The sequence below is a fragment of the Galleria mellonella genome, unplaced genomic scaffold (genome assembly GCF_026898425.1).
Source record: "Galleria mellonella isolate WM207_F2 unplaced genomic scaffold, CSIRO_AGI_GalMel_v1 utg38, whole genome shotgun sequence".
Taxonomy (NCBI): Eukaryota; Metazoa; Arthropoda; class Insecta; order Lepidoptera; family Pyralidae; genus Galleria; species Galleria mellonella.
This window is the reverse complement of record NW_026442090.1, coordinates 8,695,092-8,833,956: the sequence shown is the minus strand read 5'-3', so window position 1 is coordinate 8,833,956 and position 138,865 is coordinate 8,695,092. Positions and strand designations below refer to the sequence as shown.

The 138,865-nt window shown below is 31.1% G+C and overlaps 4 protein-coding genes across 4 annotated transcripts; 3 read left to right on the top strand and 1 right to left on the bottom strand.

Moving 5' to 3' along the window:
• Positions 1–12,146: 12,146 nt before the first annotated feature.
• Positions 12,147–13,339, top strand: LOC128201270 (uncharacterized). Its single transcript, XM_052897738.1, has one exon. The coding sequence runs from the start codon at positions 12,147–12,149 to the stop codon at positions 13,209–13,211; it is 1,065 nt and encodes a 354-aa protein (XP_052753698.1). The 3' UTR covers positions 13,212–13,339.
• Positions 13,340–44,824: 31,485 nt separating this feature from the next.
• LOC113522781 (putative lipoyltransferase 2, mitochondrial) lies at positions 44,825–47,242 on the top strand. The gene is made up of 3 exons (XM_026908593.3): positions 44,825–45,142; positions 45,865–46,077; positions 46,775–47,242. Exons 1-3 carry the CDS (start codon positions 44,983–44,985, stop codon positions 47,122–47,124), a joined length of 723 nt encoding a protein of 240 aa, XP_026764394.2. The 5' UTR covers positions 44,825–44,982; the 3' UTR covers positions 47,125–47,242.
• LOC113522753 (uncharacterized) lies at positions 47,230–119,056 on the bottom strand. Its single transcript, XM_052897861.1, has 17 exons — positions 118,840–119,056; positions 95,680–95,722; positions 80,400–80,483; positions 79,665–79,797; positions 67,460–67,550; positions 66,030–66,197; positions 64,521–64,649; positions 63,745–63,873; positions 63,108–63,333; positions 53,064–53,192; positions 52,029–52,204; positions 51,608–51,741; positions 50,631–50,770; positions 50,473–50,554; positions 49,992–50,136; positions 49,218–49,431; positions 47,230–48,433 (listed from the first exon to the last, which is right to left on the bottom strand). The coding sequence occupies exons 3-17, from the start codon at positions 80,464–80,466 to the stop codon at positions 48,282–48,284; spliced, it is 2,115 nt and encodes a 704-aa protein (XP_052753821.1). The 5' UTR covers positions 80,467–80,483; positions 95,680–95,722; positions 118,840–119,056; the 3' UTR covers positions 47,230–48,281.
• An 11,320-nt stretch (positions 119,057–130,376) lies between these two features.
• On the top strand, positions 130,377–138,569 carry LOC113522962 (odorant receptor 4). The gene is made up of 9 exons (XM_052897695.1): positions 130,377–130,945; positions 131,690–131,842; positions 132,399–132,581; positions 134,327–134,510; positions 135,180–135,276; positions 135,732–135,833; positions 136,318–136,406; positions 137,240–137,306; positions 137,998–138,569. The coding sequence occupies exons 1-9, from the start codon at positions 130,675–130,677 to the stop codon at positions 138,061–138,063; spliced, it is 1,212 nt and encodes a 403-aa protein (XP_052753655.1). The 5' UTR covers positions 130,377–130,674; the 3' UTR covers positions 138,064–138,569.
• Positions 138,570–138,865: the final 296 nt, after the last annotated feature.

Here is a 138,865-nt window from a genome sequence, read left to right as displayed (position 1 = left end):
TGATATGATAATGTAATAAGGAGAGCGTGTTTGTATTTCGCTTTCTTGGAGATCATATATAATGTTGCTGCTTTTTTATACTGGAAAAAGTTGTGTTTTTTTTTTGAGTAATTTAAATTTGCAAACATAAAATGTTAATATCAGTGCATAATATGTCAGTATCAGCAGTGTTTTTTTTTCAGTAGTTTTCCTAGGATGTTTGCTAACATACATGTTCATTTCGAATCTTATTTTCTCTACCATGCACAACCAGATCATCTACTACAACTATTAGTACCTATACAATTCTATTTTATCTAAATTATGATAATACAAATTTCAAAGCATGAGTTAAGGCCAGAGGATAAGTCAGTAGTAAATCAAAATGCAATAATGCAGTTCATATTGCTAAATCTAAAGTCTGAAGGCGGCTGAAATCTGATTTGTACTAAACCGCCCTATAATTATTTTTTCTCTCCCTGTTCCGCCGTACATACGACCCATTACAGAGGGATCAACATTGTAAGGTTCACACCAAAAGTCAGTTGAATTTACTTTAGTCCTACTTATTGTGTTATTAAAATGTGTTCAACTATACATGTATCTTCACGTCCATGTTTCTTATAACTACGGGCAGATAAAGAGATCTGAGTACCATTGATTTCACCATCTATACTCAGATTTGTATACTTGGAATAGAATATAATCAATTATTATTTAAATAAACTTAGTACTATAATATTTTTTATGATTTTATCATAAAATTCAGAAAACAGTTTTAGGTGAAAAGACTGAAAATGAAACTCTGACTATTAATAATATTGACATTATCCAAGCTAAAGCAAAAGACAAGAGTACCTTTTTATAATTATTATTAATATCACTTTATATAATAGGACTGGTTTTACTACCTTGGATAGTATAAGTAAAATGTATAAATAAAATGTAAAATATATAAAATATCCTCAAATTTAGGTCGCTGACCGTACAGCCATAAAAAGCATTTCCTTATGTGTATATATTCTCCTAAATATGTTTCCTCCTGTTTCAGTGGAGAGTCATATATCTTACTTAGGTACGAAAATATTCTGTTAGCACAATGTTTATATGCTTTTGAAACATGCAAAATAATATACAGTAAACCAGACTTGGCTATATCTGATTAGCACAATAATAACAATTAAATAACTGAACTAAATGTTCTTATTATGAATTATATGTATATAAAATATAAATAATAATGTAACTTATTATAAAACATATAGTAGTAATAAATCAAAGATCAATGTCATTTTTATTAAAAAAAAAACAAAGTTTGTTATTAAATATTATGTAAAAAAATCTTATTTATTTTTGTTGCAAATATACCATAACAAATTATGACTACAAAGAGCAAAAAAGATAGAAAAGAATGCGGAATTTTCTTTTACATTTTGTACATGAATTTAAAGCATACGGTTCCTTCCGTCGGCCATGATATCGCTGATACCTCTTTTCTATTTATATGCAGATTCCATGACCGACCATAAGTTATCGCTCCGGATCATGCTCTTAATGACGCTTGGATAAATGGAAAGGGTACTTTGTTGGGGTGAGTTTTTACTGTATTGGAACTCTGTCATAGTCAACGGTAGATCAGCGATGCGGAATTAATTAATGTTGGGCGACATCTTGTTTTATTATTGAAATATGGTAAGGATTAGTAGAATTAATATCGCTGATGGCTGCATTACTTACATATATTACATTTGCATCTAAAAATAAGTTAACAAATTTATATTTCTATTTTGTTTGTACAAATTGGAACATTTTGTAATGATTATTTTCTGAATCAAACTGAAGTTGGCTAAAGATTACCTTCTTATAAGGATCTCTTCTTCAAACAACAAAATTTTTCCTTGACTTTAGTTGAGATTTAACTTTGCCAGTAATTACTTTGTATAATATCCTATTAATATAATAAATGCGAAACTTTGTGACGATGGATGGATATATAGATGAATGGATGATTGTAATTCTTTCACGCAAATACTACTATACGAATTTGAATGAAAATTGACACACGGTAGGTTATATTCTAACTTAGTATGTAGAATACTTTATGCATTGATTCACGTCGACTGGGCCGCGGGATACAATTTATAGTACAAAATCATTCATTTTCTCTATGGAAAAGGATCGGCTACAAATGCTTTCTTATCTTTAAAGTCATATTATTTTAATATACGCTTTTCAGTTTCAGATAGTTGACATTTGGCCATATATGACAAAGGAATTATATCATCTTCTATATATTTACTTTTTTCATTCACACACAGAATTAAAAAAGACGAATATTTACAATTATGGTATTTTTTCTCATTTCCTATTTCTTTTTATCACAAAACAATTTATGAAGATTTATTTATGAAGTCGATTTTTTATATACAAAAATATTTCAAATTATCTTCACCATGCTCATTGCAGTTATATTTACCTTATATGTACTTATGTATTTTAAAAACTAATTCAGCAAGTTTATCCTGTATAATTATTACAAGTACAAATTTAAAACTAATGAAACTGATTATAAGTTAATCTATACATAAAAACTATAATAATCATTGATTTAATTAAACCATTATGCTACACGGTTTCTTACACTTTACTCGACTGAGAGAGTAATTATAAATTCTTGTATGGAAAATTGCGGTTCGTAACAACTCACAGTAAGCAAATTTTGATTAAATTAAGCGATATTAGGTAGGGGAGACGTGTTTGAAGGAAAATAATGAAAATATTGTCGGGGGAGATTGCTGTTCCGATTACAAGATTAGCAGAATCACAAGTTGTGAATTAAGACAAAGCAGCAAATGAGGAAGATACACTGCACGCTGCGTGGTTGAAATATAAATATTTTACAAGACAATACATGTAATAGATATCTTTTAGTTTTTAAAATATATGTGTATTTTCTATTTATATGCACATTCTATATTGTTACTATAGTTATTCATTTAATAAGTTATTATAATGTACTTTATAAATCCTCTAAGCAGTAGCAAGTTTTAATGGGTCTATTAACTTGTAAATATATAAATAATCATAATAATATATCATAATATAACTTTACTATCTTAGTTGTAAGTTTAATTGTTGTTTGTCTCTTTACTCTATATTTGGTATAATTGGCATTATTATTCATGTATACATATTCGTTAAATGAATATACGTATTTTAATAACACTTAATCTCTTAAGAACACACAATTGAAACCCTCTCTATTCGTGGTATATAACATTTTAAAATGGCTATAAATTTTAACGTTCCCACTGTATATTCGAATATACTAATTACGGTCATTAAAATATGTGATATTGCTTCTACCTAACCTAAGAAACAATCAAACAAAATCGTCACCATATTTTTTTTTCAATCGGATCTAAAAGCTAATGATCAAATTTAAGATTTTAGTACGACGTAGTTTAATTTGTATTATCTTAAAACCAATATTCTCTCGTATAGGTATGTTATTTTTTTTATACAACTTAGAATGGCAAACAAGCTGACGGCCCACCTGATGGAAAGTGATAACCGTCGCCAATAGACATGAGCAGTACCATGGACATAACAGAGTATACTGTTTCGCCCATGATACCCCCCATGCGTTGCCATCCCTGAGGACTCAGGTGTTATTTCTCTGTACCCTGTAAAATCACGCCATATCCCACCCTTCAAACCGAAACACAGCCATGCAAACACAACTGCTTCACGGTAGAAACACGAATTGGACAGAGGTGCCCAAGCAATCGACTTTTGTACAAAGTCTCTCTCTGGTTATGTTATACACCTAATATTTTTATTTGAATTTGAATGATAACTTTCTCAAATAACAAATCAAATTATAATTCGTTATTTCTCTTATTAGAGCAATTTACAATAACACAAAATATATACACATCATTCACTGTCTGACCTGAATTGATCAATGAACTATGATGATCGGTTTAACGTTGTGTTCTAATTTTAGATATGTACATAATCGCTCCCCTTCAATTTTCTGGAATAGTGCATTTCCATCGAGCTGCATCTCGTATTTCTACTACATACTATAACCATTTGTTAACTCTTGGCGCCGTTACAGCCCTATATTCATGAAATGTACAACGTGGTATTTGGGATAGAGAAAGACATATTATGCTACTCGTACTTCTAAGCGCAGTTCTAATAGAGTGAATTTACAAACCGGTTACACGAACAAAAACTAATTACTTTTCTACAACAAGACATAAATATTAACTATTAGGCTTTCGCATTGCATGGTTCATTGTTTATAAAAAACAGAAATTAAAGCAATCCTTTAGATAAACTATAATACATATACAAATAATTGCCTAAGTTATTTTGACGTTTCGACCAAATTGGACCATCATACAAAATGCATCGAATAAAGACTCAGTCAATGTTGTGTGCAGAATATGTACAGTATAACACGTCGAGATAACCCAAGTAAACTGTCATAGTTAACCTAGTTAGGTATACGATCATTTCATCGCATTAATTCCCGTCTCTTATAAACCATAAACAAGCCACAAAATCTAAAAAAATTGATGTTGTTATTTCTCAAACAAAACAAATTACTTTCTAAAATAAGTACTACAATGTCCTAATTTTTCATAGAAGTGCGTGCTGAAGTAATATGCAAATACTCTGGCTAGAACCATCCATCGTACGGACGTCCGCCACAAGATAAATAGTACCTCTGACAAGTGAACTGTAGCGGAAAAGTAGAAATGCCAAAGTAACAAGCAAAAATCATTAAACAGCTAATCTAACTGAAATACTATATTGTCTTAGATTGAGAGTATTTCAAAAGTGAAATAAGTTTTAAATTTAAGAACAAATAACATGACTTAGAACAAGGGAACAAAAGAAGAATGAAACAAATAACAAAAAATAAAACAAATAAGAATATAACAAATAACCAAATAAAAGCAGACTAACAAAATCGTTCGCAAATGTAATCAAGCAATTAAATCATATTATTGGAATACAGTTATAATGGTCTTTCGTGTAATACTAAACAAAAATTGAATAAAAGAGCATTCACTCTCTTGGTCTAACTAAATAGACTTTAATACATGTGCATCGAAAATCCAAAGGAATAAGAGCAATATTACAAATGAATGTATATATATATATATATATATATATATATATATATATATATACTCCATATTGGAAGTAAATGTGTGAGTACATAATAAACTTAGGTTGCGTTACATATTTCATGTAATCGCTATGATTTTCATGATTATGCAGTCACTTGAGTAACATGTAATAGGTACAATGATGAGGATAAGAAGTTATATTACGTTGTTGCCGTCATGCTATAATTGATTGACCACGACACAATATTACAACATAAAATGTCCCGTAACTACAGATAGGTAACAGCAACGTAAGTAAAAGTACAGCTACTTAGGTTCAAAAACACGAGTGGGGCATAGGTAACCATGCAGACGACTTTTAATAAAAAGTGTACTGGTGAAAAATAGTTTTCAATTAAATATAAGACCGATCGATCAGTAGAATTCTAATGCTTCACTTCCCATAAATGGTGTTAATATTACAAGGTTTATGTATTATTATTTGTTATGACATAACCTTGTGTATATTTTAATCTGCAAATTTCGATCCTCTTAGCACAAGAACTGACTTCCCGTTTAACTGTTAAGGACAACGCATGGGGGTATCATGAATGTAAAAATATACACTGTTATGTCCATGGTACTGTTTATGTCTACTAGCGACAGTTACCACTTTCCATCAGGTGGACCGTCAGCTTGTTTGCCATTCTGAGTTGCATAGAAAACTGTATTGCGTAGTACTAATATTCTGTGAGGTAAATGCTATGATAAATTGTAAAAGCGCCCTCTAGTATGCATGATAATCCTTACATGACGTACTACTACAGTCTACTATTGCAAAGGTCACGGGTTTTGATAATCCTGCCTGTAACTCAACAGGTATTAAGCTCTGGATCAAACTGACCGGTGCCGCTCGTAAATTAACATAACATTCGACCCTTGCTCCATCCGATTTATGGCCACGTTAATGACCCCGAGTGCCAGATAATAACTTATTTATGAACTGCAGATAAAGCTGATAGCTTTATCTGTATTAGATCGTAAACAATACTAATGCAATTTAATTAAGACTACCGTTGGATGTGACTGGTGTGTACGACAAAATGGAGCAATGTGGCAAACAATCCACAATGAATTTGAAATTATTAGTTTTCTTTTTATAATTTGCCTAATAGCTTCGTAAAAAACTCCCTTTCACATTTATAATATTGATAAAGATAAGCTATTCAGCATTACTTAGTTTATTTATTATTTTATTATATATATATTTATTATATATATATATTTTTTTTTTTTATTATATCCGCAGTGACTAAACAATAACAATTATAAGAAAGGTAAATATATTTAGTTAACATTTAAAAAAATATAAAACATTGGAAACTAGACTTATAACAGTACAGAACATATAACAGTACGAAACTCACGACTATATACAAACCACAATTAGAGCAATATACGAATTGATAATTTAAAAAAATAAATATACAACACAACACCTACATTCAAACATTTTAAAAGTTCAACAATTTACAAAAGGTTAGATTTAATCACCTTCAGTCTATGGAAGGTTAACAATTTTAATGGAGCCATTAAATATAATTTCTAAGTATAAACACACAATATTACAAGTAAACGCAATAAGGTGAACAATTATGCAATTGAAAGCATTTCACTTCAACCAGGATTCGTACCTATAGCAACAGTTATACAAGAAAAGGAAGGAAATCGCTTTACCCCTAGCTTAATTACGAGTTTACTCTTGAAACGGGTTAGGTACGAAGTCCTGCGTGAGTACGACCAATTATAGAAGCTGGATAATTATAACAGGATAATATTTACGATCGTTGAGACAACATGGTGCGGGGTGTGCGATAATTTATTAGCGTCCTTGATTTTAACCCCGTTTCGCCAACTTTAGTCGCAGGTCGACTTTTACCCGAGTTTCGGTAAGTTATAGCCGCCCAAAACGTCTAATGAAGGGAACTATAACGCATTAAACACAAGATATTGTCCTCTTAATGGCATACCGCTGGTTTCATAATGTAAGGCAACATGACAATATTGTTAGTGGCGTAACTAAACGCGTTGTTTTGCTAACTTTCAACATCTAATTCTACTTGTTTTGTTTTCGTTGACGGAATAAGATTTGACATTTCTAGACGAGTACATTTAACAAAACACATGGATGATCAAAGAAACATATCTTTGTAGTAGTTTATAGTTTTACCTAGAACGATTGCTTCAGTCATCGAAGTTTCGTACTCGAATAAAATTATAAAAATGAATTAATGTAATATGTACATTACCTACTTAAGGATAACAAAAATATACAAGTACCTATTTGTTGTAAAATTAATGGTTCCCTTAAAAAAATCGGCCTTTTTGCATATTTTTAACTGAATTAAATTTTATTAATTACACACGTCTAATATTAATATTTATTTCGTATATCCAGAATGCAGCAAAAATTTCATCTCTATCTAATTTTATCAAATTATAAAATATTTAATTCTAATATTTAAAATATGTACCTAATATTCAACAGTAGAAAGAGATTTACTAATAAATGTAACTATAAAAAATCAATGTAATTTTAGGATAAAAAATCACACTAGATATTTTACAAAAGAGTGTTGTTTATCTAAACCATTTTTTAATTTTTCATCGCATACTGTTTTGCCAAAGATTAATTGGCGGAGAATGCTATATAGCAAGAATGGCCGACTTGACTAGACCCAAGGTCTACTGTTTACTTACGAAACCCCGTGCGATCTACCAATTACAAACTTCTTTAAATCTCAGATATAACAACATAGTTCAGTACACAAGTGTGTAGGATTGTAGTATTTTTTATTTTATTAAGAGGGAAAACATAAAAGTGAAAATTATTCCTAGTAACTTATATTAGTGTGAGCATTGCGTCTGAACATCTTTCGCTAGATTAGCAAAATATAATATTTTTTGCCTTGCCACGATCAACTGGACTAAATAGACGCGATCGACCGGTCAATCCCTATTGACCGGTTGGCCACCCTTGCTTTAAGCATTAAGTCCGCCTTTGTACCAAAAAATTTTTGTAATATGGTCAATAAAGAATAAATAAATAAGAAGCAAATAAACTACATAGTATAATACTACTTATACTGCTAGTCTTGATGTGAAACGACTTTCCGTATAAACCATAAAAGACTTTAGTACTTTCAGAGACAGACGGGTAAACAAGACCACACCGAAACGTATTTATTGATTTACCATCAAGGAACATCGGTTAATTTTTAATGTCTGTGTCCCAACTCCCTAATTCTCCTACGATTATATCCACATTATTCCATCTATTCAGTTTATTTGTCATCGAAATGCACCTCAGGCACGCTCATCGTCCAGAGTTTAAATTATTCATCAGGTCGTACAAAGTTCTTCATTTCTCATTACGTTGCTGACTTTAGACTTTTGGTTGGTTAATGAATTAACGAAGAGACATATTATTATTCTGTTGCGGTCTTCGTTGTTATTACATTTAATGAATATTGGCTAAAATTATTATAATAATTATATTAATTATCTATTGTCTTATTGGCTATAATAATCGCGTAACTACATACAAAGAGTTTTAGGTAGGTTTATTATAAAATAAATAAAAAATAAAACAATCCTTTATAATTTTTTAATTAGTAAAGTTTACTAATATTATAATCGTGAAAGTGAGTTCATATGTTTCTTGCCTTAATGGCTTAACCGATCACTATGAACTTTGGTATACACTTCGTATATTGGATGGAGACGAATAGAGGCTAATTTTAATCCCGAATAATAAACATATCCCGCTCATGCGGATAAAGTGCGGATAAAAGATAGTAAAATACAAAATATACTGAACATAAGCAATAAATTTATATAATTTTACATAGACACATGTAGAGTTATTCAACAGTGAAATGTAGAGCAAAGAAGACTAAGCAACATAATACGTTTGTAGAAGCGATTTGTAGATACGTACGCACACAATTCTCTTAATCTACATTTCGTAATACATTAATAATTAAAAATACATAAATAATACAGAAAGTAAGAAAGATTTTAAAAAATTTGCACTTGAAACTAAGGTACCATCATTATACTGAAACATTTAATTTTTTAATTTAATATTATTAAAAAAAAAACTTGTTCGCCATTCTAAGTGTCGAAAAGAAATTAAGTGATTTTTATATTCTATTTAGTTTTAGAATTCAATCAACGGATTATATTTTATTCTATTCTATTCATATCTTATGCTTTAGATACACAATAAGGCATTGTTTACACAGACGCTCAGAAATCACAAGACAGTCCCGTCGTTCACACGCGCCCCTCTCCAACTTTTATATTATTTTGTCACAATATCTTAGCTGCCATAAGTTATATGGGAATGGAAACAAACCCGTATACGCTGCGACCGGCTGTGCTCCTCAATAAATAACACCAAAGGGTTCTCTGGTCTAATGCTGTTAGCTCACGCGACGGCTACTTGACACAACTTTCTGCAACTGTAAACGTACACTGCCGCAATTATATAATATGTTCATTGTCAATTTTTAATTGAATATAAAAAGTAAAAGTCCTGAATTCGGTTGTTGCTTTCCGCTTATGCTGTTTTCTTCACCAGTTCTACGTAACTGGTATTTTGTTGAGTCTTATTAATTTGCCACGGTTACATAAATATAGTTTTGCATAAAATAAAATAATAATACGTTACTATGATTTTACTACCGAGTTTGTTTCATAAAAACCGAAATAAACTAAACTGACAAACCTAATTAAAGCTGAGATATTTTATTATATAATAAAATTATAAATTATTAAAATAGAACACTTATTATGTTCGACACCTTCACATATTTTTATCTTGATAATAACAAAATATATTCATGTTAAAAAAAAATTATATTTGGTGGATAACTTTACAATTCGTTCAGTACCTACCTGAGTTTTCAACACTCAAATCTTAATTAAATATTAATATCTATTTTATTTATTTGTATATTACTTTTTAATCTAATTAAATAATATTTTCTTAACAGTGTACGCATACCCTAATGTCTGCATTCGCCAACCCTTGACGTAATATAGCACAAGAAACGTTATAAATTGAAGTTAGCTGTCGAGTTAACTTTTTTCATTCACGAAATAGTAATAAACATAACTGCAAGCTACATATATTTTGGATTTTTAATGATTAAAAAACATGCTGCGAAATCGTTACTTTTGCTTGTGTGTTAAAAAATCTTACATTCACTGCAGTGGAAGAATATTATTCATAAAATTTCAATTTTTAACATCATAAGTTTTTTAACAACTTTTTACAAGTAGAATAAATGAAACTTAAATATATAGTTTTCTGTTACAAAAAAAAATACACAATACCTTAACTAAAAATAACAAATGCGTGAAAATAAACAAATAAGTGTTAATTTTAATAAAAACTAAATAAGAAGATTAATATATATTCATTTATATATAATCGCCTATAAACATGAACAGTTCCATGAACATAACAGAGTGCACTATGTTGCCCCAGGTACCCTTCATACGACTAAAATGTTATGCTTCTGTACCTTGTAATTTTACTGCCATATCCCACCCTTCAAACCGAAACACAGTTAAGCAAGCACAACTGCTTCACGGCAATCACTATCTCTTTTTCTGTTTTGCATAGAAAAATATTTTTTACATCAAGGCACCGAAAAATTAAATTATAACAGATTAATTTATGTTTTGGTCCATCGTTATTGATATAAATTTAGAATAGCTATATATATATATATATATATATATATATATATATATATATATATATATATATATATATATTGTATTATTCTTTAAGTGGCGCAATAAAAAATTAAATAAATAAGGGTATTTTCTGTGAAACATGTAAACTTTTGCCCATGTTAGTTTGGACTTTTTGGGGATTAACCATCGTTATATAGTACTACCAATAGATGTTTGAAAATTTTAAGTCGTTACAGCAAACCAACGTCTTTCACAATACGAAATTGAATTTTTCTTCTATAAATCGGTATGCAACTTTCCTTTGGTATGCTTGTCAGGTGCAATAGCAATTTTATCCGGGTGAAAGCTTTGGCCGAAGGCGGTGGGTTGGGGGTTGGGTCCAGACAGTCGACTTGTTTGAGAAACGGTTAGCTTGAAACCTTTATTTTTATTGCCCTTCCAACTGAAACAACCCTGAATCTATGGAAAGAATAGGTAAACGGTCACGTTCCACATTTATTGCAATTTTTCTTGATTATTAACAATTATTTTTTATAAAAATATGTTAGCATCTTTACATTTAGTATACCAATATTTTATTATATTTGTATCATAACTGTTGTCAAGTGCCACTGTTGCTGATTTGATTTAACTACAAAATGGTGATTTGTCATTTCCGGAATAATTATTTACCCGCCAAAACAGTCGACATAAAAACTAGAAGTAACAACGAACAGTGAACAGTTGTGGATTGAACATTGATCAGTAAAGACGTATAATTTGGTAAGTCGCTTTAATACAAATGTATTTTAATTGCAAAGTTGTGGAACTGTTAATACATGAGTTGGATTCCCCTATAATGACACGAGTTTTATTTCATAACCACCGACCTCTTAAAGGTCAGAAGTGGGATCACATCCAGGCAATATAGCCTTGATGATAAACTTAGCGCCCAATAATATATTGAAGCTATTGACAATTATAATAAATACTTACCAATAGCTTCAATATATGTATTCTTTATTGAGTATAGTGTAAATTAAGCAACTTATTATTAAAAAAAATTGAATTTAAAATTACTTTTTTTATATATGACTATTCAAATAAATGTACCCCACATTTTTTTTTTTTTTGTAAGTTAATCATTTATCTTTTATTGCAAAACTTTAATCTTTGTAAATTGTTATAAATTTGTCACTTGCATGTGACATTATTAAATATCTAATTACTAATATTTTCCTAACGAACAGTTACTTTTGTAGTATTTTTACAATTTTCCAGTATAAAATGGGCAGAGAAAAGAGATGTAAGCGAACTAAACGTCATGATGTTTCTACGAGTTCTGAATCGAGTGGAAACAATTTTCGTTCGCGACTTCGTAGTTTTGGTTCAACAAGGGAGCAGCGAACACGGCGCAGCGAAAGACGTAGCCGGAGTCCTCGGCGTCGCAGTCCTCAGTGTCAGTCGCATGAGACGAAGGGCAACAGCGAGCAAGTTTCATCGACACCAGTGCCACCAGTGAGTACGTCAACGAGTGGCTCTTTAGAGTTAATAACAATATTTAAAGAAGTGTTACAAAATATGAACTATAGTAATAATGATCGTTTTCCGGTTATTAATGTTATTCCTGAATTTGATCCAGCCAAACGAAATCAGACTATAGATACTTGGATTTTAAAAGTAAACGAATGTGCTGCTATTTATAATTGGACAGAGCGCCAAATTATTCACTATGCTTTACCTAAGTTAGTAGGGTTAGCCCAAAAATGGTATCAAGGTTTACCAACATTACTTTTTACTTGGGAGGAATGGCAGAATAAGTTACATTTAGCATTTCCTAGTGCTGAAAATTATGGGCAATTGTTAACGGAAATGCTTGCTTGTAAGGCGCGATTTGACGAGTCCTTAGAGGAATATTACTATGAGAAAATGGGATTATTAAATAGGTGCAATATTACTGGGAAAAATGCAATTGACTGTATTCTATTAGGTATAGAGGATATGTCTATAAGAACTAGCGCTGAAGCAGCACAGTTTTCTGAACCCGATAAATTATTAGTTTTTCTTAGAAATGTTAAAGTTATTAGGAAAATTGAAAGAAATGGAGTACCCATACAATCAAGCAATTTCGAAATTAAACGCCCTAAAATAAAATATAATTTGTCCAGTGTTGAGTCTAGAGTAAACTATAAATGTTATAATTGCGGAGAGGACGGGCATTCATATTTTAAATGTAAGCAACCAATCAAACGATGCGACGTATGTCGTAAAGTTGGGCATTTGGCTAGTGATGGCTGTGATAAGAAGGAAATTACCCCTAGTACTAATAAAACCGTCTTACGCATATCTTAAGAACAAGATAATGATTCCAAATATTTTAGGTTAGTCACAGTTAAGTTTCATAGTCAAATTACGATGTTAAAAGAATCAGTTGCAAATAAATTAGTAAGTTCATGGGAAACGACGGAATTACCGATATTGAGGGGTTTCCGTAATTCCATAGTAAATTGTGTAGCTAAATGTAAAGTTAACATTGAGGTAGATTCTGTAACTGCTATAGTAGAATCACTTATTGTAACAGACCATTTCATACAAGTACCCCTCCTATTAGGCCAGACCGAACAAGAACCAGAGGGAGAAGTTGTACAAAAGTCGATTGCTTGGGTACCTCTGTCCCATTCGTGTTTCTACCGTGAAGTAGTTGTGTTTGCATGGCTGTGTTTCGGTTTGAAGGGTGGGATATAGCAGTTCGGTTTGAAGGGTACAGAGGAATAACATCTGACTCCTCAGGAGAGGCAACGCATGGGGGGGGGGGTATCATGGGCGACACAGTATACTCTGTTATGTCCATGGTACTGCTCATGTCTATAGACGACGGTTACCACTTTCCATCAGGTAGGCCGTCAGCTTGTTTGCCATTCTAAGTTGTATAAAAACAAAATGAGTAAAAATGAGTAATCTTAATGACACTTCTCCAGTAGTTTATCGTCCATATCGCTTATCTTATTCCGAACGAGAAATAGTCCGCAATATAGTACATGAATTAGAGAGCGCTGGAATTGTTAGATCGTCTACGTCCTCATACGCGTCCCCAGTTCTGTTGGTTCAAAAGAAAATTGGTGACTGTCGTCTATGTATTGATTTCTGTGCTTTGACCAAAACGACTATAAAAGAACACTATCCATTGCCAAGGATAGATGATCAATTAGATAATTTATCAGATTTTAAATATTATACGGTTTTAGATATGGATAATGTCATCAGCCCATTAAAAATGGGTTTAGCCGGTATCTTACTCCAAAGGGCCAACAAGGATTTACCTTTAATGCCGTATCCTATTATAGCAGACATACATCTCCTGAAGAAACCAGGTTTAGTTTTTATGATCTAGAGACCTTGGTCGTAGTAACCTCTTTGCAGAAATTTAGAGTATGTCTACTGGGCATCCCCTTTACTGTAGTTACCGACTGTAATTCTCTTCGTGCTATGTTCGAAAAACGCGATATATTACCTGGGGTTGCCAGATGGTGGAGTGCCATGCAGGGGTATAATTTTAAGATCATTTATAAGCCAGGTACAACAATGTCCCATGTTGACGCCCTCAGCCGTAATCCTATTGAGGTCCCATTGAATTGTTCCGAAGTTCGAAATATTAGCACAGATTGGATAGCTACCGTTTAACAAGGTGATTCAGAATTAATGCGTATTATAAATATATTAAATGATAACGAGACTAACAGTAATTTAGATTTAAAAAAAAAAATGTTGGTGGTAAAAAAAAAGGGGGTTACTTTGTAGGAAAACGGCTGACGGTGATCGTTGGGTTGTCCCTAAGGGAGTAAGATGGCAGATACTAAAAGCTAATCATGATGATATGGGTCACTTTGGATTTGATAAGACTTATGATAAAATACATCCATGGCTCATTTAAACAGAACCGGGAATGATACAGATTCAAATAGCGCGGACGAATACTAGTCTGATCGTTTGATTGATTGCATATTGTTTAAATTAGTTTATATACATATATGTACATATTGTTAAGTTATATAACTATCAAAATAATGGTACTTATAGTGATTTAAGTAGTCAATTTATATATCAAATGTCATTGAAATTAGTTGTTTGATTGAATTCTGTACACTATATATATAAATGAGATTGTCAATTAATTTATATAAAGGATTAATATTTTTTGTGGAAGAGTTTAAGTATTGTTTAATTATATTAACCTGTATACTGGTTTTACCAAGTTTCAGTAACAAGAATTATTAATAAACAAATATAAAACTTAAGGACACGTTGAAGATATGTATGAGGCTTTAACGTGATATTGTTGTAGACATGGAGGGGCTACAACAATTAGTATAGTAATTTAATTAGATAAGTTAGAGACACATTGAAGACATGAAGGGGCTTCAATGTGATATTGTTGTAGACATGAAGGGGCTACAACAATTAGTATAGTAATTTAATTAAATAAGTTAGAGACACATTGAAGACATGAAGGGGCTTCAATGTGATATTGTTGTAGACATGAAGGGGCTACAACAATTAGTATAGTGATTTAATTAGATAAGTTAGAGACACATTGAAGACATGAAGGGGCTTCAATGTGATATTGTTGTAGACATGAAGGGGCTACAACAATTAGTATAGTAATTTAATTAAATAAGTTAGAGACACATTGAAGACATGAAGGGGCTTCAATGTGATATTGTTGTAGACATGAAGGGGCTACAACAATTAGTATAGTGATTTAATTAGATAAGTTAGAGACACATTGAAGACATGAAGGGGCTTCAATGTGATATTGTTGTAGACATGAAGGGGCTACAACAATTAGTATAGTGATTTAATTAGATAAGTTAGAGACACATTGAAGACATGAAGGGGCTTCAATGTGATATTGTTGTAGACATGAAGGGGCTACAACAATTAGTATAGTGATTTAATTAGATAAGTTAGAGACACATTGAAGACATGAAGGGGCTTCAATGTGATATTGTTGTAGACATGAAGGGGCTACAACAATTAGTATAGTAATTTAATTAGATATTTCAGAGACACATTGAAGACATGAAGGGGCTTCAATGTGATATTGTTGTAGACATGAAGGGGCTACAACAATTAGTATAGTAATTTAATTAGATATTTCAGAGACACATTGAAGACATGAAGAGGCTTCAATGTGATATTGTTGTAGACATGAAGGGGCTACAACAATTAGTATAGTGATTTAATTAGATAAGTTAGAGACACATTGAAGACATGAAGGGGCTTCAATGTGATATTGTTGTAGACATGAAGGGGCTACAACAATTAGTATAGTAATTTAATTAGATATTTCAGAGACACATTGAAGACATGAAGGGGCTTCAATGTGATATTGTTGTAGACATGAAGGGGCTACAACAATTAGTATAGTAATTTAATTAGATATTTCAGAGACACATTGAAGACATGAAGAGGCTTCAATGTGATATTGTTGTGGATATGAAGGGGCTACAACAATTAGTATCGTAATGTAATTAGATAATTTAGAGACACATTGAAGACATGAAGGAGCTACATATATCAATAATTCACGACACATAATATGAATAGCATTATATAATATACTTTTTTTTTCTCTATTCTATTTCACGAGACGTGAAAATGTCAGGAAAGGCCGACTGTTAGCATCTTTACATTTAGTATACCAATATTTTATTATATTTGTATCATAACTGTTGTCAAGTGCCACTGTTGCTGATTTGATTTAACTACAAAATGGTGATTTGTCATTTCCGGAATAATTATTTACCCGCCAAAACAGTCGACATAAAAACTAGAAGTAACAACGAACAGTGAACAGTTGTGGATTGAACATTGATCAGTAAAGACGTATAATTTGGTAAGTCGCTTTAATACAAATGTATTTTAATTGCAAAGTTGTGGAACTGTTAATACATGAGTTGGATTCCCCTATAATGACACGAGTTTTATTTCATAACCACCGACCTCTTAAAAATATTCAAAGAAAACGTGAAACGAAATTGTAATGGAGTTAATAGTATTGTTGTAAATTTCAATTATAATATCTAATATTTGTTATATATATATAATGGCAATCGAATTTATTTTATTAAATCCCTACAGTCCAATGTTATTTCAGATACCCTTAATATGTATATGTCGAAAATAAAATATTGTTGTTAGTAGATATTATACTATATTGTTATTATACCTAACTCATAATATAACCTATATTCTAAGCCTATATTATTCCCATGAATTTACGATACAAATTTTTTTACAAATATATTTAAAAAAACATAAATAGAGCACAATGATTCATACTGATGCTTATCTTTACTGATTACTTTGATTTATATTTAAGTATAGACTTTATGTTTTTGTTTTTAAAAAAAATAACATTGAAAATAATGGTTATTTCAATTAATACAAGTATATTAATTTGTAACCAATACGAACATATGTATATTTATACAGTATCAAATTAAATAGTCTACATTTAAATTTTAAAAAGTCGATTGGTCTGAGGATTTTAATCTAATTACATGCAACACTGAAAAAATTGCGCGGTTTGTTTTTTTTGCACACACATTTTATTTTAAATAAAATGTATGTCCAATTTTAGTAAATATACTGCCGAAGCAAATACAGAAAATGTGTGTCAAAGGCTAATTCAGTCAAATGTCAATTCAGTTCAGTAAATTTTAACATATTTTTGACACTCGAAGCTTTATTTATATGATCAAAAAGAAAAATACTATGTAACCAGTTGATTGAATTAGAAAGTTTAACATTATTATGTAGTTAGTAGTGTAAAATTATTACCTAGGTTTTATGATATAGATATTTAGAACCGAGGTATATAGTATATAATTTTATAATGACACTATGCATATTAATTTATTTTACTGTGTAGATATTTTAGATAAATGCATAAATTCATTTTTGTGTTTGACTAATATAAGGCTAGTGCTGACTCTTAAATAAGGTCGTGATTACGTATTTAGTATGCCTACGTTAATAGATAAGTGACCTAGTAAACTTCAAGCTACAAAAATATATTATGAAAACTGTCAATTTTTTTTTTTTTATTATTGAGGCGTCTAAAGTAAAAAAGCCACTTTGCACAGCTGAGCCGAGTGCAGGGGCGTGCGCAAGGGAGCAATAAAACGCGCGGACAATTTGTTTAATCAAAAACAAATGTAGAACTCATGGCCTCATCCCGCCCTAGGCGGTGCGGCTCCTGTAACATGACACTCTTTTGTTTTTTGTTGCGATGCCTCCCGATTTGTTTTGATATACGATATTTAAAGGGAACAATTTTAGTTATGTACAAAAGATCAATTTAAAGATACGATTTTTTATACCACTGTGGTGACGAACAAGCATACAGCCCCTAACGGTTATCGTAGCCTATGAACGTCTGTAAAATACCTATAATATTTTATTTCTCCATTCCTTATTGACAACGTTTTAGATAAAATATTTGGTACAAAGTAATTAACTGGATGTTAAAAGTAATTTTATATCCTTACTAATATTATAAATGGGGAAATATGTTTCTTTGCAAGAGGAAGCTATTGTCGCTTTAACAAATCAATCGTCCCGAATTTTAACATTACGTACCTACTAATTGGTATATAACCAACTCAACATTACCACTATAAGTACTTCAAGACAAAATATTTTTAATCATTTTTAGATCACAAACTTCAGAAGATAAGTAACAGCCTATTAATATTGGCTGCCACGGCGTCTTGGCCCATTATTCTTTTTTAATGTTTCACAATGATTCAGGAATATTACTCTGTATGTTTCCTCGTGTATATTATGTTATAGGAATATCCTTTTGTTTCCTCTCGCACAAACATTGTCGCAACATCCATGTTGTTATTCGCCTCACGTTAAGATACAGTCACGTTTCCATCCAATAATTCTACTGTGACTCATCTCGCCCGCTACAATTTTCACTTGCGAATATCGAATATGCAGCATGAAGATTTCATGATTTATATATACGTAACAATATACACGTAAACAATCAAATTGACATTAGAATTTACCGTCAAGATAATATCTATCAATCCCAGGCTTGACAATAATATTTTTATTATTATTAATATCAACGTCACCATGATATAAGCCGCTATCTGTCCACTGTTGAACATAGACTGTCATAAGGAACGGGCCTGAGCCATTTGCATTCAGTGACTCCTACATGTATCTACCTCAAATACATGTAGTCCTATATGTATTTGAGGTCGTCGCTCTATCTAGTGGGAGTCGTCCTACACTGCGTTTGCTCGTACGAGACTACCACTCAAGAACCTTTCTCCCCCATTAATTGTATATTCTTCGAGCTGTGTGACCAGCTCGTGACCAGCTCATTGCCACTTCAGCTTACTTATCCTTCGGACTCTGTCGGTCACTTTGGTTGTTTTGCAGATATGCTTATTTCATTATTAATGTACATAAGATATGTTCTACAAGAACATATCTATGTCATCCCTATGCTGATGCCTATATATGGGAGATATTAAAGAAAATTTTACATAAAGGGTCTTAATAAGAGCAATAAAAATCTATAATTTTTAGAAATTTTGTCTGCTTTTCTATCTGTCTGTATGTATGTTTCTTCTGGCATCACGTAAAAATTATTACATCAAATTAGATGCGGTTTTTATACTCGTGTTTCTGAAAGTCTAACTTAAAATCTAGTATATATTTTGTCATTAATACGACATCCATTTTTAAACGACTTCGAAAAAGGGCGAGGTCCTATGTTGGACTGTATATTTTCTCCTTTATTACTGAAATTCAGGTAAATAAATAAAATATATGTTAGTAATTTTACGTTTCTTTACAAATTTATTACTTTTTTTTCTGTCAAGTCAGTTTATATTTAATATATACTTATTAATACATCAAAAACCTCTAGCCACAGTGTTTCCCTACAATTACTTTCAACTAAAACATCTCAACTCTTTTTAAACAGCGCGCTTATACTATTTCGTTAATCTTGTAATTGGATATATTGTATCTCATAATGATTGGTGACCAATCATATTTATTGGTATTATACATTCCGACCTTCGTATACCTTGCTGATCATTTTTGAACCTCATTCGATACTCGATGCTCCATCTTAATACTGTGACACAATAATCCATGTATATATTTTTATTTAGGTATTATTAAATTTTACCATACATCATGGGCGTAACATCTGTTATGTCCATGGTACTGATCATGTGTATAGGCGACGGTTACCACTTTCCATCAGGTGGGCCGTCAGCTTGTTTGCCATTCTAAGTTGTATAAAAAAGCATTCATTTTCCCACGTGGTTGTTACTCAAGACGCACCGTATCCAACATTTACTTGCGTATAACCTTCAAACTTGAACTGTTTTTTTGATTAATCAGTGACCGCAGCTATATGAGGCAAAAAACTTACGAAGACATTTTCATGGTGACTCATAATAGAACCAGTCATCCATCATGTTACAATCCACTAACCGTGAATAGCATTGCTACTCGAACGTTTGTAATAAAATAAAAACCTTTTTAGAGTATAAACGTATTTCAGGAATAAAACAAAAACGAGAACCATAAAGTCACGAACATCTATTATTAGAATAGAATAGAATATATTCTGCTTTATAAACTTTATATCTGTACTTATAGATTTGTCTTTTACTTTTCCATTATTTTTACGTAGAAACCAATGTTCATTTTCGAAGGATACACGATATCCAATAACGTAAAACTCAAGAATACAAGTCCTAAAAGTATCCCTTCAGCCATTTAAGCCATAAAAGAAGGAAAACGCGGTGAACTCCGCAAAAAAAATATGACAAACATAAATTTTGCCGCCTTCGGACGATGTTCCAACGCATTACGGACAAATCTGATAAAACCTGCAATTTGCTAATATGTTTACCAACATCCAAAAGTACATCCAAAAAATGTTTGAACACAATATTCACTGAGCATGAGTTCACTTAAAAACTATTTATAAAAAATTCTCACTATAAAACATGATATGCACACATGTAAAAGTTTTGCACACACAGTGTACACGAGTTTCAGACGCGGCAGTGTATAGGGGCCCGAGCGTGACGCGTTCGGGCGCGCGGCGCGCACTGCCGCCCTATGCCGGGAAATCAAGTTTCCATGCAGCCTCCCGCCCCTACCCACCTCGCCGATGCGCACTTGCAGTTTTACCTTATCTTTGCGTGGAAAATATTTCTTATCTATATTTATTCAGCTTATGGCCATTCTTGAAATAAAATTGACTTTTTCTTGGTACACATTCAAATATTTTTTTATGCAAATTCGAATGGCAAACAAGCTGACGGCCAACCTAATTGAAAGTGGTAACCGTCGCCTATAGAGAGATTTTGTCAGTAGTTGCCACACTTGGCAGGCGAATTGACAACCGCAGTTGGCCTTTGGGAATATTTTAAGAGAGACGCTACTACCCATATCACGACCATTAAGTTTCCTTAGTCGCCTCTTACGACACCCACAGGATATATATGTGTGCTGTGCCTTATTTAAGTCATATTTCAAAATGAAATAGATTATGCGATTGTAGTTAGCCGCAGTTGCTAGCATTTATCCAAGAGTTTATTAGCCTCATTCCCGTTAAACTAATTAATAAAACAATATGTGTCATTTCTTTTTATTTTATTTTATTTTCATTTTTTAAAGTAGTATTATCCACATCTAAATTTTACTAACATAAGTTCAGTTGTTTTGAGTGTGAAAAACAAATAGTTACTTGTACATTTATAATATATTCAACTAACATATATTTATAATAGTAAGATGAAGCAGGAATATCGTTTAATTCCCTTACTTATACCTTGCCATGGGCATAACGTGGCCCATAATAACCCTCATGCGTTACCATTCCTGAGGACTAAGGTGTTATATCTCTGTATCGTGTAATTTCATTATTATACTTTCAAACGAAAATACTGGCATGCAAACACAACTACTTCATGACAGAAACACGAATACAAACAAAAGCACCCAAGCAGATGACTTTTGTACAAAGTCTTCCTTTAGTAAAATAATAATAAGTAAAAAAAAATCCTTAATAAAAATAATTATTTTAATAACATCAAACACCATATTTTTTTTTTTATAAATTATCACTTTAATCTGAGTATATTTACCGATATAATTTTTTACATTTAAAGAACTAAACGCTATATCCTTTTGGTTGTAATGCCGAAACTAAAAATCCTTATCTTGAGATAGACCTTAGTAAGTCGCCGCAGGAAGTCACCGCTCCTTTGGCGCACTACAGGATTCTGAAATGGGTACTTATCACAGTATGCCATACCTATACATACTCTCTCGTGTGATACGTACATTGAATAGAAAACGCCAAGTAAACATACTATTATATATGTACTTATATGAAACATATACATGTGCGTCTTTCTGCTAGAAAAACTGAACGATTTTGGAATTTTCCAAAAAAAAATTAAAAAAAATGTAAATATAGGTAGCTCAATATTTTTGATCGTTTTCACTGATGTTATTTTGTGGAAAATCAATTGATATCGCTGATTATGCTTAGTAATTTGATAAATGTGACAGTGATTTTGTTTATTTGTTACTGCATGTTTATGATATCCCGGTCACATGAAATCACATGTAGTCGCAGGTAAAAACCAGTATAATAATATAATTATTTTTTATTAATAGAATACATTAATTAATGGTAATAATTGATTTCGATTTCATCGTATATTAACAATTATTATCATGTCCATTTCAACTTGCTTGTCATTTCAATATAATATTAAAAAAATATATAATTATTACTGTGTTCTTTTATTGTTGTTCTATTGAACAAGTGATATAAACAAATTTTGGAAGGCAAATACCAATAACGTGATTTTCAATAAAAGAAAACAAAAAACATATTGGCTACAGCTTAGGAAAAATAAAATCCCATAGCAGATGCTTTAACTGAATTATAAGGAAAATTGGCAAAGAAATATAAACAACAAAGATGGAGGAGATATAAAATAAACTATTTTAGACCAACCCCTGGTCACGTAGTCTGCCATAATTCGAATTGACAACTTAAAGCGGAAGGAATGGCTTTTTGATCTTATTCTTAAAGTTGTGAAACTGGTGAATATCTACACTCGGCACGATGAAGACGCTAAGGATAAGAGTTTATGGAAAATCAATAAATTATTCAACTTGTGATCTCAAGTAGCGCGATGTTTAAGCAAGTACGAGGCAATCGAGGTATATAATCTACATTTTGGTTTCAAAAAGATTCTTAACGTGTATTTTACTTTTTCTACCAACTTAAAAAAAGATGGAGTTCTCAATTCGATTGAATTTGTTTTATGTTTGTTACTTCACAACTCTATTGGTTTTAAACCGATATAGAAAATTATTTTTATCTGAAAGACAATACTTACAGAATGGTCTCATTAAAACTATCAAAATCGGTTTAATAGTTTAATTTTAGATCAAAATAACTGGTTTTTTTCATAATTGAAGTCGGTTTTTTTCGTGTGACGCAATCTTTAATTATTGTGTGTATGTTACGTTACGCAATAATATAATACAAAAATCTTCACTAATTTAAATTCGACTTGAATGTGGCAAAGTAAATACTATTTAATTATATCGCTAAACAACTAACTTGATTATCAAAAGAGCATCAGCATAATTATTTAGATGCTATTTTATTTACTCTACATTACTCGATTTATTTGGTCTTAATTATTGAAATGATGATTACTTAAACTTTTGACCAAAACTTAATATTTTTTGTATTTAACAAGTAATTTTAACCATTAGTACACACCTACACTTGGCTATTATTCAAACAATGAGGCCTTAATTGGTTTTTTTAAATGCCAATAATGGTAATCTACTAATATTATACTTATGATAATACTCATATATATAATGTTTTAATGTACGTTAGTATTTAATAATAAAATTGTTTTGAATTTCACGTGCACTGAACAGAGAGAAAAAGTCTAAACCGACTTTATTTACGTCCCACTTTTTGTGTTGATGAAAAAGTCGCCCTTAATTGAAGTAGTTGCCACAAGGCTCATCCATTTTTACGCATCGGCGCTTGTATAAATTACTACAAGAGTGCAGTACCGGCGCGGCGCACGGTATGCGACGCCCTAAACAAGGCTCACCCCAGATGACTTGCACTTTGAATGCACATTTTAATGGCTCTGTTCTCTACTCAAGAGGTCTCGGCATTTGTATTTTAATTGTTTTGAATTATTAAGAAACACGTAGGCAGTTGTAGAAACGAGGGAAAACGTTAAATAAATTAATTATCTGGAATATATTACACAACGTCATCTAGTTCTAAACAATGCGAAACTTGTTACTGTTACTAGTTGTTATAACTCGTAATATAATATCATAACAATGTTTTATCATAACAAAGGCTTAAAATAATCTATTAAGTGATTTTTTTTCCGTTATCGTGTAATTTAAAAATTTCAAAGTGCGAGAGATTAAAATTCGCATCTTCACCACTTCAAAATAGGTTTAGATTTTAAATTGTGTGCAATTTTTCGGCACATATAAACATAATAACTATTATAAGAATTTTTTTATCACTTTGGTGCGGAGCTTAATGAATTTAGAAACTCTTTTTAGAAATAAATAATCTTTTGTTAAATATTATAAATGTTTAAAAAACTATTGTAATACAATGTACAAGTGGATTACATGATACATAGAATGTTTGACTATTATTACGCCGATTACGCGCAGATAAAGACACAAATATCTAGAAAAAACAGTCTGGGAGTCGCTGGGTTATTGCCGGGTCCCACAAGTGTAAGTTCTAATGTAAGCAGTTTCGATAGGGGCGCGCCGCCCCCCGACTTAACACACAATACTCTCAATTGGGAAGTTATTCCGAAACGAGTTTCATCTTAGAAGATCTCAAAAGAGATACGAGTATGCCAAAAAAATATCATAGGAAGTTTATATTGTCAGTAAATTATTATTGGATAATATTTTAAAATCGCTTCTAAATTATAGGTTATATTAATATATAAGGTATTATGTGGTGTTATTTTACTCTATATATTTATTGATGACATTTATATGTCTAAATACAAAATTATACACACAAACACTCCATTTTAAAAAATACATTTTAAATGGAGGTGTTTGTTAAACCACAAAAAAAATATGTACTTAACTACAAAAATGCATCCAAATATATTGCAAAATGGCGCGCTATGCAGGCGTACGTCGTGTGGTGATCATAAATTGCTTGGGTTTGATTAAGGCGGCCGATACTTGCAGTGGGCGCGGAGAACTCGCCCTGCACGATGCACCGGTGCACTGCATTCATATACAGGCCGATGTTTTAACATATAAATAAAATTAATGAAATTAAATATATAATACCTAAATTGTGTATTTTACAAATGATTATTTTTGTCAGTCTTATTTTAATATTATGAAATTAGGAAGACAAATTTGTTTAAAAGTAATAACAACTGCATTTACTTACGTGTATTTTAGTCAAAAAAGCTCGATTAGGTTCAAGACCATCCAAGACCTAAAAAATAATGTGTACTTTTTTTTACAACACAAGGGGCAAACGAGCATGCGGCTCATCTAACCGTAAGTGACTACCGTCGCCCATGATCACCCACAACACCAACGGCATTGCAGGTGTGCAAGCCTTTTAAAAAGGAATATGCTTTTTTCTTGAAGGTTATATTATCGTATTTCCAGTTGGAAGTTGATTCCAAAGAGTGGATGTGTGTGGAAGAAAGTGCCTTGAAAAACGCACGGTGGAAGACCGCCACTCGTCCAGATGGTTGGGATGAAATTTTAGTTTATGGCGATTTGTACGATGGTGAAAAGGTAGAAAAGCAGGTATCAATCTGAACAACTTACGAAACTTTTAACAATATATTTATTTGTTACGTGCCTTGATGCCTTGATAATTCAACTAATTATCACAAATATTTTTATACAGTATACATATAGTATAACAAGGACATAGGACTAGGAATAGCACATATAGAATCCCGATTATGCGAACTAATTACATAATGGGAAGGTGGGTTTATATTCGTACCTTTTTAATTGTATGATTGACCTTAACTCTATCTAACAATTAATTATCCTAGAAATATCGGGGAAAATCTTCAATATAACAAAATCATTATAAGATGACAACGTTTAAAGCATTGTGATAATTACTATTAATTGTTTATTACATTATATACACACGATCTAAATCATTAAAGTTAGGAACTTTCCTTCTTATTCATAAATTGGAAAATGTGTCTCTATAAGTTTTTTTTTTTTTATACAGCTTAGAATGGCAATCAAGCTGACAGTCCACCTGATGGAAAGTGATAACCGTCGCCTATAGACATGAGCAGTACCATGGATATAACAGAGTATACTGTTTCGCCCATGATACCCTCCATGCGTTGCCATTCCTGAGGACTCAGGTGTTATTTCTCTGTACCCAGTAAATTCACGCCATATCCCACCCTTCAAACCGAAACACAGCCATGCAAACACAACTGCTTCACGGTGAAAACACGAATGGGACAGAGGTACCCAAGCAATCGACTTTTGTACAAAGTCACCCTCTGGTAATAAAATAGGTTTAGTAAGTAAGGTAAGTTAAAATAGGTTTGTAAGAGGTTTTGGTTATTATGAACGCCCTTAATTTAGGATATAGACTCCTTTTATGATTTAGATATCCTAAAATTAAAAAAAATATTTCCAGAAGCTTCCACAGGATTCGTAGATATGTTTCGTCCAGAGGAAACCTCTATTAACAGTTGATTATTTATTTATTCTTAAAATATATATTTTAGTTATATATACATTTATTGTATAATAATATATTTTTTTTAATTTAAACTTTATAATCCGCCTGTACACAAATATCGCCACATTGCCATCTACTTTTGGGATTACTATTGTAAGAAGGGGATCATTTATTTCCTCTCTATCCATTGGATCTGAAAGTTTTACTTTACGTCTATCTGTTCATACGAATAGGTATCTTTTGTTAGTATATTTTATAAAGATAACATAATATTTTATGCTTAAAAGTATCCGACTAATAGCTATGTAAAAATGCATACTTATATAGTTGTATAGATTTTAATAAATGTAGGTATATATTTTTAAACTATACAAAGGTATTATTATTATTTTTTACTTGATGCAATAAAATTTTAAATAAATAAATAAAAGTAACGTGTAATTCTGTCATAATAGTTGACAAAACATTTTTTTCATTTGTTGAATAAAATTTGGAATTACGATTACAAACTGATTATTTTTTATTTTAATTTAAACTTGATTCAAATATAAGAAATAATAATGACATAAAATATAAACTATATAATATATGTATATAATATAGGCTTTTATATATAGAGGGAGACTGGTCAAAATCATCTTCTTGGGTACCTCTGTCCCATTCGTGTTTCTGCCGTGTTTACACGGCTGTGTTTCGATTAGAAGGGTGGAATATGACAATTAAATTACAGAGGCATAATACTTTACTCCTTATAAATGGCAACGTATACTCTTCATGCATGGGCGACACAGTATACTCTGTTATGCCCATGGTACTACTGTTCATGTCTATAGGAAACGGTTTGCACTTTGCATCAGGTGTTGCTGTTTGCCAAATTAAACTGTATATAAACAAATGATTAAAATAAAATAACATATTTCACAGTTTGAGTGCCATGACCGAATCGTGTGAATAATCACACGGAGCGATGTCCGGATTTGATGAAAGAATCCCATCTACCGGAGGGAGATGACGTCACCCATATCGAACTTCTTATGGTTACAAGGGGATATATTATACATTGTAGTGACTAAAAATAAAATAAAAAGAAATTGTTGTATTCTTTTGCGAGAAAACTGAACTAAGAGCACTTAATAACAGAAATAAAATATATTTCTCAATTAAATTTAAATACTCTTTCTAATTTCTTTTCGCTGTATTGGCATACCATAAACACATTTTATAGATTTTTACAAGCATTCCAAAGTTTTTTATAGACCAGCATTTCAGCAAATCCATCGACCATTTGATTGCTAACATATGTCTTATTATTATTGTCATAAGATTTAGCTGCAACATAACTCCTATACAGTACATTAATTCTTTTTTTCAAGTCTATCTGTCTATTCTATCATAGAGAAGTCATGTGTGTTCACTGGCAATCCCTGTAGGAGGTTATTAGTGATAGGGATTAGCAGCTCTATTGCTAGCAATATGCTCTATTAGGTCGACCTTCACCTAATCTCGTCTGGAAAATATTGTTGTTAATTGCTGGAGAATCAGTCATGATAAGTCCACTTATGTGACATCAGTCTCGTCTATTATCCTTCACTAGTAGCTCGTTAGCATAGACCGATAGCGCAAGACATGTAAACATTTCATTATTATCCACAAAAAATATATAAACATAGTGTAAGCTACCTACGGACCTTTATGGGGTGAAAAGGGATTGTTATTAATTGGTAGCCTATTGTTATTAATATACCCTATCAGGTCAACCTCCACGTAGTTCCCCCTGGAAATTATCATGATTAATAGTTGTTGACTTCATCACGATGAGCCAACAACTGACCTACTTCATCCTCACCTATCATCCCTCACTTGTAACCCACCAGCGTACACCAATAGCACAAGCGTAATCACTGCTTCATATTCATTAAAAAAATGCCTTAATATGGTGTAAAATTTCCTTTAAAGTTACTTACAGCGAATTTTTTTTCTTTCCAAATATTCCTAGTGCTCGTCTAAATTACATACTTTATCTTTATAATTATAATAATATTATAAAAAGGAAAGATTTTTTTTTTTTATTTGTAATGGATAAATTAAAAAATACTTAATAGATTTTAAAAATTCCTGCACTTAAATAAAGCTAAATTATCAACTAATAACATGGGTTGTATTTTATCTTAAAATAATTAGGCGATACCGAGGCGAGTTGCTAGTAATAAATTAATAGGAAATTTCAGTAGAACTCTATTAGGTACGTTCATAGTCAATTGGCAACAAACTATTCAGGCACAAAACCGGCTGGTTGTCACGATGCGTTGGTGATTTAGGGCGGCGCGACGCAAGGGACGCAGTACAGGAATTGGGGAGTGGGGAAGGAGGAAGTGGGAGGGTAGTTGCGAGATTAACCATCGCCAGTTAATTGCGACAAATGGTCATTGAACAACGAATAATGGCATCCAGTATCAATATTTTATCGTACCAACATGATCAAATATTTTAACTTGAACAATATGTAAGTCCAAAAAGTTGTATCCAAAATATGATAAGTCAATTATCGCTCTTTCCCTTAGGTACCGACTCGTCTATACCATTGTCACAGTGTCAGAAACAAAGAGGAAAAGTTATTTAGACTGCTTGTATATCTAACACTACTTCAAATAAATATCGAATACCTACCATAAATTCAAGATATTTATAGACACAAGTGAATTCTGGAACAGAACCTAAGTTTCGTAGGTTTCTACTTAATTACAATGCCTAAGCAGTTGAAAACTAAACATGACGTTTAGCAAAATATCTATTTTTTTTAATCTAAAATACTTTGTTATTGGATTTATAAATTTAAAAATGAGACGAAACTCGCCCTCTTACAAGCGAAAACTTATAAAAAGGACGGAGGGTCTACTTAATCTCCAATAGTCGCGCGCCCTCTAGTTAAATAAAGAGTAATCGATTACCTATTAATATTATTGTTGCTATTCGATACTAGATGGCAATATTTCAATATAAAAAATTTCTAATGAAAATATTATATTTATTTATAAAGCATTGATAAAAATAGTTGTGTTGTGATAATTTTTTTTCTATATTTATTTAAACCATAACGCATATTATAATTACGAGTTTGTACTTACAGAATAAACCAACTTAATACCGGAAGGAGTTTCTTATTATTTTTATCCCCTATTTCGTTTATTTATAAGTATTTGCACTTACCAGTAATTCCTGTAAAAGCTATTGGAGACTCTACAGCCTACTAGAAATACACGCTTTATATACCTATATAATGAAAGCAACACAAAAGTCCATTAGGCGACATGTTAATGAAGTTTACTGGATCAAGATGTGTACTAATGACATAGTAATAACTCTAGAAACTTAGTATATCTAATAAGCGACTCTCTGTATAATTTAGCTTGTATGAAATATCTCTAATCATAAAACTTTCAATTTTAATCTGTTTTTTTACGAGAATTGTTTTGCCGGAGGTCCACACTCAATACTCCACTACGTAGATATGAGACCAATTTATGTTCAAAGTTTCAGCTCTTCAGCTTCTACAGTTTGACCTGGCTGCCTGTGGAATTTAATCGGATTTTAAACCAACTTCAAAAGACGAGAGTTCCCTCTTACATTCCATTACGTACACTTCCATGCCTTAAAACCCAAATTCTTTTACCAGCGGACATTCAAATTACGATTAGCTACATTGTTGATTTTTTTCAAAAAGTCTGCCACAATTATATGGTTTCTTAAAAAAACGTTCATGCTCACTTTTTTACTTTATCCGAGCAGTAAGTACTTTATATTGTTCTCAATTTCGTGTATAATATAGTATGTCATATATGTGTAAGTACATTTGTTAAATATATATATATATATATATATATATATATATATATATATATATATATATATATTCATTTATATATCATCCGTAACTTACGGTAATCGCTTACCACTATATTTTAATTGTTTGTAAGTATGTGTCTATGAATAAACTTTTATAATTTTAATTTTAATAGAAATAATTCATTCATGATATTGTAATCCCATACCTATTCTTACTATTTAAAATTAAATATCTATCTACAACAATTATGGAAATCGTAATAATAGCAGAATCAAATTTCAGACATAGTAATTTTCCATATCTCTTAAGTAATTACTTAGAGACCAGACAATGAACACCTGGGGACGCGGGCCAGGTACAGATAACACATTAGCGTTTCCGAGTTATCGGTAAAACTATTCCGAACATTCTGTATCTATTAATTATATAAATACTAGCTTGTACCCGCAACTTCGTCCATGTGACCGAAATATGTTTATTGACCGGGACAAAAGTAGCCTTTATCCTTTCCCATCCCATATAGTACGTGTATAACAATGTCCGTGATTGATTAAGCCGTTAAGGCTTTATAAGGTAATAAACAAAAAACAAACTCATTTTCACATTTATAATATAAGTAAGGCTTAGTTTTACCTGCAGCTTCATCTACATGACCGATGTATATTAATTGACTAGGATAAAAGGTAAGTAAAGTAAGGTAAAAGTAAGGTAGTTTAAGTAGGCTCTTTTAAATCATATTTTTTTTACAATTCTGCTGTAGTTTCTTCAAGTTACTATCGTATCGTTTGTTACTCTCTCTCTCTCTTATTTGGTATACACGAACCTCCTTATTTATAAAAACTAAAACGTCTTACATACCTATTTTAACCATTAGAAAGTTTTATCACTGTCTGTCAAATTGGTAAGTTAGCGAAAAAAAGGACAAAACACTTCAATAGTTAAAATGTGTTTTTTAGAAGTTTTAGGGCAATATTTCGTGAATATCAAATAGACAAACATACCTATATGTCTAGACGGTCACATGATTCATTGGGTGTTAAATATTACTTTTTATCAAAATTATACTGATTTTAGTGTAATTTTCAAACCAAAACCTAGTTAATGCAATAAACATAACCACTTGGCGATAAAACTACGAATGAAATAGAACAGATAGCTATGTAGAGTCTAAACGACTTTTATATAATATAAAATCACACTAGAATATTAATTTACAGGGAGTAATTATCCTTTTTAGAGAGTTTAGTGGTAACTCAATATTTCTGGCAAATAAAGTTACCTTTCTCAAAAAAGACAAAAATGTTTAGCTGGACGCACTGTATTAGTATAGAAGACTCAAAATTTATTATATAATTATATATCTTGGTAAAAGCAAATGCCTACCATGAAGCGACATCCAGGCTCTCGGGGCCCGTAAACCTGCGTGCCCGAGTCGCTTTATCTTTCGGAAAATTTGAATTCGGATTAAGGACCAACCCTCCTGCAATCTATGTAAACTCTCGCTAATTCAACTGCCTTTGAAATTGGTAGCTGTTTACTTTTCTGATAGCGGATAAGTAGCGGACGAAATCAGGTCAGTCGTTCACAATATTGAATGGAAGACAATATAAAAATTTCACGCGTACCTTCATTTGTTTTTATTTGCTTTTGCGTACGGTTTTCTTTGTAACTCCACAGTTATATAATAATTACAGAAATATAAATATAGAAAATAGGACACATTTTTTTTACTTTAGTATCTTTATAAAACTTTGTAGATTTTCCCTTTTAAAAATATTACATTTAAATATCTATGTCTACATATATAACTGTGCCACCATTATTTAATTATATGAGTACTACGATATTTCCACCTGGTTGCAAGAGTTATGGTCACGACATAACTAAAGAAATTTATAATTAATACTCAAATAAATAAATAATCATAGTAAGAATAATTGAATGATGTTTCGTATAAGTTTAAACATCCTTTTCCATTCCATCTAGAACTTCACTTCAAACCAGCCTATGACATGTCGCTCGATGGTGTTTTTGTACAGAATTTTTGTTTACGACACGCACTGAAAAACCCAATAAAGGTACAAAGGTACACGGACGCAGACGCATAGACCGGAAAATTCGATTTTCTGCCCGACGCTTTCTTAATGCAGTGTGGTCCACGCATAAGCCCAACCCTTGCCGCAACGGAAACTGTTCGTTAATCAAATTCACTGGGCCAATCTCCGGCCATACAGATAGCGAAATCGCAATATATTGCCTCGGACACTGATAAAATAATGGAATGTAGAAGGCCACACTGATATATCGATTTCAATTCCGTGACAGTCGTTTGATGACCAAATTAAATCAGAGAATACCTAAATTAAGTTAGATTATAAATTATTCCGTTAGAAAAATCGAAAACTGACTCGAAAATTCCAATGATTACATGCATGAATACTTATAATAAAAAGTTGTTAAAATACAGTGTGGTACCTCAGGGACGTGTATTACATACATGAGCTTAAAATGAGAGGGATCCGAAAAACCTCCCCAATTCTCATATAATTATATTTCACATATATTCAGTGAACATTTTAGATTCAACTTTTTATTCTCTCTTATTTTATTAAATAAAATATTGAACATATGAAATTATTTTTATTACTTAAAATCTCACATACAAATCTCAAGTAAAACAGATAAGACGTAAGATCCACATCTTACCAAATTTCACCAAAGAAGTATAAAGAGAATTGCTAGATTAAAAAATAGAACAGGACATCCCCTGAGATTGCAGATGATTATACCTAGATAAATGCTACTTTCTCACAATAATCTCTTTTAGTAATCGCTACCCAATATAAGGGTGAGGAGTTTGCAAGCAGATGTCGGAGCAATGTGGGTCGCGAGCTGATAAATGGTCGCGAACCCCAGAGAATATTGTACTCAGAAAATAAAGGCTCCACGACGCTCTCCAAGAGATAAGAGACCGTCTTGCGAATTAAACTCGAACGTTAGGACGTTAAAGGCCATTTGTTCAATATTAACGACGATACAATTTCGTACCTTTTGTTAGTTAATTTTATCTTTATAGCCATAGGAATTTTAGCAGTTTGTGTAGCACAAGTAAATACATTTAAAAAAACTAAGGTATATTGTAAATTAATTATATTTATTTATATTTGTTTTTAAAGTTAAAACAAAAATATACCTAGCTGACTCAATAAACCGATAGGTGTGAAATCCGCCAAATATACATAGAATTTTTCTGTGCATTAAAGTTGGAATAAATGAAAAAAATACCACCTACCGCCACCTATCGACGGGATCAATTTGTTTTTTCCCGGAAAAATAAATATTATTTTTCTCAAGTTTAAGTAAACATTACCTACATATTTATAAAATCTCATTAAAATCGATTAAAATTTGCGAGAACGAAAATCGTGACATGGGATTTTAATATAAAATTGAATCATTATTAGTGGGATAAACCATTTTCATAAGATGCTAATATATTCTCTTCCACTGGCCACCCAATATCAAAAATGTACTCCGTATATATAAAATCCATTTACATTATAAAAACCTACAACTTTATTGGCTCAGTTATGTTTTATAATAACATACCAGTTCTCATAAATGAAGGATCAAATATCTAATGGGGAAACCTATTTCAATGACCCCTTTTAACAAATCGCGAGTTTAGGTCAGGTCAGTCGACTTTTCTCACCTTAACTCCAGACACGTGTCGACGTATAGTTAAAGGGCACTAATAGGTAGTTAAGTGGTAGTTCACCATTGACCCACACATAATTCGGTGAAGCAACTTCGCCCGGGTAGGAAGGTAAGCGCCGAGCCTTGTACCACATTAATAAAGGTAAGTGCGCCCATGTCGGCTAATGTGTCGTTATGACCCGTCCTGAAAAACTTCTTGTGTATCCCAAAAACAATAATTCACAATACAAACACAACCTTATTACAAGAATGACAAAATTCAAATTAGAAGAGTGATGCCCGCAAAATCGCGTTTACGGACCATCATGGAAAGCCTGCAGTTTTGGGACTTTACGGCTCACAACAGGAATTGAGCTTTACTATGTATGTATTTAAGTTTAGGATGCTTTGTGACCTATATATTTCGATCGTAGTGAAAGTACTTTATACGTTCTGGAACGTTGGTCTGCACCACTGAAAACTACGAGCTACTGTGAAAGTGCTGAATACGCGGAAGTGTAATGAAACTGAGACATAAGTACACCCATGTGATATTTGAATTATTTACTTATTTAAACTTCAGTGCACAGTTATACAAGTATGTGTACATATGATGGATTTAATACCTAACAGAACTCTCTATCAATCGACTAGTCAATAAAGAATTAAATAGGCGGTGAATTTACTATTAAAACAGCCAGTCAAGGGCGAGTCGGACTCGCGCAACGAGGGTTCCGTACAAAATCATCGAATTTTTTTGTGAAATAACTACAAATTTACGGTTTTCGGATTTTTTCCTTTACTTGTGTTACATGACATTGCTTCTTGCCAACTATATTATATATATATAAATATATATAAATAAAAACTTTGTTTAAGATTATACAACTGTTCAAATTACCCCACTATATCACAATTATTTGACTTATCGAACTAAAAAAGTGCCATTACATTTTTTTTCATAACCCATCATTTTATATAAAATAAGTTACATATATATGTATATGCAATGCGAAAAAGGAACACACTAATACTTAAACTGTGCATTAACTGTTCACTGTTTTTATTTCAAATAATATCATATAATCGATATTGTGCATCATATTATCAGTTCTTACCTGTATAGTCTCATCATAGGAGTAGTTGCGGCTGGTGGCCGCAGCACTCATCTCACCGGCGGCGGCGCGCGCACGAGGGCGGCGACCACATCTGTAAACAAACATAAACACATTTTAAGCGACTTTAAAAAGGGAGAATATTCGCCTGTTTCGAATTAAGAAATTCGCCTGTTTTATATATACATATATCGATGCAAATTATGGTTGTTGATTTCGTACGAGTTATAGTGTTTAATATAGGAATATAAAACGCTCTAACTACATTTATTTTACTTATGAATATTTTGGGCTTTAAAATCAATGCAAATAAAATATAAAATATTGAAAGTTTCAGACCTCAGTGTTTGGGATTTAATTATAATCTTACATACATAATAAAAATATTTAAGTGTGCATAGTAAATTTAAAAATAATTTTAAAATATTAATAGAATTGAGAACTTTTTTATTGAATTAGTGGTGGTAACGTTTTTTGTTGTAGCTTAAATTAACAGAAATTATTTCTGGTGTTGATTCAGTTTAAATTATAACCTATCTATAGACATATATATATATAAGTTTCATTTAAATCCATTTAGGTATTTATGCATTATTGAGAAACAAAAAACTATCTGAATATATAAACAACATTAACATATATTTGTAGTGAGTAGAATTTATTTCAGGAATAAAAATATAAATGTTTTACAGGGGCATTACTCGTATTTAACATTTATTTTAATTAATTATATTTGAGCAAAAAAAACAAGTAACAAAAATATATGTCGATTGTTAGCACTTACTGCAACTTCAAACACATAATTAATATGTTATATAAATTATAATAATGTAAATTTTGTGTACAATAAAGTATAAATAAAATAAATACTGGGTAAAAATTAAAGTCATCTCTATACATTTTGCTTATGCTTATAAATTTTATTGCTGATATTAAAAGTGTATCAAAATCTTAATTGATTGATATAAAATTAACTCAGATATTTATTTTACTATTAAATTAATGTATAGTTATATTCATTTGAAAGTAAAATATTTCTTAATATACTATTGTATATAAACCTCTTTTATGCTACGCCGCTTCTACTATAGATATGTTGCTTTTCACGCTGTATTTCATTCTTTATTCTACCAATTCTCATCTGGAGAGATAGGTATATTTTTCGTACTATCCAATCTCTCTGCCAGCATTTCAATAGGTATAGGACGACATATTTTATGACTGTTTCATATATTTTCCTTCGAATACTCAAACTCAAACTAGTATAGTATATAATCTGAGGCTTATATCTTAAGTGAATTTATTTTGTACCAATAGAAAATAATGAAAAAGTCTATTTTAAATTATAATAGACATTCTCTAAATGAAATTAGTAACAAATGAATACATTCTATCAATTAATCTATTTTTGATTTGTATTACTATTGAACATCAACGGATGATCATACGTTCGTGTTATTTTTACGTTTGTTTACATTTTCATTAGGGCCTTTTAAAACATACTATAACACAGTAATCCACACAGAAGGAAACTCAATAAAAAAAACGTATACCAATTAAAAATTAAAAACTGAAACAACTGAAATTATAAAATACGAAGGTATTAACATAATGAGTACTCCTCAAAAATGGTAACGCATGAGGGATACCATGGTCTTTGTAGTAAATACTGTAATGCTCACGATGCCGTATATGTCTGTAAGCTACTGTTACTATTTACCATCGTAAAGGCTTAAAAATTTATAAATCAAGAGATCCTTCATTTTATCTGCATCAATTAAAATGTAAGAGCGCATACGCAAAGCTTTAAAGAAGTGAGTGCAAATTATTTAACAGGAGCACGCCAGATGTTGTTCGAGTTGCTGAAACTTCGGGTGGGCTCATGAATAATTAAATGTTGGGATAGAGGCGATAACTCACTCTGCCCCGCCGCGGTCTGCTGTCACAAAATAACACTTCTGTTGAGGAAACGCCGCTTTTTATGACTTAATTAGTTACATCTCGGGGCAAGAGTGCCGGGAATGAGTGCTTCGGCATGCGGAAACGTGTATACTTTATCATTGATACCGGAATTAGTGTAACAAGGACGTGGAATAAATTATTTCAAGTACAATGCGAATAGAAATAATGTACTCTAAGATTTTTTTTCTAATATATCAGGTATATGAACATCTATTATTGGAATCTTATACAATCGACACGTTTACACGAAAACTTTGATAATTTCATAATAAAATGTATGAATGCGAATAAGTAGTAAACATGGGTGATATCGGTACCGCTCTGAAATCTATACATTAGGTTATTCTGGACTGATTTATTGGGTGAAATATAGATATTGCAACTACAGTATATAGATATTGGTATATATTACTCATCGCAAGTAGATAAAGTTAAATCATTCGAACAACGTAATAAATAGCTAAAATTTTAATTGTTAATAAATAGATCATCTATTTAAATGGAATGCATTTAAAATAGAAAATTACTATAGTACTTAGTATACAGGAATATTGATACAATAGAGACACCTCTAAAACATACTTACCCATATAACTCTCTCTTATTCTATGTAGTTACACTAATATGGATAAAACAATAAAATAATCTCTAAAACTATTGAACTAATTCCAAAGTCACTTTGACTAATACAAAACATACTATCTATAAGTAATATTGCTATTAACGCCTATATATCTTAAGACAACCCCTACAAGAACTAAATAAACAGGAATACGCGAATGAAGTAACGTGAAACAGCTAGTACTTAGATAGTGCAATATCATGGGAACTAACTGCTATCATGTCTCTCAACAGGCACATGCATAAAAACTTGTGATTATCTAAAGTGCATTTTGCGAGCTTCATCGCACCACAGATAATGTATGTATATCTACTTGTAAATGTGTCTAATAACTTTAAACATAAGCGGGGTCTTATTTTGTTATTAAAAAATCAATAATAGTTCATAGAAATACATTTGACTATCCCATTTTGATTAAAAAACGACGAGATGTTTCATAGATACCCTACATAATATTTCGTAGATTATTATGACATACAATAAAAATATTGTGTATTTATATGCAGATTTTGCTTCTAAACAAGTATTTTATTACTTCGCAAAGCAAAACAGCAGCTTCATTTTTCATATTCATAAAATTAAAATGAGATTAACTCGAGAGTAATCCCTATGGATTACGAAAAGATTCTTTTTTTAATTACAGAAGCTGTTTAAAATTGACGTATTAACAGCATTTATACACATAGAATCGCGTTATATAAGTAAAAAGTTCAGAAGAATTGAGAACCTCCTTCTTTTTTTATACTACTAGAATGGCAAACAAGCTAACGGCCCACCTGATGGCAAGTGGTAACCGTCGCCTATAGACATGAGCAGTACCATGGACATAACAGATAGTATACTGTTTCGCCCATGATACCCCCCATGCGTTGCCATTCCTGAGGACTCAGGTGTTATTCCTCTGTACCCTGTAAATTCACGCCATATCCCACCCACCACTTCTTTTAGATGTCGCTTAAAAAGCATCATTGTTTTTAGAAAATGAAAACGCGCAGTGCGTATATAATGTGACATAAATTTTTCACACAAGGATTGATAATAAGTGTTGTGTAAAATTTCAAGGATAATATAGCAACGATGGTTGATCATGGTTGACCTTTCCAAGTTTGATATAAGCCACCGAAAGGGTCGAGGGCAAATAAACGTACTTTGTCATTTAATCCTTTGCGGTTTTGCATCCCTTATAGGGTGTCTTAGTATATATTGCATCCATACAAATTAGTATATTTAATGTCTAATCAGTCGGAAATTTGTAAATTCAACAACATTTATTATAATTATTTCAAATTTTAAAATAAACAATAATGCATTACGATTTTAAGATTTTTCATTTTTCCATTCTATTCATTTTTAACGTAACATGTATATTATAAAAAATTATAACCATAAAAACATTTTCCATACATTATAGGTGATGATTTGCAATATTAATAGTAGGTACCGAGAAAGGCCTAAAATGCTCTGTCATGATAAAACAAAATGTGTACACTCTGAAAAGTAATTAATAAACTGTAATCCGCATATATATTTACTTGTATATTATAGATGAGGCTAATTAAAAACTCTATGAAACAATCAAAAAAAGGCGTTCAAGGTTAGAAAAATGGTATAGTCTCTAACAATAACAGAGGTATTCCTGGCGCGAAGGTAAATAGAATGTTTTCATGGTTTCGTTTAAATAACGTAAAATATTTTAAAATTCCCGTATAGACAGCGGGAGACAGTAAATTCCACGTGCGAGTAAAAATTTTTTCTAGAAACTTTTTTTTATTTTACATTAAAAAAAAGAACTAATTGTAAAGTAAACAATTTTATGTATAAAAAACATCGTTATCTTCTCGTGACAATAATATGCTATAAGCAACTTTGTAACAATACCGTATTACAAATTATATAATAGTAGAGTCGAATTGACCTGTTTATAAGATTAAAGGAAACATGAGAGTCTATAAAAGCTATATTGTATATCATGGTGTCATTGTCAAAAGCTAACCAACATTTGCTCAACTTAATCCACGTTTTGTAAATGGAAAGTATGTAAGATTTGAACGTTAAAACCAGGAGATCAAAGGCTCCTGGAGATATGAAAAAAAGGTGCGAGCCTCATCGATCCGTGGCTTGACATTCGCGTCACGGAGCTGCAGGCCCACTGCGCCGTTACCATGGCAACACAGCCCGGACCCGGCCTGAAGCCGTCAAAATAATCGCATTTTGTTATTTACATGGTTTCAGGAAACAAACCCCTTTAAAACGTTTAATAAGTATGTGTAATAACATTTCTACTGGCATCGCTATAAAGATAAATATGAATAAATTATACGGATTATATTTTGACAATTTGGCTGGATAAGAAACCCTTTAAATCATGTTGAGGATCCAATTATTATATATATGTATATATGCATAGTAGATTGTCATTTATTTTACTGAAAAAACCTATGCACGGATTGTTCAACTCGCGGAAGAATGCAAACTCAATTTACTTGTTATAAAATAAATTCATAATGACTCCGGTAGCGCTTCATCTAGCCTACATTTTATAAAATGTAACAAGAGTTTATTGAAACTTTTTAGGGATCTCTACCAAATAGAACAAACAAAACCCTGCATATATTTTCTAAGTAGTTTTTACTTAAGTCAGTACAAAACTTAGCAAGATTTAGAAGGGTAATTTCCTTTCGTTATAAGTAGGTAAATATGTAAAATATTTTTTATTTGTGATCAAACATTCGATGTATATACCTTACCATGTAATAGCTCGTTAATATTCCACAGTAGTGGAATGGCACGAGTCTCTCCTCATATGAAGAGGATTATATGAAAACATTTACTATTTTATTATTATATCATGGTTAATTGTCAACTACCTAAATATATGCATTCCCAATAAGGGGAGTTTTGCCAGTCCTTGCCACGCTTGACAGTCGGTTTGGCAACCACAATTAGATTTGGATGATATTTTAAGAGGGACGCTGTTGCCCATCCCTCGACCATTGTATATGAAAGCCAATAGGCTTTTATATATTTGATTGCAGGTTAATAAGCCCACAATCACTCTGACTAAGCAGCAACCATACAAAATACTATACCAATAAAACTTTATTTATAACTGTACCCGTGGTTTTGTAAGTTGCCACTAAATTGTTCTATGGATTAAGGTATGAAGCTACCTATGCCAATAACTTACCCGTATCAGTATAGTATTATATTATCTGGGCCTGTATACAAAATTTCAAATTCAAATTCATTTATCCAAACATCTTTACATTTATACGTAGCTTTTCATCCGCTGTTTCGTACACATGGATTTCAGGATTAAAAAATATACTAAACTATACTAATTAAAAAAACATATACTAGATTTTAAATTGCACTTTCTAGTTTCTGATGCACAGGTTAGGAACACCGCATCGATGTGGTAGAATAATTTTTGTGTGATGCCAGTACAAACATATGTTCCAATAAACGAACAAAATTTCTAAAACTCATTGTTTTGGATGCTATTGCTCCTATTTTTTTTTAACATACAATAAAACTTTATACAAGTGGCGAGCTTAATGCCATATAGCATTCGCTACCAGCTAAATATTAGGTAAAAACCAGAAAGTGTATGAAGGGCAAAGATGGTGAAAAATATGTGACATTTAATTATTTTTTTTTATACAACTTAGAATGGCAATCAAGCTGACGGCCCACCTTATGGAAAGTAGTAACCGTCGCCTATAGACATGAGCAATACCATGGACATATGTAACAGAGTATACTGTTTCGCCCATGATACCCCCCATGCGTTGTCATTCCTAAGGACTCAGGTGTTATTCCTCTGTATCCAGTAAATTCACGCCATATCCCACCCTTCAAACTGAAACACAGCTATGCAAACACAACTGCTTCACGGTTGAAACACGAATAAATATATATTCAAATAATGATAAGCATTATGAGATATAATGACTATTTATTAATGTGTAGCTAAGGCTGGTCTTGTTGAGTCAACAGATAATTAAATAGCCTTCTTTTAGAAATAGGCTAACTAGGTGCGCTGCGTAGGTCTACAGGGATTTATTCGACGATAAAAAAATTGGGCATAAATCCGGAATGATGTGATGGTCCTATTAAGACCTCTCATATATTTTTTTCTTAACTATCGTTAAACATGGTCTAGTTACAATTTTATTATATTACAATAGGATATTATTTGGAATTTCACAAACTTCCCATCATACCATTTTAGTTCTTAATATTTACCTAAGGTATAAATTTTAACTACAACATGTACAACGTAATGTAAGTAATATACACCAACAGTACTCAAATTTTTGTGTGCACACAGAACACTCAGAAAGCCTTTTTTTACCCCTCAGATAGAAATAAAAAAACAATACTGCGGTTTTATGTTTTTCATGTGCATATGCTCTGGAATTGAAGACATATACAAATTCTATTGATTGAAAACGAGCTGTCTACTATACATAATGTAAATTGTTAACATTAAGATTATTGTCAGATTAAATTATGAACATAAATGTTTTATTTTTCATCTATTATAGAAAAAATAAATTAATTAAAGATTATTACAGGTAATAGATAAAAGTCAGCGACACTCGCAATAGTTGCGCACGCGCACCCCTGTCGATGTCCCAACACCCTTGTTAAGACTGACCATCTATAAATAACGACAGGAAGCACCGTCCTTCCTGCTTTATTGTAAGACTTGTTTACCTTACCAGCTGTTTAACACTACTAGTGGTGAAATACTAGATCAGTACATTAACCTCAAAGCCAATCTATATGCTTTTAATTCAAGTTAAAATAAAAAGCAAAATGTTAATAACGATCTTTTTTCTTAACGGTCCATTTTCAAAAACATCTAAATTGTTTAATAAATACTCTTAGAACTCCTTTATACTTGAAAATTTTACTTACGAAAGTAAATTAACGTACTTATTAACAATTTTACAAATGTAAATACTCATGTAAGTAACTTATCGTTAATCAATGGATCAGTGAATTAATTTACATAATGTGGTAACGTGACTAAAACTTAGATGTATAGGCAAACCTCCTTAGTAAAGTTAAATGTTAATACATGATTAATATTTTACTTCGAATAAAATTCATAACACTTTTAAAAAAATTTAATTGTATTAGTGCGTAAAAATAATATATTGATATTATTATTCAAAGTATTTTAGAACTTTTAATATAAATAAACGCCACCCAGAGCATATGCGGACCAATATAAACTAACAAAAATACTCAGAAATAATAGTATTATTCAAGGCTTGAACCTACAACCATTAGAAAGTGAGCAAATGTGTTAAACCACTACGCTACTAAGGTCAAAAGTTTAAATTAATAGTAAAATTTCAAATAGCAGACTTATCTACAATTTGTTTATAATTAAACTTTTCAGATAACGTTGAAATTTGTTCATTCATTTTTAAATTCGATATATCTAATTGTTATAAATGTAGACCATACCAACGATATCCCAACGACCGTTACTATATTTATTGAGGGTTCACTCCTTTTATGCTATCCAATACATTAACCCCGACAAATTACTTTAGTTGTATGCCCAAGCTCTTAAATTTATTTACAGACATATTTTGTCAATGTTGTTTTAGAGGTAATATTTTATTGTTAGAAAAGTTCAACCATCTATATATTACGCATTATGAGCATTGGCGTATTTAAGATTATTTATCCAGGGGAAGAAGTTGACCCCTTGAGCGTTAAAACTGGCGCATATGTGTATTCATTTCTTTGTGAAGATTTGCTTGTGTCCTGGGGTGGGCACCAGACGATTTTAAGATGGGCACGGGCCACCCAGCCCCTCTTCTAAATACGCGTATAATTGTAACAGCTGACATATTGGCAGTTTTACCGTATAAGAGCTTTTTGAAATTCTTTGGAGACAATGTTAACCGTAGTTAAGTTATAATAATGCTTTTGTAATATTTTAGTGGCCTGTCATACTCGCCGTATAATATGCAGATATATTAATTGTAATAATCACTTACGACAAACATACCACAAAACTGCCGAAAATATTCTCACAGAGTTAAGCTCACCTTTTGTACTGTTTTTCTATACTACATAAATGAATAAAAGTATTTAATTATAAACAAAATAATAAATTATTATAAGTAGTATTTTATTAAGATTTACCCCTGCTGTCATCGTTTGAGCGAGCACCACATCTCTGATCTCACAAGCACCTTGTCCAAACAAGACATATAATATCTGCGCCACCGAAGTCATAAGAGTTATATTTCATCCGAACTTAACTTGGATCAACATCTTACTTCAACAGATTTATGACACAAATATTATTTTACTTAGATACACTTAATCATAGCATCAAACTCAAACATAAATTCTCTCAGAAGGTTGAATAAAACATTGAATCTATGCTAATCCCAGGCTTAGAAATACAATGTTTATATTGACAGATAGTTTACGTAACGTACGAAACACCGCCCTACGGCCAGGGAACACCGAAAACTGAACTGCCTGAAAGATATTATAGTATAAACTGGATTGTTACAAGTATAAATACCGCTATCCGAGTACACATATGTTACTGTATCAATATAGTGCCATCTAGTACGGAGTAGTAAAACTAAAAAATTTAACAAGCTAACGACTATAACGACATCTATACCCTGGTATTACACATAAAATATTATTGTCGTCATAAATATTTTCACTGTTCACTTCAATTTCCTAATATTATTATTTCGTAATATGTCCTTACAGAAGTAATACGCATTTCTAAACTCTTATTTTGCAAAATTATATGATATTTTTTAAAATGATTTTGTAAATTTTATAGTGTCTGTCTGGCAATTATCAAAGTGAAATTGTCAAATGTCAACGTCATTGTCATATGTTATTCAATAAAACTTTTTGTTTTGTTTTTTATTCATTACAACTGAAAATTAAAAATTACAAAATTATAAGAATTAAATATCATATCACCCAAAACAGTTAGAAATATTCTTATACTAAAAACATCTACATTTTATTTTATGATGGTTAAAGTTTGGAAATTGGGACTTATGAGTTACGACACCGCCTTAAAAATTCAATTGGCTATCGCTCGAAAACACTTAGATGCAATGATTAAAGGAATAGAGGCTAATTACGATACTCTTCTTCTCGTAGAACATAAACCAGTTTATACGGTTGGTAAGTAGTAATTTAAAAAAAAAATTAGGTTATGTTGAGCTTACACTGTTTCATTAACTTCATCATAACAACCCACATTTATATCCTAATACTGAACACAAGTTTCTCCTAAAAAAATAATGACGCGACAAGCTTGTGCTAAGTTTTATTTCGTATTTTTTTTTTCTATTGCACTGATATTATTGTACTCAGAAATATTATATATATATTTACATTATAAAAAAGGAAGAGTTGAATCTTTGTTTTAATAAATAATTTATTTTTTAGTTTTAATAAAAAGTAATTAACTAATTTTAAAAAATTCTTTCACCTATAGAAAGCTACATTATGAGTAACGTAAGCTATGTATTATTTTCGAAAATTGCAAGGGTAGATCCCTTGCTAAACTGAGCCAAATCATGAGTATTAAATATATTATCAGTATCTCGTGATCCAGAGATACTAAATAACATTTACTGGAACACCTTAATCATCAGAGATGATACTTGGGAGACTGTATTTATGAACAATGCTTCTATCATTATTTACTTGACTCTTGCAAAGTAAGAACTTTTTACTTGATTACAATTAAAGGATTGGATAAGGTTACATCAAATATAGTATATAAACATTTTTTACATGGATTAACACAGAATAGTTTTGTTTCAATTCATATGGGCCTTGTATTTTATAAATGTTTTTTATAAGATTACTATAACATTCAAATTTTTTTTTCTTCATAGGTATTAGAGATAACACTTCAAAATCTGATATCTTAAAGCTTAAAGAGCTTGGTGCAGAATTTAAAAAAACAAATAGAGGTGGCCTTATTACCTTCCACGGACCAGGACAACTTGTGGCATACCCTGTTATAAACTTGAAACATTTTAAAACTAGTGTCAAATGGTATGTCCACAGCTTGGAAGAAACTGTAATTCAATTATGTGATGAATTAGGTAAGTAATATCTGCTCATTACAATCTACAACTGGTTTTTTTCACTTACAAGGTAGATAGAAAAGTCTACCTTGTGCCACCAATTTGTGAGAGGTGTTAATTTTTTTTTTTAATCTTTTACCCATTTGGTTACAAATCAACAGACCCTATGGAAATCTTGTATAATTCAGTTATTAATTTTAGAATGGCCTATACTTGTAGGATGTTTGTGTAATTATATTCTAGCTTTTACCTATAATTATATGTGTGTGACTAAGATAAATGGAACCTATGTCTTTCTCCATTCTAAATTGAATGTGAATACTAAATTTCGTGATAATTGGTTAAGCCTTTAAATTACAGTGAGGTAACAAACTCTTTTTCACATTTATTACTAAGGATTTGAGTGACAAATAAATTGATAACAAATACTAACTCTTGGAGCCACCTATACATGAACGACATCTAAGATATCACAGAGCATATTGTGGTACCATTGCACATATCCTTCATATGTATAGATTCAAGTTCTGTTTTTTAAATATTTCATCCTTTTATTAATCCATTTACAGTCTGCAAAATTAGGTATAGAAATAATACCTAATTTTGCACCTTCATGTGTATACTAAAAATACCATAACACATTTTTGAATAATTTACAATATGTTGTCTATTTTTTTGTTACTAAAAAAATTAAATTCTCATATTTCTTATACAGGTATTAGAGCAAACCGATCGCCACATACTGGAGTATGGGTTGATGATAATAAAGTAGCAGCTATTGGTATACATGCATCACGGTATGTCACCACTCATGGTATTTCTTTAAATTGTGATAACGACCTATCATGGTTCAATCACATAGATCCTTGTGGGATAATAGATAAAGGTGTTACCTCACTATCCGAAGAGACTGGAGTTAATTGTTGCATAGAGAAAATCACACCAATATTTTTAAAGCACTTTGACAAAGTTTTTGGCTGTAAATGTGAGGAACTAGAAATAAATGCTCAAGAGGACATATTAAATTCTGTGTATAATAATTTGTTAACACAAACTGTTGTATGATGTTTGTATTTCAAATTTAGGGAATGATCAGCTTTAAAGTTAGTGAAGAACAAGTTATTTATTAATTTATCACAATTTATTTTGTTGTTGAAATAAAAAGAAATATAAATTTGTACAAGTTTATTTCATTTGTTAATTTAAAATGTAAAAGTAATAAATAAGTAAATTAATTAAATTAAATAAATAAAATAGAAATCTCAAGTTGGGTTAAGAGAAACTATTATATTTATGACTGTAATATGTACGAGGTACAATTAATACATTAGTCCTATATATATTTCTACAAAACCCAACTGAAAGTTCTCAAAGACATTTAGAATTGTTAACATGAAAGTGGAAAGGCAATATATTTACAAAAATAGTATAGTCTATAATTTTTCACAAGAAATATGGAATAATGAAAATAATAATAGCTGAAAAAGTAGTCCTAAAAATTACAATATGTTTAGATAAATGAATTATTTATGTTAATAATTTATCTAGTAATATTTCTAACCAATAATATCAGAATATTCCCCTTAAACCATACAGTTCCATCACAGGAATGAAATGCTGTTTCATCAGTTTTCAGGGACTATTCCAAACAATATTTTGCTGTGTACTATATGAGTACCTACTCAATAATTGTACAAAAATTGGTCCGATACTTAATTCTAGTAAATGCATTTCCTTAATTATATGTATTTTCCCTCAACTGCAGTATTAAGGGAAAATAAATAACCTACCTGTTTGTTACTAATATTGGCTAAGGCAATGGACAAATAAATCAATTTGTCAATAAAATTCGCCATTCCACTAATCGCATTATATCTACTTAATATTAGTAAATGCTTTTAAATGCAATAAATTAACACTAAAATAAATGCATATGCAATGCAAAACACGCGGTGGTTACAATAATATCAATATTGTCACGAAATCATTTCCCAAAACAAATTCACCACGAGATTACTTTTTATAAATTACAATGTGAATCACGGAACTTAAATAAATAACTATGGACGGATTTATGACATGTTAAATAGTTTGACATGGGTTTTTGTTATCAGTCATTTGTATCACAAGTTCCTCAATACAAAACAAGCATGGAACAACTATATGTCGAGACCAACTTGTCGATATAGCCTCTAAGTTTGACGCACGATGGAAAAGCATAATTACGACATGTGCTTGGGTGGGGTAAGCCATTTGCGCATGTAATAACAGAATATAGTTGCTATATATAAAAGAACGAGCAGCGCACACGCCACTCCCAGCAGAAGAACAGATGACTTGCTGGGACACGGTTCCACTATCGTCACTGTTTTCTCTGAAAGATTAAAAGAAAATATATCAGTTTAACATATAAATATTATATTATTACAAAAACCTGACAAATTCAAAAACAGTATAGAGTCTACTGAAATCCTCATCAATCATTCGTTTATTTGCATAAACAAGTGTTAGGTATATTTATTTATTATGGGAAATTGTAAACCTACCCTATCTTATAAACATGAACAACCCCATGACCCTTACTAGTCTTGAAGTGGAAAGTACTCATATGTATGATGTAGCTAGTATTAATTGCAACTGTAATATAAACTGTAATATGTACAACTCGCCATCAACAACGAGTTACCCCCATACCTTAGAGCCTGGATGGTCACGTACAGCGCGGTTATAGAGATATTTCCTACCACGAACGCTTAGGTTATGGTTATTTGTCGAGGTTTTTTCAACAGACTATAGTATGGGGATCTTTAAAATAGAGATAAAGAAGTTTCTTCAGTCCCGTGCGTAATGCCTCTGGTATTGCAAAAGTTCATGTCTACCGTAACCACTTACCATCAAGTAGAACGTATGCTTGTTTGCCACGTAAGTGTTATAAAAATAAAGTGATTGATACGAATCTAGCCGTTGCGATAGTTGCTACAGGAAAAAAAAAGAATACCGAATTCGTTTATGAAGAATTTGTAATTCATATTTTATCTTCGTTATAATAATCCGTTTATACAGCAATATTAGACAAGAGCCACTTCCCTTGAGAAGAAGATATTAGTCTAATGGTACTAAACTATTTGATCGAAAATTTAGGAAAAATATTTACTTACCCCCAAAGTTTGCTTCCGACGCGGTACCACCAGGTTTGTCGGATCTGAGGAAGTCTGTACTCTGACGATCGTCACCGAAATCTAGTACCAAGATCTCTTGTGATATATTCATATCCTCCTCCTGAGATTGGGCTTCACCGATTTCCTTTTGTGACAACGAACGCTTCCTTCTGCCCCAAGACTCCAGGGATTCTCTGCCCCAGTCGCACACAGCCTGAACAAATAAATTCTCATTTAGTAATTACAATTAATTGGGCTAACATTGGCCAATTCTTATGGGCGAAAACACAGTAAATAATTTAGTATACTGTAAATCATTAACATCTGACTGCTAAGTTTAAGTTTCTTCCTTAAATAAGCACATTATTAGATTCTGGTTTTCCTATTGGGTTTTTATTCTCTGCCACTGGTGTATTGTGCCAAGTTTTGTTAAGGGAATTTTTGTAATGAGCCACTAGTCTCCATTGCTAGCAATGGACCTTGTCAGGTCGGCCGCTATACGAGTCTCCGTAATTAATTCCTACAAATTCACTACAATGGGATAACTCATCTGACTTCATCCTTGTCTATCATCACTCACTGACAACCCTCGCTAGCGTCTACCAATACCGCAGGAGTAAGGTTACCATTCATTTTCATCCTATTAAAAAAGGAACTTAAGACACTAAAAGGAATAAAAAGGATTGTAATGTTTCTTATACTCCGTCACCACTCGAAATGCTAGAAGTACTGCTAAAATTCCAATATAGCGGACAAATACTAAATATTACTAACCGGTTCACAATGGCCCAAACAATACTTGACGTTGCACTGGAAGATGACACCGTATGACTCGGTGAATCTGAATGCTTCATACACGGATTGCAATGCGTTGCCATCAGGAGAGAAGGCCGGAAATATCGATGGATCAACAGGACATCTGTACAGATATAGAAACATACATAGGAGTGGTTTTATCAATAACATTAGGTATTCATATATTAATAAAGCATAAATATTAATTTTTAAAGAAAATAACTGATATGGTAAGAGTTAAAAGCCTGACGGTTAACATTTTTTTTTTTATTAATATAAAATTAATAATATATGTTAATTTTCGCGCCAGTACATTAAATAAGAATAGGCAGAGAAAATCGAGTAACAACGTAACTAACATCTCATCTTACATATACATTAGTTTCAGGGCTGTAATTATTGAATAACTCGTTTGTAAAATGACTAACTCCATCACTAACTTCTTATAAAAATAACTCACCCGTCATCGTCGATGATCTGGAATGTACTCTTAGAATCCTTTGCCATAGCAACACAGCTGCGCGCGAAGATGCCATATGGAGCTAAATTATCAAAAATTAATTTAGTTTAGAACTGCATATTAAAAAATCTAATAAAATATATCAAACGAGTACTCACTGTCATCAGGAATCTCAATGCGGAATGTAAGGCGGTCTCCGATACGCACAGTTTCCACTTCGCGTTGACGAGCGTCCAAAATACGAATACGTGGAGGTGGAGCCTCCGGTGAGGCAGTAATGGAAATCATCTCCGGATCTCTGCAATTATACGAATGTATTTATAGATACTTATTACAGAATCTCACTAACAAGTTGTCCTTAGCACGCAGTTTATAGACGTGTCGGAAATTGTTCCAGTAGCCTGATCAAGATAAGTCAAGTTTACGATTTATGTCTTGCCGCTATTAATTAACATAGATTTATATATTTATCTTCTAGTACCAGTTCTCTTACATTACTTGAATAGACTGAAAATTTCACCTTGCATATTTATAATAGTGTCACGGCGCTCTTGAAATATGTATAAAATGATATTGAAAAGTAAAAATATTTTTATGGCAGTGATGTTATCTGAATATATTATTATAATCCATAAATTACGACTTTATTCTCAAAACGAATCGAGTACAATAACTCCAACATTATGTAACACTCGTCGCTTGATCTTTCACATATTATTACAATACAAAGTAATCTGTTTTACGTAGTAAGAATAGTCATTATAGTTACATATCAAGTAGTCACATCAGCTTCATAAGCAGCAATCATGATAGTCATCGGTCTTCAACTCAGTTCGTTAAAAATGCATAAAAAGTACTCTAATTGTAATTATATTGCCTATCACGTCTTCGCGCCGTTGTCGCGTATTTGAATTTAATTTGTAACGTGTTTACAATGCGAGAGTGATTTGGAGTCTTCTTTCGAGTAATTTCATGACGGTATGTGGTAAATAGCGTTCAGTCTATTACTTTACCACATCACGTAGCCCAATCTTATTAGAAATCTATGTGTTAAAACCAACTAGGAAGCTCATACATAGATGTTACATTTTTGCACTTGACATGCATGGCTACTATTGTATCACGGCATACTAACCTGATTGGCACCATTCCGAACGTGATGTTCTTCGAACTCATATCATATGTACATTTTACTTTATAAATCTTATCGGCTTTTGTCATAACCACGCTGTGATGTTGAAGTACAACAGTATTAGAATAAACCCCAGTCTGCAAATAAAAAATACAGAGCATACATAACATTCAGTTGAAGAAGTTCTATCGGAAATGATATCCAATTTTTAGATTCGCATTTTATCCAAATTCTATCAAATATATTTTTAATTTCCGTTCCATTCCAAAAACTATTTCCGTCTTTGTCTTTACTCGTTATCATTCTGATAGAATTGTCTTTAACTTCTGCATCTACATTATAGTTGTGTTGTAAATATATTGTTAAATTTTGCCGGTTTTGTTATTAATTTCTTAAAGATTTTTTTTAATAATAAAATACTTACAATACTCTGAGTGTTACAGTCTTGGCCTGACATGGTCAGGTCGAGACGGAAAAGGTCGCTATTCACCACATCGATGTTGCAAGTCTCAGAGCGACCCAAAGCGTAGATACGACCATTGAAGGGCTTGTTTGTACGGACTTGTATCGCAATCCTGGTATCCTTGCAGTGAACTGATACTAGAGAACCAAAACATTGACATGAAACATGACACTTGTGATATTTCTCAATTCATCTAATGATTTTTTTTACGAAATATCAAGTCTTTCTAAAAATAAACTAATAAAATGCATGCCTTTTTTTTTCAAAACGATTAAAGTAGAATATTCAATATTTAAGAAACCATTATGTTTTGAAAAAAAAAGTTTAGCTGAACATTGACTGGAATAAAAACTTAAAAATAGCGTAGAATATTTACAATTGTAATGCTTGAGTTTTTGTTTTTCTGTAAATAATAAAATATCCAGTACCAACTGTAACACATATTGACTGAGGCATAACACCTTAATTCGCAAGATTGGTAACGCATGAAGAATGAGCACTACTATAAGCACGTCACAAGTCTAATATCAATTGCATTATTTCTATCGTTAGAACTGGTGCAGAATCACATTTATATTAAACTTTTTTATACAGATAATATACTACCATGAAGTTTCACGTCATGCGTGCGGTCAGAATTTGCATCATTATATATAAGAAATAATAATTAACTTTATATGTTTCCTATCATACTAATATTATAAATGGGAAAGTTGTAAACTTGGTTAAATATTCAAAAGTTGTACCAGGTTGTAGATTAACAATTTTCTTGGTAACGTGTCCACGAGGAATAATAAACAACTGAATTCATTGAATGGAATTCGTTGGCATTCACCAATACAAAATAATACAGCTAATTTATAGTACAAATAAGAAGTTACCAATTACTATACACGTAATTGCTTAATCATTTCCAGAGCAAAGCTCGCCTGACCAATGGTATGTTGCGTAGACGTCTTGTTAATAACGTATCGAAAAATAAGGGTATGTAATTACCATCGTAGCAAGTGCCCGTCTTATCACAGTTGGCGTCATTTCTCGTCAGGTTGTTTGATGTTTCGGCATCCTGCTGATGGTCGATAGTAACCGGCAACTCGCCAGGCGGGTTGGCATTTGTCGGCGGCTCTAAAACAAATAAAATGAACGTTACGTTATATTTCTTAGATACATTCTTACATAACCCAAATTATAGGTAATAGAGCAGAACGAATCTGTAAGTTGTGGACCGAGAACCTACAAACGAACTACTGATTAAGAGAAAACATGTGCGTGGCCTGCGTGTATCGTAATCGAGACAAGATTGCTGCAACGTCGGTCTCGGTGATTTTAAGTGCAAGCTACCAGTGCAATTACAGTACATACATGGCGCAAAGATCGCCGCTTCTAGCAATCCTAGATTTTCACACGCGATTGATGAGCACTATGTAGAAAATGATCCACTAATATCCAGAACGAATGTAGAATGTTAAGCCTTATAAGTAAGATCATGTTGATAATAAACTGTTACCTCGTAGAAATAATTAATATTTGTTTACTTTTTAAGGTTCACTTAAGACCCTATCCGTTTCTATCCAATTGTCCCTTTTAAATTCATCTGCTAAGCGACTAATATAATCAACTTTATTGCAAAAGTAATCAAGAAAAAGGTCAAGCGAAAGTTGAAATATATTTATATATATTTTTTAATTTACTTAAATAATCATAATTAATAAACGTCTTTTGGTGATCCAATTATGCATACATTTTCACTGGACAAATTAGCAGTAGACCAGTAGCGTATAAAGGAATCAGTTACCGGAACGCTTTCGGTCGGTGAACCGTTCCTAATCGATTCGTTAGCATAGTGCCAATGTCTCGACATATTCACGACGAGGTGACGTAAACTGGCCATTTGGGCCGTTGACCGAAAGCTGGACAAAAGACTGTCATACTCTCCAATGACTCTATACTGGCATGAAACATCTGACGTCGTCAAAAAACTACCTTTAATATATTATATGAATGAGACATAGGCATACTTAAGCATATTACTTATTCATAATAATTTTAAAGCAAAAGAAAACAAGCATAACATATATGGAATATATGTATGTATAACTGTACAGTTGTAGGTTTAGTGTCCAGGATTTTTCTTACGTGTTAAGTTTTAAATCCGGACCATACTATGACAAAATAAAGTAACATTTACAATGTCAACGATGACCATGGGCCTTTAATCAGGCGTAAAAATAATAAGACAATGTTCCTGACGTTAATTTAGAGACCTACCTGTTTACCAAAAAACTACTTGTTGTAATTTGGTCACATTTAAACTGCATTTATAATATCAATTAAAATGAAGACTTGTAGATACCAAACTAGCTTGTAAAACTTTTCAGTTTGATTAACCTGATGAAATCATTCAAGCGAAACTCATTACTGTGGTTAATAAGTAAGGAAGTATATATTATTACAGTATGTCGGTTAAGATTATAATTAGCTAATTTCAATACTATGCGACGAAGATGCCAATTAAATAACTAGGTAATAGATATTTCATTAGCTACGGATTCTAATCTGGTTTTCCATTCAACTTTTAATAATTAACAAATGGATGAAACATTGGTTTCGGAAATTAATTTAATGAATTAAACGCTTAATTACTAAATTTATTATGATTGGTATATATTATTTTTATTTTAAAGATTTTAAAATTAACTTGGATTTAATTACAAAAAAAAATAATTATTTTGCTCCAACTAATTTAATTTTAATGCTTACGATTTGATTAAACATAGAAAGACGCAACTGAAAATTTCATTCCTGTGGGCCGATAAACTTAGTTCTTATTTATAATTTATTGTAAATTACAATTTGAGAAAAAATAGAAACTAAATGCACCAATTACGGCCCTGTTCTAGGCATAAAAATCCTGTAAATAACCAAGCTGACACAATGATTACTTCAGAACAGGTAATTTTTCACGACGCCACATCGATTTCAACTGCCAATCATAACTCACTTTCATAGTGTTCACCGTCTATCCCATTATCATAATGACATCCTTGGATGGATGAGGAGATAATGTGGATACATTATTTATTTTAAGTTTATAAAATGATTTATTACTGTACGCACAAGCTATTATGTGGAGAGACTTCGTCAAGTTTGTTTTACAATTCCAAAGCTGGGAGCACGAAACGCAAATTAGTTTTTACTGTCTCGTTATATTTATTGTCGTATAAATCAGTGACTCACAAACGAGCGACTGCCTTTATTGGCACAAATCACAATAAATCTCGCACGCCATAAAGACTATGGCAAGTACTTGCTATGAGAATACTTCCTTGCCTAGTCTCAATGTAATTTATTTTCACGTTTTCCAGCGAATATACGAATGAAATTATAACATCATATTTTCCTTTGACTCTTAACTTTATAACGTAATTTATTTCTAACTTTAAAGTAGATACCATTAAAGTGTCAAGAGAAATAGTAATATAATAAAGTACCTAGTAGTAACACTAGTAGGTATTAAATAAACATTGTAAACTTTACTAAAACCTAATTTTCCGAAGGATATGGTTTGGTAACCTTAATAAAATTAATATAATACAAACTCATGAAAATATTCCTTCATTATGTTAATCATTACCAACAGTACTCTATTACATAATATTTACTCATATTACCGAGGTTAGCAAAGTCGTTGACTTGGTTGCATCAATCGGCATATTTGCAACGCTTCAACGGATCATAAAACCGATCTACAAATTCCCACGCTCGCATTATTCTCTGTTAGTTTATAAAAATAAAAACAAACCAAGGAACGGTTTATAATCTATCGTATCAGATATAAGTGAATATCAACAATACATATCAGTTCCAGTAGGAATAGGAGCAATATATAAAATGTAATCCTACGACGATAGTACTTATAAATCTTATAACGAACATTCTCATGAAATGTTGTGAAGTAGTACCAAAGAGAAACTACTATCAAAAATAAAATATATAAAGGATTTCAAAAACCAAAGAACGAAAAGAGATACAGAGGAACAAGTTTTTAGACAGAGACGCGTAGGCAGCACTGTACTACTAGAGTAAGCTACTTATATAAACATAAATAGATTGTAGGGTTTAGAACTAAATGCGGTGTAGGAGCAGCGTGCTCGGAAGTGTCCGCGAAAGGCGATAACGGTCCTGTTGGATATCGAACAGGGTTCCGACCGTAGGCATGTTGTTACAAAGATACGTGCCGTTATCCTACTGGTGCCCAGAATAAATTTAAACCCAATTAGATTTCTTCACAGGTATTTCGTTGACACTACACTTAATAAAATTACATTCGATGTAACTTCTTAATTATTCAAATTTAAATTTAGGGGTATCACGTATTAACAGTAATATCACTTAAATGCAGATAGAGTCATTGTAAGAAATATTTAATATGGTGTTTGATTATAATGCAATAAAACTGTCCTTATAAGTCTCAAAGTATATATTGGAAAACGTTTATTATATATACTTATAAATAAAAATGTAAACAGGTACATTTAGGCAATTGATACAATAGATACCTACAAACAATTCTTCAGGTACACGGTAAAACTAAACAATAGTTACGTATGTTGCCCCTGCGTTATATATTTGAATTATGTAATATATAAATAAACTAAAGTTGAAATAGATAATATTAAATAGTTAATATTAAAATTTAAGCATAGAAGAATATTAAACGCTGCTTAAAATTTTCTAAAGAATAAGAAGAAATAAAATATCTCAACGATAGACGGTCTGACAATAAATTGCATTTTTCATGTATTTGGGCATTACCGTTGCTTCAATTAATCGTATTCAACCAAGAGAATACATTTGTATGCAATGTTTAAATATCAATAAATGCCTTGGGGGCACTGACCGGTATTAATCGCTCACCGCTCGCCGATGGCAAGGCCGAGCAAGGCCGTTATGCTATCACATATAACCACAGAATGTCTATTAATACTTCGTTATACTAATCCTATGGAGCAAACTATATTAAATTAAATATAATCCTAACGTGCAATTACCGACCACACACAACATAAGTTTCTTATTAATTGCGTAACGGGTTTTCCTCGCGTGTAGGTATGATTTGATACTGCGAACTAAGGAGCGACGCAAATTAAATTGGTGTCTGTTTGCAGGCTCTATCTAGCGTTCCATATCCGTCGTGATTCAATTATTGTCGAATTAGGGCTGGACCAAGACGAAACCGATCTCACGGACGCAACAAAAAATCCATTCAACCCGTGTATGATCACCGTTATAAAGGCACGCACGAGCGCGGCTGCCACCGTCCGTCATCATTCGGGCACTTATAACAAAGCCTAGCCGGCGCTTTGATAGTTTTTGCATCGAAATGCAGAAGACTATTGTCATGATTCAGCATATTCTCTCATTGTAAACATAACTAACGAAATTATTCAAACGTATCATCAATAACGTTGGCCATTTAGCGTAAATAAATAACAAATAAGAAGCTAAACGATTCGTGATAAACGTTCTTAACGTGCAACTATTAACTCTAAGAGTATTAGTCCGATTTTTTCAATACACTAGCAAATAAACCATATGCTATTGATAATTAAAATAACTACAGAGTTTCTTTTTAATATTGTTTCTTTATAAACAATTGCTTTATTAAGTAACACTTTATGGGTATTGTAAACCAAATAGTTCTTGTATATTTCACTAACAATAACTTAATGTTACGCATATATTTCAATCGCAGTTACGAATACTAAATATGAATATTTTATACCACGAATAACTGTTTAAAATAACAACAATTTAAACTTAGATGCTTATCCTATGGTTACTCTCACAATTTGACCATCAACAGATATAGTAAACACCGTAACTACATTTATCCATTATGAAAGGCGAAATGTAGGATTACATTTCATAGTAACGGTTTTAAAAGGAAAATATCTGACTAGTTTATTATCTTTAAGTACCATGCGCTTCGTACAGCGAAGCCGACAGTTAGATGGAATCTAAACTATGAGATACTAGTAGACGAGTAGCGTAATGGGGTAGCAGTCAACGCATTATGCCGGAACGAACATCTGGTGGAGATATATGGAGATCATACTTGTACAAGACTGTTACCTACTTATGAATTTTAATTTATTTATTACTATTGTCTATTTGTAAGTTTTGGTCAACTGAATCGTTATCACAAAATCGTATTCATACAAAATCTTATAATTGAAAAAGTCATACCATACAATAATAGGCAGGTTTCTCACGCAATGTTTTTTGCTAATTTTACATTCTAAACTAGTAAAATAAAACGGTTTTAGTTATTTCTGTAATGTTCTCAATTAATAATAATTTCATATTTTTATTAATTTTGATCATCGACAAATAATTATTATTTAATATCTACTTACACTATACTTTATCTATTCAATAAATTTTTCGTATACAAAGTTAAACTTGTATGTAAAATTATTTTATAAAATATATAGCGTTTCTTACCGCTGCTTTTACCGTCATTCCATGTAGGAAATACATAATGTCTACAAATAAATTAATGTTTTAACAATTCATTTATAATTTATTCAACGTTGAACTCAGTAAATAGGAAATATAAACAGCTTTAAGCAAAAAAAAATTAATATGATACAAATATGAGAGTAATCGTTGCAAATAAAATTGTTAATCGTTTCATAAATAATGATATAATTATGGACCATACCCACAAAAAAAGTTCAAATGAATTGAGATCCTGTTCAAAAAGTTTACTTTTGGATGTCGCTTGAAAAGTCGATAGATAGCTCAAGAGCTCTTGACAGCATATTGCTAAATTGTCGTAGCCGGTAACAAGTTCTTGAACTGCGAATCGATTGTGCATAGATCGGAGTTCACGATCTTCTTGTGATCGATGAGTTCTCGATTAAGGCACATCGACCCTTTTGACCCTGACCCCAGTCTAGACGTGGATATTATTTCCATATTTATAATTCTATGTCTTGTTCATAGGATGATTTATTAGATACATAGTGAATTTTATTGGTTACATAATGTATGGTGTGTCGGATAAAATATGTGTGAGTTTTTATATCCGAATGTATAAGGGATGCGTGGCCCAAGTATCTGTTTTCAGAAGGCCTTACTTGTTATTACAAAATATTTCTCAAAATTATAGGTGGTAAAATCTGTGGGAGAGGGCGCATCCCGTTTATTTTACTATTTCCCCCACAATAAAGACTCATAACACATAAATATACTTCTAAAAACAAATGTTTATATTTCCGTTGTTGTTTATTATAGTGTTTTACAACCCCAAGTCACTTGAAGGTTAAGCTCCATCAAAGTCATTTTCTCGTAAAAATTTTACTCCCTAGATTCCTTAGAGACCTGGCATATTCGAACACAGATCTTGTAATATGAGCTAGATTTAAGAAAAAAAATATGAGGTAAAGTTATGATACGATCAAAAATAGTATAGAGGAAGATACCCAGTTAGGTACAACAGTGTATCAAACTCGTATACAGTTTAAAGAACTTTCTGCGGTTATGATAAGAATCAGTAATCTCGGTAGTTCAAGTTTTTGCTTCATGTTATTCTCAAAACGTTAACGGGGTAACCACTACTACTATCGATCCGTAAATAAGTTTTTACTGTATAAGCTCGTATTATATTTAAATATCTAATCTGTATAGTGCGAAAAAAACTGGTATAGATACAATTCAAGTGAAGTTCTCACGCTGTCGAGGTGAGAAGCTTGAATTACTCGTATAACAATTAACGTCCGTTGGAACGTCGGTAATGGTGTTATTATAAAGATTTATATCGTTCTATCGCTTTTAATTCACTTTTAATTGATTCAATATCGCATGGTTTTACTTAATTTACGTATCTTACTTTTTTCTTTCATGAACCCCCGATACAAAGGGAAGTATAAATTCAGCCGTTCTGTCGTATAACTTCCAAAGGATTGGACCATTTTATTTAAAAACAGGTTTAAGCATAATTCTGTAAAAAAATGTTATCATCAAAACCAAGGAATAAGTAACTGTGATTTCTTGTTTTATATCAAAATCATAATCTTATTAATATCTAAATGGATCTTAGTATAAATTCCTTTGGACCAGGTTTGATAATATGACATCATTCTTCTAAAAAAATCTACTTATTTCCAATTAAAATTATTATAAGGGAATTAATACAAGGAAATATATTAAAAATTAATTCTTTTTACAACATGTCACAAAGAAAAAGATATTGGAAGAGACTAAATAGTTAACACTCGAGCTGCAATAGCGGACCACCGACGCAGTGCTTGTGTAATCGTTGCCTAAGATAATATCAACGTATCTGTTCTCAGGTTTACCGATGAATAATAATTGTACTGCTGGATGATTTGTTTTGATTTACGCTTTTGATATTAATGATAATGTTTTTGTATAGTAAGAGGAAACAGAGAACGGTCATCCATTTCGATCTGTAAAAAATGATAACGCAAACGAATGCAGAAATAATTATTAAAATCGGTTTAGCGCTTTAGAAGACTAACTCACAACTATATTAATGGATACCTTATCGTTGTCGTATACATGAAACGTAAATACAAAGTTCAGCGTCCTGTAATTCTCATGCGCGCAATAATTAAAACTGATTGACTGATATATATAAATTTGCCACACATATATAAAAAACTATATAGGTAAAATATCACGTAATATACAAAAAATACAGGCCAATTGAACATTCTCCTTTTTGAAGTTACTTAAAAAGAAATGCTCCATAAACAGCAATTTTACTTCTTAGATAATAACATCAAACTACGGCATTAACGACACGCCTGTAACAGTACTGCGCGTTGCGCTGATTGCTACCGTGACAAAAAGTGCGCATACGTCGCAAATGCGTTACGTGGTTAATGGTTACCACACCCGAGCTACCATGCCGGCTGTCATTCCATTTCGAATGCCGGTACGTAAACAGATATACTTGCGGACATTTTATTGTCCAGTGCAAGATACGACACTATAATAAAAAACGGAATTAGATTCGAAAATAAATAATAATGAATTATATTGTCAAATACTTTACGAACTCATATAAATTATTTTGATACCTCGATAAACTTAATCATTCACCGATAAAAAAGTACTTATTTATTTCATAATAATGTAGATAATAGTAATTTAGTATTCTGATATGTCAGGTACTGATACGTAATTTTCTGTGGACGACTAATGGAACTTAATAGTCGAAGGATGAACAAGAGTGTCCTTCATATAACATCACCAAAGCCTAACTGCGGTTACCAACTCACCTGCTAAACATGGCAACTATTGGCAAAATCCCCCTTATGGTGGATTTTAATTTTAGTGGGCCTTGTTCAGCAGTGGACAGTTAACAACTGATTTGGTGATAATAATGATACTGATACGTAATTAATAAGTATTTCATATACTTATATAAGTTTTTAACTGACTTCAAAAAGAGAGACGTTGTCTAATTTATTATGTAATTATGTCTATGTTATCATGTTACGATATCTTCGCTACTTCTGATTACCTCTTTAGCATTCTTTTTCTTAACAGAAAGTCTTGAATACTGTTGCAAACCACCAACAAAAATTTTATTATAAAGAAGTAAACTTGGTGAAATTTTATTATACCTATAGTATATCATTAAAAAAACTACAAACAATATATAAATAGATACTATATTAACTCTATTTAAATACTTATTTTTTAACTATATTAACAAGCAATATTTTTTTCTCCTGTACTAAATTATTAATTCCAATATATAAATTGCATTTGTGCACAAAGCTAATACTAATTGGAAATTAAACACATTGTTAATAGATTTATATGCCCTTAGAGAACTGACAGATAGATAACTATTTCCGTAGGTATATTGTTACTGTATAATTTGAGTATGCTTGTACAAATCCAAGAAGCGAAACTGCTAAAGAAACTTAAGTAATAATTGTTTACATTTCACCGCGTCGTTAAATCTCAGAGGTTAACGCACGACTCGTCGAAGCCCACAACTGCAATGTCCTAGAAACCATTATTATAAGCTAATTGTACAGTACACTATTACGAGTGTCATTACCAAGACTGCATTCTTAATAGAAAGGTTCTTAATAGAAGAATTTTATCATCATCATCTGTAAATACTATTAATTGCATACGTTTTATTATCACATAATGTGTTTGTTTTTTAAATCAATTTAACGGTAATCTTACTAAAGATAATCTTTTCACTTAAGTTCTTTGACTTATAATTGATTTTCTCTCTTAGATTAAGGATTTTTCTAGATTACCCTATCCGGATGTCAAAAATACAATATGAACACTTTTATTCTCCATTGATCTCTTATCACAGTCTCTTCGTCAACTATAGTTGTTTTACCTCCTACCACCATTTAGCGGATATTTTTTTTATTAAGATATAAACTATCCTATCTCTCTTGTAGCTCTCGGAACAAACAATATACATTTATTATATCACTAAAATCCATTAAGCGGTTTCGAAGATTAGTGTGAGCTAATATCGCGACGCAATTTTGTTTTATGCAACTTAGAATAGCAAATAAGGTGACAGCTCACCTGATGGGAAGTGGTAACCATCGTCTATAGACATGAGCAGTACCATGGACATAACAGATTTTCACTTATTAAGAAATTTAATGCCGCATTTACATAATGAATGATTATTGCGCTAAGATCTACATTTCTATTATATGTATAGTATAGTAAATCTTTATGTTATAAACAAATAAGTTTTTTGTTATGTTGTAGTTCTATACGATGTTTTCTTTTCAAGTTGTAGAATGTTAATCTTCTATTTTTTGCATAATAACGTATAACGATCAGTAAAAACACTATTATCATACTATTATAACTGTTAATATACCTACAGCAACTAAAAAACTAAAGACCAATATAAAAAAGCCCAGAAAGATCATTTCCAATACAGAAAGAAAAAACATTTACTGTTGTGATGTTTTTGTCTGTAATTGTAGTAAACAAAAAAATACTCACTCTCGCAGAAGTTCTCGAAATATTTTCCGATTGGTTCCCCGTCGTCAATCAATGGTCGCTCGGTGTTTAAGTACGCTGACGGGCCATCAGGCAAAGTGTGGTGGTCCAAATGGTATAGCCGACAGTTGTACGTAGTAGAGTGAGGAGCTCCGAGGTACAAATACGACCGACATAGGAACTCTGATTCAATCTCACAAGCGAGCCGACAGCCACTTTCCGATGTCACCTGTGTAGGGAATACAAATTGTGTTTTTATACAAAGTTGCAAAGTGCGTGTAAAAGTCACGTACGATGGCCACGTCGCATCGCGGCTTAGATTAATAATGAGATATTTCCATTGATTTACAATATTCAACAATAAACAAGATGATACTAAATAATATAATAGTAATAGAGGACAGTATATTAAATTATGTATTACTAGATATCCGTTCCGACTTAAAAACAATTAATAGTAAAACACATATAAAAGTCTGTAATGTAATTTAAAAGAAGTGAGTGAAGTTAAAGTTATTATTAATAATAATGATTCATATTTCTTGATAATATTGTGATATATTTTTCAAAATACTATTGCAATGGCAATAAAATTAGCAATTGAAATGCGAATAATGTGTGTAGTACTAGCAGAAATTACCTGTAATTCCTTGTCGGTGTAATAATGCAATCCCGCATACTGCGCGACTTTATCCTCGGCGACGCCGACACGAGGTGCGGTGAATACTCGCTGCCCCTTGCACGCTTGAGACGCCTTCAGGCACAGATTCTGGACCACACACATACACAATCAGCTAAAATAACTCACAACAACAGTAATAATACTAACTGACATGTTTATTTTACAATACGACTCGAGCGTTCTGCAGTAAAGTTGTTAACATTTACTGAGAACAATCACTAGAAAACACTATAGAATTATGCGAAAAGTAACAAGAATCCTAAAGCTAGTATCGTAATTTAAAGTTTTACTCGGCAAAAAAAAACAAAACTTTCGATTGTAACAATACGTATATTCATTTTCAATAAGCAGACGCCTTACAAAATACAAAAATAATTTTTGTTTGTGAAAATTAGTCAAGATGATCTTGCTAATACTACCTATATCTTTTTATAAAACATACATCTACATCATATACTTTAGTCTTAAAAAACTTAATATGAAATGAAAGCAGGAGTAATTTTTTTAAAATAAAAAGGACTAAGAAAATTGGCATTTTCACCCAATTGTGCAATATACACGCAAAAAAATAATAAAACCTGTTTTTTTTCTATTTTATTAGAATTTTCACCTCTTGGAATTTCTTTAAAAAAAACTGTCACTATGGGGTTGGTCATCATTACTCAATCATATAGTTCTTATGTTAGCTATAAATATATACATAAATATATTAAACTCAATTCCAAGATGGTTACCTCAAAATAATCTGTACCAGGAGTGTCGACAAGTTGTACGAAATGTTGACCTGTGCGCCTGTCGGAGTCACTAAGTGCGCACCTCATACTTCCATATTCGTACTCTGCTGACCGACAAGCGTACCGCTTCTGTATGGATAAAATGAATATTTAAGTAGATAATACATTATCATAAAATACATAAATCATAACCGATATAGCCCAAAGAATCGGCAAAATGAAGTCGCAAAGGCACAACACGGGAAAAGCCTATATATATAGAACATAGCTATCAATAAATGTACTTTTTTATTAATCCAATGATAGGTCCAGAATGTTTTGCATGCTCTATTTACTTTTCCAATGCTACCTTACTACTATTTCATAGTTAATATTTGACCTCCAGTTTTCTGTACACCATAATCTCATAGAGTATATGTAACACAGTAATTAGAATACACAGATAACAATCTAGACTTTTCTAACGGATTTCAAATGTGGCTCTTTTGTCTACAAAGTTATCCGGACGTAATAAACATGCCCCTATCATTTTACCTATATCTTGAATAGTACAACCAACTAGGGCGAAACCATAAAATATAAATTGAATAGATAAACGGTAAATTACATTGCGGAGGCGACGGTACAGCGTTGTCGATCTAGGCAATGCTTATAACTGCATAGAAGACGAAACAACTGATACCTATATTTGACAATAAATACTAACTTTATAAAGTGATTGTCACACTGCAAACTTGTGGTAAATATTGGTACAAGTGAATAAAATTGTATAGCTCGATTTAATGAGAATTCAGTTACGATGAAAAATAAGAGAAAGAAGAGTGAATGCTGGTCATAGAATGAATGCCGTTATGAAGTGAGTAGCCGCAATTTAAGTCAAAAAGCGTAGCCGGCTTTACAACTGCATAGTTGTCTCCAACCTATTGTATTGTATCGTAGCGAGAGTTGGATATGTAAAAAGAAAATGAAAGTGGAATAAATGCGGTCGAAATGCAGATTCGGCGCAGTGCACACTTTTGCGAGGTTCATCTTGCATAAAGTAAGCAGACCAAGTTATTACTACAGTAGAGCAAGAGTAAGTTAATTCTAATAAACGTACCAATTTAAAAACGAAAAAAGATGTCACATTTTTTCGGGCATGTGCCATGTGAAAAAATATGGAAATAATGTAAATTGAAAGGATGACAAACCAAACTACAAATTAGATTAAAGTTAATTTTGCTCAATACGCCTATAGTATTTAAAGCTGGGTCAACATTGCCCATCTCAGAATTGTCTGGTGCCTATCCCAATGCAAACGGAACTTTTTACTATATTCAAAGATAGGATTGGGAGTAAATAATGTCTTTTTAAGAGGCTAAACCTCCCTAACAAAATAATCTTAATATACCAATCTTAGTTGAATCTTACATAACAAGATGTAAACTGAACGCTGTATACTCGTGGTACGTCCTTCTAATTCAATATAATATAATAACAATAATCTACCTATGTAATATGATACAGTACCTCATTAAGACACGCTGCAAGGCAGGCCTCCTTCGTAGATGTGTATATGATAGTATTGTCAAGACCCCGTAGAGCTTTACCGGGTACTCGTTCAAATGCCCATGGTCGAAGGCATACACTTTCCGTCCTCACTTGAAGTTTCACCATATAATAAGTATTCACGGCACGCTGTCACAAAATGAAAATGGTATCACAATCTTAACAAGTATTTAATGTCCAGATAGACTTTATACAAAATAGTACCTGCACCTATATCTCACTCGTTTTTCTTCCACTAAACATAATATTTCTGTTTATACAATGATATATGACAATTAAATTATAAGATACGGAATTATAGATACATAACATTTTAACGCATTGTAATATCCTTTGTACAGTTACTATTTTCCTACAGATGGGTTGTTTCTTTTCCGTTTCAAGTTATATAAAAGAAATATTTAAAAAAAAATCTATTCTAATAAACGTTGCATTTACAAATAATTCACTCATGTGCAACTTTAAAGATCGCGAAATCGAAAGTCTATTATACTATTATTCATTATTAACTGTTATCGACACTGAATTACACGGACCATTTAAACCGGCAGATATTTCATTTGTAATCGTTACTGATTTACATGACTTATACTACAAGGTAATATAGACTCTTCATTTCGTTAAAACGATTACAATGTACCACTTTCTTGAACAGTTACAAAATATTGTTCTTATTAGATTTCCATGCGATCAATGGCCGATATAATCTAAATTGTAAATGCAATCTCTCTGAGTCGCCATGCTAATTGGCAGTATCAAGAAAAGCCGGCACATGCTATCGAACTTAAGATTTAATTTACTATTAAACTGCTCTATGAAGTTAACACATTTGTACTTTTGGTGCTATAAAATATTATTTAATTTTATAACATATACATTTTTTATTCTAAATTATATACCTATACAACAATTAGTTAATTTTAATTATTTCTTCCTTTAACTTGAACAAATATATTAACACAAAAATTAACGAAACTGCTTTGTAAATTAATAATAAATAACATAAAAATAAAATAAAACAATAATATGTTGACACTCCATCTAATCCCGAATTGGGTGGTCAGAGATATTCACTTCTACCATTTTAATAGTAAACAATCGAATTGGCTACAATTTAAAATATACGATTCTTTAAATCTACAATAATATTTTATTCTAGATTATAATCTTGTCTCTGTTTATTATTTGAAATCGACACAGTATGTTTTCGTTTTTCAATTATACCAATCATACTTTTTGATATTTCTTTAACAATTATAAGCAAGCTTTTATTCTAACAATGTTATTAAAATATATGCCTCCTAGCAGTTTGCTGCAACAGTTCATTTAGGTCTATTATACACCCGGTGATTTTCTCAAGTAAAGTAGAAATTAGCAATCTGTGGTAATACCTGCGGCGTAGCCATGGGGTTGTTAGCTTGCGTGTCATTTTGCAGCAAACAGCGCGTCTCCTGCACTGGTGTCAAGGGGTTCAACACGAAACTGTAAACAATATTTTTTGCTTTAATACCCATATTTTTTATTAATTTTAATCGTTTTACTGGTAGGTGAGTGTTAGAGGTACCTTATTGAATATATTTAATGGAAGTAATTTAATCTGCAATATAATACAGCAGAAGTTGTGTTAAATTGATAACACCAAAGTATTTTTGATATTATCAATTTAAGTAACTCCTATAGTTAAAGCTTTCACATATTCAGATACCAATATGTTTCTTCTTTAATTCATGATCTTAGATTATATAGATAGTGTCTCCATACAAATGCTTCTAGAAAAGTGGACCAAATTTTTCATACAATTTTGCGTGAGAAATAGTTATGAGAAATTCCGTTTTACTTCTATATTTATTTTGTCTTATAATTTCCGCATCGTATTAATATGCGAAAACTCATTTTATTTATTAAATGATATAAATATTTGTATTTAGTACGTTCAAATACATGTATCTACCCTCATTCATACGATAGCATAAAAAAAATCAAATTTGATCATATATATCGTATGTTTGTCAAAATGTTATATTTAAATATATTTAATATCTTTTCTGTTTTCTTAAGTATAGGTTTTTCGAAAAATTAAAAAAAAAATTATAAGCATCATGACAAATTATACTTAATCTCTATTCATAGTACGTAAAAAAATAAGTACGAAGTTCTAAATAGACAGATAGTAAAGTTCTCATTAGTCTAACTAACTTAACGTATTCCTACGTGATTTCATTAGCACTTAAGAGTACTTCATTGGAAATATACAATTCCAGAGGTTTAATAATGACAGCGTAACTACAAAGATTGAATAACAATTATATTTAATGTTTCGTGTATTCAATTAATTAATTAAATACTAGGTTCGATGTGTATTTCTTAGCATTATTGTCTTGAATTAAATTGGAAAGAACATTAATTTTTAACAGATTAACTAACAGATTGATATGATACATGGTAAGGCAAATAAGCTGACGGCTCACTTACTAACTTTTACCCGTGACTTCGTCCACGTAGTCACGATATAGTCACTAACCGAGATTAAAAATAGTCTGTATCAAATATCAATTTCATAATGTTTGGATAAATCGTTGAAGCTGTGATAACAAACAAATAAAGTTATATAAATTATCAATTTCTACATTTATAGATTGTTATCTATAACATGTCACAAAGTACAATGCATTACGTCCACATTTCTACACATGACAACAAAATGATAAATCTTGATATATCTCGTTACTGTCATAATATGCTACTAGCAAGCTAACATGGAGTACGTAGATAGGACGTTGCACCAGGACGTGAACTGCAGATGGACGGCGGTGCGGAATCAACAGTAACTAGATATGCTACCGCATCACCTTCGCCATTCGGCTACTATGTTCTCAAGTTATAACTCAATTTTAATATTTTTTCTTTTCATGATAGATAATACAGAATACTTATCAACAAATATCTATACTAAATTGTAGATATTGCACTCATTTTGTATAATTGGCCCACTTTTTCTTATATATAAATAATGACTATTCCAGCTTCATACAATTTTTAAAATAAAATACAGCTCTTTATTTGAAGAATTTTAATTTTGTCATAATTATCAACTTAGTTGGATAATTAAATAATTGCAGTTTTCGTAATTTTGGCCAAAAAAATTGCATATTTTAGTTTAACATACGTTATATATCTTGTCCTGTTGCATATTATAGATAATTTTTACTGAAACAAAATATTATCTGATAACTTATAATATTTACAAAAAGCTTACACAACATGGTCATTGACCGAGAATCTGAATAGCTCATTATTCCTTGCTGCTCTCTAATTAATGTGCCAACATAACGTTTTACGTTAATAAACAAGGATGGTAATATTATAGTTGTTTAACGCAGCCGACCTAACGTTTTTACAGCAATCAGATGTGCTAATTACAAAAGAAAAAAGTAAATTAAATACAATAAATAAGTAACACTCTCTCGCTAATAGGTTCACAGTTCAAATTCTTTGTAGGTGATATGATATGGTGATAAAACATCTAGCGGCGATATAAAAAGAAATAACATAAAAATAAACAAGATGCTAATGCTTTCACGCCATCTTATCTCTCGTACGTAATCAAATGAATGGCATGCAATTAGTACATTGCTTTGCTATCAAGAAATGAGTGCACAGTACCTATATGATTTATAATAACTTAAAAACCAGTCTAAAGCAAGTCGGGCCACACTTTATGTAGGATTCCGTGGCTGTGATTAGAAACGATACAATCAAAAACATTTTAAAGTATTACTTTAGGTCGAAGTTTATCATGCAAAGATTTTTTTTGTGCTTTCTTAAATCTAAATAAGCTTAACTTTGACGGTTTTAATTTCTAAAAAGTTTATTGCGTTCTTTTGAAGTGTATTGTAAATTCAGTCTATTTGTACCATAAAGTTTTAAAATTATACAAATATCAAAAACATAAATAATTAATATTATTTAATGCAGGAAGTAAATATTGTATAATCGCCCTAATCTAAAAGTAAATAAAAGTAAGTAAATAAGTAAATCTAATCCTAAGTAAATCTACAAAATTATACATATATATGAATATTAGTAAGTAACGCGTTAAGTAAATTGTAAATTGACACAGATTTAATTTAATATACATATAATTTCAATTCTTATACAAGACTCTAATCTGCTCGCTCTATATTTACTAGTGTTTTAGTAATATAATACTATAGAATTACATAACTGTCTCTTATTTATATAATTCACATAAACAAAAAAAATCCGGAACTATAAATAGCATATGAACTACTCATACATTCACTGACTGCACTCGGATTGTCTGTCTTATTATTACTTTGCCCCTATTCGGCATTTTTGGAAAGCATGGAATTGAAAATTTATATGAAATGTTCGTTGTTTTTAAATGACAAATTGTTGTTTCTCTGCAGAATTGGGTGAGATGATGGAGATGTGGGATGTCCATGCTGTTTATAGAAAATACTATAACAAATAAAAGAAAGAATAAACTAACCTAATATTAAATTACGTACAAACTCTATTTACTTATTAGTATAAACACTTGGTATTCACTATTTATCGTAATCATTCGGTAAAGGCTACACCTTTACATAGATGCATTCCCAAGTTAAACAGTTCGTCGTGATCCAATTAGAACGTAGCAACGAAGGTTCAGCTTTAAAGATATGATCATTTACAGTAGCAGTGAAACCTGCTATCAATAAGAGTGCAGCAATGCAGTTGCATTAATTCTATTAAAGTGTCACTAAACGCAAGCGTTATACTTGCCTGCACCAGATAACGGAGCCACGATTTACCGTTCATCGTGATATTTTGTATTTTATTTATGTTCTGGAGCGTTTTTAATATTTCACTAGTAAAGATTTACGGTGGTTATCTTGATCGAGATGTTATCATTAACTGCTAATAGCATTAAAGTGTCTCAATTCTCTTTTACTAATAATCTGTGATGTAACAATTCTATAATTTCGTACTTATTCGGATTATAAATAGGTACGCCTATTATGTGGTCTTGTAAATAATTTATTTTAGATCAGTGAATATATTGTGTTGATAAAACACGTTTAAACTTTTAATGTGTTTTATAGACCCACGAGCTGTTTATCACAGCTTAACCCACGCTAACTCGCCATCGTAGTTTACGATGTGCGTTGAGCAATCAGTTAGACAAACCTTCTAATACACCTACCTATGTGTATATATTGCGGAGAAATAATATCACAAAATCGAAGAAGATGTCGAATAAACCGTTCCAATAAATCTTTTTTTTATAATTTTTTGAATAAATCCAATAACATTGTGGAATGCCTGTTACCGTGGTGTGTCGCATTAGTCTTGTAACTTCAGATCCTTTAACTATAGCATGCAAAAGCACTAAGTGTTACACACAGCCATTAAGAGCAAAATATTCTCTTTTCAGTTAATCAGATTTAGGACCATAATTTTTCCTATATTTGTTTAGAACTATGTGGTCACATATCATGCTTTTAGAAAAAAAATCAATGATAAAAACAAAAAATCTTTCCCTATTGGTTAAAGGAATAAAGAGACTGATCTAGACTTTGTAAATACGTTTATAGCATAATTTATATAAGATTTATACTTCGTTTCACTAAACTAAATCCAATAATACTCGTGTAATCCTATTCTAAACAAAGTTATTATAAGTTACTATAATAATTTTGTTTGGAATTTTAATAATTTCCCTCTATACAATTTTCTAATAACTCAACAAATAGACATTTGATACATCAATATGTGTTGAAACAGTTGTAAACACAAAAAAACAAGTAATAAATCTACATAGCCCTTCAACTAATGACATCGAATTGCGGTTCGATTTCACAACTAGCATAATAAATCTTTCGAACCGTGTTATGCCATTAAACTAGTGATTAAAAGGGAGATGGGCAGATCTGATGCGAACTGATTTCTGGTACACCTAACGTAGATTTGAAGCCTCAATTTGTTCACTGCATTAATCATACAAAATACAAATGCACTGACAAACACGCCGCAGGCGCACTTGTAAAAGTTCCGCAATTACTTAGATATGCATCTACGGTAGCTTAAAATATCGGCTTTGGTTCACTTCACTGAGCAATAGAGAGAAGGCCCTAACAAATTGTTAAGAATGTAATTTTATAACAGATTGTCGTATTTTTTTTTTTCTTATGAGTTTTAATATCTTTATTTATTTATTTACACTTTATTGCACCAAGTAAAAAGAGAAATAACAAATACAGTAAATATTAATGAGAAGTGATACAAAAGGCGGCCTTATCGCTAAGCAATCTCTTCCAGACAACCTTTGGGTAGAGGACATTGGGAAAAAGACAAAGGGTAGGTGGCGCACTATCATATAAATATACAAACATATATACATACATACATATACATATATATGTAATATATACACAATCAAATATATACATAACATATACATACTTAACAGCACACATACAATAGAAAAAAATGACGAAGGAAAACGAAGAGAGAACACAGGAAAATAGTAGTATCTTTATATTTATTTTTATACGATTATGACTATATATTCAGATATTACGATAGACTACCTAAGGTTGAAATATTATTTGACTTTTGTGTGGAACGAAACAATCGACATGGATACATTACAAAGGTATCTTGACAAATATAAAGGTATATAAAAACAATATGATCTTACCCGGATAACAGTAATACATAATTTGATTTGTTGATAATTTGCGAAATGAATTTAAAATGTGTAAAAACCTTATTTAATATTTATAAGTAATATTTTAATGTCTATAGGTCAAACTATCTCGTTTTACAAAGTCTGGATAAAGGAATGGTATTATTCCTTTATCCAGATTATGTTATTATGGTAATTATTAACCTATACATTTTATAACCTCAAATTTCTTTTCTACTAAATTTACTTTCAGAGCATGTCTAAAGACAAAAATAAAATTACTGATTATTCCGAATTATGTATATAAAAGAGGTGTAATATAAATCATAATAACAATGCAAAATCCAGTGAAACTGAATTACTTTCTCCAATAAAGGTCGAAGGTTGCCATGCAAAAACAAAACATTCTTACAAATTGTATGGTGACGAAATCGATAATGAAGCGTCCAACAATTGTTTATTTTGGACCCAATTACTTGGAGAAAGTTGTTTAGCTAAACGAATACTATCAATGAATTAGGCATTGTTATACTGTTTTTGGTTGAACCACTCCTTGAAAATACTATGAATATCAATTTGAACATTCTTTAATTGTATTGTAAAAATTGAATGTTCATGTTTATATATAGAGTGCTTTTAGGATTTCTTCTTTCTAAACAATCGTTATACGTGGGTTTAATTTCATTTCGAAGGAGGTTAAAGTAATTAAATACCATAAGTTCAACGCCTACTAATATAAACAATACAAGAAAGGGAGATGCTCGATAACAGGAAGTGGTAAATTCATTTTTTGACCTCTACAATCATATGTTACTTTATTAGATTTCACCATTTCCGTTATTATCATGGATAGCCTATGGCTGTTAATAACTGTCCCACTTTCCAGACTTATATTGTTTGTTGCAGTTCACTCAGAAAAAGTAGTCCATTCAAATTCTACATTCATATAAAGTGTCCAATCGTAAAGCGTAATAAATGTTTGCACCCGACAAGAATATATTAATATAAATTATTATACTTTTCAGTCTATTCCAAAGTTGATTTTAAGTGTTAAATGCTGCTAAATAAAAATCCTAAATTAAAAAATATACAAAAATTTTAGGCAACTCTTATCACATATTCATTCATAACTTCAGTACAATATTATCACTTTCTAAATTCAACGACTTAGCTTTTGCATTGGGCATTATAATCATTCAATATCTTTTGTCATGTCCAGATATTTAACACCTATAACGGATACTAAAACCACAAAACCAATGAGGTATCATTATTTTATAACTATAATCATTAAACAATAATTTCTCCGTTAACCATTTCCTTCAACTAACAACTTTACACATAAAATAATAACGATGCTATAAATATGGCAGATTAGAAATGAGAGTATCAAGAAATGTGCAGTTATAGGGCTATTTACCATAGTAATCATGAACAGATCTGCTATTTATGATTATTATGATATTGGTCAAGTGAGACATGACTCGAAGTCATCAGCAGCTCTTCCAATCGCCGTTATCTGACGCCTGCACTTCACATCAATCATCCTATACAGTAACGGCTCAAAGGGTCCGAAAGAAAAGAAACTATTTCTACAAAAGGGCAAGAGGAAACATCTCAATCACGCTTAAACGAGTCAACGGATTTGAATGAAATTTAGTACACAATCATTGACCATAACCTGGATTAACACATAGTATAGTAGGTGAATATTAATTATTTATGACAAATGCTCTTTTTTTTATTATAGTTTACGTAAGTAAAGTCGCAAGTTACAGCAAATTTATTTACTTAAACTTTAATGCATAAATATATAAATAGTCGTAAGTGTGCATAAGACGAGCTTAACATTTAATCGCATTCCATGCGTTTTACAAATCAACCATAGGGCAATCTAAGAATTAAGCATGTATTCTATTTACAATTAAAATTAATAAGAGCACTAATATATTGAACTATTAAAAATAAATATATCAACTAATACTAAGTACGTACTTATTTATAATTATAATAATTTATGCGTTTACTATTAATGCTAATTATAAAGTAATAATTAAAAAATAATATAACGCCATTAAATTTAAAAGAAAATCGAACTTGCAAGCTCTCGGGCGGCCTTAATCCCACTCTGAACTGCAAAGCTGTGAAAACTACGAAGTGGCTCGTAAATCAACCTCCGCGTTTCATCGGACTCTCTAAATAATTTTACATATTTTGATCGTAATATTAATGACCGATTGCAGTCCGATGAGTAATGTGGTATTTCTAAGCAACGGTAGCTTTTCAATTACATTTGTAAGCATTTATCTTTTTTCATTTATGCGTATTTGAATTTTATATGTAATCTATTTATATATATTTATTTTGTTATTCTTGTTTAATCCTATTAAAATGTTAATGTACATTCGTATAGTATTTCAGAATTGGAAAGCACTTTGTAACCTAATATGTTCGACGAAATATGGGCATATCAAGCGTTTCTTTCATCAAAAAGGTAACCGTCGACAAATGCCTCTGACTACTTCTTTAGTGATTATAGACATGAGTAAATTTATACAATATAGAGTTAAACATAAATGGTGACACACAATTGCATATATGCAATTGTGTGTCACCATTACATAACAATATCGCTTCCCCCAAAAAACAATCGCGATTAATTTTTAATGGATTCATCACAACGTAGGTACCAACTGAGTTCTTCCTCATCTATCGATATAATTCTATTTCATTTTCATGAACTCATTAACAATACTATCGTGTTTGCTAATCTCTTGTATATCATATACATACATATACATTTATAAAATATGTATATGTTCACAATTTACATATTACATTTACAATACTAATAGGAACATTTAGTACATAATAAATTGCATAATAATTTTATGACACTAGCAACACCCGAAGGTGAGAACAACTTTATGATCTGGTCAGTATAGTACATCCTTTACGACAATATTTTTTATATGTACAATAAACGATAGAAAATAGATAAATAGAAACTCTTTATTGGTGCAATAAAGAGTTAATGAGTAAATAAATAAGATGTCGGAAGTTCACAAAAGAATAATCATGAACAATCTAATCTACTAATGCAAAACAAAATAACAGTTGAGCATAAAACAATTTGAAACATTGTCTGGTTATGGGGCACGTCATTTTTTGAGTTATCGTATTTCAGACGGTTCATCTTCAGATAACAACGTGCACAATTCTGATGGGCATTCGAGACATTCCGTGCGTGATTTTATTGACTTTTACTATGTCGGAACGGTATTCTTGCGATATTTCACGTTTCAAACAGCGAACATTCGGTGGCACCAATGTTGAGCACAGTTAGCAATTGTTATTACCGTGTCCATCTAGTCAGATCGATATTTCTTTGGACAGATCGATCTGAGATACGTACTCGTATTAGTACAATGCTAGATTAGAAGCGCGGGAAAGTTCCGTCTCTTTTAATTGAATACCGAATTGATTTTCGACCGATCCCGTTCAAATTGATTTCGAGGAATCTAACTAGCCATATAATACTGTTACACGCCTCACTTCAGTTTAATGCAATTAGATTTTTTGCATTACACGGCAACAACTGTGATAATGTGCCTACACAATAGGAAAAACAGGTGAGTCATATTTTCTGATAGTCGCATACGTCGGTGATGGAAAACATCATTAACAAATCATTTGAACCCCGAAGACGATAGTAAGTTCACTACTGCCACGTTGATTTTAAACATGTTCAACAAAAAGCCCATATTTCGTTGAGAGTAAAGAAAACAAAAATCTATTTACTGGATATCACATTTAAAATACTTTTCTGTATATTAATATCATAATAGCCGTGTGGTCCCGGCATAGAATGGGCCATCTCTTCCTTTCTCGTGGGTGTCGTAAGAGGCGACTAAGGGAATTTAACCTTTAAAGCTCTAACAATCTTAAAAACATTAGAAAAATCGCTTTTAGAAAATGAATTCCTATTTAATTTTCCAACTTAACAAAATAAAAAGGATTTGTGTCATTGCTCGTTTTAAAAAAACAAATTAATACGTCTTGGTAGATTCATAGTGCTTACTTTCCAAATGCTTGCTATACGAAGCTCCAAATACTACCTATTATCTGGCGCAAGCACGTCTCACGACGTTAGACTAGTATGGAAGGACAATAACAATAAATTAAATAATAGATACATTTGAAACCGCCAATAGTCATGAAAACTATTGGCGTGCTTGAAAATGGTCCGTCCAGCAATAATCTATTGAAAGACGTATGCGATCACTTTTACTGTTATCCAATTTGGAGCGCGGCGAGGTCGGTTTCCGCTTTTACACGGTTTGTGGCCAGCAGTTCGAGACACATTGTTATTAACCAAGAGCGTGTCATTGGAATGCCAGAACTGTGGAGGACGTATGGCAGACTGACACAAATCCAGCCGACCTTAACACAAATGAACCAGACTACTCCCTCCGGACCGCTTTACACAATATCATAAGTAGGAACTGTTTTCGGCGCTGTCGGTCAAGCAATCAGTATGTTTGAATAAATGTACTGATTACTTGACCTCCTTATCGTGGATATTCTTGACTATAATTAACAGAAATGGAAAAAAAAATATAGTTTTACTCCTAGCTAAGAAACATAAGAATTGGTATTTTTATATCCTAAATATTCTTATTTGAAAATCAAGTTATTAACATATTAATTTAAAATTTATTTTTCTCAAACATGCTTGGAAATGTGAGCATTATTTTGTCAAACTTCTTCGAGATAGATCAAAATTGCCGTACTGGCCAGATACATGCGGACAGCGGCCGGCAAAAGTTGTATGAAAATCCATATCAGTCGTGTTTTGCGGCCAGATAAATTACTATGTAAACTCATATCTGTCCTGTAATTTAAAAATGGAATGACCTTTTACTTCGAAACATGGCTACCAAGAAGGTAATTAATACAAGGTATTATTTAAATTTCGAACTGGCTTGCAAATAGAAAGCCGTTTATTGAAAAAAAAACAAAGGAACATTATGGCGCGTGAAAAATTATTATTGCTCGTTATTCGTCATTGAACTTAAAAAGTAAAATTATGTTTTTGATTTCCGCGCATTGCTTGAGAAAAGTACTATACAAGCCTTGGCCACAACTAGGCATTGATGGATTCACGTATGTGTGCCTCGGCCACGCCTCGGCCCACATTTGCACGTTCGTCCATCAATGCCTCAGTTGCTAGCCGCTGCAGTAATGTACTATATTTTATTGATATAAGACTTTAAGTAACCTTCACATACAACGGGAACAACTAATTCAAAAACTTGGACTAATATCATTTTCTTATTATACGTATATTTTTGCTTTATTTTATTGTAACTAGAAAATATTTCAGATAGTTGCAACGAATAGTGTCTAGGCAAATATAAGAATCTGCAAATTGATACAAATAAACAATCTATTCTAATCTATTATAAAAACTTATTCTATGATCATTTAACAATCAATGAACAGTATATGACACCTCAAACATTATTATAAGCCTATATTCGATCACTCTAATTGCCCCTTCTGCCCCCTGAATTAGTGAGTCTCCACGTCAATTCGATTTCTTATCTACATCATCTAGGTCAGGAGCATCGTGATCTGAGTTGGATACGACACGTTGATTTTTATTTTGTTCGTGATCAATCAGAGAATGACGAATCAGTCTTTAACTGGTATGAGTAGGTATTCGATATATAATGTGAAATTTAATTCAGTAGGTCGTTTAATCCACTAAATACAATTCATAGAGAAAATATATTGAAATAATCGATATTTTTTTATACGATTCTCTAAATCAAATGGCTCTGTGTAGAAAATTACTGCGTTGCTAACAATTTTTGCGAATTGTTCAGTGCTAAAATTCAGCAACTGGTATTAACCTGAATAATTCCTTTGAACATTCCCTATGATATATACGATAAAAAAAAAAACAAAGAAACGCAACGTCTCTACGCAATGCCAGTGATGATCGGCGTTGTATGCGGTAGAATGGAAAACGCTGATATTATGGTACTGCAGGTCAAAGATAAGAACAGTATTCTACGTGTGCCCGGATTTAAGCTTTATTTGTAAGCCACACACTTAACTTTTATGATGTTATTTTGGCTTTGTTCGGTATATATATAATACACTTTGCGTAAATCACATAGGGTGGGCTTATCTCTGGAAGAGATCTTTTCCAGTCAACTCAATACAGTAAGAAAACGTGTAGTTAGCAGGCAGCTAAAGTACACAGAATGTACAAACAACATAAATACTAATATAATATATAAGCTACAAATAAACTGTTAAATAAAATATGAATATATATTGTAATATTACATAAATACATAAATATAATACTACACTATAATAATAAATTTCAAAATAAATTAATAAACTACCTACATTAAAATTTTTGTTTAATGTTTTTAAGATATGACAGTTAAATATGAATAATGAAAAATAAAAAATGTATAAATCAAGGAAAAATACAGTCAGTAAATAAATAAACATAGTAAAGACTAGTATCAAAAGCAGTGCTCTTAAATTGAGTAGATACAGAAATTGGTGTTGTTTTTGCGGTGAACGCAAAGACCTTTGCTTATGTATTGATAAACGTTATTAAATATAGTAGGTGTAGGTATATTTATGATAATTACCCAAATTGAGATACTGAAGTCGATTCTAAGGTATCATAACCCACCCAAACTTAACTCTAAACATTCCACAAAATGTATTATTCTGGAAAAATAAAGTTAAACGTTTTAAAAAACTTAGAAGGAAATTAATTTCGTAAAATAAGTAAGTATTATATAAGAGTATATTACATTGTTGTACGGCTTGTGGGCAATAATTAACCAAAAGTATTTAGAAGATGATACCTGAATGAGGCTGCCTGGCAGTCTGGTTCCTCACGACACCATCCCTGACACTCATAGAGTGACAAGTTCCGCACAGTGTAGTACGCAGTGCCAGAGAAATCCACATCTGTCAATTTTTCGAAAGCGATCCGACCTGAAAAATAAAATAACCCGATAAAATGTTTACTCTTTTAAAACCATATTTTTTTAAACGAATTTTTTTAACAACATTAGAATTTATGTTTTTGTTATTTTCTGTACTACTTAGTACTCTACACAAATATGAAAGTACTCGTACAAGGCAGACTTAATTAATGCTAGGAGTATCCTCTTCCATAGAATATTTCATTTGAAAAATGTATTTATCATAGTAAGTTTTAATTAATATCGTTTGTATTTCGTTTTGTTTTACTTGCTTTACATTAGAGCTAGTTATGTCAAAAATATCCATATCTTAGAGATGATCCCTAATAATGTTTTTTTTTTCTACGTCAAAATTAGAATAAAAATTATCTAAAGTGTTCATCTTTCAATTAAATTCAATTTTACTGAATTTCTTTACAAACCTTCGCATTAATCATTTATTAGAACAATACAAAATATAATAATATGCAGGCGGCTCAGGACTTTTCCTTATGGCAGTCTATGGAGGAGGCCTATGTTCAAAAGTGAAGAGCTAATGGCTGAGATGATGATGATGAAAATATATTTTAGTTTATGTGTACAAATGGTATTTAACGTATAACAAATACGTACTAAGAACAAATGAGGACTGCAGTAGGACCAGCGCTATCCGCGCCAGCCGCAGTGCCTCTCCCCTCATACCGACACTCCGACCACCTGTAAACAAACGTAACAACATCAGTCTTCTTAAAATATAAACATAAAATACACTCTTTATATTTGTTTTATTTATAACTAAGTGGTGTTTTATCGATTAAAATATAACCAAAACGTAGGTACAAAAATTTGGTCAGTAGGTACAGACCTATTATAATTAAGTACAAATGTTATTTACAAGTACATTTATGATTTCTTTTAGATAATTAATGATTTTACTGAATTATATATAATAATTATATATTTTATTTTTTATTAACTTGATTTGCAATCTCATTTATGATTAAATTTTAACAGAAGCACGAATTAGGTTATACACCCACAACTATGAACAAAACCTACCCACGTACTAGGTAAATCTAATACCTTAAGTATCTATTGAAGGGCCGATGATTTATGTTTTATAAGAGATTAGAAATAAAGTATTTGATGATCTTGCATTATTGTACCAAGGTCTAAAAGTTAATGGATCCAAAATTGTAAATTAAAGAGAACACAGGAAAATATTCACATTTTGATAGTACAACGATGTATTACAACCGTACAATAATCCTGATAATTATAATAGTTTGTTATATATTGTGTACATAGGAGAATGTACTCTGAAGTAGGTATGTAAGCTTATCAGCGAATGTTAAATCACCTTATCTGCATCATAATAAACAGAACATAAATACGCAGTTGCATATGCAAAAAGGATATGAGCGTATTTCTCCTCTTTTGGGTTTCTGGTCTGGTAAATGATAAAATCGCCTACGATAAATTGTTGACAGCGCCCCGCCGCGGCGTCTAACAGATCTGGTATCTTACAAAGATAAAATAACACTACCCGATCAATCGTAGAAAGTTCAACAAAAAGTAGGAATACTTAATAACGGATATCGTTTGAAAAGAATCTTATACAAAAAGTCTTATTTAAAGAAAAATTTTAACTGAAGAGACATCAATAATGTTTTCATCAATTATATTAAAAGATTACTCAGAAACAGACTTTGTATAGTTTTCTCTATTAATCATAAAAAAATATTATACCATTAGATACATTATTCAAGAGAGTAATTCGGATATAAAGTGCTATAGAATATGTGCATCCAATTTTCATTCAAATCTATTGAGCCATTCGAGCGTGATTGAAAAACAAACATCTTTACAAACTTTCACATTTATAATAAATGCTAGTTGCTTCTCGTGACTTTGTCCGCGTGATATTACGTTGAATGGTACCCTACGTTTTAATGCAAGATCTACAGTAATAATAAGTGTAGAATAGATCGAATAAACATAATACAATTAACACACAGTTTAAACCAGTTATTTCTTAATTTTTTTTTTTACAACACAGGGGAAAAACGAGCATGTGGCTCATCTGATGGTAGGTGACTACCGCCGCCCATGATCACCCACAACACCAACAGCATTGCAGGTATGTTGCCGGCCTTTTAAAAAGGAATATGCTCTTTTCTTGAAGGTTATGATGTTGTATTGGTTCGGAAATACTGCTGCTGGAAGTCAATTCCAAAGAGTAGTTGTGCGTGGAAAAAATTGCCTTGAAAACGCACGATAAAAGACCGCCGCTCGTCCAGATGGTTGGTATGAAACTTTGTTATAATATATTGGTATATTAATATAAATATAAATAATCATTATTTGTTGTTATTAATAAATATTATATATTGAGATATATAAAAAAAATGTTCTTTAGATTAATTTAGTCGATGCATGCAAGTATAAATAAATACAACTACTACTTTTACTGCAATGCAACTACATGCTCTCAATTCTCCGCTCAAACTTTTAAAAACTGTTGTGTACTCCAAGTTATAAAATACTTTATGTTTTAATAACATTAGTAAGTACTAATTTATTGACTATAACAAACTCAATCACGGAAATAAAAACCAAAATTGATTGCGAAATAATAATAACAATAAACTTGATAGCATAGACCCTTGACTTTAATGTCTTAGACAATTGATGTATATACATAACGAATAACGCCTTACTGTACTTATACAATTGTATCGTTGTGTTTGTAAATTGCCTTGCTTATTTCCTATATTGTATAATGCAAATAAAGTATACTCATTCATTCATTCATTTAAATAATAACAATGTTACTCTGGCGACATACAATTACCAAGTATATAATCCCATCTCAACTTCATGGATTGCAATTTGAGTGTCGAATGCAGGTCAACACTAGCGCATCGCAAACCACGATAGCTAATAGGAAAGTCAGTGACACGAATTTTCATTTACTTTTTTGCATTGCGATATCGCTTTCACTCGAATCTTTTTATCAAATGGAATGAATGATCATTTGTAAACGTGAAAGTACGCGGTTTTGTATATATCGTGTTGGTATTTAATTCTCTTTACGATACATCAACAAATGAAACGTAAATATTGAATGTATCAAAAAGTTTCCTTTCAATCAATTCTTACCCTGGCTCCGCTGGTATTTAAATGAAGTATGACTTCTTACAAAGACTGTATTTTATATCTGTAATTGTAGCAATAAAAAACGGAAAGTCGTGTAGTTCAATACCGCTATATTACAAAATCAGGTTGCTTTCTCAAAAGTCACCATAGCTTTAAAAATAACATACTTTTAAATCCGGTCGATCCATTACAGCTCTTTAAACGTAAATTGTCCAAAATCTTTTTGCAGAGTTAATATTATTTATTAAACCGTTCCATTTCCCTAAAATGTAAATGAACTGTTTCACAGTGCATTCTCACGAGTACGAGTATACAGAGATACCGTTTTGAGATGAGAAGAGCAATCGTAATCTATTATACATCGTGAGTTTTAAAATCCACCGGAAGAGGGGATTTTTACGGTACTGGTTTTTTAACAAACCACAAGATGCAGCGGTCTTGTGGTGACGACAATTTAAAGATATTTTAGGCCTTCCAATTTTTTTTTATCATTTAGGTATAATCTATACCTAAATTTCAAATCTGTTTTAGGCAACTTAGAATGATTAACAAGCCAACGACCCCATGATGGAAAGTGATAATTGTCGCCTATAGACAAGAATAGTACTGTGAAAATAATGTCGCCCATAGTTATTATTATATACATAATTCATATATTCTAAAATTTAAAAAAATAATTGGTGATATAAATATTATAATGATATTACATATATCTCATTAAACTATATTACATATACGTATATATATGTATACATACGATTACTTAATGAGATACAGACAAGTGCATTTAGTTATAGTAAATTAGAAAGAAAAATAATAATAAGTACAAATTCATGAACTAAAACTCTCAATAAATCCATAGATATTTTAGGAAGGCATTGTCTAATCTACCACTTTCTTCTTCTTTACAGAAATCAGTAACACAAGAAACATTTAAGTTTTAACAATCAAAACAATGTGAATTCCCGGTGTGGAATTATAAAACAATCTAATGATTTTAAAGTAAAATGAGCTGACATCACACGCCACTGTATTAGCATTCGCTGACATTTCCAAGCATTTCATTGCATGGCTTGATATGCTAAAACATGGCGAGTGTGAAACAGTTACTTCGCTTTAACTCCATTTTAGCGATGCCTTACCCGAGATATGCTGCCAGCGGAACCTTTGCTCCGATTTTGGTTAATCTTATAGCCCTTTGTTTCTTATGCTGCTATTGTCAAGTGTGAGACAATAAATTCACACCTAGATAACTATCCAATCGAATAAAATAAAAAACCATGAACACTCAAAATGTTGTAAATTAAGAATAAGGAGCACAATTATCGGGATTGAATTTTGGGAATATTTGTTAAAATAGATATACAAATATAAATACTTAAAAAAAATATATGTAATACACAATTTTCTTTACTGTTTATATTATCGTCATCATATCAGCCGTTAACTGTCCACTGTTGCCTTCCACTTGAGGGTTTTGCTAATAATTATCACACTCGGCAGGCGGGTTGATTGCTGTTTATATACACAAAACAATTCATTTTAAATATGTAGATATAAATAAAATATAAGCATATTAAACTATTTTTAATTAATTATGCATCTACTTCCTTATTAAATCATAACTATCTGAAGCTTTACACCACGAAATTTTGATGACAAACAATATCATAAGGTGGTACTATAGATGGTAATATAGATACTATAGTCATTACGATGATCAATACTTGTTCTAATCAAATAATCCTGTAGCTTTAAGTTGGTTTAATTTGTCTCGATGCGTTCTATTGGTTGCACGTTGTAATAAGAATGTGAATCATAAAATCCTTCAGTGCTTAGTAATACGTTCCACGCAATTACAGTCCATTAGATTTATGTTAACGAATCCTGTTCAAAGATTTTTAATACCATGGTTTTTTTTATACCATAAAAAATTAGTTTTAATGAAAATGGTATCTTTTATGGCTCAAGTTCACAGAATGTTAAATATCATATTAAGAATCCATTATCGGTCAAGTTATCATATCCAAGAAAAAAACAAGAGTAATGCGAACTCTAAAACTTGCTTACAAATATGAAACGAGTAATGAAAATGAATGCAGTAAGAAATTCTATCTGCTTATCCCATACCAGACGTAAAGATTTCCTCCAAATTCTAATATCATAATATTATTATAAATATTGGAGTGTCTAAAACTGTTTGGATACTTGTTGCTAAAAGACGTTTTAATGATAAAATGTTTTAAATTAATGAAAATTGATTTTAATTAATAAGGCTGTAAGACTACTGTAATTTTGCTGTTAGTAAAATCTTACCTGACGAGATGAACACCGTAAGTTATCTTCGTAGGCCCGTTACACATAAACGGGACATGCCAATTGCGAGTTACAGCGTAAAACGTAAAGAGCAACAATTATTACGCGTGACAATATTCATATGTCACGTAATCATTATAACTGTTATAACATGGAGAACGCGTGCGCGGGCGCAACCACCGTGTACACTCGTAAATTGCCCAATTTAACAGTGAATTTGTATAAGATTCAAGTAAACATCTACCACTGTTCACGGATAACTCATAATTAAAATATATGCAGCATTCTTCAATGGTACATTAAACTACATTTTTACCTATGACAAAATAATTAGAGGTTCTATGCTTATTATTATTGTTTTTTTCCGATACATTAAAGTTCAAGTCAACCACAGCAGATAGAATCTTCAATTTTAACATTAAAACTATCTGATATGCACAAAAATAAATAATAATTAAGAAAATTCTTGAATAGACAATTTGTATAAAAGTCAGTAAAATTATTTTAACGCCTCACTGCAAACCCGGAGAGAAATAAAAAGGTTAAGTCACTTTCAACCAGTATAGGTAGGTACCTAATCGACTATCTGTATTCTTTTTTAAAATGTTTCTTCACCCTTGACAGAAGCTTTAAAGCAATTATTACGAGATATGTGCCGTTTCAGCGTACACAAAAAAAGTATTAGTAATTGGTAACTAATATTTGTGTAATTACGTACACTTTAGATATTGTAGTGTAACAGTACTAAAGACCATTGTACTGAAACAAATTCAGTATTAAATTAGTTTCGTTCGCACCCTACAGCAAAACCGCTTCAGCTATCGCAGCCGAACTTTAGGTACTAATTACTGAGAGGTTAAAAAATTATTTACCTTAATCGGTTCCCTAACCAATTTTTTCAATGAGCACATCGCCATTTCTCTCTAACGATCTATTATATTATATAACGTAGTGTTCCCGTAATCTCTACATCTCATGAATGCTTGGCTACTTAATTTACTGCCTTTGATTTTTCTTTATTAATAGAGTCATTTTCTGTCAAGATATTTGATCGTAAAAGATAGGTATGCGGTACAGTATAATTGAAGACAGTGGTACTGTCTCTCTTACAAATATCTAATTATTCGAATATAAACATCGGTACTATAAAGAACAGATATAACTATAAACTACTTGAAACCGTTATAATTGCATAGTTCTATAATATCTAGAGTGCAATCAATAATTATCTTGCAATCGACCATGATGGGTAGGTATGTACGATTTTCATTGCTCACACAATAGCTGTTTCTTCCCATGCCGCCAATGGATTAATACCCAAGTCCCAATATTATCGGACCTCTCTGCAATTATTCACGTACAATACAATTACCCACAATTCATTTCCTGTTAACCACAATAATAAAATAGGGTTGCTAATGTCATGTGAAAGGTTGATTACTATTAAGTCTAACAACAAATAAAAAATCATTAATTACTCTGTAATCAGTTATGTTCGAACACGAGTAAGTTTCATTTAAATTTGAATTTATAAAACAAATTAAATTTCAATTCTATGTATCGAGTTCTTAAGCCGAATAATTCACAAATCGTTTATTACGGTGTTTAAGGGAAACCATTTAGAGTACGATTTTGTTTAAGCTTATTTATAGTTACTATGCGAGATTATTGGAACATAAAAGCTACATCAATAAATTTAATATTTATTATCACTTGCTCCATTCTCATATAATATATACTCCAAATCTACAAAAAAAAAAATAAAAGGATATTTAATTTTATATATAGAAAGGCGGTCATAAGTTGCATTATATGTCACTTTGTTGTTCATGTGTATAACCGACGATTGCCAAGTTGCATAAAAAACGACTACATGAGAAAGTGGTAAAACATTCAAGCATATACTTATTCATGCTATAATTAATTCAAAAACTTTATATTAAGTAATTACGGTTTAAAAAATAGGCACACAAAAATTTTCAATATAATTAGGATTAAAATTATTCCTTAATTATTTTTTATCATTCCAATGTTCGCAGCTTTAGAATGAAAATAAAACATTCTACCACAATAAATCAATAAATAAAAAAGAAAAAGTTTAATCCTTCTTTAGGAAAATATTTCTTAATTAACGACGATGATGGAGTGTTAGACATGAACAGTCCTAAAGTTCAGGATAATTGGCTTAGTAGCACCATACGCATCTGAATAAGTATTCAACTCGCTGCGATAATTGATAATGAAAATGATTAGGGCAGACTTGAACTTTGTCAATAGAGTTACTACTCATTAATTTCTGTAATAATTTATAATTATTTATATAAGAGATGTGGAATTATAATAAATAGTTTTATGTACATATATATACAAATGTCACGTCATGATCGTGAGTATTATCTACGAGTATCAGCACATACTCACTAAGATGACATCTTAAGCAGAAATTTTATTTGAAGAATTTATCTATAATCTTTTTACAAAAGGAATTTCAGTTTTAGTTTTTAAGATTAAAGATTGTTCAGAGCAAATGGTCAAACTGGAGGCTAAGAAATCTTGGCCACACACACCTTTTATGGAATTCCATGAAATTCTAAAGAAGGCACTTAAGTGAGATGCTACGACAAAACACATAAGTACGTGCATAATGGTAAAATGTTTTAATGGCGTCAAAAAACTAGTCTACCCAGAGATAAATTGTAGGAAAGGCATTATAAAGACGTCATTTATTATATTATCGTAACTAAACAAAACGTAATACTTACACCATTTCATATCGTAGGCATCAAGATCTTTGATGTTTCCCGCGAGGCCAAAGGCACATCATGCGCACGTGATTCCCGCCTACCTTTGGAATAATAACCGCATAAATAATATCTCCTCTCTGTCTTACAATCTGAACTACATGTATAAAATATCTATTCAATTATTTTATATTTTCATTTATTATATTTGATCTATATAAACCGTTACTTAGACTGCAGTCTGGAAGATAGAGCGTAATCAATTCCTTTTTTAATCTAATCGCACTTTATCTTAAATAACAAGCCGTAGCCAATGTTTTGCAAAGTTGAAATCTAACTTAATTTATTATATCTATGCAAATCGTTACATAGACTGTAGTCTGGAAGATACAGTGGATAAATAAATTCCTTTAGCTATCTGAAGTCACTTTATCTTTACTAACAAACAGTAGCAACAGATTACAGAGCTAAAGTTAAAATTTATTTAATTTAAATCCTTAATTGAAACCTGGAGTAGAAAATTTAAACCCCAATGACTACTAGAAAAACATGTATGCAATTACGCAGTGAAGCATTTTAAACAACACAAACCTAACTTAGGTATACGCTGTATTCGTTGCTATTCGAACAACGCACTCCACAACCGAATACATTTGTAATGTTCAAATTGGACAGTTTAAATCGGTATGACACAAGTAGCAATAACGTCATAGTCACAATGAGCCGAACTTGACCGCGCGATAACGGTACTGCGCCGACGCGCACCGAGACGCGAGACAATGCGTGTGAGCAAGCCGACAGGTTGCTCGCCTGACCCAATTATCTGTTCCAACTGGGCCATCTGTTTTCGAATGCGTGTGAATTTTCACTCTACTTTCACGTGGATTGCTCCTTATGTAGGATATTAAATGCAAACAATCCTTTTACGATGTCATTTAATATAACAATTTAACAGTGTACTTTACAGTTCCGTGTATTAATATGTAGAACAAGCTCTCTGTTTAAATAAAAGAGGGACTTGAGATTCGATTATAACACTTATCTACCAATAATTTACAACAACAATAATAATTATGTCAATAACATTGGACAGTTTTAGTTAAAAAAATTCCGCTTGTAACTGAAAAAGTCTAAAAATACATAACTTATCGCAAAACTGTAAATGTTAATTTATATATTTCTAACTATAATTGATAATAATTAAATTAAATAATCGAATAGCTGTTTAAGATATAAACGACGGGTTATTTTCAACTATGGAATTTTAACAAAGATCTTTTTCACAGAAACAAACAAAACTGAACTTACTATAATAATTAACGGAATCGAAATAGCTTATACTTTCATCTCCTTAAATTATAATATATTTTGTTATCTACTTAATGCATAATTTAATAATTTCTTTAATTTTGTAATGTAGACAATGTAATCAATTTATAGATAAAAAATCCCTTGCATGTTATACTATCATTACATATCATAATGTCAGTAATATCATGATTTCTAAAAATAAAATTAATGAAATTCATGATAGATTTTCCATCTTGATAATCACAGAGAGTCGGCTATCGATGCTTCAATGATTTCTTTTTTAATAGTTAATCTGCGTGTAACCTCCTTTACAACAAAGAAGGTGTTCTATTATACTTTTACCACACAATATATAATAATAATAGTTGGCCATGTGTATAACAAAGTAGGTAGGTAATACTTTTATATATATATACTATGTACGTAGTATCTCAAATAAATTACTAGTACACTTAAAAATATATAATAATTATGACAAATTCATTATCATTATATTATTAAAATTTCAAAAATTCAAAAAATTGTTAAATACCTTTCAATATTTTTTTCAGATATTTCTGGGCCAATTTGCTCGATTTATTTTTTAACAATTGTTATGCATAAGAAAATACATTCCTTAACTTCTAGTAGAAATAGAGTAATTTTATTTATTACATGTCTATACGATTATTACATTTTATTAAAATGTTATGCTAACAGTACACATTCTTTATAAGATCATCGATATCTAATTTATATTATAATGTAAAACTTATCTAAATCTTGTTCTATAAAAATATTTTCTCAAACAGGTTCAACGAAACGTACGCTTGAGACATTATTAGGGAGACATTAAAAACTATTTACTACCTTTTCCTTTCCCCACTACTCACTTGCCAGTTTTTGATAACATAAATCTCCAATAATTAAAGATATAACCGTGTTGCGTTCCCTTTAAAGGTTTTACTTTAAATAAAGTATCGTCGGCATATGTGGAGAACTAAATAACTCAATTTATGCAGTTTTAAAAAATTTCAATTTTATATATCTTTTTTTAAGTTTTTGTAAATTAACAATTAATATAAATATACTGTTGAAAAAAAATCAATATTAGGGATATTGATTTTTTTCAGTCAGCGATATATGTCGACCACTGTATTGAACGACAGTATATTTATATTATTATATTAGGTATTTACATAATAAGTATTGACAACTAATTTACGTAACTTTACTTTTCATATGCTCACATTACGCCGGTCATATTATAATCCAATTTGTTATCGATATATTTAATAAAAATTATTCGTGAAAAATTTTAATTGAATTTAATATTTTAGATGTCCACCAAATAATATTTTTATAATCCTGATAATTGCAGTCTATAAACGTGTCTGAAATAATAATGAACCTCATCTCCCTTTTATTTATAAAAGTACCTTATAGTTAAATTATCTTCCCAGTTATTAATTATTAGCTCTTACCCGCGACTTCATCGTGTGACCGGGATATGTTTACTGACCGGGATAAAAAGAAGCCTACATCCTTTTTCGTCTTATATACTGTGTGTATAGAATTTCATAATAATTGATTAATCCTTAAGGGTAGTCTCTTAAGGTAAAGAACAAACTTATATTCATACTTATAATATTAGTAAGGATAAATGAAAACAGAAGTAATAAATCACAATTATTTCGAAAGTACAAAAAATTTCATTATTCTATTCTATACTGAATTATATATAAAATAAAGAAATCTTAAATAACAGCATTGGAATGCGAAATGTGGTCTTGTTGACTGTACGCTGTAGCTGTCTCGCGAGAACACACTGCTCTATCAGGTAGATACGATTTATAGGTATCTGGTAGTTTTTGCCCTTTGAAATAAATTTTACACTAGTAGGAGTATAGTCTAGGCAAACGACTCAGCCTGACTTTACTCTAGTAATATCGTTCCTAAGCTACATAATAAGAACGATGTGTATATGGAAATTGCGTGCGCTATCTTGTAACATACCTACTTGGTTTTAAGACTTACTTACCTAACTTATACATACCTGAAAGAATATTTTGACTAACTTTGTAATTTATTTCAAATACTACGATATTTTTGCATAAAAATGCTGGAAATAATGGATAGGATAACAACAAGCATCAGTCACACCAAACTAAACCTGTCGAGTAAAAAAAATCTATCGACTAAATGTTACGTAAAATATGAACAGTCTGAAATGTACTATATCATTTAAGAAACTTGACTAACTCTTTGATTATTCGTGTCTATATGTTACTAATATAAAACTCAGAAATTATATTATGTATAAACTAAATACCATGAAATAATCTTAAAGCCTTAATCAAGTCAATCAGTCTACTCGATCCTTAATAAGATTCTTACGTACCAATAACCATGTCATACAAATTTACATATTTTAACCATAACAATGTTTTGTCAGCCTCGAGTTGTAAAGATTGCTGTTTTATTTTCTTCACCAATAAAAATCTACTAGAAAAAAACTCTACGACAAAATAACATCAATTTTATTTTATTTCTGTCTCCAATACTAACAAATCGTACATAAACATTCCGTCTAGTGGGCCTGTGGCTTGTTGCAAAAAGTAATAAATGCACGTTGTGGACAGGCGCCGCCTGTTGCCAGGCCGGTTGAAATAAACAAGCAGATACAGGCTGATACTGAAATGAGCCGTTTAGAAACTATTCAAAGAAACAACAATTATTGACACATATGTCCAATGAAGACATATACACCTGCGTATCACGTTTGACAAGTGCAGGGAAATTATTCATAGTACCTACATAGTTACTGTCTAGCCTCGAGCAAGAGCTATAAACAACACAGGATAAAAAATAACATCAATGATTAATAATTAGGATCCGAATAGAAGCCTACATTACCGTATCTTTTCACAATCAATTTATTAATTCAGGGGCTATATAAAAAGTGTTGAACTATGAATCCTTAAAATTATCAATGTAAAAATGATTTTGAATAAAATAACTTAAAAGTACTAATAGATTTTTTTTCTTAAATTAATTGTATATTGATATAAAGTTACATACTTAATCTTCTATTGGAAACAACTCCTATTTAAATTATTCACAAAGGGCTTGTATAAAATTAACATAATCAACTTTTATTCGGATACCACGCTACGAATTTTGATATTAGTTTCATTGTTATTTAGATATTATGTTATGGACGGCTCGTATAATATATTATATTATGTACTATACAACATTTTATAATGTATACTACATTCTCACTTAACTTTTGTATAATTAAATAATCTCAAACATAATCTCAAAATATTCTCTCTAATTGTACCCGGGCATAGCCGGAGCGGTCTGTTAGTAAAATATATTTAAAAAAACAACAAATATAAGGATATTTTATATAATACACACTACAATTTAATAATATAATCTTTCATTAAACTTATTACTGCGAATAGATATAACATAAAAACACTTCGGCACGACAAAAGAAATATAAAGAGTAATGAACAGAAGCAGATAGCGTTATGTGGTATGTGCCTACTGCAGAGGCAAAAAAATGCCTAAGCGTAATAATAATACTTGTAGTCAACTTACAAACCAATCTCGCCACTGGGCATGTAAAACGTGATAGATAATTGGTACTTCTCTTTTATAAAATGCCACTAGCATGGCTATAAATTATGTCTATTAATACTTAATATCTTTTAACAACTTATCACTATAAATTATTTCCCCACGGGCGTCAATTCTATTCATTGCAGTTAAGTAATATATAAAAACCACTTTACTACCAACGCCCTTAATGAAAAAAATGCAATTTGTAATTAATTTTATTCATTTCGCCAAACATGAATGACTATTTAGTTATGAAATCATCTAATCATGATTTTTATGATGATTGAAAATGTTTAATTAAAAAGTCTGACGGTGATTAAATTCAAATATTTAGATTTTGCATATAAAAAGAAAATAATATAAATTTATTGTTAATTTCATATTTTAATAACCAAGGTTTATCTTGGGAAAATTGCTATTTTATTTGAAAATTACAGTAACAGTTCAACCGACGATATCTGTCTTATCTGCCGACTTAAGCACTTTTATTTAGCATTATTATAACAAACTTGAGGTTAATTGTACTTACTACAAACAATATCATAACATTACACAATTATAATTAATGTAATAGAGCTACTGCTTTCCCAGATCATTAAGCCTGGGAATAATAATAATTATGTGAGCATGTTAGCTCATTACCCTATCATCATTACTTTTTTATGCAACTGGGAATGGCAAACAAGCTGATGTATGGGATATTTGATGAAAACTAACTATTATCGCCTACAACCACATCAATCACATTTACTGTGAATAACGAAACACTTGGAAAACTGCCATCTAAAGCAACGAACACACTTTAAATGACTTATTAAAAGTACATGTAAACTGCGTACTAATATTGCGTTTATCCCAATAAATGAGATAAGACAAAAGTTGTAAACACAAACAAATTATTATTTTATTAGATAATGTTACAAATGTTTCTGCCATTTGAAAATTTTAATGGTAAGTCGTAAAAAGTCACTTTCTTATTGTCTAATAGCAACATTGACCGCGATTTTGCCAATGCCAATTATGATATTTGCCATTATATCTATTATATTACATGGCAATTTCACTCTAAACAGTACACAAGTTGTGGAATTGTGGAAATTTCACCAACCTCCGGCAGTGAACGTTGCCAGCATTGGCTGTCACTCGACCAATTGACTCATAACATCTCAATAGCCACCTGCTTATACGTAATCATACATATAACTTTATCTGTACTTGACTTAAACAGGTTAAAGATAATATTAAATGTCACTATACATTAATCAATTAATTCCGGAAGTGTTAATAAAGGCGTCGAACATGTAAACTCAAATTTTAATGTCATCAAAAAGATTAAGTGGATGGAAAGTAATAAAATGTATGTGATGTGATGTATTAGTTTTGCCAACATCCTCAGATTTCTTTATAAATGAAACCGTCTGTCTACAAGTTGATAATATATATATGGGATAGCGTGTACAATATCTCATACACGCTTGAGTATACTATCAAGTAGAATAAACGACCATTAAAACTTTTAAGTTAATTAAATTAATAATTAATAATGTAAATACATAGTAATTTTAATATTTGTAATAATATAATATTGACAGACATGTAGAATTTGCACAAAGTAGCCTTAGAAATGATCATTATACATACTAAAAAGGCAATATTCTATAATATTAACCTCGATCTGTCTTTCAGTTGTTGGGAACACGGCAATAACAAAAAACATACATTCGCCGTATACATTTTGTAAAGAAAGTGATTATTTTTTGCTTCACATCAAAGCAACATCTATACGGATGATTAAAAACTAAAATCAAAATCAATTCAGTTTTAAAATAGACGTACCGTCCATTTACAACTTTCACTTTAAAGTACTACACATCGATTTTCTTTTCTGTCGATCATAACAACAAAAGAATCACCTGTGCGAATTTAATATCGATAAATCATGCGATCAATTGAATAATGCTCGCAGCCCAGCTTATGACTCTACACATTCAAACAAAGACTACTATAAATCATGCAACCTCATAAAACGTCCTTCACTTCATTGTAAATGGACTAAGGCTTATTGTACTGTCAAAATAATATATAAAATCATAATTAACTGGATCCATCTATCTATTTGTGAAACTATAAACCCACTTTTAATATCAGTAAATAGTTTCTCAATATCTTGGTGGTACAGTTTCTGTATAAATTGATGAAATATTTCTCCTTTAAATTTTTTTTATTAAATATTTTAAGACGTATAATTTTATACAATTGATAGTACAATAAATCCATCTGCTAATTTATCTAGATATATGATGATCACGATAAAGTTATACATGAACTTTATTGGGATATGTCAGTGAATTTACAAGGCACAGAAAAATAACACCTGAGTCGTCAGGAATTGCAACGCATGCGGGGTATCATGGACGAAACAGCATACTTTGTTATGTCCATGGTGTCATGTTTATAAGCGACGGTTACCACTTTCCGTCAAGTAACCTGTCAGCTTGTTTGCCATTCTAAGTAGCATAAAAAAATTTTGCCCCTTAGAATTCCACTATAAACATTTTGAAAATTTTATCATAATCTAAATTTATGTAATTTTTATGTTACTTCTAAGTAAAAAAAATCACGAAGTTAATATATTGCTGTGTGTAAATTATCAGTATCACTTTAACCCATCCACATCCTGTCCCATCGTCTACTGCTGGACTTTGTATCCCCTTAGGATCTTCCTGGTATAGAAAAGGTTTACTTGCTTATCAGTATTATGAAAATCAATTTACCTGTCTCGAGATAATATTCGGTTTTGACCTCAGGAACCCAATCCTGTAACAAAATAAAATTAGTACTCAGTTAAATAAGATCAAAATTTCTATTAAACGCAATATAATTTAATCAAGACACTAGAACACGCGCGCGACTATCAAATCTGTCAATTGAAATTCTATTACTTTCATTACGTGATATGACAGATCAATTGTCACAGACTGCTCACAAACATTTTCGCAAAATAGAGACACAGTTATATTCAATTTTATCAACAATAAGAAAATATTAGAATGCACTAAATTCGTAATACCGCATGGTGTACCGTTAAAAGTGGTCAGTAACTATTTTCCATCTACGCCAAGATACGATTCGTAATTGTGAAACATCTTATTGACCAGTTATCTGTGTTCTGTACACTAGTAAGTACGATTTTTATTTATCCATTAACCGGAACTTTGGGTGGTACCTAATTAGTGCAAATATAGACACAACTTTCTACTTGTTCCAAATTAAACTGTCAGTATACAAAACTAATATGCAAAATAGATATTAAATAAATCGACCGTAAACGCCCATCTCGTAGTTCGCACATTTAAGATATTAAAATAATTTAATACCATGTCATAAGTCTGCTCTGACAAATGACATGCATATATTTTTAACACTCTATTTATTACAATCAAGTAAGTCTGACGTAGTATGTACGCACGGATCATAATTTAGAAATTGAATGGCGAATTATGTCAGTAAGTATCTTCGTGCACTTCATTACATGCACCAGTGATTTCTGTCATTCTATTAGGATTTATTCAGTCGTATTGCCATTAAAGAATCAAAAAGACAGTGGCAATTAATTGTAATAAATGCAGTAAAACTGACTAATAATATCCTTATAAATAACTTATTCTATTACCACTGATTTACTTTATGACCAATTAGAAATATTTAAAAACTGAATTTTGGCATTTAGATTTCTTAAAGGATGCAGACGTATTACCGCATTCTATTTGAATTCTTATATATGAAAAATATGATAATTCATACCATATAGGTATATTCAAATAAAGAAAGTTTTAATATAATTATTAACATAACTATAATATTCAAAGATTTTACCTCTTATTTTGACATTTTTATAAAAGTCAATAATATCTATACACCGAAATTATATAGTAGTTCAATATATTCAAACACATTAAATATACAAATGTTCTTTATTAAGACCTGTCCTGTGAAAATATGTAGATAGTAACACCGTAACGGAATTCGAATAATTGCCACTTTACATGGATTGGGGCAAATCATGATATTTTTTGCATATCGTTAAGTTATTTGTCACGAACTGTAAAATTAGTCACACCTGCTTAAGCCACTTTAAAAAATAAAAGCATCGATGAATGTCAATGTAAATAGATTTATGTACATGTGTTATTTTACTTGATACATTTAATCTTTATATTATCTAAATCGTCCCGCCAGAACGTATTAAAACTTTGGATTTATTATACATACTTCGCCTTACTTTACTTTTTTTCATAAATCAAATTAAAGACTGATACAGTGAGATTTGAAGAGGAATTTTACATTTAAATTCTTTATTTTATTTAGTACTATCTTTATAGTTTTACATCATAAGTAACAATCATGATGTCTATCTTCCAATCATACCATAAAAAAATAAATCAAACTTTATTATTTTTAATCTACTTCAAACAAAAGAGGAGTTTCTCAATTCTATTTTTTAAAGACATGTATAGACTTATTTTATTATGTTATATCATTATGACACTGAATTGTCCGTTTACCTAAACACATTTGCATGCACAGGCCAGCCAAGTTCAATTACGGTGCAAGATAAAAGGACTAAGCTTCGTAAATAAACTTCGACAAGGCACCAATAATAATTTTCTTTAGGTTAGAAAATGGCGCTAAAGTAGGAACAATATCGCCCTAGGCGTTCGTGCATCCGACGAGCGAACTAACAAAACGGAAAAATGGAGTTAGTTTCGCATTGAAATGGTTCCTATCGCCTTTCGGTGCGGTCGCTTCCCCCTTATCCGCAGCTGATCGCGAGACAATGTGGTGGTAGGTGGGGGGTGAGAGGCGCGCGGGACGAAGCCGGGGGCGCAAGCGCATGACCGCGCAGGGCGCAATGACCTTGCGCGCACATTCCGCCCGCTCTTCCGAAGGCTCTTGCGGCCCTACTCTCCCTAGCCTAGTCTATTACTTAAGCACTTTAATAGGAAGCATATTTTATAATATCTGTGTATGATATAGGAGAAGAAAAGTAATTCTAATTAATTTTATAGAGTTGTGGGACTATATATTTATATATATATATATATATATATATATATATATATATATATATATATATATATATATATATATATATATATATATATATATATATATAAAGCATAAGTCACAATGTTTTATAGATTCTATTAATTATTTCGATAACTAATTTTTCTGTCTGAAATTCTTTGCAATCTTTGCTATAAATAACGATTTATATCAATTACATGTAGCGTGGCGTATTCAATTTTAGCAATGTTAAATTGTACCTTATGATAGAAATAGAAATAATTATACTCGTGTTAAATGTCTTTTAATGCCGATTTCATTACATTGATAATCAAAATCTTTTCAATCAAATATTAAAATCATAAATAAGAAAGTCATATTCAAAAGTAGTAAACAGATCTATAGGTATATATACTATTTCACAAGACTATCGAATAAAAGAGGACAAATGTGTATGTAAAGTTAAACAGAGGCGTTCCCAAATGCTGCCCCAGAACTAGGTTAATAACCTTTGAGAACTTACAAGAACCGACAAAATAAAACAAACAAGCTGGGTAAACAAAGAAATAGAATTAACATCGACAACATTTGATCCAATTTATGCAATACACGTAAATAATCTTATTAAATATGTACCATCTTTAATAAATAAATCAAATAAATGTCTTACTACGTAGATCAATAGACAGTAGGTAAATTGAAAGAGAAATAGTTTTTGCACTGAATACTTGGCACGTTCCTTCCAAGAGGTTACAAACAATTGGCAATAAAATAAATACGTCCATACAATCGAAGGCCTCAATGGAAGATATGGCGGTTTAGAAAGGACTATAGCGACCCCAAACAATTTCACTTAGATGCAATAAAATAATGCTTTCATTTCCAATTCAAAGGCCTAATTTTGTACTCAAATAGGCCTTATCCTAGATTAAGATATTATTAATATTACAATTGTAACTTATTTCAACTGCAGTTATGTTTTACTGAATAAATTTCATTTAATTTCTTAGAATAATTTTTATCTTAATTCACGCGTGCAAAACCGCCGGTCGCAGTAAGAAGTCTATACAACGGTATACTTTCAATTTAAATCAAAAACGTATAAAAATAATGAACAAAAGAACACCAACTGAGTCAGTGTGAAACAATTAAGTAAGACTCCGCACCCAAATAGGGAAATAACGGAATTCAGACCAAATAATCGGAAAAGCAAGAGCCAACGTCACAGAAACCGTTCGGAATGGCTCGGATTGGCATAAAACCCACGCCCAGAACGAAATGTGTACAAAGCGTAACATAAACATACGTAATGGGTCTGTGTATTGTACAGTCACGTGTAATAATATGTGAACACACATATATCATTAGTCATGTACGCGCTACTAGCTGTTTCCCGCAACTATGCTCAAGTGATTTATAATAAAAAGTGTCTAGTTTATAGACTATCAGTGTATTTTAAATTGCTTTTAAGTCTGTCTAGCTGAAAGCTGTCTGTCTGTAAAGCTTGATTAAAAAATTATGCAGTAACCAAGTTCAATATGAGACTAAAACTAAAAAATCTAATTATATTAATTGTAGCTTTTTACTATGGCTTTCCTAGTACTGAACTATTCCCGTGCCAATTTCAGAAAGATATTCCTTTCTTAAAAATGTATTGTACCAAATTTACATTTTTAACCACTATAAACATTCTTCCATCACCCCAGTTACGAACTCACTCTAATAGTGACAACACTTATTTTAGAGAAATAAAACACACACCCTTCAAAGAACTAGATACATCCCCCCTTACATATCACACTTCTTCCTTCGTCTTCTTTTCTACTTATTTTGGCAATTTAATCACTCTCATCCTTTAACGAAATTATAAAACTCAGTTGACAATGTATAACTAAATTATTATTAAAAAATACTTATAGTTTAAATTGTACATTGAGTGCTTAATCAAGCCAATTATTTTAAATGATTTTATAAATTAAAAATAGCTCATGGTAGATCGCTGTTTCTAGTATTCTAACAAATAGGCACCATGGAATTACATTAATGCATTTGCCCGAAGCTTCGTTCTCGTGGGTACTATTCAATCCCTTATTGTATCATTACACCGTGCCATAATGATATGAATAACGTGGGCAGTTAGCTATTTTCATTGTAAAAATGTTATTGCAAGAGGCGCCGACCAACAAATAGAAATAGAATTATATTTTTTAATAGATATTCTTAATACCGGTTCTTCGTATAATGTCCGACATATTTCTTTTATGGCAAGAGTATAATCGAACATATTCGACTTTATAGAACATGTTATCCTATTTTAATTATTAGGTAAAATAAAAAAAAATGCTTATGATTGAATTTTGACATATAATACTAACATTAGGAATATAGAAAATATTCTTAGTCTATAACTAAAAAACTTACAATAACAAACACAAATTTAAATAAAGATACACGACGGTAACGAAAACTAATATTATCACTAAAGATCATTGACAGAAATCCTAACTTTTTCAAAAATACCCTTTTTTTATAAACTTTTTTGACATAAATTTCATTTAGGAATGTTACATGAAAATTTGACAATAGTTCAAATTTCCCCAAGCACTGTCTTTAATAGATGCTATTTTAAGATTAAGAATGATAGGTATTGAACATGCAGGTGCGATATTTATTTTCATTAATAATGGATACAATACTCCAAGCTAACTGATTGCTCCTACTACTACTAAAACTACAGTTATGTGTACAAAATATTAATGAACTTATATTCTTTTATCTTTATTCACTAGGCATAGATAAAGAGAGTCGAATGTTCATAACTCGTCCAGTGCATACACAGCGATTCCGAGGATATATTAACCTCAAATAATCTACTTTTAATTATTGCTTATGAAGTAAATTGTATATACATTAGCCATGACTTTATTAATTATATACAATTGGTACACTTAATATATTAAAATCAAAGGTTAACTGATAAACTACCAAGAGACAAAATGATGCGTGGTTTCTAATTACTAGGCTACATTCAACTTGTTATACCATATTTAGTATGAAAAGTTAACTAGTATAATCCGTATGTACTTATACGGTAAGCCACAGGTATAATTAACGTATAGATAGTTCAAATACGTATGAAACATGTGTGAGAAAAATGTTAAATTAATTCTCTTAAGTATTCTTTTTTTTTGATAAATGCCTTATATATCGTTTGTGCTAGTCTTCATAATAACATAATTAATCAATTTGGGATCATTAAAGGGTAAAAATAATAAATAAAATTGTAACTTCTCTTTATTAAATACTATAAATAGATCATAAAACAAGATGGTAGTTAGTACATGAACAAGAAAAAAAATTAACAAAAAGTAATTGACAAACGAAAATCGTGCGAGTCTCTTAAACTGTATTCCCGTGTAATCCAATGTATATAAAGATCTTTAATATAAATCATGAAGTATAGACAATAATGTCATCATAACTAAATATTTTTCAACATTTAAAATATGTCAAATCAAATTTTATTTTATTACTATTAGTAGTGGCAAAAAAGAATACACCTCAAAGCATAACAACAGTAGCAGCAGACAAGAACAATGCCGTGCACCATACAATGCTGTCCATTCAATTGCTCATACATTACCCTGTTATGTTTTATAAATATAGTGGACAAAACTTAGTTTCCAAATGTTTCATTACCATGTCATTAAAACAACAATGTTAGCTATTACAACTACAGTTATCAAATAAACTTATTTCCGCGCTATCGACAGTGTGGCGTAGTATTTATTTACCTTCAACCATAGGAAATTAACTATAAAACTCGGAAAGTGCGTATAAATTGACAAAATAATCATAACCTGATTATAATTAGAATTTATACCATAAAAATAATAACACTTTTATTATTATTGCTCATAAACCGTAAGAACTATAATTTTCATGAATGTTTATTATCTTTTTTAACGACAAATATAAAATTTATACAGCCAAGGTACAAATAGGCACTTAGAATATTTATAAGAAAAAAATATATTTGAAAGAAAACTGCAGATTTTTTTTATATCTGCCTGCATGTCTCTCTTAGCTATTATGCGATATTCATTAGGTATATTGATGTAATGACTACGTATATACTATACTCGTATATTATACGTATATACTATATTATCCTCAGTATATTTCATGGGCAATCATTTCGAAAGAACTAGCTGTATCCCGCGACGTCCTCGTGAATCAGTATATGAAGTATTATATGTCCTAAGTTATGATATTACCTACCTACATACCAGATTTTATCCGAATACGTTCAGCAGTTTTTGAGTGAAAGAGTAACAATCATCCATCCAACCATCTACCGTTACAAATATTCGTATTTATTATATTAATACAATAGTCACTTACTTCGTACTTCAAACGGCATATAAAGCCGTCGAATTTAATTCGCGTCAGAAACCTTCGAAAGTGGCCTAAAAATTTTGATATCAAAAGACGAAACAAACTCCTCACACGATTAATGCTAATTATTCTAGAATTTCTTGTTGTGTAACTAGGTCAAGCTGGATTCCTAAAAATAACCGACGGATATCCGTTGATAATTAAATATAAATCGACACTTAATAACCAGTATGTATATATTAATCTGCAGCGTTCCTATTAAAACATCACCAAAATCTAACTGCGGTTGTTAAACCGCCTGCCAAGGGTGGCAACTACTGACAAAACCTTTCTTACGGGAGAGATCTATATTTAGCAGTGGACAGTTAAGGGTTAATATAAAAATATACTCGTATTAATCACAATATATTAACCCAATGTAAATTAACAAAATATATCCATTCTTTCTTATACTTGTACAATTGTTTATTCTATACATTTACAGCTAAATAAATTTGCATGTTTGAAGAATGTTTCTATCTAGAGGATGCTAATTACCATAAGAATAGTAAATGCCTTGTTCTTATGTTAATATCTTAATTGTTATGCTTATAATGACCTAACATGATCAGATAGGTCGCGTACTGTCTAAGGAAGAGTCTCCGTGTACACATGAGACGAGTTATGAAAGTAAATGACGAATTGAGATTATACATGTATAAGGATGGTGATAAAACATGATAAGCGTAATAAACCAGTCTATTATATGCAGTCTAATGTACCTACACTATATAAAACATAAATATAATGACGCAATATGAAATAAACTTTATAGATAATTAAACGTCATCATCATTTCAGCCATTAATGGTCCATTTCTGAATACAACCACATCCTGAGCCACCTGCGTCCCTAACTCCCTGCAACATATTTGAAACAATTAGATGTAATAATATCGCGTTATTTAAATGAATAATGTTTGTACCATTTTAGATTAATAACCCGCACAAAGAAAAACCATGAAAAAGAGAAAAATGCATGTTCTCAATTCTTTTTTAAATAAAAATGATTAATCGATTACATAATATTTTAATGTCTTGTCCTATTAATGTATATTCCTCAGTCGCTAATAAAGTTACAATGTTATAACACACGACCGGTGACAATCATGACGATTTACGACTATCAAAGAATTGTAAGAAATCCAATATCTTTTATTCACGTAGATATAAAAATCTTTCATAATACATATTTAAATCACAGATAAGCCATAATAAACAACGTGTTAATTTGACGGCAATCTGTATAACACATAAATAAGTTTACACAAGAAACTGGTATCAATAAAAATAAAAATGTTACAGTCCAAAAATGTGTGAACTATTCAGAGGTATGTATAGTCATAATAAAACAAGCACACAATGACATAGTCGGTAATACACACAACGTTTGTGTTTACACTATCACGATGGTCGGTTATTCTTTGAGATGATATCTGACATTTGTTCTGACGACCGAGATGTAGCTCCGGACCAACATGGAAGTGGGTCCGTTAGTATTCTTTTTGCAAACTGACGACCGACACGGCCCAATGCGTTGTTATAGCTATTTTTACACCTGTAATTACGAATTACAGATAGACTGGTATCTACGAGAGCATTTTGTATATTTCTATATATCGTATAACATTTATATATACTTAATGTATCACTGCTAGCGATTAAAATGAAGTTGATTAAGCAAAACAAAATTATAAGGGATTCAGCGCTAATAATAATATATAGCGCGATAATAATAAGATAATGCGTGTTTCCTTTTAAATTAGGTTACTACAGAATTAAAGGTACTTTTAGTTTTATAAAAAATTAAGCTGTCATAGCTGTATCGAAGTCAGAAGTATAGCTAATATTATATTTTATTTTATTTTATGATCTTAAATCATTAATTTTTGAAAGTAAGTAAGCTTGAAAAAATTTTTAATAATAATTATTTCAATTTACAACACTATAATAATACAATATGTATTTCTCAAATTTTAAAATCATTTTATCAATCAGATTTTCGAAATGAACTCTTATCTTCCTATTAAATCATATCGCCTTAAAGGCCAATATTTAGAAAGATAAACGTAACGTAATGAGAAAATTATAGGTTGGTTGCCGTACTCCATATCATCCAGTCTATAATTTCCTCAACATCGACTTATTATTTAATTGAAACTCAAATTTCAATTACATTATAATATCATGTTGGATTTACTCATCATTAAGTAGTTTCAGCTATATACATAACAAAGTTGAGTCCTCCTATTATTTTATAATACTCGAATACAATTTATAACAAAATAATGACGATTGATTGAAATAGAGGACAGCTTTACTGGCAACTCTCTCGTTGATGTCTAATGTATTGAGTGGCATTCTCGTAGCAAATGTGTGTTAGCTATTTGTACACAATTGATCGCAACGACACTCTGCTGTGTTACCTATAACGTACAATTGTCTATAATTGAACTTTCCCGCGATTTCTTCGATTCTGGCAAATTTAATTGTTGTACATTTAGATAGAAAGTTGAGCTTTCGCGACAAAAGAATAGTGGCCGTGTTACTCAATTTGTCGACACTACTCAACGTGACTTACTCTGACGGTTCGCAGCGTGGATAATGTTACATTGTTTTCGCGTCGAAGCAGTAGCAGTAGATGATCCTGGCTGTGTACAAGGTAGTCGACCGCAGAACACGACGTCCTACAATTATTATGTAATAAAAAATAATAAGCATCGCTTCTAGCCGACCGCATACTCGCCTGTTATATCTATTACGATAAAAGTACGCTATTTCACTTCTAAGTGACAATAAGAGTTTTATGTGAATGAGATTATATACATATAATAAAAATCTTTCTATTATCATTTATTTCCTATTAAAAAAAAAAGAAACTGGCTAATTGGCACATAGCCGAAATACATAGCTCTAGAAATATGAATTGTTGAATTGATAAAAATAAGGGACAGATGTTCCTTATTTTTATCAATTTAACTTTAATAAAAAAAAGCTAACGATCTGTTTAATAGATGTTCCTTTGTATTTTTGTGGTACATAACTAAAAACAGATTTCTATTGTGGCTAAATCAATTAATTTAATTACTAATCTACTAAATGAATTTTGGTAAAATTTCAGACAAAAAAAATTCCAAATCGATTTATAACTGTCAATTAGTTGTAATTTTAAGGTAATAAAATAAAAATATATAACCACATTAAGATTTTTTTTTATAGTGGATAGTAATGGCAATAGTCACTATACATACTATAGAGTAGATATGAACTATACTAGAACGTTACAAAATATACTGTGATCCCCTTAGCAACACTCATACTTTGCTATACCCGATTAAATTATTGAAATAATCATTATTTATTAATTTTGAGAAACCGATACAAGTTATATTATTGTAATTTAAATTATTGTTTAAAAACAGCGACTTCAATCATAATAAAATTAATATAGGATGAATTAAACTCTATTTATTTGTGAGAAGAATTATCAAAATCGGTTCAAAATTAACAAAACTATCGCGCAACGTACACATTAAAATACTCTCTTATTATGAATCTCATTGGAAGTCGCTTAAAAGCAACAACAATTCTCAACTACAAACAAATTAAATCGCTGTATCAATTTTGAGATAACACATCGCCGTTATCGATTCAGTATTGAAATCATCGACATGTCGACCAGTCAGCGATACAAGTATAACGGCTGCGCATGCCAACGTCGGATTAACAGCATTTACATCTCCAGTCAAATAAAATAAACACGGTTATATAATTATGTAACAATCATACTTGATTTGGATAAATTGAACAGTTATATCAGAAGTAACTTCGATTCGAGTAGTTATTTTGTTTCTTCGATACAAGTTTAACCCGCGACTTTTCCGCATAACCGAGATATTTTGAACGATCTGAATAAAAAAGCCTATGTTTTTCTTCTATCACAAATATTAAGTAACATGAGAATTAGTTGAAGCGAAAGTATTTTTTTTTATAATACAGGAGCAAACGAGCATACGGCTCATCTGACAGTAAGTAACTACCGCCACCCATGAGCACTCGCAACACCACAGGAATTGCAAGCATACTGCCGACCTTTTAAAAAAGAGTATGCTCGTTTCTTGAAGGTTACAACGTCATATCCAATATATCGAAATATCGGAAATTGTAGTTGTAGTTCTTCAAAAGTATCAAAGGCTATATAATAAAAATAAATGGTATTATAAATACATTATATTATTTTTAAGTGATAGGTTTAAAGGGAGACAAAAAATATTCTCCCTTTAAACCTAGCACTTGACCTACTATTTTAATTTGATAGATTCGCGAAATTATTGTTTTAAGTACCATCATAAACTAAATTTATAATAATTATGACTTAAATCTATTTGAAATTAAATCTATTTTAAATTAATTAGATTAGTCCTTAAAATATTTTTTTTTATTATGATATCAAATTGAAATATTAATTTTAATTTTTTATTTTATTTTTACGTTTAGAGACATACTGCCTTAGAATCAGCCCCATTGTGAATATTATAATAAATTATTCCATTTATACTATTAAAAAGTAGTAAATTAGGCAGGGAAATTATAGGGCATGAAAGTACAATGGAATGGTATAAGGGATATCATAGGCGTCACAGTATATTCTACATTATCCATAGTGCTGTTCATATCTATAGGTGACGATTACCACTTTTCATCAGGTGGGCCGTAACCTTGATTCTCAGTTTGATGATGTCAGCTTTACTGTCCACTGCTGAACATAGATCTCTTCCTTGAGGGGTTTTGCCAGTAGTTGCCACACTTGGCAGTCGAATTGACAACTCCAGTTAGGCTTTAGTAATGTTTTAAGAGAGATGTTGCTACCCATCTCGCGATCATTAAATTCCCTTAGTCGCCTCTTACAACACCCACGTTTCCTAATTTAAGTTTTGACAAAACTATATTTATTTTAAAAAAAATATTTACATTATTATCATAATAATAAACTATAACACATCTGCACATGCATAAATACAGAGAAATTCATATGAAATTTTTAGTTTATTACCTAGTGAAATAGTGCGAGCATCTATAAACTAAAATCAGGATCTCGAACGGAACTAAGAATCATCAACGTCAACGACTTTAGAATTTAAAACAGACTAGTAGATACCTTTACTAATGCCAATACAATGCTACCCGATACGATGCTATTTCTTCATCGCATGTCACAGTCCATTGCCCGTTTGCGTTTCTAGCACCTAAAGTGAACTAGATTTAGGTCAGCAATGGACCAGCAACTGGAAGACGTCAATGCACCGACATGGTTCTCAAGACACGCGCCACTGCCTCTGGAGGCGTGTGAACGTCACACTACTCTAGTTTAAATGAAATGCTTGTAGGCAAATTGTAAATCGCTCAAAATAATATAACCCTCTTCAGACATTACAGGAACAGCAACAGCAACTTATTTATTACTAGTAATGACCAACCATAATAAAGTATAAGTAGTCCGTAAAGAGAGTTGTTCATTTTAAATTAACTTCAAAATGTTTGTTTTAGAAATCGCATATATTATTTTGGATAGAAAAGGACATAGACTACTATTTATCTCAGACACAAACGAAGACGTTGATAAAGTTAGTTAAACTATATTTTTGTCTGTTTATTATACAACATCTTCATCAATTCTAAACTGATCTTTATCCTTCATTTATTCATCGACAAAGTTAGCAAAAATATTAAAGTCCATTTTTATAGAATTCAATCTATTTAATAATCTATTACTAATTTAATAAATTTTATAGCAAAAGATTATTAAATACATTAAACTGAATATAATTTCAAAAATATAAATAATCTTTCATATTTAAATACAAGTATTTTTAAATAGTATATTCTTTATTATATTGTGCTAGGTTTTGAATTCGGATGTTATTATAAACCCGCAAGAAACGACAGTTATTCTTTTAAAATTGATTCATTAATAGTTCTATTGTAATTTTCAAATTGCACCTTGAAATTACGATAATTAGTTCATCGGTTAGTGAACATATGAAGCGATGCGGATTCGCGTGCACTTTCTCGTTTATTCATCACTTTAGTGGGTCGCAGCGGCGACGTGCGACGGGTGCGCACGCGCACCGAACCGCCGAGCCACCGCCAGCCGTTCGCCAACCGCCGCTGTGGTAATACCTAAATCTATTATACTTCACAATACACCACTAATGTTTCTTCCATCCAACTACGTGATCCGAACTGTCAGTGAAAGTTACATTTTGTGTCGTTTTTGTCAAATGAAACAACCGTTATTAAACCCAGTAAAATTCAGTAGAAAAAGCATCTTTACCATCTCGGGTGAAGGACACGCCCACGCTGTGTTTACGCACTCACGAACGAATCGAGTGGAATGTCAAAAATTTCGTTTAACTGTACTGGCGTTCGGTAAGATGCAAGCGATATCGTTTGACGTCATGTAAATAAACTCGTGTCATATCAAACTGACGGAAACGTAGCAATGTTAGGTTTTGATTTACTAATATCAGACTTTGATATTTATATAAAATAAGATTACTTGTATGCGTTCAAAAGAAAATCTTTTCAATGACATAATACGTACAATTACTGTGTATGAAATTTTGGTAGTAGATATATAGGATTAAGAGAAATTATACCAAAATATTGCAACGGTGGAATTATCTATCTATTTTCAAAAACACAATTTTCAATATGTCTGAATAATTAATATTATATTCAAATAGTGTTCTTGTAGCGAAATAAAATGTGATTGCATAATTTTTTTTTTGAATTAATAAACTTCAAGAGTAAAACATTAAGTAGAATTAAAACTTTTAATAGCTGATATATGAGAAATAAACAGTAAAATAGTCAGTTTTGTAACATATATATATACGTTTAAATATATGAATGTTTGTTCCTTTTTTACGCAAAAACTATTGAACAGATTTAAATAAAATTTAATACATGGATAGGTTATAGCTTAAACATAGGATACTTTATTAAATTATTCATGCGGGCGAAGTCATGGGGTACAGTTAGTAAGTTACACGGTACTCATAAATTTAGGGCACTTTTTATCGAATGAACAGTTTTCATAAACAACTAGAAGTCGTTAAATCTTGGAATTTAGCCGTTACATAGTTTTCTTTTCATATCACAACGAGGCAACAACGGCCACAATGTGATTAAATTACACGGTCGTTAAATTAAATTTGCCGCGTGAAAAATTTAACGATTAGGCTTAATAATAATTTTACACATAATTGGAAAAAGTTCTCTGTATAATTTACTACCGTCACTATTTCGTACTTTCGTGTTAGTGTCATATTCATTTTATTGCGGTTGAAGTTGTTTTTTTCCATTTTGCCGGTTAATGTTTTTTTTTATTACTTAAAATGACAAACAAGCTGATGGCCCATCTGATGGAAAAAAATATACTGATGAATAAATAGACTGATGATAATGATATTATAGAATACATTGTGATATGCTACGTGTTATGCTCCGTACCCTGTAATTTCATTACTCTAAGTTCACTTGTCTTCATTAAATCCTTAACAATTAATTTTGTTTGGAATTTAATTGTTTGGATATTTAAATATTTTCACCATCGTTAAATAAAGTGTAGTGTGTGTGTGTTCAGTTTCATAATTGAAGGATTTACTATTTTTATTGAACTATTTAAACAATTTTATGAGTAAATATTCCTCAATTGTTATTTATGTTACAGATTATAAACAGCTATTGTAAAGCTTATTTATTTTAGATTTTTAATCTTTTAAAAAAGTCTTCTTTTCTTTCTTCTCTATTTTTACAAAATTTATTTGAAATTAACAAAACAGTAATATTGCATATTTAACATTGAAATGTTAAAAAATAATAAATTATAAAATCAAAAATACATTATTTCTAATTATGTTCATGTCACGTCAAAATCAACTACATCTACATATGGTCCAAAATTCAATCCCCTCCGGCATATTATTTTTTGAATGAATATGCAATAAATTAAGACCTCGTTACAACTTTGTTTATCTATAGCTTGTACCGTAAAACTATTTGGAATTCACATTATAAAACTACCGGTTCGGTTCGGAACTAGTCTACGACAGATTCATTAAATACTTAATTTTTAAATGGCGTTTAATTTTTGACTTGACATGGAAAGCCTACATACTGAACTTAAATATACAAGAACGTCAGATAGTAAGTAATAGTACAACATTAAACACCAATAATGTACAATTTTCCTTTAAAAGTGCAAAACGTATGGAAATTAATGAACTTTTACACTCAAAAATCACGTGACTCTTTATTCGAAAGTTTAATCTGTACATTTTACATATTTCTATTAACGACGTCATTAACAGAATGTTACTTTGTCTACTGGCCCTGATATAACATCGCTATTAATCGCAGAGAAAGTGCATATTTATTCTACCTCCATTTATCCATATGCAGCCTCAATTTTTCTTCTGAATTGACTTCGTAAATAATTACAAATTATTATTTCGTTATACAGAACTCGCACTGTCATTCTGGGCATGGTCAGTAAGTGCTACTCGCAATCAAACCGCGCGATATGCCACGGACAATCGTATAATAGAGACGTGTTATTAGATATAACTGTACCCAAGACGTGTAATGAGCCACGGCAAATCTCAAATAAAATGTGAGACATTGCGGAATTATGAGGCTGTTGTAGGTCGACTGCGCAGACTCAGAGAGGGCACTGGGTCGGGGGAAAGTAGTGGGGTCTTATGTACGTGCACTGTGCACGCCACAATTACATCGACGTGCTCGCTACATCGGTTGCTGTACGGTTTAGAAATCGCGTGTGACATCTGCGCTGCCTTGACAATAAACTTGACCGGCATTTGTCAACCGTCGTGAGATGCTATTATTATTTTTATTTCGTTATATAATTATGATTCTGTAATACTGGGTAAATTGGAAAGTAATTTGTAAACGTAAAATAATACACGACTTGTCGAAAATTCATTTTTTGTACATTTATTCCTTATTTTTGTGATAATTTTACGTGATTAATGATTAGATGAGATTAATTCTTTTTACAAATTTCAGGTATTCGCATAATAGAATATATCATGGAATCTATACATATAGTTACTTCAAATACTTATATAAGTATGCTAGAAGAAAACAACACACCCCGATAAATAAATGCGAAAACATTTTTGCGGATTTGCCAAAAAATATTTCTTAGTGATACATGAGGAAATCGCCCAAATAAGGCGCGATTCAAAAGAAATCTAATTATCTCTATATATTTTCATTTCCGCAATGAAACGGCTACTTTCTTTTACCTTCTTACTTCTACCTTCTTCTAATTAATAAAATTTATATAGGTCCAACATAAAAGCCGTGAATAGAATATAGTAAGATTTTTCAAAATACATTCAAATTTTTTTAATGCAACTTAAAGTAGCAAACAAGCTGACGGCCCACCTGATGGAAAGTAGTAATCGTCGCCTATAGACATTGAGCAATACTATGGGTATAACAGAGTATACTGTTTCGCCCATGATACCTCCCCCCCATGCGATGCCGTTCCTGAGGACTAAGGTATTATTCCTCTGTACTCTATAAATTCACTCTCATATCCCACACCCTTCCAACTGAAACACAGCCATGCAAACACAACTGCTTTACGGTAGAAACACGAATAGGACAGAGGTACCCAAGCAAACGACTTTTGTACAAAGTCTCCCTCTAGTACTCAAGAAATCTAGACAATATTTTATAATACAGTATATAAAAATGTAGGCGAATGAAGAGCCACCTCCTTTTTTTAAACAATTTTAATGACACTAATAATTTTACCTAAAGAGCCATATTTTGCCAAATATCTTAAGTCACTCATGTTTATCGGTTCTTAACAATATATTAAGTTATCACACGGTAATACGAAAATCTTTTTCCTACTGCTCCTCAGCTTAATGTAGTTAATTGCCAGCATAGTGTCACTCCAGCTTCCTTATCTTTCAGACTATATCGGTCATTTCTGCAGTGGATATTCTCGTTTCTATCACGCAATAAGTCTTCGAGAATAGCTATTTCCATAGTTCGCTAAACCACTTAGAACGCCCTCATATGGTTAGCCTTATAATTTAACTAAAATAGACTACAAGCTGGACGCTTGAATGCATTAGTGTTTCAAAATTATTGCTATTTTCTAAAAGTTGTACCATCTAATGTAATACATAATAATACCTATATACATATGCATTCTCACACTTATATGTATACCTATATTGGACAACAATTAGTCCGTTGCCCTAAGGTTGTCGCGAAAAATTGCTTTCTGCAATAAGACTACTTTACTATGCATATACAATTGCATCTTTACATTTATTTCCTATGTTGTATGATACCAATGAATAAACTTATTCCTTCATTCGCCACTTCATAGAAACCCGCGAAATTACTTCATGAAATATCATGAATATTGTATACGTATAATAATAAATCTTATGGTAGTCAAAAACTACACATACGAGTATATTAGAATATCAAATACATGTAAATACCTAACCTATATAACATGAATATATTACACCTTATAAATTATACATAAATTCAGAATACACATAATTAAATTGAAATTACAAACTCAATCTTAGTCGCACTGTGTTAAAAATTACAACACTTAAAAGTAATAAAACATAATTATTTTATACTATAATTTGTTTGTTTCATTTATTACTTTGGTGATATACGGATCTCTACAATTAAGTGAAAATATCATAAATTTTACTCTAATACCAATTATTCGTTTTTAGTTGCTATGCTTTTATAAATACAGAATTATACGCTTTTATAGAGACTACAGTGTGGGGCTCTTCAAAAAAGGTATATTAAGGTTTCTTCAGGGTCGGCAACGCGCACGTGACATCCCTAGTGTAAATTGTTTCATTTTTTTCAAAATCAGTTTTCTTTATGTAAAGTATTTTTCTAATTAAGTACAAGAGGAATTAGTCTTATTATAAGATAAAACTTTTGCTCATAAGTTAAAAACATGATCAAGATTTTGCATTTTTGTATGTTGTAGGTATTTAGTCCGTGTGGTAATGAAATAAAAACACAATGTATCCTATACCTTTTCCCCAAAGAATAGAGAATAAAAAGAGACTATTGGGAAAATAAAAATTAACAATAACGATACTCGAAATAAAACCCGATATCAAACCATCTGGTTACTATGGTAATAGTCTCTTCTTCATAAGGGCAGAACTTGTACAGCCCAGCTACATTAAAGTGTTAATATTAGAGAATTTGTAGGTTTTATAAATATAATAAAATATTACCTACATGGATGCACTTTTAATAGTTGTGTTCCAGAAGTTTGAACTTCAAATCCAGTGTATATTTTGTTTCATCTAATTTCGCTGTCTAGAAAAATTATAGTTACCTTTTAAAATCCAAATTATAAAAAGTTTCAGACAAAAGCTAATCCTTACTAATATATATTATATATGGGAAAGGGAATTTATTTGTTTATTTGTTGACTTATAGCGCCTTAACGGCTTAACCAATAACCGTATAATAATATGGCATTGAGAAGGTTATAGGCTACTTTTTATCCCAGTCAATGAACATATTCTGGTCACACGGACAAAGTAACGGGTAAAAGCTGGTATGTAATATTTTACTTACATATAATATTTTACTGTTCCTGTTATACATGTCATAAATTTTTGCTACTACTACGCCTTGATAACATTTTATTTTACCTAATAATTGGATTCTACATAGTGCTAATAAGACATTAAAGTAGTCATTCGTACAAATTTCGTCGTGCAATAAAAAATAAATAAACCAAGTTATTGAGACTGAGTCTTTTTAACTCTTAGTCTAGTTATTTATATCATCATGTATCATATTAAGTGGGCCGATCAGTGATTTGGCGGCACCCGGTCAAGGCCGCCTGCACTTGGCCGCAAAAAAACTCCCAACTGGTTATGCGCCCACGCATGCGGTTATCATACTTGTGTTTTTGCCGTAACGCCTTACGACATTCGGCCAATGACGCCGACCGGCCATTGATCGCAAATCATTCTTGTTTGATAGCGAATTTACTTTTTGCATCATCTTATCACTAGTATTTATCCTTACCAATAGAAAATTGGAATAATATTGTTTTTAATCAAATCTATGACACCTAATATAATGAAAGAGTGCAAAAAATATGTTGTTTTAGATTGATAACATTGATTATATTTTATTTTGTCGATCAATTTTATTCAACAATACATTTTTTTATATTATCACATCCATTGTTACTTAAAGATAGATCTACTAACATATGTATTATTCTGTAACCGGTGTATCTTCACCTGCCGTAAATCAAGACGTGTATCCCACGGGAATCTAACTTTAACTCGCGCAAAAAGTTCGCTCTTGGAAAGTCTTCACGCATTTCAACTTGCATCATTTAATAGCAGTTTCATTGGAAGTTATAAAATGTATGTAGTAAATTAAGAGAATTATGACAGATTAAAATCAAAATCATTTATTCAAATAGACCATTTTTGCTCACTTATGCACATCAATTATTTTTTAACTCTACTATCCAGTAAATTATTTAACGAATTCCTTATCATTGACAAAAATCTACGAGTTAAAAATGCGTAAGTTATTAATTTTTTTATCTATTAATTATTTTTAGTATCCATCAATTTGGAATTTGGAATAAATAATAAAAAATATATGAATTAAGTTTTTATATTACAGAATATATTTCTAAAGATATCATTTATTCTAAATAATATTAGCTATGCTATTAAAAATAAACAAAATATCTAAACACATATACATTTAAAAATAGATGAGAATATGGAAATAAAAATATAATTATTAAAGAATAATGTTAATTCAGTTTATAATGAATACCGCAAAAAAGACGACGGAAAAATGTAAGTATGAAACGATCTGTATTCAAAATTAAATTAGAACATTTTTTAGTTAACTCAATGAAAATGTAATTACCTATATTCTTATCGTTAAAACATACTGAATTATATATAAACGTTCAGAGGTTTGCATCCCAAGATTACCGACTTCCTTACAAAATATTTTGTTTCAGCGGATTCATTTTTAACCTTATATTTATTGCAATAAGGATATTTTAAATTAAATGGGCATATTAGCACATAACACTTAATGCTTTATTACATGGACTTGCCCTGTATGAGGGGTCAAGGAGAATGCGAGGAACTCATGCGTATCCTCATACTGTAGACAGTACATTGATTTCTTTGTTATTACAACAATGTTTAGAAGAAAGGCATTTACATTTGATCGCATTAAAATTTTAAAACAGTAGTCAGCCTTTATACTATTCTTAACATTTAGAATAAGAGTTGCTTTATTGTTAATACATTGACCAGGTTTAAGTCATATTTAATCCTGATATTCTTCATTATACCTATTAAATATTTAATCACTTTTTTAAATTAAAGCTAATCAATATATATTTCTATGTTACGTTGTTCAAATATTCGAAAATCTTTAAACTTGTAATATTTTAATGTTTTGACCTGTCAACAATAAATAAACAGATGTTAACCCTAAGTCATGTCAAAGAGGGTACACTCAGAAGAGTAGCAATATACAACCAGAAAAATAACAATTAAAACCTATTTTGCATGCTTCTCATTGTAGCAGACCAAGTTATTAAGTTTTAATAACTTGCATCCTGTACTGAGCGACGACACCAACCTATCTATAAATAAAACCTGATTTCAAACAAGTCTTAGAACGCTGGTACGTTTAGTGCATCTCTACAAACTATATCACAAATATACACGCTTTCAATTTGATACAGATTCATAACTATAAAATTTTGAACATTGTTAATCCATTACTTGGAAAATTATATCCTAAGCCAACCAAATAATGAGATTATTTTGCAAAACGTGAACAGACTATTTGTTCGTAGAATCTAATCTCTTAAATAATAGGAGTAGAATTCTTACTTGAAACCATCGTTTAATATCGTTTTATTAATTGCAAGTTTGTGTAGATCAGTGTAATCTAACAATCGCACTTTGTCGTATTAATTATTTATTTATATTGTTAACATTTTTAATATTGTCAACTTTTTTTAAGAAGAAAATTTACTTATGTGACTACTCACCTAAATTGATCAAGCTAAGTATAGGTATTATAAATAGTTATTTATTTGGCAATGCAGATATATTTTTGCTTTCGCATCCATCTAATTATAGAAATCAATAATACATAATACTATATTAATTTTATAGAGGTAACAAATAATTAGACACAGAGATATATTCATTTCTTAATTAATAAATCACGTTAATTATCCGATTTAAAATTCCGTGCAAAAGTACCTATTGTGATTATTCAAGAACTACGATTTTAAAATTACGGAAAACAAATAAAAAAACACATGTCTCTAAGAACAATGCATGTCCATTGTTTTGCGCTACCAAAGATTACAAATCTAAGTTCTCACAACGTTAATTGTGTGAATTACTTCAAATATAATATTTGAAGCTTTAGTTTGAAATTATTGAATTCTTATATAAACTTAATCCCCGATATCATCCATATACGAATAGACATCCATAGACATAGACAAATTCACGCGCCTAAATTATTTTAATAATTGCCTGCTGCTATATGAATGTCAAATTTGATTTTAAGCGTAACAGTAATGAAATTATCAAATCCGATAGACTTTTGTAGATCTACTAAATGTACGATGTGACTTAGTTCATGTAATTGGGATCATCGACTTCGTCGGTAAAACAGGAAATGAGCTATTAACCACATTTATTTAAATATGTAAAAAAGCAAAGACTGTCATTATATTTTTTAAAAATTTAATATGCAAACAGTAACTCCATTTATAAGTTGAAATTTTAGTAGCTATATATAAAAAAACCAAACTAATAGACCATTGGTATCTCACGCGAGCGCATATATTATGTATAAGTAATGCTGAGGCGACTCCTCAGTAATTCGTCTGTAATGACGGTAATCATTTTACCATCGGCGCTTCAATACTTGCGCTGACGCAGTATAAGACTAAACACAGCGGATAAAACGATTAGATCGTGTCGCCATAATTTAGTAATTGTAGCCCTTCAATGTATATTAATGGAAATTTTAAAGACAATAGACGGAGTAAATTAAAAAAACTTCAGTGTTAGATATGGAACAAGTAAGATGTCAATCATCAGATATAAATGAATGAATTAATGAAAAACTTTTCACTGTTTCTCTGAAAGAATGATACAGATTATATGACAATATATAAACAAAAAAAAATACTAAAATCAAGGAAAAGAAGGAACAATGTAAGTGAAAAATGCTCTGACCTCCAAACAATTGGAAACAATCTGGAATAATGATGATGTATTTAGCCACAACCATCGGTATTTAAAAAGAATGACACAATATTACTGTTATAAATCTATTGGCACCTATCAAAATATCGGCGCTATCAACAGTGGGTAATGCATCTGTTGTTAGTGGCTTAATGCTGAAATAAGGACCCTTTGGTAACTTTTTTTCTCTTTTGTAATTATGGTTGTGTACTCACATTTTATGAAATTATTTTGTGGGCAATAAATATTTTCTATTCTATTCCATTTCTTTAAATTAAATCCATTTATAGTAAAACAACACATACCTATTTGTTTAAATTTATTATTTGTTTATAATTTTACATTACTACCAAGTTGAGAGCAATGTTTTAGATGTGCATATCTATCACCGTCCGACTTCGTCAATTTTTATGTAAGGGGTGTCTTTATATTTCTCCTAATTATAGAATTGTTAGAGGTACACAAAAGTCGCCATAAACTGTCATAAATATTAACAATATATCCCAATAAAAATGTTTCAGTAAATCATAAAGTATAGACAAATATATTCATAATGATTTAAAATACCTGCTTGGTAGGTGGTAGGTGACTGAACTTAAGCAATATTGTATCACAATTTATATTCCAATATTTTTCGAAGCGTCGGCGCCAAAATGACAGTTCAAATATAAAAACTTATAAAGGACCGATTTTGTTTTCATTAAAGATAGTAACTAACGTTTACGATCGACTTGTGATTATTGACAATTATTATTAATAGATACATCACAGATGTAGTAGGTTGCTGCTAAAACATATCTATATTATAAAGAAAATAAATCTCGTGGTTTATAAATACTTACATTTATAGTATATATATACTAGATACTGTAGTACATATATAGCAAGTAAATTAATTTAGTTAAGTTAATGTATAATATTGCAATATAATACATTTTTTTAATAAAGTGCAAAAAGTAAATTAAATAATTATTATCATTGTATTCTATATTAAGTATTCATACAATAATTAATTGTAATATAATATTATAGAATGTCAAAAGCATACCTGAGTAGAATAGCTTATTTCACTGTCTTCAACTATTTTATGTAATAATGTTCAAGAATTGACACGAAACTTAACAATGTCCCAAGTTTACGAACGCGCGAGCACTGATCCCTAACCGAGTAAACGACAACTAAGGGCGACCGTACACCGGCACGAATGCTCGAACAGCTTAATGCTGTAGACACACGTACACAACCGGCCTGGAGTCTTAAACAGAATGAAATGGTGAAGAAGACGCCGCGGTCTTATATAGACGTGACCGTAACCTGACGCCGGATAACGGACTCGCACCAGCACAGGTGACAAACAGCATTAGACCATAATACCAATACGTAAAATACATAATCCAGCTTTCTTTAATCCCATTCTCGCAGTAACAGAAAGATAGAATTTTCAATAAAGCGCCCGGAGCTGAATGCTGCAATTTACCAAGTTAGCAAAACTGAGGTGCTCTGGAACATAGCAGGACCACAGAAAGGAGCCAATATGATTAGCATTATTATACTGAAACCCTAGTTAAGATCAGTAAATGTTTTCATTTTAAAATAAAGTAAAATATAAAATAACCTGCTCTTTTACATCCAATAACTACTATACATTTCTTTCTTTGCAATTTTATAATTTTCTATTATAGGGGCTCCTATTTATAGCCTTTCTCCAATTGACGCTATATTCTCTACTCTTCAAATCATTTTACTGACTTTCCTATACGATGTCGCCTTTTTATTTTTAATTTATATATTTCTTGATCTTCCCTTCCCTTTTTTCTTTTATCTTTCCTTTCAAGATATTGATTAAATAATCGTTGTATCGTATAAAGCAACATATTGTCTTTCCTATTATACTTCCTATTATGTTCATCCTGTTGGACTATATTCATTAATATAACTACTTTAAACGCGATTAAGTACGTGTCTGAATAATATAAAGTATTTACTCTATTGCACTACAATTAACTAAAACTTTCTTGTTTATCCATGTTTAGTTACTAAATTACTCGCCTCTCGATTACGTTATTAAAAAATCAGGCTTTATGATTAATGACTAATATTGTATTTACAAATTAATAAAAAAAGTTCAATACCATGGATTGTTGAGTGTGTAAGTACGATGTACTCGGTGCTAATAGTAAACGATGTAGGTACATACATGTACGTTTCATTCATTAATTCCTTTTCTCCATTAATGAATGGTTCATTTTACATACGAATGGTGTAGAATACTGTTTGCGACGCTTCTTTGCTACGCTCACTAACTATTTTCGCACATTCGCGCATAGTTGACATGTGAACGAGAAAATAAAATGAATGCGGAACAAACATGCACTTGATGTGAGAAAATATTTTCTTTCTTCCTGTAAAATGGCATTGAAGTATGTGTTAACAAATGTTCATGTATTTAGAATTAGTGAAGTCCAGTAAAAAATATTAGGTTAAAATTTTGTATGTTACTTTACTATCAAATTAGGATATACAAAAGCCATTTCTATGCAATTTAGAAGGGCAATGTTTTTAAATCTAAATCAATTAATTGTCCAATTTAACCCCAAAAAGACACAAGTCTGCGCGTTTACCGCAAAAAAGACGCCGTTTGTCGTATCTCCTCATTTTCAGGGCACTTCCCTTGATAAAAAGTCGAGTCTAGGAATTCTGGGCGTTGATATATCTTGCGACGTCCAGTTTTGCGGTCATCTGGAGGAGAAGGCTAAGATAGCTTCCAAAAAGTTAGGAGTGCTCAATAGGGTGAGACGATATTTCATGCCAGAACACCGCCTGAAATTATATAAAGCTCAAGTCAGGCCGCATATGGAATACTGTTCTCACCTGTGGGCAGGAGCGCCACAGTACCAACTCCTTCCGTTAGACCGCATTCAGAGTCGGGCGGCTCGAATTATCGATAGTCAACGTCTTACTGTCCGACTTGATCCACTGAAACTGCGCAGAGATGTTGCATCTCTGTGCATCTTCTACCGAATTTATTATGGGGAGTGTTCTGAGGAATTGTTCGGATTGATACCTGCTGCTGATTTTCACCACCGTACAACCCGCCACAAACTAAAGTTTCATCCCAATCATCTGGACGAGTCGCGGTCTTCCACCGTGCGTTTTTCAAGGCACTTTCTTCCACGCACAACCATTCTTTGGAATCAACTTCCAGCAGCAGTATTTCCGAACCGATACGACATAACCTTCAAGAAAAGAGTATATTCCTTTTTAAAAGGCCGGCAGCACACCTGCAATGCCGCTGGTGTTGTGGGTGATCATGGGCGGCGGTAGTCACTTACCATCAGGTGAGCCGCTAGCTCGTTTGCCCCCTGTGTTGTAAAATAAAAAAAAAAAAAAAAAATTCGCAAAAAAAGAGGTTTTTAATTTCTCTGTATTTTTGCTATATACATTTGTGTATATACTATATTTATGTCGCCAATTCTAAAGTTATTTTGATCTTTAGTTTTATAATATATATGGTGTATTTTCGTGTAAATCCTAGATTAATATTATAACGATTAAAGTCACAATTATTCTTTGCAGACCAAAGAACAATGTGTAAAGTAGTAATAAATTCCCATTTTTTAATAGTAACTAGGTGTATAAAATGCGTGTCATCATAATTTTGGTCAATTTGTCCAGTGATAAATTTAGCTTTCCATCGTAAACTCAGCAGACAACGATTTCACCTCACTCACGGACTATCTGCAACATACTCGTATTTTAAATTGTCGTATCTTCTAGTATACTGCAGATCTACACTTAGTTTACCTGTACAGATTTACCACTAAAGAATCTTTCTTTTCCATTAGTTATCAGTTCTAAAAGCGATGTGGTGGACTTGGTGCCGCTTCACACATTAGTATTATGTACAGATCATAATAAAAACATGAAATTAATTTTAATGTAACCTAATAAAGAACGCGCTTCCTTGTTTGTATATAAGCAAACTACAATTAGTAACAGATATTTTTTACTTATATTTCCCATAGTACAGCTATATCAGAAGCTATACAATCAGTAATGGCAATTTGGCAAATCCATCGACGAATATTGGTTAGGACCCATTTGGTCCACATAAAACTGATATGTGAAATGGTCGCTACTCGACTAATAAAATGGTAGTTTCTTTTCACGCCTTATTATCAATGAATGGCTTCTATCTAATAAAAAAAAAAAACATATGTAAAAATACAAAGCGGCCTTTTTAATCTTACTTCCTGCGGTTTCCCAAAGGAGAATTTAAGGCCGCCAGACTTTGATTCAAGAGTGAAAGTTAATGTTGATTCGCATTGGTACTCATTATCTGCGCGATGAAAATCTTAAATTACACTGCACACGGCATGTCTCGATCTATTTTTATTTGTGTAGGATTCAATTACTCCGTACTGACTATTATATGTGACGCCAATGGCTTCGCGTTAGCAATTACAGTGTACTTTTAACTGCAACTTAATTAATATTTGTTTTATACAGTAAAAAAAACTAATTTATGAGTATGTGGTATAATCGTGCAAGTACATATAAAATGGCTATACAAAATACATGTATATGTGACGTTCGGTTTGATAGACGAAAAATAAATAAGTATAAATTAGCGATTTAAAGATTTTACTTTGTAAAAACAACATTTACAACAAGAGCACCAAAATTAAGAAGTTCGAAGTCTATTTAGATTTGGCAGACAATAAACACAGATTAAAATGAAAGCGAATTGAGAAACTCCTCCTTTGAAAAGTCGCTTAATAAATTAATTTACAATTGGTACCCACTCATAAAAGCTCTTACTGATCTCAATATATTGGAGAGAGCTTGTGTGAGAAAGGTAGCTACCTACATAATATGCATAAAATTAATAACGAACACATTGCACTTTTATCAATGAATTTCTGGCCAAATACCTACGTATCATTTTATAACCCTCGTTAAAGGCCTTAATAACCTGACACAGATATTTTTAATGTGTTCAATATAATTTTAAATTAGTATATACGAATATATTGTAAAATGCCGCTATCTTGATTTAATTTCAGTAAAAAAATAATTTAATGTCAAATAATTCAAAAATTTCACTTGCAAAGATATACTTAACAGTATTTTTAAGCGATTTATTATTTGCACTATACTAATCACTAATATCCTATGATATAGTAGGCATAAACATATTAAAATTATAATACTACATTTATAACAAAAATACTAATTATTATGTTTATCATAATTTAATCGTATTTTCAATAAAGATTAATAATTGCCATATGTATTTATCAATTCATGCAAATTTGTCATTATACCCATATCGAATTGAATAAAGTATCTATCTACTCGCAACATTAACACAAAAACCCATATGATGTATATATGTGCTGGAATATGGCTTTCCTGGTACTATATTCAAAATCTAACAATATGCATTAATAAGACACATCCGAACACCTGAAGTAATCTTAATCCAATCTATTTTCGTATTTTCGTTTTACTAATCCTAGCGAATGTATATCTATACTAGTAATCTACACTAGTTTATAACAGACAGGAATTAAAACGATTAGGTCCTATTTGGGTCACTTACTCGTATGATAATTTACCTGAGCTATCTCGACGTTTCAACCAGATTACACCAGCCTTGGATACAAGTAGACCGATGTAGCGCTGTCACGCCTCCACTTCTGAATATAAAAGTAGGTATTTACTTTTATCCACTCATTGTCATACATCAGACAAATAGTGTCACTATATTGAGGATTTCTGCACCATAACTCTGACCGTGTCTTTATTCAATACATTTACCATCTGCACACTATAGCGAGGAAATGTTTTTTAGATTACTAGATTCCAAGTCGCGGATAGTTTAAAACGGTCTTCTCGATTGAACGTTTTATATTTCTTGATTTCCGACGCTTCATATGCTATTCTTGAATAGAAACCTATTTCGTGAAAAGAATTTGTTGACGTTAAAACTAAATCCAATAGTTGGTACTCGCTTCCAGTAAATGTTCTGCAATCAGTGATTAGTTATTTTGATGATTTTTCACTGAAATTATATGTTTCTTGACCCTTTTAGCTATTATCTGTTTAGTCTGGCTGTATGAACTACAACAAATGACACGTGGCGTTTGAAATTGTAATACATTTGGTATGCCCACAATGCTATTCACCCTATTATTATATCTATACAATTTATGATTGTTACTTACATACTGGCAGCCACAAATTACACAATTCTTTTAGATTTCTTTTTATGTTGTATTATTTTTCTTTAAAAATAAAAGTCTTAGAAGTAACAAGTGGTGTTAGAAAAATCAATCATGTTGCCCATTATTTTAAATAAGTGCCATAAAAGGGTAAATCATTGAGCACGTCTTAACATAGTAACTGCCATACCAGAGCCACGGAGCCCTACCAGGTCGCCTGCTTCCCGCATGGCCGCCGTCGCCCATAAAAGACCTTAATGATGCAGCCTGTTGGCTGTTGCCCATGACCTCGGAGCGAGCAATTCTTAATAAACTCTTGGCACCTTTTTCGTTCATACTTTTTGTTTCATATATACGAACATCCTTAAGTTCTATACCAATAATAAGCAGTTTTGTTAGTGTAACTGTGTTTTGGTTTGAAGGATAAAATATAGCAATGAAATTACAGATATACCTTAGTCCTTAGGAATGGCAACGCATACAGGGTATCATAGGAAATATAGTATACTCTGTTATGTCCATAGTACTGTTCATGTCTATAAACGACGACTACTACTTTCCATCAGATAGACCGTTTGCCATTCAAAGTTGCAAAAAAAACAAATGCCAGATGAATTACAGTAATGATGATGTAGCATAATTAAATTAAAAAAAACCAGCGTGGTAAGGGGCGTCTACCGTAGATGCTCGTCCAATCCTTTAAACTAGAAAAAAATACGTCCTATTCTATTTGTATCCATGATAAAATGACGCATGACATGAAGATAGAATGCTTTTACTGCTTAAGCAATAAAATAGTCAACCTATAAAAGCTTACTGCTTTAGAGAGATCTAGAGCAAATATCTTTCCATGAATAGCAAAATTCTTTTGCTTCATTCACTTCTATAAGTTGTAAAAAAGCGATATAAAAAGAAATAGCTTTTTTGAAAGTACAAGTAGATGAAGTAAAATAAAAAGTGTAAGCGGAGAGATGTTTAACACTACGTTCTCTACAATAAATAGAGAAATATATAACATTTTGTTTGTAATAGCTATCTGTCTTTGAAGACCCTAAAAAGTTATGGTAAGAGTAATCAGAATTGGGTTATTGACTAGTTAAGACTTCATTAGATATACTTATATGATATTTTCTTTTATATTTGGCATAATTTAATAAATTTCTTATGTAATCCCGGCATAGAATAGACCACCCCTTCCTTTCCCATAAGTGTCGTAAAAGGTCACTAAAGGAAGTAGAGGGATGGGCAACAAAATCAGCTTATTATTATACAGTCCGCTCTTATTCTCCCTGAACACCCTCTTAAAACATCTCCAAAGCCTAACTACGATTGTCAATCTGTTTGACAAGCGTGGCAAAACCCCCCTAGGGGGAGGCTAATTATCAGCAGTGGATAATTAAAAGTTGCTATGATGATGACAATATTTAATAAATAGGTAATTTTGATATAACATTTTATCGAAACGACACTGCATAAAGATTAGATTCTAATTTCGTCTAATTTCGAAAAGGCAACCTGTATTTAAACTATTTACTAAACTTGTTAAATATTTATAAAGCCAAATATAAAGCCAAGTGTACAATTATCAGTCGATGTTATGTCATTATGAGAAAACCATAACGTAACTATTGAATCGTATGATTTTGCAACCGTACAACCACATAACAATTTCACATGGATTTGGCACCTTTCCTTTGGTGTTGATTAAGTAGATGTTTTTGCGCGAACACTAGCATACTACCACTGAATAGATCTGGGTCGCTCGTCCAAACATTGGTACAAAGCACTTTTACTTGGTCGAGATTTCAACGATTATTATTTTCACATTAGACTTTGCTTCCATACAACTCGCACAAAAACAATTACAATTAATTTTGAGTAACATTTAAAATAATTATCAACATACACCATATAATAAAGATACATCAAATGTCTGACCTTGTTCTTTACAATTATATAAATAGATGTGAAGCTCTCATCAGTTAGAATCCAATCTCAAGGCATGATTTATACTTTCTTTAGCAGATCACGTATAGAATAAGACTAGAAATCTAATAGAAAACTACGCTTCATTTGTAACTTTTTCAATCCGATTTCCGATTAATTTCGTTGACAACTGCATGTGATTGCATTAAGGTAGTCGCAGTGACAGGGTCCCGGTGTGTGCGTTGCGCGTGCGCCGCCTAATCGTCGCGTAACGGTTGCGAACTGTAAAGCCCGCCACGGACCGCGGGCCGCGTGCTAAATTTGCCGAAACACCGCGATCTCTAGCGGGAAAATCTTAAATCACTCTAATTCGTGTCGATGCCCGCCCATAACTGAAAAAAGTCAATTATACAAAAAAAAAACACGATCGCAGCAAGAAATGCTCATCTTCGGTATCTGTAGAGAAATGACGACATCTTTTATTGATAGATACAATGCAACCCAAGCCACAATGGAATATTATATTGTGACAAAAAAAAACCTTTAGTCCGAGGTTTCAATACATAATTTTTAAAGGCCCTTAGTAACAGTCTGTAAATAATGCATTTATGTAGATATACTCATGTGTAATAAAATATGTAAACACTATTAACATTTAGTGCCTTGTCATTTTAACTGTCTATAAGCATAACTAGTTAAAAATATTGGGAAATGTCACTAATTTTACAATGACATTGGTAGGTACAACTAGTAAATATTTTTAAAAATTATTGCTCGCGCATTGCACGTGATTTCTATTATGACAATGTTCGTGTCATGTCAAAGGTTGAATATTTACTTTCTACTGTTATTGTTGGTTGTTTTAGTATTTTAATATTTACCTACCTAACATTTTGTTGGCCGAAATTATGTACCTATTTACATTTTCTATTATCTAAAATTTAAAAATGCCTCATTACATTATTAAATATAATACATATTTAATATATATATCACAAAAGTGGCACACAAGCCCATCTGATGATAAACAGTCACTGTAGCCTATGGCCTGCAACACTGGCTAGGGGAGCCAAGTGCGCGTTGCCAACACCAAAAAAACCTTAATACACCTTTTTCAAGAACCTCATACTATAGTCATTATATTAGAAATTCTTTTTAATGTCTAAACATGTAAACAAGAAATCGACTGATAAAAACACAACCGAAACTGCTGTATCTAGAAACGTAATAGAGTGCAAGGGTTCATTATATAGCCTGGTTTCCTTACACACAGTGATGATGATAACTTTTATAGGCGACGGTTACCATTTTGCGTCAAATTTAATCTGCGTTTCCTAATTGCATTAAATAAAATGTCAGTGATCATAATCCAAAATATTTCTAGATTTTTCAATAATGCATTACCATTGTCGAGGACTAACTATCATAGCCCTCAAGAGTTACATTACATTAAGTAGGTATTATGCCTCCATTATTATAGCGCGTGGTTCCCGAATAAAGTAGGCCGCCCCTTCCTATTTCATGGGTGTTGTAAGAGCCGACTAAGGGAGGGCAAAAAATGGGCTGCAGCGTCCCTCTTAAAACATCTTCAAACGTCTAAGTGCAGTTGTCAACCCGCCTGCCAAGCGTGGCAACTAATGGCAAAACTCTCCCTTATAAAGAAGGTTTTTATATAAATAATTATCATCTTGCTCCGACAACACACTTTAATTAAATAATTTACCTTCATTTATTTTACACTAAAATTAAACAAAATTTTTAATAATTGTGAAAATATCGGTCAGATACGAGTTAAATTCGCACGCCGAGGATTCCGTACATACATAGATAAACAAAGAGTTCTTATTTACTGCTTTTTTTTATACTAAACAGGCACCTGACAGTTATTATTATTATTAATTCATAATTTCGTATTTTGGATCATAATTTTGATTAAAATTTGGACTACATTGTTTTTAAAGGTATTTTGATAATTACTCAGAAACTAGTACTATTAAAAACGTCATTTTATTTTTCCTACATACATATTACAGGACAATTAAAACTTTTACAAACTTCGGATATAAGGGGACAAATTGTATTTGTTCTCTCATTTTCAAACATAAACCAAAAACTACACAATATAAAAATAAATAAAAATCAATTTGAAAATTTACAAATGAAGTCCTTTCATTTGGTAAGCCACTGGAACTATTATCTCTATTTTGAAATATTAAATACCCGCTTTGAATCCCCTAGCAAAAAAAAAGGAAAAAATGTTTTTTAAATTTATTCTATGGCAATATATGCGGACAAACAATTAGTAAAGCTATTCTAAATTTCAAATCGCTAGCATTAGTAATTGTTGAGATTTAGCGCTACAGATGACTATTACTTACAGATGGACAGATAAAATCGTCCCATAAGGGTTCCTTTGTGCCTTTTTAGTAGGAAACCCTAAAAAAGGAATCACAATAATATCCTTTATATTACCTGTAAATTATGTAAATAAGCAGTTATGATCAAATTATAAACAAATTATGATCATCATCATCATGATTTTATTCACATTACACAAGGTATTGACTTTTGTATTCACGACCGGCCAACTGACTTACGTCAACCCTCCTTGGGAAAAAAGTTAAAAGTAATGTATAAAACTAGAATGAAATCGATATGTAGAAAAATAATCATTAATTGATGTTTCGCATACGTTACGCTCAATAATAACCCCAATAGAAGAAAGCAGTTATGCATACTTGGGTCAAGGTAAGTGAATGTAAACTGAACCCAATGTCAAGGCAATAAATATACTATAAGAAATTTAACACTATAATATTGTATAATATTTAATCTGTGAATATTAAGAAGAAATATTTGATCTTACTAATGAATATTTATATTTTCTATCTTAATATGACAACAATAATTATAATTAGGTCATTTATACAAATTATAATGAATTCGTATAACAACTTCAGTATTAGTATAATTATATTTGTGATGATAATTATATAAATTTGGCAGTGAATTTACAAGGTACAGAGGAATAACACCCGAGTCCTCAGGAATGGCAACTCATGGGGAGTATCATAAGAGAAACAGTATACTGTTATGTTCATGGTTCTGCTTATGTCTATAGGTGACGGTTACCACTTTGCATTAGGTGGACCGTCAGCTTGTTCGCCATTCTAAGTTGTATAAAAAAAAGGTAACTGTGTGTACGCTACTTAAGTATTTTATTAATAAAATATGCACATCACTCCGATATAAAAGTTTGTAGTGTCTATGAACGTTTGAAAGTTAAATAAGCCCTGTGTACATACACAACGGCTATTTAACTATTAAACTTTTCAAAAACAGGATCCTGTATTTAGTAATGGATAATCAATAAGCTAATGATTATAACAATAAAGAGGAAATAGAGATATGATACTGATGACATTATGAAAATTAAAGAATTTCGACTTAAAATAAATTTCTTCCACATTCTTATTACTATTAGTACGGTCATACTTAAAGTAATACTTTTTTCTTGTGCACAACACATTGTACAGATATTTACCATACGACTTTGCCAGTGCAAATTTCCCTCGGTTTTGCCTTTATAGTGGTAATAACGTCTGGATCTCAACCTATCGGATATTAATTAAAGCGGTTCGCGTGTTAGTATCCACGCATATCTTGTACCGCAACAATGATGAATATGATTCAATTCAATCACGTCACGCTATGAAACATGTGTGAGATTATCCCATTACGGTACTGATATTCCATTCAAGAATTATTTTCTATAACATAAATAAGGAAATTATACATTTGTAGGTTAAAATAAATAAATAATAACATAGGATATTAAAAAATAAATAGTTTCAGTATTAATGTCGCACCACTTATATAACGGACCTGTGCTATCCTCATCTACTGTTTCTCCGCTATCCGCACTATATCATTCGACTATTAAGTTGTTGGTCAACCGACTAATGGGCTTAAATTTTTATTGTTTTAAATCAAATACCACAGAATCGATCACAACTGTCGCCTATACATTAATAACACCATTGATATCACAGATAATATATATGGTGGTGTTATGGTATAGTGTTATGTCTCCGTACATTATTCTTTCATATTGAATATTATATTATTCATTTATTATTACACTTATAGTAAACTATATTACCAACGAGTAATATAGGTAATATATACTTAAACAAATTGAGATTCCCACGAAACTTACAATAATATAATCCAAGGTATCAAAAATTTATCTATTAAAGCTAATATAAAATACAAATTTATTTTTTCATCTATCACCCGTGCGAAGCCGGGGTAGATCGCTAGTTACAAAATAACTAAGTAATATTATAATAGGTAATTTGAAACTTTATAAACCTTTCACCATATCAATATATCAGGTATAATTATTCTGTCCACTCAAGACGAAGTTTTATTCTTCAACATTTATTATTCTTAGATACGCCCATTCTACTACATGTTCATGTCCGAAAAAAAGTATTATAAACCTATTAATTTTGCATTTTGCTAATTTAAAAAATAATTCAATGTCCATAAATCCGAATAACCACATTTCAATCAAAAGCCTAAGCTAGTAGACTTTTAATAACGAGCAAACAAAACAACTGAAATATATCTACTGATATTTCTGAATACATATTTCTTATATTTATCATTACACAAATAAAGAATTATAATTATTATAATTTTTTCGAAAAAAAGCAGTAGTTAAAATGTCAAATACAGCAATATTACAGGCTAAAGTGGAAATAAACAATTCTTTAGTTCTGATCACGTTTTGTATGAAATGTATGGGACTATCTTTTGAAGATGCAAAGAGTACAACGACTTATTTTATCCAGAAACTGGTACTCCTTCTTTCTGTCTCTGCTGTATGCTATCACGTCTTCAGTGATATTGTGTACATAGCCATCACGTTAGCCAACTCGCCACGAGTAGAGGACGTAGTTCCACTTTTTCACCCCTTTGGATATGGTGTTTTAAGTAAGTATCTAGTGTTTTTGGCATATAGTCTTTAGTAATAGCAGAGTATGAGGTACCACCATTTATTTCACAGAATTTAATTTTCATAATATTCTATAATCTTTACAAGATACCATTTTCTATCAGATGCACCAACAAATTGTTTTCGAATAGTTTATAACAGGGAAACGTCAAATAATGGATGATTGGCCAAAAAATTGATGATACAGGTTATTTTTTTGAATAATTGATCCGTACTAATAAATAATAATAGTAAATTTATTTCATGTTACATACAAATACTTGGCAATATACTAATTACAAATTATTAGAGAATAAAAAAAATTGCAGTAAAATAAAATATAAATGAAAGAAATCTAAGCGGCCAGTATTTTAATTCGCGCATATAGCACATTTCCAGAGGAGCATTTAGTACAACGGTAGCTTACATTGGTTTGATGATTACTGGCAATTCATATTGGTAATTTATTGGGCTTTGAAATTCTTCCAATCATACAATGTCTAATATATTATTATTAGAATATGATTTTCATATTTTAATCGAATTCCTCATTTTTGTTTATTTTTTACCTCGTAAAGTGGTTACATCTCAACCTATCGTCATAAAATTCGGCTTGTACCTCAAATGAATCTAACTTAATTAGCATAAACAAGAACAACCTTTTATTCGAGTCAATTAATATGTCGCAATTTAGCTGACATCGATTCTGCTTAGTATAAAACTCGTACTAAATATGCTTTCAGGTATCGCAAAAGGGTTTGCACTGTGGTACAAGAAAGATGATTTCAAACAACTCATTGACGAACTCGCTGTTATTTGGCCGGATACGAAATCAGACCAGGAAGCGCAAACTATTAAAGACAACACACTTGCTACCTTGCTTATCACCCATCAATGTAGGTCGCATTACTTTTATATACATTTCATTGCTCCAATTGTTCCATTCTGAAAGGATCTGACATATTATTATAACAATATATAATTATTATAATAGTATTTCTGGATATTGTCATTCATAATTGTATCATCAAATATAAAAATGTGAGTATGCAGTGTACCTGCACACTAGATATTCAATATAAAAATTATGATTCTGCATAATTTTGTGTCAATCTGAAACGTTCTCTAAATTTAATTCTAATAATATAAAAAATAATAAATGATTTTTAAATGTAATAATAATAATTTTTACATTAAAAAATCAGTAATTAGGAGTAAATTTAGAAAGAGTAACATATGTTTACAAAGTAACATTTTAAATAACCCAATATTACTGACTATAATTATAGCGCCAAGTGGATTGATTTATTCAGTTGAATACGCCAGTAAATATACGCCGAATGTTAATAAGACTATAAATCGTATATTAAGTTATTTAGAAATGTTATCCAAGATACTATAAGTATTCGGAATATTCAATAAATAAATATTGACATAATTATTGTGTTTTAGGGTACTTCGCCATAAACATAGTTGGAATGTTATTTTATGGTCTTACTCCAATCGTCATTTATATATACGAGCAGTTGCTGGGACAAGAGCCAGAAATGGGTTTTGTTTGGATTTGCTGGTATCCGTTCGATAAACGGAAGCCCATTGCACACGTTTTTGTTTATTTATTCGAAGTATTTATTGGTAAGATATCTATATTATAACACTATTTTATAGTTGAAAATACTTTATATTTTATTATAGTAATTCATATTATCCAGGTAAATTAGTATAAAAAGTTATATATTATAGTTTTTAATATGGGTATGTGATCCTATATTATGTTGTCTATATTTATTTTCACACGTTAATACTAATATATTAAACGAATTTTAATAAATATTTTCATTATTACTTATTAATAATTCGATTCGCAACCATAAGTGATGTAATATTGATCAGTTTATCTAAAAATCCATAACTTATTTAAAAAGAAAGGGATTGTTAGTAATGAGGATTAATGCACATTGCTAACAATATGCCCTATTAAGTGGACCTCCACATAGTCCTGCTTGAAAACAAATGTGATTTATTCCTAAATTAATCACGATGCGCCGGCCGACCTATCTTCATCTTCATCCATCACACCTTAAGGTGTGAACTGATAGTACAGAAGGCGTTTTCCAACTTTATCCTAACAAAAAAATATTGAAACTAAAAACAAGCTAAGTAGGTATTATCTGTCATAAAATCATCAATTTTAAACCTGATTCATGACTCCCTGATAGACAAAAGCCCCCTCTTTATCTCTGTTTTTAGATCATCAGGTCTTTATTCAAAGCTTGGTTGAGCCAAGATCATATTAAAATATATTATCTCTTATAGTAAAACCCAGAATAGAATAAACTCTAATAAAATTAAAATCTAATTAATTGACACACAAATGTAAATATATTATTGACAGGAAAATCAGAACAAGTCTGTAGATAACCGTTACACATAATAATATTTAGATATACAATTCGCAATTTAAATGTTTGTTTTATTAACAGTTACAAGTGAAAGTTCGAATAATATATAATTATCTCAATATAACAACTATTATCACATTCAGAGCAACACTTAGTTTGTTCCAATGCATTACTACTGCTGGTAAGCAGCTATTGATCCAGTTTAAGATTACAAGCTCTTCTTACATTTCAACTCCCAAATATATGATTTGATAATTATAGAAAGACGCGATGATGTCTGAAACTATATATTATTATCATGCTGCTCTCGAAAAACAAATCTAGATTATATTGTACCTATAATTATTAAATCATACATACGTCTATCTGTTTGTATTCCATCTAAAAAAAAAATATCCGACGATCCTCTTTCGGAGAAAAAAGACCAATAATATTATTTTAGTGTATTGGTAACAAATTTTCGTCGATTAATCGATTCTGACAAGAGTGTCTCATAACTCTCAAAGAAATCCTTAAAAAAAATACTTATTCTCCTAAAAAAGTACCTATTTGATTTAAATAGGAAATTATATGTCTCCGTTGCATGTTAATTGTAGACCACACATAGAGAGAGTGGAATAGCTTAAGAATGTCGCATAGCATTCTCACTATACTTCGATACCTATACATATTCTCACTATCGTGTATATACCTAACATGAACCTCACTAAATAGCTTTGGAGTGACGAGTCAATGATCTGGCTTCTTCATCTTTTGAAAAAAAAGTCAGAATTACTATACAGCATGAAAAGGATATCTCCGCAAACTTTATTATAAAGGAGATTGGGTATAAGGATTCGACGTGTGTTCTTATAAACCAATGAAGGCTAAACAAGTAAATGGTATCGATTCCGTCGCTCATTCTCTAAACCTATCTCTTATATTATATTATATTAAAACCTACTACCTATTATATTAATACCTACTAACTTATTCCAGGACAAACATGTGTTTGGGTTATGGTGAGCACTGACTTATTATTTTCTGGAATGGCGAGCCACATTGGCATGCTTTTACGCATGCTACAACGACGATTGGAAAACATAGCATCAACTGAGCAGACAGATGACGAAATTTATAAAGATATAGTCGCAAATATTAAACTCCATCAACGCCTTATTAGGTTTGCTATTGATTTAATGAATTTATATTAATAAATTTTATAAATACCATTATTTTCGTACCTACGTGATCTTAGAAACTTTACAATCGTCATTAAATTAAATTTGTTTGTAAATAACAAGAATATTATTTTTTAAAGTCGGATGAATTCAAAACAATTGACGAAAATAACAAAACACAATGAGTTAATTAATTTCGCGTTACGTATGTATATAGACATCAAAAATAAGAATGTTTTTCGACACTGATGTCATATCCCACTATATCGTCATAGTTGTAGAATACTGACGGATCTTTATATGTAATCTTTGTCAGATCCATCAGTATTCTACGACTATAACGATATTTTAGTTTTCTTATTAAAGATTTAGAATATTTTAACTAATAAGTATACTATTTCGCAAATATTTTCAGGATTTTCAATCAATTTATTTAGATAAAATACAGATTTACTTTACACTTATAACATATACAGATTTACTTTTTCTTTGTAGAACTTAAAGAAATATATATTTATGTATGTATATCTTACGAATGAACAGTTACAAAAATACTTTTTTATATCTGATAATCATTCTTGAGTTCCATAGTAGACGTAAAAGTGTATCTTGTAATCTTTGATTAAATAAAATGAGTAAATAAAACCTTACTAATGTCTAACTCTTTACAGATACTGCAACGACCTTTCAGAATCGTTTTCACTGTCGTTTCTTGTAAATATTGTGCTGAGCTCGATCAACATTTGTTGCGTCGTATTCGTTATAGTCGTAAGTAGTTCATTTTATGGCTAATAAAAATTATATTATAAATAATTAATTATTAAAATATTACTGTTTTTTTTAATTTATACTATTTTTATATTATGTAAAACTAGCTTTTGCCCGTAACTTCACACGAGTGGATTTTAGAAATAAATAATCCCTTCTAGATGGCATATTAAAATAAAACATATGCCAGATTTTAAGTTAGATCCTCAGAAATACGATTATGAAAACCGAATTCAATTTGATACAATAGTTTGCGCATGACACCGGAACAAACATACAAACTAATAAACAGACAAAAATTCCAAGAATGATTATTTTAGCGTCTATTGTCCTTATTAAGAGTCCTGATATCAATTTTTCTCAAAAATCTCTCAAGTACAAACATCGTATAGTTACAATTTTATTATGTTACTAAAATAAGATAATACGATAAAAATATTTTATTTCCTTTCCAGTTACTGGACCCGGTAATGGCCGTCAGTAACAAACTATATATTAGCTCAGTTTTAATGCAGATAGGAATCTTGTGTTGGTACGCCGACCTTATCATTCATGCGGTAAATATTACTGATAAATTAAAACATAATTAATATAAGCATTAAACAGATGTATCTATCATACTGATGTAATATACATTGTAATCTCTTGCATTATATGCATAACCTCAGTCTCCAGAAACGACAATGCATAAGCAATATTGTAATCAGTATTGTATAGTAACCATCATATATGGTCACCATAAGTTATTGTTCGTGTCTATATGTAATATTACGTTTACCGCATTGCAACAGAGCATGCCTCTTCAAAATCTAATTCAAAACATAAATGTATTAATACGGTCGCTTCTAATAACGAGATAACGACAAAAAAATCGACAATTCCGTGTTACTCATATGTAACTCAAAACATCATTAAAAAATGGAACATCTCAAACATACAATCTCGTAAACTCATTATATTAATTCCATAGAGAATACAATGTTTTCTATTTTCGAATATATCTGGTAGTTAGTAATAAATAATTGAAATTGTTTTGTGCAGAACGCGGACGTCGCCGTAGCAGCGTATAATAGCTGCTGGTACCGTACTAATCCTCGCTGTCGTCGCGCTCTGCTTTTCCTTATACAGAGGTAGTTCCAACTGTACCTTTACAAAATATATGACAAGATCGCCGATAAACTAATACATGCCTAAAGGAGGCAATAAATAGAATTAAAGAAGTATATTCAAGGCAATAGATTCCATATTCCTGTTTAGACTGTAAAATAACCTTGCCTTCCCTTTTTAAGATATGCTTAAATAGACTATTTATAATGCATTGTTGTAGATAGCTATCTGTAGTACAGTCAGGCATTATTTTGATTTAAACATTAAGTATGTAGGCCTAGTTCTAACAGTATACAGCAATGTTAACATTCTTCTACCACGGCACTATAGTCAGAGGGCGACATCTTCAAAGCATACCGTAGCATTATCGTTCCATTGTTGGCCAGAAGTACCTCCCATAAAGGAGGCCACGAGGCTTGGTATAGGGTTTTACTCAATGCCATGTTCCCTAGTCGTCTCTAATGACACCACCCATATTTCACCAGGCATTTTCGAATCCAACGTTGCGAGTGCGAACTTACCGCCGGCGTTGACCGTTATCGGAGAATTTGACGGAAATTTGATTTAACAATCAATGTTCTGTTGTCTATCAGACCTTCACTCACCTCACGTCTTCTAAAGTTTTTTAGTCATAGAAGTAAACCACTACAACACGTAACTCTTACTAATAGCTAAATTAATATCTTTCTTGTATATATGAAGTAATGATACATATTAAATAAGTGTATTTTATTCGCTGTTTGTTACTGTAATTCTAATTAATCAAAAGTTACCACAAGAAACCCTTGTCTTAATACATACACTACATATAGCAGTAGGCATCATAGCTAGAGATAACTATTTAATTTGTTTACAGAGCTCAAAAACCTATTGCATTTACTGCTATGGGTTTTACGAATGTGTCACTTGCTACTTATTCATCGGTAAGACTACATATAATTATCTTCGACATATAACATACAATTATCGATGTTATATTCATAAGGTTCTTAGCTATTGTCTGTGTATCTATGGGATATTGGAAAATGTTTTCCTTGGTGATCACGTATGTTATGTAGAGAGCCCTTATGTATTTTGCATTTACTTTTTAAAGCTAGTTTCGATTAGGTCTTAATATATTTCTTTTTTAAATAAATAGATAAATCTCTTATGTACAGAGACCATTTTACAAATTATCTAAACTGAATAGCCTACCTAATTGTTGCATTTATTAGTATAAATGTGTTTCGTCATCATCATTTTATCAAACGTTAACTATCCAATGCTGTAACATAAGCCTCTCTTATAGGTATGCCTTTACTATTTAGGAGTAATGCCAATAGTTGTCACACTTAGCAGACGTGATGTTGTAAGACGGACGCTCCTGCCATTCTCTCTCAACAATAAGTTCCCTTAGTCGCCTCTCCTCGAAAGGAAGGTGTGGCCCATTCTATGCCAAACCACACGGCGTTTTATAATTTTAAATGTAGATTGTCACATAACAAATAGCAACGTAGCTTATTTTGCAGACAGATATCACAGGCTTAACTCAAATATGAACATTTAAATGATATCTAAATTATAAAAATATATGTGAAGCCTCTTAAAAATATAACAATTATTCTTTTTTTTCAGATCTTGACTACGTCATACTCTTACTTTGCCTTAGCTTATACTATGTATAATAAAAATTTGAAATAGTCAATCAACCACCAATTTACAATTACTTAATAATAAGTACTTAATACGTGTTATTAAATATAATGACAGCAACAACAATACAATAAAGAAAATATATCTATTAATAGATTCGTTTGCCACTTGTTCAGGGAAGCAGTTCTCTCTGCCTAACTAGTAATGATAGGTACATATAGATCTTGGTGAAATTATAGATAAATAGGTAATATATTAGATACTGTATACCCATATTATTTTTTTTCCTGGTAATAAATTGTGCATTAAGATCTAATTATACAATTTTCAACTGGTATTTACATATTTCCTTTCACTTCTACCTTTCACTGAAATTTTGTCCTACTGTTCTTGGGTTTGCTGTTTTCAAATAACGCTTTGACGCTTTACGCTTAAAATATACGTCCTATTATAGGTATTATGTATCATTCGTATTTCAAAATTATAACAGCAAGCTTATATATGTATCTTTGTTTACAACGTCATCTAGCGTCACTTTACTAAACAAAATGTTGTTAATAATTTTCAGAATGCTACATTTTATGTTATAAATAAAAATTAAAATAAAAGAATATCTTTAAATTTTGTTTTATTTCCTTCTAAATGAATATACAATGTTATTTGAACCAACAATAAATATCTGCATAGAACTCTGGTCCTTTCTTAGATGTGAATAAAAAGTGTTTCAATTTTCAAACCGGATTACCTACATTTTCTTAAAATTTTGCTTTATTCCGTAAGGTATGTATTCGCTAATTGTGAAAGAACATACAAAGGTGCCGTGACAACATGAACCGAAACAATCCCATTC

Coding starts and splice junctions, on each gene's coding strand:
- LOC113522781 (XM_026908593.3), top strand. CDS start 44,983: ATGATGGTTAAAGTTTGGAAATTGGGACTTATGAGTTACGACACCGCC. Junction 45,143..45,864: donor TAAACCAGTTTATACGGTTG/GTAAGTAGTAAT, acceptor TTTTCTTCATAG/GTATTAGAGATAACACTTCA. Junction 46,078..46,774: donor TCAATTATGTGATGAATTAG/GTAAGTAATATC, acceptor TTTCTTATACAG/GTATTAGAGCAAACCGATCG.
- LOC113522753 (XM_052897861.1), bottom strand. CDS start 80,466: ATGAGGGGAGAGGCACTGCGGCTGGCGCGGATAGCGCTGGTCCTACTG. Junction 51,742..52,028: donor ACTGTAACACTCAGAGTATT/GTAAGTATTTTA, acceptor TTTTATTTGCAG/ACTGGGGTTTATTCTAATAC. Junction 49,432..49,991: donor GTTTGGGCCATTGTGAACCG/GTTAGTAATATT, acceptor TTATTTGTTCAG/GCTGTGTGCGACTGGGGCAG.
- LOC113522962 (XM_052897695.1), top strand. CDS start 130,675: ATGTCAAATACAGCAATATTACAGGCTAAAGTGGAAATAAACAATTCT. Junction 132,582..134,326: donor TTTATTCGAAGTATTTATTG/GTAAGATATCTA, acceptor AACTTATTCCAG/GACAAACATGTGTTTGGGTT. Junction 134,511..135,179: donor CTCCATCAACGCCTTATTAG/GTTTGCTATTGA, acceptor AACTCTTTACAG/ATACTGCAACGACCTTTCAG.
- LOC128201270 (XM_052897738.1), top strand. CDS start 12,147: ATGGGCAGAGAAAAGAGATGTAAGCGAACTAAACGTCATGATGTTTCT.